Source organism: Porites lutea, chromosome 3 (genome assembly GCF_958299795.1).
Source record: "Porites lutea chromosome 3, jaPorLute2.1, whole genome shotgun sequence".
NCBI classification, from domain to species: domain Eukaryota; kingdom Metazoa; phylum Cnidaria; class Anthozoa; order Scleractinia; family Poritidae; genus Porites; species Porites lutea.
The window spans coordinates 27,798,011-27,910,510 of record NC_133203.1 but is presented as its reverse complement, the minus strand read 5'-3'; the positions used below and the strand labels follow the sequence as shown (position 1 = coordinate 27,910,510).

The 112,500-nt window shown below is 38.9% G+C and overlaps 6 protein-coding genes across 8 annotated transcripts; 2 read left to right on the top strand and 4 right to left on the bottom strand.

Annotated features, from left to right (window-relative positions):
* Window positions 1–5,781: 5,781 nt before the first annotated feature.
* LOC140932081 (uncharacterized) lies at window positions 5,782–9,229 on the bottom strand. Its single transcript, XM_073381739.1, has 2 exons — window positions 7,415–9,229; window positions 5,782–6,826 (listed from the first exon to the last, which is right to left on the bottom strand). Exons 1-2 carry the CDS (start codon window positions 9,168–9,170, stop codon window positions 5,808–5,810), a joined length of 2,775 nt encoding a protein of 924 aa, XP_073237840.1. The 5' UTR covers window positions 9,171–9,229; the 3' UTR covers window positions 5,782–5,807.
* A 509-nt stretch (window positions 9,230–9,738) lies between these two features.
* Window positions 9,739–10,682, bottom strand: LOC140932080 (uncharacterized). Its single transcript, XM_073381738.1, has one exon. It carries the CDS (start codon window positions 10,534–10,536, stop codon window positions 9,739–9,741), a length of 798 nt encoding a protein of 265 aa, XP_073237839.1. The 5' UTR covers window positions 10,537–10,682.
* A 19,166-nt stretch (window positions 10,683–29,848) lies between these two features.
* Window positions 29,849–40,109, top strand: LOC140929562 (uncharacterized). The gene is made up of 15 exons (XM_073379315.1): window positions 29,849–29,966; window positions 30,241–30,390; window positions 30,518–30,706; window positions 31,097–31,161; window positions 33,748–33,909; window positions 34,035–34,187; window positions 34,826–34,948; window positions 35,470–35,653; window positions 36,303–36,468; window positions 36,722–36,768; window positions 36,912–36,998; window positions 37,743–37,806; window positions 38,442–38,537; window positions 39,347–39,464; window positions 39,976–40,109. Exons 3-10 carry the CDS (start codon window positions 30,691–30,693, stop codon window positions 36,729–36,731), a joined length of 879 nt encoding a protein of 292 aa, XP_073235416.1. The 5' UTR covers window positions 29,849–29,966; window positions 30,241–30,390; window positions 30,518–30,690; the 3' UTR covers window positions 36,732–36,768; window positions 36,912–36,998; window positions 37,743–37,806; window positions 38,442–38,537; window positions 39,347–39,464; window positions 39,976–40,109.
* Window positions 40,110–41,143: 1,034 nt separating this feature from the next.
* On the bottom strand, window positions 41,144–46,865 carry LOC140932079 (HMG domain-containing protein 3-like). Its single transcript, XM_073381737.1, is given in 10 exon segments — window positions 41,144–41,862; window positions 42,245–42,463; window positions 42,541–42,584; window positions 42,943–43,051; window positions 43,308–43,438; window positions 43,924–44,144; window positions 44,654–44,850; window positions 45,070–45,206; window positions 45,636–46,151; window positions 46,263–46,865. Coding segments are annotated over 10 exon segments (2,562 nt in total). The 5' UTR covers window positions 46,807–46,865; the 3' UTR covers window positions 41,144–41,418.
* A 7,252-nt stretch (window positions 46,866–54,117) lies between these two features.
* Window positions 54,118–93,036, top strand: LOC140930853 (pyridoxine/pyridoxamine 5'-phosphate oxidase-like). Of its 3 annotated transcripts, none has more exons than XM_073380567.1 (6): window positions 54,122–54,426; window positions 88,564–88,663; window positions 90,266–90,319; window positions 91,740–91,868; window positions 92,299–92,375; window positions 92,672–93,036. In XM_073380567.1, exons 1-6 carry the CDS (start codon window positions 54,158–54,160, stop codon window positions 92,835–92,837), a joined length of 795 nt encoding a protein of 264 aa, XP_073236668.1. In that variant the 5' UTR covers window positions 54,122–54,157; the 3' UTR covers window positions 92,838–93,036. The 3 variants fall into 3 exon arrangements, with proteins under 3 accessions (XP_073236669.1, XP_073236668.1, XP_073236667.1); XM_073380566.1 differs by lacking the exon at window positions 54,122–54,426 and adding an exon at window positions 86,472–86,792; XM_073380568.1 differs by lacking the exons at window positions 88,564–88,663; window positions 90,266–90,319; window positions 91,740–91,868; window positions 92,299–92,375; window positions 92,672–93,036 and adding exons at window positions 64,774–64,873; window positions 67,294–67,422; window positions 70,325–70,401; window positions 70,701–71,419 and having other exon boundaries at window positions 54,118–54,426.
* A 2,949-nt stretch (window positions 93,037–95,985) lies between these two features.
* On the bottom strand, window positions 95,986–109,919 carry LOC140932078 (uncharacterized). Its single transcript, XM_073381736.1, has 13 exons — window positions 109,884–109,919; window positions 109,539–109,760; window positions 109,238–109,429; window positions 108,541–108,707; window positions 107,887–108,091; window positions 107,188–107,407; window positions 105,757–106,016; window positions 104,832–104,970; window positions 101,759–104,046; window positions 100,402–100,453; window positions 98,530–98,772; window positions 96,832–96,909; window positions 95,986–96,439 (listed from the first exon to the last, which is right to left on the bottom strand). Exons 1-13 carry the CDS (start codon window positions 109,917–109,919, stop codon window positions 96,252–96,254), a joined length of 4,290 nt encoding a protein of 1,429 aa, XP_073237837.1. The 3' UTR covers window positions 95,986–96,251.
* Between the last annotated feature and the right edge of the window lie 2,581 nt (window positions 109,920–112,500).

Below are 112,500 nucleotides of genomic sequence, written 5' to 3'. Positions count from 1 at the left end.
CTGTAGCATCACCTTAATTTAGTCTTTTCATTATCTTAAAATATGCTCTTCTAAAATTTACTAAACGTTTTTGACGTAAACTGCGCACTTGTCAGCGCCATTTTCAACATCTGCTTTGAATTTCGTTGCAGAGCTACCGTAAACTTAAACTCGGGCGTCATTTTTAGCCCGGCCCCCAGTTATAGACGCATCTACCTATAAGCAAAAGCGTACATCCGGTTATAAGCCCTCGAAATCGGATCAGTGAAAGTTTCTGAGAAACTGCCCATGTTAGGTGAACTAAGGAAAAATGAGAGAATGATTTCTTCATAGTTCCAACACCAACTGTAAGCACGTGTTTTTTGTTGTGGTAAAGAGTACTTTTTCAGCCCTCCGTACACCTTATAACTTGAGCCTAAGCTTTTTTCCCGCTGACGAAATAGACCTGGTAAAATCTTGCAGATCACAATTTTCTTTTTAAAGAAATAATTAATGACAATATAGAGTGGCAGGAACTATAGTGCGTTGAATTCTTTATGGCCTATTAAAAATTTTGTAATTGATAAGTTTTGTATAATCGACTGGTTTAAATGAAATAAAGGTTTAGTACTTTTACTCTTACAAGGCGAATTGGCGTTTCCTTTTTATCTGAAATTAGAAGGATTAGATTTGCATACTAACTTATTGTAGATACCTTTTAGGAGAGGACGATCAGTTATCAATCGTTCTAAAATTCAAGATAAGTTGAGGCAAGAGAGAATAAGCTCACTCTCTCTTGGTTGTGGGGAAACCTCAAAACTGACTTATCGAGCTATCTTTTGAAGAAGATCACCCTGGAGACATCTCATTCAACTGATTAATGTCACTCTATAGTTTCCCAGCAGTAATTTGTTCATGATTTTGTGGCTGTGCTTAAAACATCTTTGTCTTAGGAGTGATGGTAAAATACGACACTCTCTCTCATACATATCGTAAAATTCCCTAAATAAGTCCCTTCTTGTATGAGCCCCTCCAAAATCGCCCCTCCAAATATATGGCCACCGGGGGCTTCTACTTGGAAATTGCCCTCAAATACAAAGTAAAACAAAGCAAAAATGGTAAATTTCCTTCCTAGCCCAATCGATTTTGAAACGCAAATTTCAGCTCCATAGATAAGCCCCTCAATAAATAAGCCCCTCAAAAAGGGCCTTTGAAAAATATAAGCCCCAGGGCTTATTTTCGGAATTTTACGGTATATAGTTGCAACTACAGAATTGCCACTTGCAATGTCCTGTGGGCACTGTAGCTATTAATAGTAATATGCATTATTGTCGTATTTAAGACTCTTTCTCATTGTGAATTGTAAATAGTACAATTGTAAATCTGCATTTTTTCTTTTGTTTTTGCCTTGTTTTTATTTGCACACCATGTAACACGTAATATTATATATAATTTATGACAACAACGTGAAGTGATTGTAGCTACGTTACGTCATATCATAATACTTGTAATTTCTTATAATTGTTTTTACGTTTAGTCAGTGAAAATTTCATAGCGAAAGTCTTTTACTCAGCTTGGTCAGTTCCATAAGTTGTTCTTTTAACTATCATAATATAAAATATCGGGATCAATTTTAACCCGCGATCACGATCTATTTTTTTTATCTGCTGACTTTTAGCAAAGCCGATCGTTCACTTCGTTCACTATCCGTTTAAAATAGTAGCTAAAAATTGTCGTTGACTCAGGTAGCACAGTTTTTTTATCAGCGAGATGAAAAGCTCAATGCATTTTTTTTTTCCCAATACGGACAGAACAGTATTTACTTTTATAAGTATCCTCCAATTTTGCAGTGACCTCTCTGCTCCGCAGAGGCCCGCGCTGGGTATTACATGAAAAATCATGCGCTTTCATTTTTCCCTCTCCCCAGCCTCCCTACGACAAAAAGAGACGGCGACTGCGGGGGAGAAAAACTCGTTACTAAATTTATCTATTAAATGGGGAACCTTTCAACTGAGTCAGTAGACTGCGAGCAGTCGCTCTTTTTCTTATTTAGTGAGGGCAGTGTACGTCCGCGCGAGCGTCGAGCGGCGACAACGCGAGATGCGTCAGAACAGCTTTAAAGTGGAGCTCAGTAAAGGTCTCCTAAACATAAGAGGTCAGTTTGGTAAAGATGAACGGATGCAGATAATTTCCACTGTATGTCAGGTAAATCGCACCATCTACGATGCCATGCGAACGGTTGGTAAAGACGTACATGTCTTGGTGTGGCCGTATGTTGACATCGGAGAAGATAAAGTTGACCCTCTGCGCGATGAAAGAGTATTGCAAGTGTTGGAAAAATCAGAGAAAGTTGATATGGAGCACTACTGCATTACACCGGGGTGGTCGTTTGATGTGAGAGAAGGTCCTTATGGTATCCACTTGGCTACGAACACCCTGGGACAGTTTCTGTTTACCTCAAAAGAGCTAACGACCGTGCATGTTTATGATAACAATGGTATGTTTCAGTTTAGTTTTAATCCCCAAACCGATGATGCTAAAACAGAGATTAGATTGGCTGATGTCGTCGCTGAAGACGTTAGCGAGAAGATCTATTTACTGATCGAACTGTACAATGAAAAGCAGCCAAAAGGTTTTAAATAAAACCGCTGACCTACAGTACAAGTTTCCTGTGAGAAGCGGGTACAGAGTGATGGTTAGCGGCAGCAAACTAGTAATATCGGGATCAAGAGAGGCTCACGTGTACAATCAGAATGGTGAGTTTGATCGTAGTTTTGAGTTTTTTAAGAGTGAAAGCGACAAGACCTTCATGCATGATTGTACTGCTACTTACGAAGGTCGCATCTTGATAATGCACCGTAAAGGAGTCTTCAGCGATTACCACTGTGTTCATGTATTCACAATGGAGGGACAGGAAATTGCAAAATTCAAATTTTGCGTCGGATTAAATTTATGCAGTATGTTCTTCTCACCTCGCTCTGCAGGTGAACATGTTGTCGTCGCTGGTTGCAACTGTGGAGGTGAGATCATAACAGTGGAGTTATACACTGTGGATGGAAAACTTGTGCGAAGAATTCTACTGCGTCATAAATTTAGACTTGTTTTCGATGGAATTACGGTGACCATGGAAGGACACATTGCTGTGTGTTTTCTTCCTTTTGGTAGCAATAGAAAGGTAGTTGTATACAAAAACTAAAAGACGCGGCTTTTTGCCTTGACAAATATTGTGAGGAATCTGATACAAAATAACTGAGTTACAGCACTAACAAGCTTTTTCTGTTCAAAAAACTTACATCTGTATTTCATGAAATCTGTTTAGGCACAGGCCGTTAACACAGCACTGTTAATTATGACTTTCGTAATTGTTAAAAAAAACTTAATAATGTTGTTTAAAAAGACGTTTTAATCTCTGGATCCCTTTAAAATTTCAAACGATGTAATATTATTTTATTCATTAGTTGGAATTTTTTGCTTAGAAAAAAAAAACGGAGAATGGCCCGGCCACCAAAATCCGTTGAACAAATAAAGGATTTAAAGAGATTTTTTTCTCAGGCGACAAAATCCTTTTTTCCTTGAGAACTACCCTTCTTTGGATCACCTTATTTCGCGAACACGAACAATTATTATAGTTTCTTTAACTGAGGTAGGTGTCTCAGATGCAAACAAAGTCGTAAAAGCGAAAAATTGGTGTGTACAGGTACAAAATTTTTCAATTGTTTACAAACGCCAAAGTCTATTTTTCGTCATACTGCAAACAGCGCCCAATACTCCCTCTTAGATTGAAAACTTAAGCGCTTAGGTTGTTCATTTAACTGCGACGATCACATCCGCTTTCATATCGGCGGATGAAGCCGGATGTGAACTTATATCTGTTTAAAAAAATATACAGCATTACCTAAATGTCGGTCAGATTAATTTGTATAATGAATCACTTCAAATGAGCTTGACTTCGTTTCTTGGGAAAACAAGAAAAATCGTGAATGAGACCTCGTGACTACCTACACCCGAGATTTAGCATTCTCAAACAACCATTTTCACTCCTAGCCAAGTTGGTTTATAATGGGTCACACATTTTGAGGTATGATTTCCATGCTCTGCTATATTTAAGACCATGATCTTTAGACACTCAAGTTTTCTTGGGGAAAGATTCCTCATCATGAGTTACCTTCAGCAGACTCCTGCTTGACAGGACTGATTTTGAACTACAACCGCTTTTATTATTCATCCAAAATATGCGCCCTTTTCTGATTGGTTCAAAGGCCAACTGGTGCTTACCATATTTGGAAAATGCGAGCAATATACCATCGATTCGATGGTACATTTCAGTGGAAACGAGGTTGATTGATGGTATATTTGATTGGAAACCAGGCTGCATGGGAAATAGACCATCGATCAACCTCGTTTCCTCGCGCGGCTAGCGTTAGCTATTATTCACGATTGAACTAAAAAATGGCGTTCACGGCTATCCGAAGATGAAGTAGCTGAATTTCTAACTAAAACTGTACGGAATAAATGCAAAAATACACAAAATATATCGCTCGTGGATAACATCCTCCTCGATCTTCATAATTCTTTACATCCTACTCAGCCTTATTCAATAATTGCTAAATATGTAACAACCGAACACTCTAAAATAGCTCTGGTGTGTTGTCTCGCCTTAGGTCGCTGGCAATTGAATAACATAGTAATTTTCTGTTTCCCCCAATTTGATTTTCTCTCTAATTTTTCCTTTTTTTATGTGATGTGTAATCAGTACAATAAGTGTATTCCTTTCTTACAAAACTAACGTTAGATGTTTATAATACTAAACAAAGTTCATATACAAAGAACGGCTGCGCAGCTATACCTGTAAATGATAGAATATGCTTAGTATAAGCAAAAAATCAGATCGGTGGAGAATAACATGCATATTATCTTGATATTTCGTGAAGAGTTGATTTAATGCAGGACAAGAGCTCTTCGCTGGCATTTGAATTAGTGATGTAAAATTTACTTTACGAATCTTGATGATCCTTAGAAATGTTATATTTGTTAACAGTAGATAACAGCAAACCTTTAAGATTATAGGTACGTAAATTTAGTAATTTTTGTTAAAAAAGAAAATAATAATTATGTAATGACTGTATAGAGTAACAGGAATTTAATTAAATTCTTTCATAGCCTCAATTTTTTTTGTAATACCCATTTTTGTGTAATTTCTCCTGTATTCATGATTTAGTTATGGTGATTTTTTGTTGCAATCAAATAAAGAGTGCTGTACCTTACCTTTATTGTAAATAGACCAATACCTCTGTTTGAAGAGGCAATAAAGATTTAGTTCTCTGTTACAAGGATTGACGTTGCCTACATACCTGCATAACATACCTGAGAAGGTCGAGCAGGACGTGATTTGCACGGTATACTGGGGTCCACACACGTCCAAGTTCTGTATTTTTATTTATTTATTTATTTATTTATTTTTATAGCTGCGAGCTATGTTAAGAAACGATTGGGGCGCTGATGACCCGGCTGCCTTTTGCTATATGAGTCGACCTCAGCCAGTAGATGTACCTTTCTGCACTAACCTATATGAATATAAACACAAATGCAGCAAATCACTGAGAATATTGGATTATGGCCTGTGCGGTAACGCCATAACGCCACTTTATTAAAGAAAATGCAAACAACTAGTACAAAATAGAAATGAAAACGTCAAATAGAGTAAGCCGTGCCAGGGGGGCCAGAAAAAACCTAACCTAAAAAACCCCGTGGGGAAAAAAGGGATAGGAAATCTGGGGCGGGCCAGGCACGACTTAAGTCCCCCGCCAAGACTACTAACAAACTAAATAATTGCAATAAACAAACAAAAACTAAATAGCAATAGTTTGAGCAACTTTTAAGCGATCACTAACGGTGTGCTTAATGTATCTGTTCTTTGAAGTGGCACATTTCCAGCCAGCATGCATATCTAGCAGATCAGCGGAAACACTCCGACAAGCAGGATTTGAGGCGGCACCAGACTTTATACTGTGCGTGCCGTAAAGAGCAATGTCACCTACAAATGGTTTAACAAATTTCTTAAATTCATCTCTTAGCGTTGAATATGAAACTCCTCTAGAAGCATGAAAACACTCCCTAGACTTAGTTTTAACGATTCGCCTAACGAGGGGCGAAGATGACTCACAAGTTGAAGGGAAAAGCTTAAGTAACCTTTCGGTGATAGAAACTGGGCAAGTAGCCTTATGAGACCTAGCTAGAAAGGACGTATGCCCTTCTCTATACTGATCATTTTTACGTTTAGGAATAAAAAGTGACATGTACTCGTTGAAAATAGAGACATCTCTAACTGTCAAATTGCGAATTTCGTCCCTACGAAAAAACCCAGCAAAGCCAACCAAAAGGACGAAAAGAAAACGAATAACGGCAAGCGAACTACTAGAAATATAATATTCAGCGATCCTTAAAACTGTGTCAACGGATAAAGGCTCTTTGGGTTGAACAGGACGAGCAAGCTTCCTTCTTGCACCCTCCAAGGACGACTTAACAAGGGGGTGACCAGTAGGGCATTCTACAATACCGGCCAGACTATGACCCCACTTAATACCATAAACAACTGACTCTATAGGAGATATCCCCGTATTATTAGAAATAGAAACAGCAGTAAGTTCGCTGATAAAGAGAGCAATGTGCAGTGGCTTCGCTGGAATAACTGAAACGCCAATCTTAGAATCTGCCCATTCACGCCATCTGATCCAGCCAGATCTATACTTCTGCACGGTAGAGGGAGCCTTGGACTCAAACTGTAAATGGAGAAGGTCTGGAACAAGCTTGCGCAAGGATGGATCGGCCAAAGAATTCGCTTCACTCCAAATCCCGGATTGGAGAACATCTAAAAATAAAATAAAAGTAGGCAGGAAAAGGCAAAACATTTAAAAATTATAATACAGTAGAAAATATGATGCTGCATCATAATCATGCAGCACGGACAGTACTACAGCGTAAAAACGACATGTAATGAGAAACAACGACAAATGGAAGCCGAACTGGCTGGGCCCAGTAGTGCTGTAAAAAACAGTAAAAAATACAACAAAATAGCAAACATTCGATAAAACAAATGTAGACCAATAAAATAAAACATAAAATAAGGCCAACTGCGTGGTGAAGCGGACATCGAACTCCGAGCCAAGAAGACGCTGCCAAATCAGGCAAAAAATACACCGCCAAATCAGGCAAAAATACGCTGCCAAAACAGGCAAAACAAAGCTGCCAAATCAGGCAAAAATACACTGCCAAAGCAGACACGATAACGGTGCCAAATCAGGCAAATAAATAATACCAAAACGAAGCTAACGAAAGATAAACCTAAAACACCGACAATAATGAGCTGTAAGGGGAGACAAAAATGGGAAAGCTCACCTAAAATCTACCCGCAAAGCTAAAATTTTAAATTTCGGGCAGCCGCTGAACACCGACGAACGCGCTTTGTAAATCTGCTTCTGTCCTGGACCCTCCAGCAAGAGGTCTTCAATACAAGGAAGCTCAAACACTTCTTTAACAAAAGACTTGAACTGGGAGGCGCTGTCGTGCAAAAAAGGCCAAAAATAGGCCGAAGGCCACTCTGGAACGATCAAAGTGCCGTAACCGGAGCAGGACGAGAGAGCCCTAACTGAAGGCACAATGGCACCCACCGGAGGGGAAACCCAGTTATTCTCATGTCGCCAATCCTGAGCCAAGGCGTCCACACCGCTGCAACCTGGGGAAGCAAATTTAGAGTTGAACCTCGGAAGCTGGGCATTGTAATAGGACGAAAAGCGATCAATTGTGTGAGGGCCCCATTTAGCGTCGACAAGTCGAAATACCGAGGGATTGATGGACCAGTCGTCTTTATCAATAAATCTGCTAAGAAGATCTGCTCTTTCATTAAGAGACCTAGGGATCCACTGGGCTTCGAGAACGATGCTGTTGGCAAGACAAAGATTGAAAATATCCATAGCCAGGGCCTGGAGGTGAGATTTGGAGCTTCCGATAGCAACTATTCTGGCGGCGGCCTGATTATCAGTGAAGATTTTAACTCTCTTGTGTTTCAGTTGAGCCACGTAAGAAAGCAACACGTAAAAAATTGCTTTCAGCTCGCGAAATGTAGAGCTTTGGCCGATATCCTCTCTCTCCCAGGAGCCGTCTAAAGTATCCGAAAATCCTCCGAACGCTACGTTGCTAGCATCGGAAAATACAACGGTATGCGTAGCTAACGGTGGCCTAATAGAATAGCCGTTTAAGCAGTCGATGTTGCAATACCAAAATTTCAGTTCTTGTAAAAGGCTCGGAGGAAAATGAATTATGTCATCCCAAGCCGATCTGGTTTCAATGGCGAAGTACATTTGTCTGGTCAAAAGACGAGAAATTGGACCAACAGCTAACGCAGCTGAAATGATAGTGCCTGCTATTCTCGCTAACTCGCGAAATGAAGAGAATCCATCCTGAATCGCAGAATCTAGCAAGCCTTTAAGCTTGAGAACTTTCTTCTCGGGAATCCGGAAACACATTAAAATAGTATCAATAACGAAGCCTAGCCATTCGCCAATTTGAATTGGATCCCAGTGAGACTTTTCCTCGTTACAAAGAAGACCAGATGAAGAGAGCTCTTTACGTTGAATTAAGCTAGCTGCCACGGCAGAACATTTGTCTGGTCGACTCCCGAAACCATCGTCCAAATAAATGAAACTGTTGTGCCCCATAGAACGCCAACGCCTAACTAACGGGCGCATTAACTTGGTAAAACAAAAGCAAGCGCTACTTAACCCGAAAGGCAGTACTGTAAAGGAAAAATATCTGACGACGCCAGAAAAAGGCCACGCGAAACCAAGGTACTTTTGGTGGTCGAGACAAATATCGACATGGTGGTAACCGGACTTAAGGTCCCAAGAGAAAAACCAGTGTCCTTCATCGAGAACTTGAGAAAGCGATCGTAAGTCCTCGTACTTGAATGTAGGTTTTACTAAATAATTGTTTACGTGTCTCAGATCGATAACCAGGCGAAGCTTCTTCCCAACAGCGACTGTCAAAGGATTAACACAATACGGGGGTAATTCGTGCTCAACAATGCAGCCGTTACTTAAAAGCTCGCTAATAGCATCAGCGACAAATTCCGGATGCTGAAGAGCTGATCTATTGTTCTTCAAAAAGCACTGCGAGGGGTACTCGGCAAACGGCAATCTGTAACCGCGCCTAATCATATCAAGGACAAAATCTGGAGCATCTAAAGTCTCGACCCAAAAGTTAAACGAAGATTGCAAGCGACCTTTCACGCCACTGCTTCCGCCTTTCGCACTAAACTCGTCGCCACAACAAGACAATAAATGAATTAAATCACACTCAACTTCATCACAGGTCGACGAGGCGCCATCTAGTCAATCGCGTCGAGAGCTACTCTTCGAAGAATCCGCAGGCTTCAAGCAGGTGGAACTCAAATGACCAAAATCCCCGCACTGAAAAAAGGGGAACACATACAGAAAAACATGAAAATAAAATCCATAACATAAAAATAAAAGAACAGTGTTGTAGCGTGTGGCGTTGCAGACCCGAAGGAAGAACATACTGACTGACAACAACTTATATATGAAACGCAATTAACACGTATTACGTAACTACTGAACACTTCATTGAAAAACACAATGAAAATACCAAATTCAGAACGTGCAGAAAACAAATATCTGCTAAACTTCGTACCGCAGATATTTTGATATTCTGCACTAACCTATATGAATATAAACACAAATGCAGCAAATCACTGAGAATATTGGATTATGGCCTGTGCGGTAACGCCATAATCGACGAAGAAAGAAACAAAGATAGTAAAGCGAAAAAGTGCTGGGTACTTATCTTAAAGCAGGGGCCCAAACGACGAGCTGGTCTAGCCTCCGGGCGTGAGACCAAATCGCTGGATGCGTATCTTGACGAAGTCGCCCGAGATGTAGAGGCGGAGCCACTGCCTTTGTCGCCAGAACGGGCACGACGACGTTTTTCCTTAGCGACCTTTCTCTCAGCTCTCCTCTCGGCCCGGTAAATTCTCTTCTCATCATCTGAGTCAGAGGCGAGTTCGTCGGATAGATACTCATTGACCGTCGCCCATCCAAACTCGCTCTTGTCGGCTAGCTTTATTGCTTTAACACGCTTGGACACTAATTCCGTACCTGACTCCAAAGCAGCCTTAGCTTTTTCATAAGATTTGTGCTTCAGTGCGTCGGAAGCTTCGTCTAGCTTGTCCAGCGCCTGGAGGGAATGGTCTAACTGCTGCTGGTTACCCTTTCTCTTGCACGTGTAATGCTCGCGACGCGCCTTCTTAACAGCTTGCTCAACGGACGAACTGTTTTCCTCTGAAAAACGCTTGGCAAAATCGGTAAGCCGAGATTCAATGACCTGTGTAAGGTTGTCGGTTAAAGAACCTATAGAACGAGTAACGGCAGCCTGTATAGCAGCGCCAATAAAAGGATCTACGACTTCAGGGTTCGGACGAGAACGAACATTGCTGTCCTCCGCGTCACTCATGTTAAACAGAACAGTGTTGTAGCGTGTGGCGTTGCAGACCCGAAGGAAGAACATACTGACTGACAACAACTTATATATGAAACGCAATTAACACGTATTACGTAACTACTGAACACTTCATTGAAAAACACAATGAAAATACCAAATTCAGAACGTGCAGAAAACAAATATCTGCTAAACTTCGTACCGCAGATATTTTGATATTATTTTTTTTCTTTCGTTAATGCTTACGAAGTTAGCCTGAATGGTCTGAATGTTCGCCGTCTCCTCGAGGTTTTAGGAGGGCACACAAACGGAGGGGCTTATAATCGAATGTATTTTTTGTTTACTGGTTGATGGACCTATACATTTTTGGCGGGGGGGGGGGGAGGGGGGTTAAAAGTGGGGGCTTATAAGATGGATTTTAAGTTTATATTTTAAAGGTAGAACAACTATCGTGCGTTACACCGAGGAATTTACGTCTAATCATTCTTATGCGGGCACCTTTTTTTCACTCCCTAGTTTGTAAAACAGTCAAATTTACCGCTAAGTCTTAACTATCATTCTGAAGCAAATTTTGAACCTTTTGAAGCACTGTTCAGGGGCACCGAACGTCAATTTTCGAAAAATATCTGTTCGGAAGACGATTTAAGATGTAGAATTTTCGGAACATTTCCTGTAAAATTGCTTGCTTGCCTGCCTCTCCTAGGATTTTCGAACATCTAAAAAACGGTATAATTGCCCATTTTTAACGGATTTTTACCCTAAAAAGGTCACCTAGAATTTTCGGGAGCATTATTTCTGGTTGAAAAGGTAACTTTTGATTCCTATCCTATTGAAAACTTTTTAGGGGATAAAAACATCCCTATATCTACCGTTTAAATACTAAAGTAACGTAAAGTACGTTTAACCATGCTATGTTTAAGTGGTTGTGAACTATATTCTCGTTGGATGCCCCTGACTGTTAAAAATTAAGGCTTCATTTGAATTAGATCACTCATATAGGATTGAAAAGTCACACGTGCACAGTACATATAATTCGAAGCTTCTAGAAGTGAAATCGTTGAAATGGTAACTTATCGCAGTCTAGAATAAATGATTTCTTAGAACGATGTTACTTGTCGCATAATTTGCAGAAAACGCGCGGTAATGAATTTAATTGCTATAACTGCTGTTTGATCGCCAAACATTTCACGTTGCACGTAAAAGTAATCTGTGCGGGTCACGGATACAGCAGACAAAACTAACCTTCGCCGCACGCGCGCGAACTTTAATTTAAATAGATTTCAAATAATTATCATGGGGCACAGGGATTCGCTCTCTTAGCTTCTTCTTGATAAGGATCGGAGCGCAGGTGATGATACATAAATTTCCCCTATTTAAAGTTGTTGGCAGTTTTTATAAGGAGCGGTCAGTTTTTTAATGAAAGTTTTTGCTTTGAGGTAAATAACAGATGGATAACAGAGCCAAAGCGGCATCTGTTCGTGTTTTGTGTTCCTGGAGGGCGGTGAATAACCTGATCGTGCTGTTTTAGCAGTGGCGGATCTAAAGGAGGGGCCCCCTTAATTTAAAACCAAACTGAGGCCCGACGGGCCGAAAACATTTTTTTCGAGACCGCCCCCCGCTCCTTATCTGGTGGTCTTGATCCGCCACTGTTTAATGCGTAATTTTCTTTTTGGTAATTAATGGTTTGGATTGTAAATTGCTTGGAGGCCCTTGCAAACAGGATAACCGACACCTGCTTTGCAGGTGAGGGTTTCGTTTGTTCATTTGGTCGCATTAAAGCCTGGGACAAGTAAGACTGAAAAAAATCAGCTAAACGGATAAAGTAATTATAACGTGTACAAGGATAAACTATGATGACCAGCACTACAGCTATTGTAACATGCAGTCCCGGGGGGGGGGGGGGGGGTACTCCCGCGAATTTTGGATAGGGGTGTGTCGCGAAGGTTCGTGAACCCTAACCCTATTTAAAAACTAAGAAATCAAAAACTGATACCCTTTTTAAGGCCCAAAGCCGAAAAATGACACCCTATTCAAAGAAAAACAAAATTATTAATAGAAAGTCATATTATTAATTAATAATGTGGCTTGAAGAGACGTTACGTGTATTTACCCGCTTATAAGGGCTATCAAACCTCTGTTGCAAAATCATTTTGTTAATAATTAAACGGATGCATCAAGTTTAAAAAATGCCGTTTGTTTAGGCGGGCGTTTTCACACTCCAGTATTAGATAATACAATTAAGCTACCCTATCTAAGGACACCAGGGACACAGAAACAAAAGGGTAAAAAAAAATACCCTATTTAAGGACCGAGAACCTCAAAACCGCACCCTATTCCGCGGCACGTACATAGCCCATATATGGGTGTACCCTTCCCCCCCCCCCCCCCCCCGAGTGTGCAGTATGGCCGCATTTGAGTCACTCCTCATTCTAACTGCCAACACCTTCACTGTATACATTTTTCTGGTGTCATCGAAACAAGGTAAAACGCAGTTCGTATTTGCTAATTAACTTGGCTGTAGCGGATTTGCTCATCGGCTTCACAGAACCAGTATCAATCGGAACATATGGAATACCACTTTTTTACAGCGATTTTGCCAAGAATACTCAGTACGGGAATGTTTCAACCGCATTTCAAGCCATGTTCGCTCCCACTTCTGTCGTCTGCCTCATTCTCATTTTCTTGGAACGAGCGTTTGCATTGATTTGCCCATTTCGACATCGAGTGATACGCACTCGAGCTTACATCCACAGCATCATTTTTGCGTGGTTTTCAGGAATAACTTTGGGTACATTCTCTTTGCTCGCTGTAAATGGAATAGTGGATTTTATCCATTGGATAGTAGCCTGGCCTATTGCTGTATTTTAGCCACATGCATTGCTGACTATATGTGTTACTTATTTCATAGTCAGGAGAAAGGTTAATACTTGTCGACTGGATCCTACAATGGTGAAAAATCACAGCAAGAACAGACCTAATGATAAGGAACATATATAGCACTAAACTTTCCAGGACTATGTTTATTATGATAGCTGTATCTCTTGGCCAGTCAGTGGCTTCCAAGCACCGTAATTTTTTGTTCACAGCTTTTATGCCATGGATGTGTTCCAGTACCTCTTATCTACGCTTCTACAGTATTACTCCTGGCCAATTCTCTCGTCAATCCTGTCTTACAGGTTTAGAATGTCGATTTTTAGAGAAGCAGTCGGTAAATTAAAATTGAATAAACAGTCAAAGGAATACAAAATTAACTGCTAGTCTTGAAATATTATATTTTATAATTACCGTAAATTCTCTATTAAGCCCTACTCTCAAAGAACCCCCCCCCCCTTTTCAGAGGAGGAAAGTTATAAGCCCCTCTCTCTATTAAGCCCCCCCCCCTCCCCCTCCCCCTTCCCCAATCCTTATTCTTCACAAAAAAATTAACGATTAACGTGGACTGATCAGTTGTGGTTCATTCATAAAAATTACCGAAGAACATGAGGCCGAAAGCACATTTTTGAAGAATAAGAATTTTGTTTTTGTTACTTTTAGGTTCCCACGAGTGAATTAAATACTTTTGACAGTGACTTTAATTGTACAACGCGTAAGTCTAGTCTGTCTCATACCACGGTATTTTTGCTACAGGTGATGGGTTTCGCTAAATTAAATAGGCCCCCCCTCTCTTTTAAGCCCCCCTCTCTATCAAGCCCCCCCTCAAAAGTGCTTGAAAAAAATAAGCCCTCCTGGGGGCGTAATAGAGGATTTACGGTATTTTAGATTTTGAAAAATGAATAATAAGAAAATGCCGGTCATGATTGTTATCTTAAAGAACAAAAGAGTTTGCCTTTATTTCGTTCAATGGTTCATTTCCTTTTTACCTCCAGTACGCTTTACTGCCAATAAAACTGGAGTTTCTTTGAAATCTGAAGAGGATTTTTAAAAAAATCTTAATCATAAACTCATGTTCTTATATCATTTCAGAATCATTTAATTTTCTTTACATTGATTTACTTTCTTCCAACGTAGTGGGCTCATAAAAGTGAGACGCCAATGACGATCTTTATTTCGTTGGAGACTAGAGGGCATATAATAACATTGCATAGCAAAAATAAGAAATTGTGTTTTGGCAGCAGTTTATTAGGACGTTCGGCTTCGCTTTGGTGATTAATCAGTACTTGTCTTTTTTTATTTTCACATGGAAATTTCGCCATTCGCTCCCTAAAACTTTCCAGTAGTCCTTTCGAAAAGGGAAATTTCTTAATGTGTCCCATTTAAATTGCGAACTGGTACAAAACGTACGTCATATCCCAATATTGATCAGTTCCACTTTAATAGGGACGGGCGATTATTTTTTTGACGGGGGGAGGGGGGGAAGGGGTGGAAATTTTTGAAATAAATTGTTTGCAGAGGCTGTAAACAATGAAATAAATTGTATGGAGGTGGAAAAAAAAATGTTTGCTTGTGAAAATTTTCCAACACTCCCTGTCAAAAAAATAATGGTCTGTTCCTTATAATGTCATCTGTCTTGATAAGTTTGGGTCATCATCCTTTGATTTCAAGGGTTTTCATTTCCGTCAAAAAGTAAAAACAGGACAAAGGATATTTATCAGTTCGGGAGTATGCCAGTTTTGGAAGAAGCGATGACGTCATGATTCCATTGTTCTGCTAAAAATACGTAAAAATGGGAAAAAATAATCGCCAAAAACAAGGGAGCTTTTTTCAAAGCCTGTTCCAGGTCCACTAGTTCAATATCCGGCACTTCCGAGCTAGCAGTTTTGATGTAGAAGCCTTTTCCTTGCGTTTTGAATGTCAAGAGCAGTTTCGTGCCACATTACGGTAGTTAAAATCGACAGTTATCAAACAGCGTTCGAAGACGTCGCCGCCATATTGACGGGCATCGAATGTAAGTACATGTCTTTATGTTTAGTTTTCAGTATCTTGCCGAATTTTTACGAAATCAAGACTAATTTTCCTCAAAACTGCAACGTGTAAGGTGTGTTCAGGCAAAGTTTCATCGATGGTAACAACCTAGTAAAAATGGTAACCACACATTGAAAATTGCCAACGGACAGGAAGGGTTACTATATTGATGGTTATGCCTTAGTCTGTCCATGTATTTTTAGTTATAAGCGATCAAGTCTGTTTTTGGTTGTGTTCACCGGCAATGTATGCGACTCTGATCTAGAAATCACTTTATTGATCCAGATCATGTTTGTGGAATGAGTTTTAAATCAGTGTGAGTAGGTTCTTATATTGATTTCTTATATTTTGATCAGGATGTTCGTCCAAAATGTAGACAAACATCTGGACATATTACAAACATGTTGTCGCGTTTTTGCCAAAAAGCTGGGAAAAGGAACGAGGAAACAAATGTTAAATGTCTTCAGAACGACATATTTGTGCTCTGAGGGCAAAATCTTGCTTTAGATTCGCCTCATGTTACTCTGTAATAAAAAATTTAATGTCCAAATTCAACCCTACCTCAGTAAAATTAAACATGTGTTTTTGTTTCTTGTTAGTGTGGTCACAGGCTTACCTACCACCACAAAAGCCCCTCCTCCCTCTCAAAAATGGGTAAGAGGGAAACAAGTTGGAGGGGGGGCTTATATACCTTGTGAGTGGAAGCTCACACTCAATGACCATTCAACCATAGAAGAGACTGTTGCCCTTATTCAAGGGGCTTTAAAGGAGATAGATGAGGAAGGAGTCATGGAAGTGGAGGCTTGTGAAGATTTTCTCCACATAATGTTCAATCCCTTGCGTCAAATATTGTTTATACTTTACAAATGCCAAATACATAATATGTTCAGTCCCTGTGCTGTGCAAAGGTCAATCTGAAACAGGAAAATGCCACACTCTCCCCCATCAATACCTTTGCATGAGCAATAAGCCCACATTTTATGTCATAATATTGAATATGTTTGTAGTTGAATAAATCCTAAATTATTGAGATTCTCTCAACGAAAAAGCATCTATGTTAATGTATCGTCTTCAACAAATCATCCTCCCTAATAAATAATACATGAGAGACATCTCACAAGATAACTATTGAAAACCTATGTCAGCTGCTACTGTCTTCATTATATCAATTAAGCTTTGGTTTTTGGTTTTCATGTCCAAGAAGGTGTTAAAAAAACAAGATTTTGAGATATAAGAGTGTGTATAATATGCGAGCCAGCGAGCTATGGCAGCGAGTCATGCAGGTCAGATACGACTCATTGAAAACAATACATAAAAATCAAAAACAGTAATCTGGTAATACCAAAAGAATTAACTCAAAGCTAACCATGGTAAATAAGTGTTTAACCCTAAACAGCACTTAATCATAACCCTAACCCCAACCTAAACCCTAATCAGTAAAAAGAATGCTTAACCGTAATCTGTAAAATTTGCAGTTTTTACTTGTTTTTACTTTATTTTTGCGTGACTTGCATAGCTCCCTTGCTCGTAGTTTATGTCAGGACCAGAAATAAAATGTTTATTTACAAAAAACAAAATGTAACAATAAAATTAATAACTTTTATAATTGTATCTTTACTCTGATGTGTGAGATTTGTTTTCTTGAAAGTGCTGTTCAAGAGAACCAGGGAGAACTATGAAAAAGAACTTTGGAAAACTTATGTTGTGTCCATGCCAAGTGCAGCAATCATTATTATTTTGGGCCAAACCTTGTCTAATAGAATTGTTTGAGGGTCCCCACAGAGAAGACTTGGAGAAAAGTGCTCCTCAAAGTTACAATGCCTTTGGTTTGAAGGCAACCCCAGAGTTAAAAACAATAATTTAGTATTATTGATATATTCATCAAATCCCATATAAGAGGATATTTTATAACAACCCATAACCCTGTTGATATCTGACCTCTGGCCAAATCCGGTGGGCTAAAAGGCTATAGTATCCAATTTTAATCAATATATCCAAAAACAACAGGCATTCTTAGTTTTCCAATATGTATAATATATAGATTTAGCCACAGCTAAAAGCGAAGCTCCCATTAATAAATTTATAACTTAAATCAAACAATAATTTTGTATTCCTCAAATCAGTTAACTTAAAGGGACAGTGTCCCGATTATGCGCACGCGCGAGCGCCATCTGTTTTTTCTTCAAAGTACAATAGAACTGTCAAATTGACTCGACAAGATTTCCTACCGGACCGCACCGCCGACAGAGATTTGTTGTTTATATTCTCAAGTAATATTTTACACTTTCGAAGAAGTCTTTCGTCTTATATAAAAATTTGGCTCGCGGTTCGAAGACTTATCGCGATTTTATCGCTAGCTGGGCCGCCTCGCGACCCGAAAATCTCGTTCCGCTCGCTTTAAAAACATATTTTCTAATTTGAAACTCGTGTCAGAGGTCAATCGCTCCAAGTCCAGTAATATCTGCCTGATTTGCTCGCGTTCTAGCCTCAAACGTTTGAAAGACATACATGTGACCTTTGAGGGAAAAGCCAAGTTATTTTGGAGTGAAAAAAATCTTGTATCGAGTTAATATAGCCTTATTTGTACACCAAAAAAATAGTCTTCGGTCACATTTAAGAGCAATAATGGCTCTTGATCACAGTAGATAAGGCGTGGAAAACAAATTCTTGGAAAACAAATCAGGCCGAATTGTTTGCGTTCGACAAGCGTACAAATTCTTGCCAATAAATCTGGGTGCGTGCAAACCATTCTTTTATTTTTTTTTAAACACCACATCTGAGGAGAAAGAGTACTATGAGGCGCTGTTTTTATCATGCAGACCTCGTACAAAATGCAGTATTTCACAATTTTTCAAGAAAAATTGCATTCATTCAATGCTCAGGACCATCGAAGCACGCGTGGACTTTTAATTAGCGAAAACGTTCAAAAAATGTCCAAAATCACCTATACGGCCAGCCGGTTCTAACTTTTGACAAGCGCCAAATTTGCCAAGAAATTTTAAAAGAGTCACGCTTCAACGTGATAAAGAATTTATTGAGTCTATTTTTTATTAACGGTTTTATAACCATGTGTAATCTTAAAAAGCGTTTGATACGCTTGGCATTTTGAGTAATCCTACAAGGGATGTTTATGAACACCTGAAAACAAACGGCAAAGCGATGAAAATTACACTTTTGAGACTACCGACAATCAATAAAGAAATATAATTCGGTAGAACATTTACAGAGACAACAATTTTCATTCACGAAAACAAATGAGTATTTAGGTGTCTCTAAGAATCCTCAAGTCTTCACTAGTAAGCTTAAAGATTAAGGTTATGTTTTAAGCCGCCGGTTTCCCGGTGTTTCCTTTTTTCAAAGATGAACTCACGACAAGAAAATCGCTCAAAGCTTTCTTTCTACAGCCAAGTACAGCCAAAATTATAACTAAATATTCTTCGGAAATTTTTTCGTTCTATTTACGGTGAATTAATATCGACTAAAGGCTTTTTAAAGTTCTGTAAGCTTAAGCTTATATCAAACCTCATACTAGGTCAGATCAGTGTCTCAGTCAAATCTTAATACAAACGTGCATAAACTAGCTTCATAAACTGTGCCACTGGACTTCATGAAATTAGATATAAATACAATAATTACTCAGGCTTACCATATTTTGAGATGCAGCTCCTGAAAGCTAGCAAGAAAGGCAAGGATCGCTTGAGCCTTTATAATTCTCGTACGCATCCAGCAAGGTGAAAAACAAAAACGATGCCAACCGAAATCGGATTATCGGCTTTGACAAGCGACGCATTCTCAACCAAAAACCCAATAAGCAAACCAGCCATGAATAAGAGAACACTCTTGATAGCAGCTGTATTTCATTTTTTACATCCAGTGGAAAAAGACAGTTAAAAACATCACAAGTTGACTCAAAACTCTGTCAGCTTCAGCTGTCAAAGTAAACAACTTTCAAGATGCTGCATAAATTTTACGCATGAACTCACCTGTCAAATTTTAACCAATCAGAGCATAAAAATTGGACGTGGAGCGTGACCAACACATGACCATGGTTAGAAAAGGTCTTCCCCGCCTGTATTTTAAAAAAACTGGCTGAATTTTTGCGTCTGCGGTCAGTTTGAAATCAAAATCGTTATAGTGCTGGGCGATACTGACATAAACACAACATATTTGATGTGAATTAAAAATTAAAAAAAGTAAGCGTGAGCCTGCGATCATTTCAAAACGAGTAAATTTTCAGCGGATAACTTCAAAAAAATACTCGACCTTGATGGGTCGACACCTGAGCCCGCGATACGGTCAGGTGATACTGGTCAGCGGATACCCTGTTTTGACAGCTGTCAATTGATGACGACGTTGATGCCCATTGATGTGCAATCAGCTTTCTCCTGGGCTCCCAAAGTAGCTAGAAAGTGTGAGAGTAAACATTGGTATGCCTGTGGTGCGGACGGACGGTCGGGCGGGCGGTCGGTGTACGGTCACGTGATTACCAAATTTTCTCGGATGGGTAGTTTACCACATTTTGTTACCCATGGTGCTCCGCTGCGCGCTTCGCGCGCGAGAGCTCCGCTATTAAATTCTAAAGAGTCTCTTGCATTTGTTAAGCTTGAGCAAATAATCAGTGAACTTCAGACAGCGGAATAATTGAAAGCAGTAGGTTTTTTTGAAGCGGGACAAAGAAAAAATGATCAGGGATGATAAGCAAGATTTTCACTTTGTGGGTTTTCAAGAAGAAAACGCGGACAAAATACCCTCAGAAATCCCTTGTAAACCTGTTGTATACCCGGACGGAACCGCTTCAGGACATACACCAACAGAACATCATATTCGAAAAAAACAGATATTTTACTCACAAATGACTCGCTTGCACCAAAACAATAACCTGAATTATAGCCGTCTTCTCCGGCCAGTCGCTCACTCCCCGAGAGAGAAACAGAAGCAACGGGAAAAATTACAGTAAAACTTACTCTTTGCAGACATAAGGAAATAAATTATAGAACAAGTCACTTTTTTAGTTGTTTCCAAAGCATTCTTTTTTCTTATAATATGAAAAATTGATGAAAGAAATACGCACAAACTTGTTAGCGTGCTTACCTATTTTCGATGTACTGATTACATACGCAGTGAGTACGAAGTCCCTACAAAGCGCGCAATAAGCGACGAACTATAGCGCAAGAATGGTTACTGCTTGTCCTCAAGGTACTTCCCAATTCATAGTAAGGAAAGGACAAATAAAAGGCTCGATGAAACAAGAATAAACGAGAATTTCTGTCAATACTCTTTCCTCTCCCTTGTCCGCCATTTTCTATGTTTTGAAAATGACCATCGCCATGGTGATCATGTTATGGTTGGTGACGTAGACCATTGTTTTCGCTTCTTCCAAAACTGGCATACTCCCGAACTGTTAAAACAGCTAGCTAAGGACGTCTGCGCGGGAGGCTAAAAAATAGCCGGATAGAAAATTTTCTGTACAATATTTGTTTGGAGACGCAAATATTGTGCGAAAAAAAGTTTTTTATTATCATGTATGTGAATTTTTTAATCGTAATTTGTAGTTTTTATTAATGGTTTGTAATAATTTTTATCCTTTTTTATGGGATATTTTTCTATTACCTTAGTTTAGGACTAGTTTTAAGTACTTTTTAAACATATTTTTATAATTCTTTTTTGTCTAGGGCCGCTAAGGATATCAGTTTTTGCAACTGTAGCAGTTACCCTCGCTCAATAAAAGTATCTTCTTCTTCTTTTATTGCCAAGGATTTTCGTTTGCTTGAGGACGGCTAAAATTTGCCAGATGAACGATTAAATCAAGTCCAATTTTCGAAGCTTATGTAATAAATTCCCCCGATTTTCGGAAGTTGAATTTTTCATATTTTCATACTGCCCAGGTTACAATATTTTTCTTAGAAAAAAGGGGAACATAAAGTTTTCGAATGTGATGGAGAGCGGATTGAGAAAAACTCTTACTTTCGTACGACGTTAAATTGTACCTAAAAGTTTCGGGAAATCATACTCGAGCCCTTGAAATTTTCACAGCAACAAAGCATTTCACGACTTACGCCTATGCTTACGCTTACAAGACACAACCTCAGCATGTTGATGGAAGAAGATGGCTCATTATGGCTCGTAAAAAAGATTGGAGACTTTGGGGGAGGCTTCTTAGGCATTTATTCTAAACTTATTACCCTGCAACCATTATCGTGCATCAGATATACCATTTCAAGAAACGTATTACTGTTAAATAGCCGTCATAAGAATTTCGGGCATCTTAATAATATGTGTCATATTCAATGTTTAGACCTTTGTCACGAGAAGTTAAGAGATCTACCACACTCCGTGTATGTACTTTGTCCGGCGACAAAAAAAAAGACTCAGGTTATATCGAATACAGTGTATACATTCGAAGTTGTCTTTAAAGTGCTTAACTCATTGTGTTACACAATTTCAAAAAAAAAGGTACATATTGTCTTAAATCATTATAGATTAGAAGTTATGTTAGTTATCTTCCGCTCGAAAAAGATTTATTTTGGATACTTAAATGCCTACCACTAGCTAACGACAGTGAGGTGAATAGTTTTAGTGTATACTAAAGCGATGAGATAATAGAGCACTAAAATTATGATATTAACACATTCATTCCTTTCAAGGAGTGCAATTTCCGCGCTCATTTGCGCGGAGGCCAAAACTATTGCTTTCCCGTGGCATATGCGAGCTATCCACCGTTTCAGTATATAGATTATATATTATGACCCAAAGTTTGGTTACACTTAAGCCCGCGGCAATAGGTACAACTTATCAGTTTGGTTAAGGTTTTATTATAGAGTTCAAATAATGCCTGAGCCACGCCCAGAAAAGTATCCTTTAGGCCTTTTATTATAATTTTCCAACGACCTCCCAGTCAGTCCCTAAGCATAAAATCGAAAAACGTGCTCGCTTTAATTTGCTAGTTTTATGTATTCTTTCTTTTTTGGAATGTTGAGACTTAAACGGACACAGTTAGCTATGGGACAGCGCTTACCTGGACACTACCTTAATTGCCTGTTTGAAAAGCGTTTACCTCATCCCGAAATCAAATGTACGCGTCGGATACATCTAGAAATCCGCTGAATATCCTGCCTAGTGTTTCATTGGATCCTCTGTCTTTCACTGAAAACCTCTTTTTGAGTTTACTTTTACTCATCCTATTACATTATTGTATGATATTTTGCTAAAAACAGTAATATTCTTACAGCACTCAAGCCGGGAGTGCTGTCAAGAAAGTCGAAGCGCCTAAACTTCTTTTTGTTAGTAATTTTATTTTTTAAATCACGTCGCGTCAATCGCACAACATTCACACAATTTCCAGTGCTTCGGTTTTAGACCTTTTTGGTGGGATTCTTCGTACTCTGTCCACGTACCTTTTCTTGGACATTTCGACGTGCGCGTGAGGTGAATTTTGTGTTGACTTCGCATGAATTTTTAGAGAGTATTTTATTGTTTAAGTATATTATATTTAAAAGAAATATCGTAATGATTCTCTCCTGTAGTATTGAGGCTGAGATTAACCTCAATTTAAGAAAATGAGCTCAGAATCTACCCAGGTTGAGAGTCAGTCACGAACGTCTTACCCGATCAGGGTAATCTGCATGCAAAAGGGGGGAATCCCGTCTGGCTGATGTGCTATGCAAGGTGTACAGAGGAACATTTTTATAAGGCTTGAGTCGACTACAGATAGCATAAAGATCTTTTCTATTACATTTTGTACTCTAGTAAATGTTTTCTGTACTTGCAAAATAGCGAAAGACCAGGTCCAATTTTGTACGAAAAAGGGTAGCCCTTTCAAATACCTTGTATTGACAAATTGTACCCCTTTCACATACCTTGCAGTTTACAACTTTGCATCCCTTTTAACTACTGTAAATGCACTGTCATTTTAAAATAGGAATCATTCACAAAAATAGAACGTTTTCTCAACTTTATCATATAACGCCTGAAAATTCATCTGTTAGCCGCCCTTTGGGCTCTTTCACAGACACAGATTTGAAGGTTCTAATGAGGGCACCCAATTCTTAGTTAACTACTAAATTTTCGACCAAATATCAGTTAACTACTATTTATTGGGCAAATTCTCAGTTAACTACTAATTTCATTGACATGGGGCAATTCGACTTTTCGTGAGTGTAGCCTACTTCGAATTTATAGTTCTGTTAAGCGCTTCCTTTACTCTTTTTCCAAAGTCTTGGGCGTAGTTCAAAGCACTACATGTTTTGTTAGGAATGAAGTGAGAAAACGCGGGTAGGTTTTCCACCTACGTTCCTAGAAGTTTTTTGTACCTCGATACACACTTTTCCTACATCCTCAATGTTACCTTTTTCCCAGACGTACCCTTTTTTCGCCTATTTCAAAAGCTTAATAAAGATATCCAAAGCTTTTAAGAAATGAAACTGTTTCGGAAAGACCGGTTTAAACATGAGCTTAAAAGTCTGAATAGTTGGAACTGAAACATCAGTTACAAAAGTGATATCTCGTAAGTACAAATTCATTTACATTTACATTTACATGTATTAGGTCGGTAAAAACGTTAGGTTATCACACCTTTTTCCATGTACTTAAATGAAAGATGCTAATTTCTTTGAAACTTCTGAAATTCCTTTTGGCCAGATCCAGTGCTAAGAGTCACAGCTTTTTTCTTTGGTAGTAATGTTTAATTGGCGTCCTTTTGGATCCGTGGCAACAGTATTTCCTTATCCTAACGAATTATTCGTGTAGTTGTCTACAACCATGCTCTATGACGGACGCTATTTGTTTGCCGGGTACTGCCCCGGTGCCTTTTGCACATAATGTAATATGTTCAGTTGATGTGCCACCGGGTCATCAGAGGGAGAGAAAAAAGTCAGAAAATAGCATTTCTGTTTGCAAAACTGTGTTGCTTTCATTAACATCAACGATCGTATTCAGTATAATTAATAGAATGTCACTTAACTGTTAACTTTTCATTTCTCAGTTAACTACTGATTTTTGGGCTAATTATCAGTTAACTGTTCCTTTTTTTTTTTTTTTGAGCCAAATATCAGTTAACTACTAACCCTATTGGCACCCTCAGATTTCCCTCGGATTTTCCTACGCTTTCGTATACTTCAACGAGTGAAATCCCTTCCCGTATAGGTCATTATAGAGAGTCGCCCACGGGGGAAAGACAGTGTCTTTGCACTTTGAATTAATAAAATTAAATGCAGTTGAAAGACCAGTGTGAACCTGGTTTTAGCAAGTGGCATCATAAAAGTAGACTGCAAAACAGTCGGTTTTTTTCTCAAACTGCTCGCGCGTACTTGAATACGCAAAAAACGGACTGGTTTGCAGTCTATCAAAAAAGTGACCTTATTGTAGTACCGTCTCTTATGCGGACACCTTTCTAATACGGACACTATGCTCTGTCCCTTACTGTATCCCAATAAGTGAGGTTAGACTGTACAAACTGAATGTCCAACCTTTTGAGTATGTAAAATCGGGAGCAATATTTTTCAGTCACCGACGAATCACATGAGTGCCGATTGGGTGAGCCGCTCGGGGGTCTGGTTTTTTTTCTCCTATTTGGAAATCTCGATCTTCTGAAAGCCATTTTCCAGTGTTCTGAGAGGACACCTTTGTCTTAATGATCGCTAAATCGCACTAATCGATACCCATTTTTTTGCTTATTTTTATTTGCGAGTCTTCGCCAACGAGTGTTTGATTTATATTTCAATTGATATCTCGTGCGGTTTTAAAGTTTTCTGGACAATTTTAGTTCAGTATACTCTGTTAGGTGTTCTTGTATCAGTATCATAAGAATTAATCTGAAAATATCAGAACAGAATCAAAATGGAGATTTTTCCCATTTCGACCCTCGATTGATCGGGATTCGGGATTTCAAGCAGAAATCGAGAGAATCCCGACGAAATAGCGGTGGCTGGACAGTGTTATAAACAATCGGTCCACTGTGTGGACCCCCTGTGCTTGATGGATGTCAATCAAAATAGTCGATCTGTTTCCTGCCGTACCGTAAGCGACATCACCATTGATCTGTATACCAGATTGAAGTGACAGTCATTCAGGTGTATCTGCTCTCTTCTCGAATTTTTCCGGCAATCGTAGAGGTATGTATAGGTATTTATAATATTTAAGGTTTAGAATAGACAAGTTTTAGTATTCGCAAGCCTTTACGTAGTTGTGGGACCAGCCACATACCACCACGTGCAATAATCAACTGATCCACGCGAAACGTCGGCTTGTCTTTGCACTCATTGAATCTGTACTAATTTTGTGCTTTTCACTGTCGTTGTTTCAGAAAAAACATCGCATTCTATTTAGTAGAGTGGATATTCGTTATAATGCAGTCAGAAGGTGACCAGGTTAGTACATTTCCCTCCTCTTCGTCACTTAAATCTCAATAGTGCTTCTCAGGGAACCACGTGCACTGCTTTCTCTTAGATGAATCACTGGTCCTCGATCACCCGTTTTTCTTCGCTCGTGAAAAGTAAGGTTTGGTCATCTGAAGGTGAACGATGTCCTTCGGGTATCGACAGTGAGACAAACGTAAAAAAAGGGTAGTTGCAGCTCCAGCACCATGTAAACTGAAGACAAGAGTGCGAGAGCGTTTAACATGACAGCGTTTGTTTTAGTGTCTACGTTTATGGACATGTCAAAAATGGACACGAATTCTTTACATCAGACTTAAAATTGTAACGTGTAAAAAACCTTTCGGATCTCTGGAATTCGCCAAAATTACATCTCGCAGAAATTTCGTGTCACACGGTATTTCACGCAGAAAAAGTGTGCTTATGTGTTGTTTGTGAGGATGAAAAGTGGTAGTTACCGCGTGAACGTGAAATTGTCATGTTTTATGTGCATGATCTATGGGATTTATAGCTCCATGATTCGACGTCTTGCGTAGTGTTTTAAGATTACTGCATGTCAAGTCTAACCCTGTCAAAAACATGTTGCGTATTTGATTTATAGGCGCCCTTCAAGATGAGTGATGGGACTACATACATGTTGAGCCCGAAAGGGAATTACACAGAATTTGGAGATTTCATGCTCAAGCTAGTCGCAGAAGTTTCTGGCCATGGCGCATCAGAGGGATACTGGTTGTGCTCTTGCGAAACCTATGTTTATAAATACCTCGAAAGAAGGCGAGAGTTTTTTTTTGTGATTAAGCAATGCTTAACATGAAACATATTAAATTAGCTTGGTCAATGCCAGAATCATCTTAATTAATACATTTCTCTTTTATTTGATTTTAGGAAAGTGATACTACCCGCCAGTGCTTTTGACAGCAGAGCCAAATTTCTTCTCTGTTTACGAGAACAGTTTTCCTCTGGTATGTTCAGTCTCAATGGGAGTGTCAATAATAGGGATGTTGCCGACCTTTATTCTTTTTTAAAGAAAGACTATCAGCTTGGGAGGCCGCAAAGGTGTCAGTTGATTAACCACCTGGGGTATCAAGGGAACAACTACTGGTACATCTCTGAAAAGGTGAATAACAGTGTTAAGAAATGTTTATGTACTTTCTGACTTTTCCAATTACGACAATTACCCGTATGAACAATACTGTGCATAATGAATGACTTTCCAGTGATCGGAGACTTACTTTTTAATACCTATGCGCACCTGCCTCGTACCCAGACGTCTCTCTCGCGCGCAAAGGAAGGCGGGGATTAGACAACGGGCGTGATCGGAGAATTACTTATGCGCACAGGATTATGGGATCGCCAGGGGGGAAAACATTGCGAGTTGCCAGTCCATACAAGGGTTGTTGGAGTTGGGCTTTGGACTGACGTATTTGCCGTGATTTTTATGAGAAGCACGATGTTAACCACTTTAATTTATTTTTATTTGTTGCCAGCCTAGCTGGGGTCTTTTTCGGTGCGAGATATTAACTGATATACTAAACTTGCTTTGCTACTGATATGTTTTTAGATCCAGTTGTACAATGGCAACCTTGTTGCTGAAGACCAACGCAGGTACCTGTGCCTGAATGGTGACTTACAGACCATGTGCACAGAGATTGCTGATGTCATGTTAACTTCCACCACTGAATTTAATCTGGCATTGACCAGGTAACTGTACGTAATACGCAGTTTCTATTGGTGATGACTCGCAAAGTTTAGTTTTTCTTAAATTCTATTATTCTAAACTAAATAAAACTAGAACCACTACGTGGAACTTACCGGGGCCCAGTGGGAGACGGGATTGCATAGTTTACCTCTCGCACCCCTCCCCCCTCCTGTGTGGAGGCTAATACTTAGTCTGAATTAACTCATGCAGAAGAAAAGCAACAAAATGCATGAGAAAGGAGGATGTTGTTATAACGGTCTGTGTTATAGTACTGTTTTTACACTGTGATGTCAATAAGTGTGATCTGTATAAGGTTTTTATTTTTTTTTTAAGTTTGAGTGAAAGAGCAAAAATCACTGACAGTTTTGGGTTGAATGGTAATGACAAAGTTTGCAAAGAAGTTTGTTACAGAATTATCACAATTTTGCCTACACGGTCTGCATTACACTTCTCATAGAACAAACATGCATGTTCATGGAGAGTCTGAAGTGTTGAAGAATCCCAGAAAGTGCATGATTTGATGACAGAGAAACAAACTGCATATATGGACATAATAAAATGCTTATTTATTGATGACTGAGTATAATTTGTTAATTCACTGCACATTGAAATGGAGGCATTTGATTGTAAGGCAGTGGTTGATACATAGTGGCATTAATCAATATGACCTATAGTAATTGTAGAGGAAGTATTTCTTTCCTGAACTGGGTAAACAGTAGTAAGTGGTGCAAACTGGCCTTGATTAGATTCTACTATTTGTATAGAAACATTTAATGCATCTGCATTAACTGCTTGAATGATAAGTGCATCAGCCCATGTACCTTGAATACACATATTATTCAGATATCTTAGGCCATGAATTTTCGGTATTGCTTCCAATAAAGCTCTCTGGGTTGTCTCTCATAAATTGAACCCCTGCAGTACGTATATGCATATGATGGTTGCTATTGCCATATAATTGATGCGATACAGATCTAAAGAAACAATCACCTGCACTGTCAACATCTATTGATTGTAAACCAAGTTCACCTAATCTTGACTACATCAAATTCTCACAGGAAATAGGAGAGATCAAATGCATTGTTGAGCTCTGATTTTGCATAAAAGGTCTAATTATTACTTCATGATGATCAGTGTTGTATTGAGTAGGTCCTGGCATTCTTCTCAACATCTTTACTTAGTTTGAAATCAAATAATTGGTCATATGACTTACACAATTGCAAGAAAACAATGATAAATATCGACGTGCTTTACATTTTTTCATTATCCTCTGATAATGTCTGCTAAAGAAAGACAACAAATAAGCTTTCTTGGGTATAGCCATTTTATTTAAGTTAATTATCTTTGGATCGCATTTGTTATTACATTTATAGCGTGCATGGTAAAGTTTTCTCACCTTATTAACATAGCGATGGAGCTTTGAAGACTTCGGTGTGTCAATCGTTGAAATCTTATTGAAGACAAATTTCTTCAACATGCTAATCTTCTTGTTGAGACCTCTAAGAAATAGCAGTGGAATTCTGCTCGGTTCACGAGCACGTCTACATCGCCTTGTAGCACGATTTTTTAAGATGATATAAAGTTAGCTTTGATAAGTGTTCGCTTTGATTCTCGATAAATTTCACGATGGAAGGTTCACTCCAGGTAGATAGCTTTGATAGGTGATTAACTCTTAAGTGATCGCTCGTAAATTTGTCTCTCCAAATATTCACTCTTAAACCTTCGCTCATAAACTAATGCATCGTAAAGGCTGGGGAACGAAAAAGCTATAACCTTTCTCTTGACTGTCCTCCATGCCTCGTGCTTTTCAAAATGGCGGATAAGATTTCAGTGAGCCAGCGACATATCTCAGTCAGCGATATATCCCTAACAATGTAACGTTGAAAAAAAGACAGAAACAGACAGCATTTTAAGACCGGTGCCAGCCTTCGGCTGGGCCCCGGTAATGACGTATTCACTTACATGTTGCAGTGTCTGTTGCAGTTGTTTTTTGTATGGTGTTTGGGTACACCAAATGGAGGATAGCTGATCCACTTCTAGTCATTACTTTGCTTGCATGAATCTTATTTAAGCTTTTCTTAGATCTTATAACCAATCCTTTGATTTTTCTTAAATCATGAACACGGAAAGGCAGCTGAATTCATTACGTTTCAACCTGGATATAATATTCTTTCATAGCTCTAGTTTAGTACTGTTAAAAAATAATGATTTGACCAGTGTTATTACTACTTTTAAATTGAGCTTCATTTATCAGTTTCCTCACTCAATCCACACTGTACAATATTGCATATTGGACCATACTTTTAATACTATAGAGCTCAGTCCTAAACAGAGAATAAAATAATGTTTTCCAAACATTTTAGTTTCCAAATTAACTGACAACAAAGTCAATTACTTTCAATTACTTCTTGTTTCCAGATACCTTTCCCTGTGCAGTGCGGCCTTTGGAGCTAACGCAGATGCTTTCATGGCTGCAACCTCATTTGTTCTTTGGCGAATTTTAGCAAATGCTAGGGGGCATTCAAATGGTATGTAAATGTGTATTCACTTTTCTTTCAAAATTAATGGGTAACAATTTTGCTGACCTATCAGATTTCTTTTCCTGGCAGGCATTTCAGGGACATGTCATTTAAAGTATCTGTTAACAACTACTGACTTAATTATGTCCAGTCTACCGCTTGTTAATTTGTTTCACAATTTAAATTGCAATCTCCTGTTAATAAGTGACAATTCGAAGTCCTTTCATTTTTATACAATAAATTTGATTGTCAAATAAAAACAAATTTTATGTTTTTCTTTAAGGGGAAGCGACCATTGGCCTCATTTTCAGTGGTAGCAGAAGTGTGGGTAAAACCACATCCTGGAAATTCTTGCTTATGGCCAGGGATGCCCCAAAAAGGACCATTCACTCCTTGTGTCACTTGGGGATCAGTGCCTTTCTGGAACATCACTGTAAGTGAATTGCAATTATTAGCCAGCTATAATATATATAAAAATAACCGTTGAATGTTAATCATTAACAAACATTGACCCCTGATTTGAAAAAAAAAATTGTTTTGAAATCCTCATCTTGTTTTAGAAAAATGGTTATGGACAAAGTTTCCAAAACGGGACTGGTCACTTTCCTTGATGACGGACGAATGACTGCAACATTAGCTGAGTTCCTACTCCAGCTGCAAGGAGGGTTGATGCAAGGCTCGAGTACTCAGGGAGCCTTGGTGCCAAGAGGAAGTGTTCTGTTGTCTTCTAATTATGTTGAGCCAGAAAGGTACATTTAGCTCTTAACCTTTTTTCGGAAGTTTATTTAAATATAATAACTGTTGTAATTTTTTTAATTATCATTTTTTCGCATACCGTAGGTTTCAATCTATTTATTGAAAAGATAATTTCCGAAACAATATGTCAATTACCTAATATCTGACTTATCTATGTATGTGATGAGTGCTACTAATTATTAGATACATCATTTACAATATTAGGTACCTTGAAATGTTTTGTAGGTCCAATTTAGTCACAAGGTAATAATAATCATTATATAATATAGTCTTTCTTACATAGGGTTTGCATGCCTATACCTTTTATTTATGGTATGACACATTTTATCATTTGAATTGATGTTTATAGGTTAGAGTGATAAGATTCCCTTTTCAAAGTACAGGGGGTTACAGCAAAGATGTCGAACATGCCATATCCATGCTTATGTCACATGTTCAAAATAACAAGGTGGGTTCCATCATTTGGTTCTTAATTAATTGGCCAAAGTGAAAATATGAAACTTTCTCTATAAAAATTGGAAAACCTGACAAACTAACACCGGGTAACATTGCTGTTTGCAGTTTTGTTTTATCATGTCTGATTGGCTTTTCCCATAAGATACACCATAATGTACCATAAGTATTTCTGGTGTGAGTTTCACAGCAAGATCTTCAGTCTTGAATTTTTTTCCGGGTGATATAATATGTACGTTCAGCAATAGTTAGTACTACTTAATAATTGTTGAAACTACTTAGAATAAGGTTAAGTTTAGGACCATAATATTTTCTTTGATGAGACAGTGAGTCATGATCATGAGGGTATAGTATAAGACTAGGACCAGAGTTTCGAAGAAAGAAATACTCATAATTATTGTAATATTCAGGGTAATGGTTGTTCAAAATGTCAAAGTCACCACACCACTCACATTAACAGACTAAAATTGAGAGGCTTAACCCATTCGCTCTTAGAGATTTTGCCGAAAAACGCGTTTTGAAGCTAGTCGAGTGGTTTTCTGGTCACTGTCGTGCTATAAAGAGCTAAAACTTACCACAAACTGGTTTACAGGTCGAACACTTCGCGGTCTTCCGATCCAGATGCAAAATATCAGCTTGCGAAGTTCGGGCATGCGCAGAAAGCAAAATTTCGACATAGTTTTTGGGTTTAAAAGTGACACAGCAGTCTTGACTTTTACTTTTCGCTTTCTCTCCTCCCTTCTTTTTTTGCTTTTCTTGCCTCATTTTTTTTTTCTCTTGCTGGGCATTTAGTAGGCTTGATTTTGGTGGGAAGAGTTTTTAGGAAAGCTTTTAGGATCTTAGGATTAGGCGAAAGGAAAGGTAGGTGGGTAATGGGACAAGATTTTCATGGAGATTTTCAGGTCAATGTCACGTGGTTTTTTGCTTGTTTCTCCGGTGTCCTTGACTGAATTGTGCTCATTCTGGTATGGTTTGAAAGATCTCTTCACTCTGCACAAGTTAGTGAAGAAAGTTGTCCTTGACCGTTAAAACTGATGACGTCACAATGGGTAGAAAGGACCTGGATCCGCACGGGCGGTTACGGGTGGTTCAGGGGCGAATGGGTTAATCAAAAAACCTAAAAATGGCCTTTTACCAACTTTTTCACCTGATTTGACATGAAATAGACAGATTTGGTTGTTTTATGCTGAAAAGTGGATTTTTTTCAAAAAGCTTGGTCCTTTGCTTAACCCATTCGCTCTTAGAGATTTTGCCGAAAAACGCGTTTTGAAGCTAGTCGAGTGGTTTTCTGGTCACTGTCGTGCTATAAAGAGCTAAAACTTACCACAAACTGGTTTACAGGTCGAACACTTCGCGGTCTTCCGATCCAGATGCAAAATATCAGCTTGCGAAGTTCGGGCATGCGCAGAAAGCAAAATTTTGACATAGTTTTTGGGTTTAAAAGTGACACAGCAGTCTTGACTTTTACTTTTCGCTTTCTCTCCTCCCTTCTTTTTTTGCTTTTCTTGCCTCATTTTTTTTTTCTCTTGCTGGGCATTTAGTAGGCTTGATTTTGGTGGGAAGAGTTTTTAGGAAAGCTTTTAGGATCTTAGGATTAGGCGAAAGGAAAGGTAGGTGGGTAATGGGACAAGATTTTCATGGAGATTTTCAGGTCAATGTCACGTGGTTTTTTGCTTGTTTCTCCGGTGTCCTTGACTGAATTGTGCTCATTCTGGTATGGTTTGAAAGATCTCTTCACTCTGCACAAGTTAGTGAAGAAAGTTGTCCTTGACCGTTAAAACTGATGACGTCACAATGGGTAGAAAGGACCTGGATCCGCACGGGCGGTTACGGGTGGTTCAGGGGCGAATGGGTTAATCAAAAAACCTAAAAATGGCCTTTTACCAACTTTTTCACCTGATTTGACATGAAATAGACAGATTTGGTTGTTTTATGCTGAAAAGTGGATTTTTTTCAAAAAGCTTGGTCCTTTGCTTAACCCATTCGCTCTTAGAGATTTTGCCAAAAAACGCGTTTTGAAGCTAGTCGAGTGGTTTTCTGGTCACTGTCGTGCTATAAAGAGCTAAAACTTACCACAAACTGGTTTACAGGTCGAACACTTCGCGGTCTTCCGATCCAGATGCAAAATATCAGCTTGCGAAGTTCGGGCATGCGCAGAAAGCAAAATTTTGACATAGTTTTTGGGTTTAAAAGTGACACAGCAGTCTTGACTTTTACTTTTCGCTTTCTCTCCTCCCTTCTTTTTTTGCTTTTCTTGCCTCATTTTTTTTTTCTCTTGCTGGGCATTTAGTAGGCTTGATTTTGGTGGGAAGAGTTTTTAGGAAAGCTTTTAGGATCTTAGGATTAAGGACCTGGATCCGCACGGGCGGTTACGGGCGGTTCAGGGGCGAATGGGTTAAATATTATTGCTAAATAAATATACACAGCACTTTGCTATACACCACATTTTTTTTAGAGGGTGCAACGATCAGAAAATTTCCAATTGTGTCATGTGATCATAATTTTTTCTTCCTGACTCTGAGAATAACTAGAAGTGAGTTAATTGCTAATGGGAACATTTAATAACATAATGCCATTTCAGGGACTGTTAACGTTGTGGGCAGTGCGGAACGATAGTCTATTCGAAGCAGCAGTAGAGCACAACATAGTCTCTGGAGTGTCAGCTATACTGTCAGAGGCACTCCCTGACTACCAGCCAAGGTGGTTAAAAGGAGTTGCCGGTGTGATAGTCACACAAGTTATTGTAAGTTGTTTTTAGTTGACAGAAGATGGACATAACCAATGTGCAAAAGCTACAGTTTAGTATGTTTAGAATTTAATGGATTAAGTAAGGTAAAGATTCATATATCATTGTTTCTTTCTTCCTAGCTTTTCCTCACAACAAGACATCCAATCACGCTGTTGGAAATAATTCAGCAACATGTGTCATTTCAAGACACACTTAAGAGTTTTTTAACACCCCTACAGAAAGTCCAACTGGCCATCTATTCGGACATTAAGGCCAACCCATCAAAAAGCATGGTAGGCAACCAGCTGTATTTTAACCTTTTAAGCCCCAATATCCAAATACAAATTCTCCAAACTGATCTCCATACATCTCCTTTAAGAATTAGTTGAGAGAATTTGATAAAAGATCATGGAATTTTCTCTATGATGATAATTTTAATAATTCTCATATCTTTATCTCTTGACAGTGTATGGATATTGTTAGGAGAAAATTGTTGTTGGTCACTATTGGGAATTAAAGGGTTAAGACCTCTACTCATGCAGAGGTTATCTTACGTAGAAAAAAAATTTTATTGAAACCTATTCACATGCAATTTAATATTTCTTCAATGGGAATATAACAGGGAATAAGTGTTTGATGTCTGTCTATATGATTTAGAATACAGTTGAACCTCCCATAATATTTAAGCAACCACTTCAAGGATTTTTAAAAGTGATTGTCTCTTAGAGCTGGTCACTTACAAGAGTTGGCACTGATCAATTATCCTGCCTTTGTTAAAAGTGATCTTCCTTTTTAATTCATTGAAATTGGCACAATTCTTCTACATAAAACAAAGGATGGTTTACATTGTGTATTACAAATACATAAGTTGTTACATGTGACATGTTTGAATCATTTCAATTTCTTATCATATTCTTTCTTTCAAATTTAGGTCCTTTCCTGGCTTCATCCATCTGTGAATGTGAACACTCAAAGTGGCGGAGGAAAAAGTTTTGTGCCTGGAATTGGCATCAGGGCCAAAACTACGGATCGGTGGGCAGATGTCTCAAGACAAGTATGATACTAGACAGAAAAGGAAATCTACAATTTTAGAAACAAACAGTTTTGTTTTAGATGCGGGAATTGTTATTGTATTTCAGTGTTTATAGCAGTGTCAGTATACCAACAGTCAACCAACAGACTTCTAGGGGAGCTCTTCTTCACTTTCACAGGAAAAAATAACGGATTCCCATTTTTGGATATTTTAGGGTATTTAACTAATGCCCATAAAAATCCCAAATTTGGCAAAGTGAGACAAGTCCCAACCAGGGAATTCCCAACCAAGTTCCCTGATTGGGACTTGTCTCACTCTTCCAAATTTGAGATTTTTGTGGGTATTCTTTAAATACCCTAAAATATCCAAAAATGGGAATCCGTTATTTTTTCCTGTGTTTTACTCTATATATGTAATTTCTTAATAGGCTATGCGCAGTTAGCAGTGTGCAATCAATGTAATTATCCATATCTCCACAAAGATAATAAGTTAATGATAATGATCGAAACATGTACATACTTCAATCTTTGTGCCCTACATAGGAACTTTCAACTGAGGCAGAGAAGTATGGTGTATCTTGCGTGAATGTGGCAATTGCCTTTGGAAATGGGAGTGAATGCTCAACCAGTGACCTTACAAAAAGGTCACCAAAGAGTGAAATGAAGAAAGGGATCAAGCTTCCAAAGAGGGAACTCAATAATAGCTTAGTGGCTCTGATAGATGCAGGTTAGAGCAAATTTTTACTAATGATAATTGAATTCACTCCAAAATGTTTGTGCAATATACACAGTTGATGGGTAATGAAACTGTATAGCGTAAAGTTGAAAGAAGAGAGGGGTGATTATGGAATCTCCTTTTGGGTGTCTAATAACTTGAGCTTTTAAACAAAGGGAACGTCTCAATCGTAACCCAAGAAAGTGTATATGGCCTTATGTCTCATTATGGACATGCATACAGCTATTTCGATAACGCTTGTCAGAAAACATGTGCCTGCAACAATCCCGAAAGGTAACATGGGATATGGTCATTTATTATATGCTGGTCCTGACACTGTAGCTGTCGAATCTTTTATTGTTGATTTACTTTAGCACTCGCAAACATATGTCCATGATTTCTTTGATGAACAGCGAACTCAAAAACCATCCACAGTACCTGTCCGGATTGTCGCGTGCACTTTGCCGACAACCTTTCTCGAAATAGCTGTACATATACATGTACAGAGTGTACATGGGACTTTAAATGGGGTTAATTTGTTCAGAGACACTCACGAGTTAAACTGCATCTGCTTATACATTTATGAGCTTCTGCTGTATTCCATTTTGTTGACAATTATTGCTATTCCACAATATCCTATCAATTGAAATCTTATTTATAGTGACAGGAAATGGAGGCAATGAGGAAGATGTTCAAGACTTTCTTAATGGAACCTTAATTCAAGATGAAATTACTGGCTCCAATAGTACTGCCCAGGTACTCAGTGTCAAATTAAGGGACAGCATCAACCAGCTTTCTGGCAGCCAAGCTCGAGAAACTTGTGGAAGGTTAGCTAATAAATAGTAGATTTGCAAGTTATTAAACGTTTGTTCCCTGACCTAAATGTTATGCCAATTAAGTGTAAATCCGAGTGAGTAAATAAGTCCGGTGGTGATGTACTGGTAATATAATGGAAAAGGAGATGATCTGCACATAACAAATTAGATCATTGCCCAAATTAATGTCTTGTAAATCTTACCTGTGATCATACATTATGTGTGGTACCTAATGGTTTGATGTAAGATTGTTATTGTTTTGCAGAGGGGAGTGATGGAGAAGTCTTTACAACTCCTCAAGAGACCCCAGAGGCAAGTCTTAATTGTAATGTTGGCCAGGGGTATTAATCATACCTTCAATTTGATCGCAATGAAAAGATCTTTAAGTTGTATGATAATAGCTGCAGGCTTTGGATGTTAATACACAAGTTTCTATTAATTTAAAAAATATGTAGATCATGGAGACACTGGAGGCAATGACTCCGAATTCTAAACGAACGACAGAGCAGTACACTCCAAAGAGCAGAAAAGTTTTCATACAGGTACTTTAAAATAGACTTTACATTCTTCTTTGCTAATTTAAATTACTTGTCAAGCATAGCACTAAAATGCAGCTCAAAAAGAGTAAGAGAATTAGGACCTGCTTTGGATGTCCTTGAAGCTAAGCCCATGCATTGTCACCCTAAAATGCATTGTGAGAATTTTCTGTAGTTAAAAATTGCCATTTGAGAATTGAAAGCCAATCAGAACAATGCATTCAACAGATGAATTTTTCCCCAACAAAGGGACAATCAACCAAAACCACTTGGGTGAACATGGGCCTTTAACTTAATAATATTGAATTTAAGTGATTTCACTGTTTTGCTAGATGTCTTTCTGGTGATGTAAAACACCAGTTATACAAATTTGGAAATCCACTAAGTGTAGCTACTTTGAAACAATGATTTATTCAAATATGTAATTAACAATTTTTCCTCGAGCCCGACTGGGCTCTGAGGCAATAGCTATTGACTCATAGGCCATGAGGGCGAGGGAAATAAAATAATGTTTTAGTAAAATCCAACTAGTTGGCCAAAAATATTGAGACAAAACAACTTTAGCTAGTTAAAGCTAGACTTTGAAGCCATCGTTTTAGCTTTCAAACCCGTTGCTTTTTGCTACTAGTGGGCCATGACACATAGGCAGCCTAGTAGTAGCTCAACCAATCAGATTGCAGCATTGATAATAGGCCACTAGTCAGATTTTAGTAATAAAAAATAGACATGTTCCACACATTTCATTTGAAGGGATATAAGCTTGGAGTGTCAAAAAGGCTAGCTTTACACGTAGAGGAAGAAGATGGAAAAGAAGGTAAATGTGATCACCGTATGTCAATATTGTAAACTTCCTCTCATGTATAACTTCTGTCCTGTTATTAACAGCTTGCAACGTGATGTGGCAAAATCAATCATCATTATTAATTAATATATTTCTAACATATAACCAACTCTTCAGACTTCCCGGTGATATGGAATAATATTGAAGTACTGTCAGTAGCTGCATGAATATCACTTTAAATATTTTGTTATGAAACTCTCAATAATAATGAGGGGTTTCTTAACAAAAGACAAAATAATAGGACTTAAAGGAGCTTAATTGGGTTTCCCGACCTTAACAGCCCTTGTAATAGCCTGCAAAAGCATTGGATTCCGGGTTTTTCAGATGGAGATCTATAAGCGATGACCAGAAATAGTCTGCGGTTCCAGGCTACCCTAATTAGTACTGGAACAACTGGCAGCCAAACTCACACAATTTGAACCTCAGTATCAAAATTTATGTGATATTTGTGAGATCGAACATTGATTATTCTTTGCTTCCCTTTTTATCTACAAACTTGTGAAGCTGGCAGCATAATGTTCTAATTCCAGAAATTACTTAGGAACATGGTCAATGATTGTATTCTTGTTAATGCACTACAAACATTATGACTGTGTTTGGCTTTGCAGGTGATATTTCTTCTGTAAATTCTGGTGTTTCCAGTGACAAACCTGGCACCTCAAGTGTCAATGGGACCATTGGAATTTTTCCAAAGGAGCAGAAAGGTGAAATGCAATTTACATACCAGCGACATACAGCACAGGGGCACAGTCACCATATACATATGATATTTTATGTGCAAACCCTTTGAAAGCACAAAAAAAAAGTGGTTTAAAAGTATCTTAAGTGGAAAAAAGCATTTTCGATAATTACATTTATTTTGACAAGTATGACATAGAGTGAAAAGCCCTCAATCACACAATCCCTGACATTTACCCAGTGAGATAAGGCTGTTAATGTATCCTGGATCAACCTTTGCTGCAGTAAGTAGTTTTAGCCCCCAGACCCCCCAGGCTTGCATCGTTAGCACTCAATGAAATTTTTTAAGGTGCATACTCCATGATAAATACACACTACACCTCTACAGAGGTGTTTAAGTGGACAGAGTATTCCTGACACCACTGTCACCTCATCAAAATTTTTTGTTTTTGAGGTTCTAATAGGGTATTTTTGTTTAATGTCACCTGTCAGAATATGTTGACCATGTTTTAGTTTTATGGTGCTGACTTTTTCTGGAATTCTGGTATTTTTTTGAGTTTCCATTTGATTTTACGTGCATCTCTATCTTGTTGTAAAAGGCAATACCTAAGAAAATAGACTGAAATGTATAAAAGAAATATTTATTATTTATCGATACAAGCTTGGATATTCTCTGAGAACCCAATCAAAGTTTGGAATTCAGGATACCCAAGATTAATAATTTTTATTAATGCGAAGATCAGATTACTAGTTGCCCATGTAAAGGCAAGAGTTAATGTCCATGGTCACTGCTTAAGTGCACCACTATGATAATAATACTGTTATGTGTATGTAGCAGGTACAGATGATGATAAATGCTACATGTGCCAGGACACCTCGCCACCCACTGCACGTAAAGGAAAAGGCAAAATTGATTGGATACAATGCACAGAATGCCAGCACTGGTTCCACATGTAAGTATTTACACTGCAACATTTCAAAACAAAGGAAAAGAATTGAAAAACTGGAAAGCTTCTGTGACATTTTCTCACCCAAAAGTGAACGGTTTGAACATTTCCAAAAAAATTGGAAATCACATTTTTAAAGTTTTGACAGAGGCGTGAACAGTACCATTTTAAGACTGATTTATCCCAGAAATAAATATAAAAGTTTTATATTTTTCCTTTCTAGTTAACAGCAGCTCTCGGCAATATGTTACAGTACTTTGTTTTTTAATTTATGTACCCCACTACCCTCATGTGAGCATTGTTGGCATAGGAGCAATGTGAAATAAGGATTTACTGTATTTAGGTATACCTTGCAGTAACAATTTACTTTAGGCCATTGTTTTCTAAGTAACTGTCCTAATGACTTGAAATACGAGGACATCTACTTTTTATGGGTATAAAACAGTTAACATTATAAGAGCCACACACAGACAGTACTTATTGCCAGCTTAAAAGTGATTTTTTTTTTTTATTCCAGGGTATGTGTAGGTGTTAAAAGAGCACCACGTGCTGACTGGTTTTGCACCACATGTGCATCGACACGTCCAGTGCAATAATTCAATATTACTTTCGTGTCCAACAAGTAATTGAAAAATAAATACTTGCTTACTGAGTTGCATTAAGTTGTGGGTGTTTTAATTCAAAGTGCACTTATTTACTTTATTACTGAAAGGGGAAGTACAGTTGGACCTCAAATTGTGCCATGTCTAAAACATCTTTATTTTTGAGAAAATGGCCCTTAAGGAAAGCATGAAAGTTTGAATTGCGCATGTGCTATGATGCAATGCAATGCAACTAAAGAAATCATCTGTTGTCATTATAAAAAATCCTACTGTGAAATAGTAAACATTATTATTTTAAAGAAAACTATGTGGACCTAACATGTACTAGGACACTGAATACTTGCAATCCTACATGCAGCCTCTCATAACTGATCATGACTATTTTTGGAGCAAACGTTTGACTCTTGTAACCTCTAGTGAGGGAGACCCAAATGTGATGCTGATACAATTTTGCCATTTTTGGCCAGCACAGCAGATGCGAATGTGTACTTGCAAGTCAAAGGCCACTGATGTGTTCGCCGAAATACACAGTTTCCAAACGCACATTTCACACTACTCACAGTATTTCAAACAGATGTTGGTTTAAAAGGATATAATGCAACTTCAAAGCGACTTTGAAAATGGATTATGATGAAGAATGGGAAATTTGACCTAAAACCAAAACTGTCCAGCAGTCAAATTGTGCGGGAACGGAACAGATTTGTAATGTTATGTTGGACAAAGCTACCATTCTTTGTCATTACAGATTACTGGTGGACAAAGTCTCTAGTGTATTACTACCAAGAAGTACACTGTATACAGGGAAAATTGCTAAACACTTTTACCTTAATATCTAATTAAAGTGCTTTACGAGCACACTCGTGAATCAAATGCTGAACAAGCAACCACATTTTCCCCTCGACATGGCAACTCATTTATTGTTCATAGGTAAGGCATGATTTGAAAACTAAGTCTACAATGGAGTGCACCATTGACAGAGCTTATGAAACACTGTGATAGGGAACTATGTCAATATGTACTATATTCACTCAAACAAACCTTACAACTGAATTCCAACAAATAAACTAAGAAAGAAAGGCTGAATTAACAGGCAGGGAAATATATTTTCCTGGCAGTAAATTCAGCCTTGCTTTTTAAGTTTATTGGTTCAACAATTTGTTGCTGATCAGATCCTTCACTACATGATGTTGTGCTTCTATTTTGTCTCGGTGGTCCTTGCAAGCATATACCGTTTTTTATCAGAGAACTTGAAGAACCCATCAACTATTGAAAGGAGTATAAATTTATAGCATGAGAATAAGGGTACAATATGACATTAACGAATATCAGCTTAAAAAAACAATTAACTCCTTTGCGCTTTATGAAGGAACATTGTTCACTACAGTAAATCTATGGTATTTGTCTCTCACTAACTGCTGACCCTCTTTTAGTTGCTTGGACAAACGGCATTCTTGCTGCATCACAATTGCCTCATTCTGGTAGTAGTCCATCAGGAAATTAAAACAAAAATGAAGTCCAAAGCCTTGAAGAGTGGAGCTGCGCAGACGCTTCATATTCTTTCTAAAATTTTCTGACTCTTGGTAGCTTGTTTTAATGGTAGTGCTCTGTTTGCACAGATCAATATTGTGAAACAAGCAAAGAGGTGACTTATGTGGCTTGGTGGAATTGTGGAATCTGTCCCCCAAGATAAATCTTTGAGAGCAACGTGAAACTGGATGCTCCATTTCACCAAGATCATCAGAAACCTCTGGAACATAACTGGAACGGTACTCGGCTGGCACAATAAAAGGGCAATCAACTTCCTGGAAAATAATATGGTTTATTATCAAACATAGCACTCCAGTTTGCAATTGTTGCTATATGTCAAATGGGAGGGACTATTCAATTCAAGGGATGAAAACAACATGTTGCTTTTGTATAACTGCAGAATCCTTTATGCCAAGATAAACAAATAAACAACGATGAAATTCGAGAATAGAGGGATATTAACAGTCAAAGGTGTTTATTTCACGACAGATATTTAAGTGATTTCTGCACCTCTAACAGGGTGATTATCCGAAGTTTGGCACTTTCAGGCCTTCATTGTCTCCATTTGGCACAAGATACATGTTATGATAAATACAGGTCAACTCAAAAGAACCATAACATGAGTTAGTTACACAATACCTCTCCTCTAATACATACCTCTGCAGGTTTCTTGGCATACTCAGGTTTTTCAAAACATCCTGAATTTTCTCTCCAAAGTGCTTCACATAGATCTGGCGCTCTACATTCAAGATGACGCACCATTCCACATGGAGAATCACAAATGAAAACAATTGGTGGATACTTCAGGGACATATATAAATCTGCGGCATCACGTACGGACTCCGTAAGGGTTAAAAACTTGGAGGCAACTGTACACTGAAGAAGAAATGGAATAGAACTGTTCAACATCCTTTAAAAAGAGACCAAAAAGACAGCACATAATATACACTTACACCGTGACGGCAAACCAGATGGTAAAACCCTCCAGTATATAGTACTAAAGTGTGACGTCATAAAAATGAAATTTCCGAAATTATGGGATTTGTCAGGATATTCTGAAAGAACAATGTCCAAGAGGCCTACTTGCCAAAAATGAGCATTTGGGGGCAAATTGTTTCTGAGATCGTAGCCCAGTAATGCTTACAAAACTCCATACAAACCCTTCTAAATTTTTTTTGGGTCGACCCAAAAAAAAATTAGAAGGGTTTGTATGGAGATTTCTGAGTATAACTGGGCTACGATCTCGGAGACAATTTGCCCCCAAATGCTCATTTTTGGCAAGTAGGCCTCTTGGACATTGTTCTTTCAGAATATCTTGACAAATCCCATAATTTCAGAAATTTCATTTTTATGACGTCATCACTTTAGTACTCTATGTCCAGGTACTTTAGTGAAACCATGGCAGGGACACAATCCAACAAGCATGGAACTGTAAAGAGCTTGAAGATCCGTGCACAATTTTACCTAGGGAAAATGACAGAACATGTAACGTATACAGTGCAAAAAAAATAATGAAATTACCACAACAAATAAATGAAAGTACAAGTAAGATGCTATAAGTACAGATTTATTCAAAAAAGGACTAACATTTACAGCTGTTTGGATGGAAACCTACCATGATGAAAGAATCAGTCGTACTGATGTACTTTAAAATACATGTACAATACTATTTCTCAAGAACATTTTAGTGCTCAGCACAAATGAACTTCAAAGGTATTACCTTGGACTTGCCAGATACAGGAATGTTGCAATGGGAACACAACTCCTTTAATTCATCAACAGCACAATCCTGAATTCTGGCCATGTTCAAGTTCTTTTCTTTGATTTCCTTATGAAGGATTGCAGGGTCACCTAGAAGTAATGATAAAATTGACATGTTAATTAGGAAAGCATGCAAACACATCAATAATTTACTATACTGAACAGTCCAGAATATTCTTAATAGTACCATAGTATGCCATAACATTCTAAAAACCAACAAAATTTGTCAGAAGATAGAAAAGGAGAACCACAAAAAGGTTCCAAAACCAAAACTAAGTCGGCGAAAGAGTAAAAAAAAACAAAAAAAGGTACAAATTAAATATGATGATTTAAGCCGTATTGGCGTACCGTAATAGTTAACTTAATATAATATTATATGTAGTTGCAGCATTGAATTGTGCTTGTAAATGCCCTAACTAAATGCAAGATCTATAGCTTTTTTCATTCTTAATTCTCACCCTAATTTCAGCCGATCATTGTCTGCATTTCAAAAGCTACATTCTAAAGAGTACCCAAAATCTTTTTTCACTGAAATGTAAAAGTCCTGCGTGCGACCTACAGTACAGTGTAGTTACCTGATGCCACAGAGTTCTTCAAGAAAACACTTTTCTTGTCATTCTCCGAGTTGTACACCACTGAGCCACGGAGGACTGGGGCAATAACCGGTGGCAGTTCTTCACTGTTAATAATCAAATCATTGTTGGCCTTGGTGTAAATTACTTTCTCCATGAGATGCAACTTGAGTTTTTGGAGAAAATCTTCTAGGCCCATCATTTCCTTAAGTGGAACACCATCACTGGGATATACAATCTGGCAAACCATAGCAAAATTCAAATCAAATAAAAGAGCAAAATTAATGATAGATTATAAATTAAAGACATAACACTGCATACAAATATAAGACAATGTTAAAAAATCGTAAGTAGTTCATGAGCTCAACAACCTATCACGTCTGCTTAAATCCATCATTGGTAAAACACTGTCAAACAAAAAAGCCTGGGGGCTGCATTTGAGTTCAGTCTTGGGAGAGTGAGAAGCAAATTTTACCTTGCATCATTAAGATTCTCTATTTCAAAATTTCATCCTCATTAGTATTCTTTATATACAAAATACTAACAAGGACGACATTTTATGTCATTGCACGTGGCCTATGAAGATTAATTATCTGCACAGCAACTGACATCTGACATTATGACACGTGATTTTACGCATTTGTGTGAAAATCCAAAATGTTGATATACTTTATTAAAGCTTAAAACAAGTTCCTGGCCATACAAATAATATTACACGTAAATATATCTGAACACATGTGTACACTCTACCTTTCAATTACTACAGCAATTCTTTTCATTTCCGTCACCCAAATACACCTCTCCAATTACACCGCATATCCCACAAACAGCTTCAGACAAGTTCCTTTCAGTCATCATCTCAAAGCACCAGAACCCATTGTATAACAACTCATTGTAATACCTGATCTTCTCCATGGTTGGGCATTGATCCTATAAACCAAAATCAAATTAAATAATTAATAATTAATCATTCACTGGATGTTTCTGAAGTTTTATAGGTATTGATTGATCAATTCAAATAATACTTTTAGTGTAATATGAGCATTAAAGAGTTATTATCTTGAGATCTATCTATTAAAAGTTTGATAACCTTAAGTCAGATTCTAATATTAAGTCATTTCATATGCCACAATAGTTTATTACATCTACCTTGTTAAGTTTCATGACAAGAAGATCTGTTTTGGCTTCAATGAAGTTTAATACTGGACAACCTCTTCTAAATAGCTCTCTCCACTCCAGAAGTATGTCAAAGGAAATGAGAATCTTATCACTAACATTGAAGAGCCCTAGAAAAGCAAAAATATATTTATTATTGATTGAACACTGATCGAGCCCAAATTTTTGTAGGGATTGCTCAAGGTGACAGTTAAGCCAACAAAGAGAACTCATGAATTGAAATAATCATTATAGAGAAGTTATGAGTAAAAGGATCCTAAACATTGGCAAATTAAGCACTGAACTGTCATTTTTTCCCCTCACCAGTGGAGGAACTAAAAAGGTTATGACCTGATCCTAATTAAAAATTGAACACTTTTTGGCTTCAAATGTTTCCATGAATAACTATCATGTGTTTCAACAGGCCTCCAAGAGTTGGTTTGGAAAAATAATTGGACACCCACCGATAGTCTTGTGAGAAGGAAAAACACTCGTAAGTGAGCTTGGGAAGCCTGTGATAACATATGAAGCATATACCGGTACATATTTAAATAACTAACCTTCCTCAGTTGGAAAAACACGATGCATCGCCTTACACAAAGACGAGCTGCATTCTTTTACTCTGACAACCACCTTTTTAAAGGGGTTCAAATTGCTGTACAACACACTGCCTCCTCTCGAACCAGAGTGAACCTTGGATTGACCCAAAGGATTTCCACAGAGTCGACAGGATGCATCAGCTACCTCAAATATGGATGGCCAACCCTGCCCAGAACAAGAAAGATGAGTTGCAGCATCTTTGCGGCTGACCAGATTAAGGAATTGCGTTGAGTAACGGTATGGCAACTTCTCGTTTGCATACAGTTGCAACGTAGATGCCCTTGAAACGGGTTGTTGAGGGTCTTCACTTAGTGGAGAGATAGATTCGGAGGAGGAAGGAGCAGCTGGTGAAGTTGAAACGGCATGCTGAGGGTCTTCGCTTAATGAAGATGTAGATTCAGAGGAAGGAGCAGCTGCAGGAGCAGCTGCTGAATTTGATAGTACTGTTGTTGAAGAATTAACAGTATTGTGCAGCTCTGTGCAGCAAAAAAGGACATGAAGATGGTCACAAATGGCCCGAGATTTCTCCTGCTTTCCCTTCGCAAGAAAGCCTTTACAGCAACACTTGTGGTATTTTCAATTCTTGCCATCCTCAGCCTTCACGTGGCAAAAGCCAAGAGTGTTAGTGGCACTTGGTGGACAATAAACAACAAAAGTACGGTCAGAGACTTTATACACAGCCTGATGAACTGCGGGGACAACCACGTTCTTCAGCATTTCTTTTGTAGCAGAATCGCACGGGTAAGAAGATATTTTGTCTTCGGAGAGAGAAAAAATGCCACTGGCTTCCACGCTCTCTGCCACGTGCTTTAGGTGCTGGCAAGAAAATTCATCTGACCGGTTGCTTGATACATACATGGCACGGATGTCCTTGCATTTTGAGTGTAGGCATATCCAGTTGTCGCATTCTTTGTAAACGAAACATCTATCGTCCCTGGTGCTTGTTCGCACAGAGTACAGTCCACCATGAATGTGGACTGCCACCGGGCAAGACAATTTTGGCATCTTGGCCGCGGCTGAACCTCCCAAATGGTAGCCGCAATTGCTGCATTGTACTGGTTTCGAGCGGTTAAAATACACCGTCGCGCAATTCGGGCAAGAGCCCTGCCCCCGGTTGCTCCAACTGATCATTAAAGGAACAGCGAATCATCAAAATTGACTAAATTTTCGGTAAATTTTCGCCACAAATCTCCTACGCGACTCATTTAATGAACTTTTAAATATGCGCCAAAAAACTATTCTTTATTGACCAATGAAAAATTTGCAACTGCTGCAACGGAAGTGAAGTTATTGACCAATCAGAAGACCCGTTCCGACGGCTTCTTATCAACTGATATCGAAAGTGTTCTAATATCTGTTGTATACGAACTGCATGGTTAAAAACACCGCGCCAGTAACAAACCTAGAGTTTGAAGCATGTCTGCAATTATATCAGCTGTATTTAAAGCCACCATCGGCTTGATTGTGGATAAAGGAAGAGATGTAGCAGCGGAGAGGATGAAAGAAGGTGACGTGACTGATCAGAAATTTCGCAGCCTGATCGTGCGTGATTTGAAAGAGATCCACAACAAATTGGATGCATTATCACAAAAAGATCTTAAGGCAGCTGTAGACTTCTTTGAAACAGGACTCAGATGTCTTTATAAGGCAGTCGATACAATGGGCAGTGCTAATGTTAGTTTGGGAGCAGCGAAGATATCTGAAAGAAATGAAGAAGAGGACTTAAAACAAATAACTTTGCCCTCAGACACTGACCCTGAAAAGACAATAGTCCTCGCAGATGGAATAAGAAGCATGCAACTGACTGAGTTGGATGAAACAACGAAAAGCCTGCTTTCTGATGCACAAGAGAAATTCAGATTAGCTGTGGAAAACGCGACACACGCTTGCAACAATGAAGCCCTCAGCACCTTTGACCGAATCACAGCCATTCGATATCGTGTTATGGCGGCAATGTTAAAGTCAGCAGCTGAGACAGTGAGAACCACTGGCGACTTGACAAGTACTTTGCAGAAAGCATTACCAGAGTGCGAACAGTGCCTGAAGAAACTCAATTCGTTACCAACTGTTCAGAACAGCTTTAAATCCGAGCTTAGTAAAGGTCTCCTGAACATCAGAAGTCGATTTGGTAAAGATGAACGGATGCAGATAATTTCCATTGTATGTCAGGTAAATCGCACCATCTACGATGCCATGCGAACGGTTGGTAAAGACGTACATGTCTTTGTGTGGCCATATGTTGACATCGGAGAAGATCAAGTTGACCCTCTGCGCGATGTAAGAGTGTTACAAGTGTTGGAGAAATCAGGGAAAGTTGTTATGGAGCACTACTGCATTACACCGGGGTGGTCGTTTGATGTGAGAGGAGGTGTTGATGAGATTACCGACTTAGCTACGAACACCATGGGACAGTTTCTATGTACCTCAAAAGATGAAAGGACCGTGCATGTTTATGATAACAATGGTACGTTTCTGTTTAGTATTAATCCCCAAACTGATGATGCTAAAACAGAGATTCATTTGGTTCATCTCGTTACTGAAGACGTTAGCGAGAAGATCTTTTTACTGATCGCACTGCTCAGTGAAGAACAATGGGGGTATGAAGTGCAGGTTTTCAACAGAACCGCTGACCTACAGTACAAGTTTCCTGTGAGAGACGGGAGGAGACTGATAGTTAGCGGCAGCAAACTAGTAACATTGGGATCAAGGGAGGCTCATGTGTACAATCAGAATGGTGAGTTTGAGCGTAGTTTTGAGTTTTTCAAGAGTGGAGGCGACAAGGAGTTATTTGAATGCACTGCTACTTACGACGGTCGCATCTTGATAATGCACTATAAAGGAGACTTCAGCGATTACCACTGTGTTCATGTATTCACAATGGAGGGACAGGAGATTGCAAAATTCAAATCTGGCGTCGGACTAGGTTTTCGATTTATGTTATTTTCAGCTCGTTCTGCAGGTGAACATGTTGTCATCGCTGGTTACAATTTTAAGGATGAGATCATAACAGTGGAGTTATACACTGTGGAAGGAAAACTTGTGCGAAGAATTCTGCTTTATAAAAGTGGAGTCCATCGGTCCGGGATTCGAGGAATTACAGTGACCATGGAGGGACACATTGCTGTGAGTTATATCTCTGACAACGTTACATTTCGAAAGGTAGTTGTCTTCAACTGAAAAAAGCGGCTTTTTGGCTTGACAAATATTGTGAGGAATTTCATACAAAACAGCAACTGAGTTACAGCACTAACAAGCTTTTTCTTTTCAAAGAAAATATATCCGCTTTATATTTCAAGAAATCTGTTTAGGCACAGGTTAACACTGTTAATTATTACTTTCTGAATTGTTAAAACGGAGAAAGAAAATTTGCTTCTTTATTCGTTAACGATCAATTGAAACTAAGCAGAAACAAAGGTAAAAGAGTCTTAAAGTTCACCTAAAGTTAAAATACTAACATGTTCGACTCCACAACTTCTTACGAACATGTTAGTATTTTAACTTTAGGTGAACTTTAAGACTCTTTTACCTTTGTTTCCGCTTAGTTTCCATTGATCGTTAACGAATAAAGAGGCAAACTTTCTTTCTTCGTTTTACAGAAAGAATATTTTTATTCAAACTAGACGATTGTGGCGTGTTCGTAATCAGCCAATAGAACCGTTTGTTATTGTGTCGCGCGTTTCGAGAATTTTGTAGTTACTGTGTCAAAAAGCAAGCATTTTTGTCTGCTATGTTATAAAAGAATTTGCTCATGCTTTTAGCTGTACGTATATCGAGTTATGGATGCACTTGGGAAGTTTGGAGAGCACTCAAGAAGCTAGAATTGCACTCTTACGCATCTTTCGCGCTCTCCAAACTTCCCGCGTGCATCCATAACTCGATATACGCACACTAAGCATGAACAAATTAAATTCTTAATTTATTAATATTTAACTCTTTGAAACAAGAGAAATTAATTTTTAACTTTTTTGTTAACCGTAACTGAAAAAAATTAACTGATAGCCGTCAAAGATCCCAAATTTTAGCCGGTAACCGTAGAAGCCACCACCGCACTGAGACCCTCAATCAAGCATTTACAAGATTTTTTTCTCAGGCGACAAAATCCTTTTTTCTTTGACAGCTATCCTTCTTTTGCTCATCTTGTTTCGCGAACACGAACAATTATTGCGTTCGAGGTACGAGAACGCAACCCCTAATTTGTGTTGGATGTTCTGTGCATTATTGGGTGTCCTGTGCAATCAATAAGGGAGGTTTTTCTGAGATAGCATTTTCGTCGTCGTCGACACACATTTGCCTCGCTTTGAGGCGCTTGCTTACGTTTTGCCTCACTTTGACGCGCTAACTCATGTGGTGATTCTTGTGTCCTCGGCGTTCATCTTTCAAAGTTTTGCTGAGGTCTGATATTCTGTCTTCGTAAAGCGTTCATCTTTTAAAAAGTTTGCTGAATCTTCGTAAAGCGTACATCAATCTGTGTTTGCTGAATCGTCCAAAGCGTTGATCTTCCAGAAGTTTGCTGTTAAATTTTACTTTGGATTAAGCCTTCATATTTTTCAGCATGGTTCATCACTGTCTTTGGAAAATGTCTGCGACTCCTGGTGCATGCATCAAACCGGGTTTAATTGGGCGGCCTCTGTGCCACAAAGTAAATTTACCAAGTTGTGTAGCTCGGCGGCCGTTGTGCCACAAAGTATATCTACCGAGACAGTGAAGCTCGGCGGCGCCATTTGATCATGACTTGTGATATTTCGGCCCGGACAAACGATCACTTTTTAATCAACTCTGTTATTTATTAGGAAAAACTTATAAACCACTCTCGAGTCACTGAAATCAACACGCTCGACCAAATTACGGGAGACGTTATTGACGTGAGCCGAACACACATTCCATTGACGGCTTTCACAGGGTTAGTGCGAAGTTTGAATTCAGATGTGAAAGCTTTTAAAACAGTAAATTCAATGTAATTCATTTTGTCAACAAGTTGATGATTGGATGCTATTAAAAATAACAGAGGAAATTATCCGAATAAATGTTTTTGAAGAAAGAAAAAGAATCTCGGGTTAAGCACTAATCGGCCTTAGTAACTGCGCCCTGTAACTCACGCCAGTAAAACAAAATGTTCTATTTACACGCCATACGCACTCTGGCCAATGTCTCCTCCGATTACAAGAACTTGACACCGTACCATACGATATCTTTTCAAATCCTCCTTATAACGTGATACACAGTTTAAATAGAGGTTTTGTTGTACGCAACCCTTACGTTCAAAATATACCATAATCATATTTATCTATATCGCAACCACCCTTCCCCCTCAACTGCTACCTGTACGCCTAACAAACATATCGAACGCACTCTCCTAAGCTCCGATTACTCCTAGTTATAGTTCCTTTAACTAAGGTTAACTTACTGGTTATGCGAAATTTTTCGCGTGTCTCAGATGCAAACAAAGACGCAAAATCGAAAAATTGGTTATTACCGGTGCAAAATTTTCCAATTGTTTGCAAACGCCAAACTCTGTTGTTAGTCATAGTGCAAACAGGGCCATATACTCGCTCTTAGATGAAACATTTAAGCGCTTAAGTTGGTTATTGAACTGCGACGATCACATCCGCTTTCATATCCGGATGAAGCCGGATGTGAACTTATATCTGTTTAAAAAATTATGCAGCTGTACCTAAATATCAGTTAGACTGATTAATTTGTATAATAAATCACTTCCAGTGAACTTGACTTTGTTTCTTGGGAAAACAGGAAAAATCGTGGATGAGACCTCGAGGTTTAGCATTCTCAAACAACCATTTTCACGCCTAGCTAAGTTGGTTTATAATGGGTCAAACATTTTGGGCTCGGAGATATGATAGGTATGATCCCATGATCATTAGATACTCAAGTTTTCTCGGGGAAAGATACCTCATAAAGTTATCTTCTGCAGACCCCTGCTTGACAGGACTCTCGGATTTTGAACTATAACCGCTTCTATCATTCATCTAAAATATGCGCCCTTTTCTGATTGGTTCAAAGGCCAAGTGGTGCTTACTATATTTGGAAGTTGCGAGCAATATACCATCGATTCGATGGTACATTTCATTGGAAACGAGGTTGATCGATGGTATATTTGACTGGAAACGAGGCTGCATGGGAAATAGACCATCGATCAACCTCGTTTCCACGCGCGGCCGACTAGCTATTATTCCCGAGTGAACTAAAAAATGGCGTTCACGGCTATCCGAAGATGAAGTAGCTGAATTTCTAACTAAAACTCTACGGAATAAATGCAAAAATACCCACAATATATCGCTCGTGGATAGCATCCTCCTCGATCTGCATAGTTCAGTCTAGTTCTTTACCCCCTACTCAGCCTCATTCAATAATTGCTAGATATGTAACAACCGAACACTCTAAAATAGCTCTGGTGTGTTGTCTCGCCTTAGCTCACTGGCAATTAAATAACATAGTAATTTTCTGTTTCCCTCAGTTTGATTTTCTAATATTGCATTTTCTATGTGATGTGTAACCAGTAAGTGTATTCCTAACTTACACTTAGAGGTTTATAATACTAAACAAAGTTCATATATAAAGAACGGCGGCGCAGCTATACGTGTAGGAGATAGAATGTGCTTAGTATAACGCAAAGAAAAAATCAGATCGGAGGTGAATAACATGCATATTATCTTGATATTTCGTGAAGAGTTGATTTAATGTAAGACAAGAGCTCTTCGCTCGCATTTGAATTAGTTGTGATGTAAAATTTACTTTACGAATCGTAATGATCCTTAGCAATGTTTTTGTTAACAGTAGATAACAGCAAACCTGTAAAATTAAAGGTAAATTTAGTGATTTTTGTAAAAAAGAAGTTAACAATAATGACAATATCGAGTAACAGGACCTTTATTAACACGTTCATTCTTGTATAGCCCAATTTTTTCTAATTACCCATTTTTGTATAATTTCTCCTGTATTCATTATTTAGTTATGGTGATTTTTTTGTTACAATCAAGCAAGTAGTGTACCTTACCTTTATTGTAAACAGACCAATACCTCCGTTTGAAGAGGCAATAAAGATCTAGTTTGTCGACCTCAGCCAGTAGGTATTCCTTAGTTTTTTTTTTTCCTTAACCCTTACGAAGTTAGCGTGAATGGTCTGAATGTTCGCCGTCTCCTCTAGTCGCTCTGACGTAAGGCGGGATGTCACTAAAACGAGGAACGGGGAACGAGCACGGGAAACAAGAAAAATGAGACAACCCGGCCGTGGACGTTAACTAAGTGGTCCTGACTGCGCACTGTCAGCGCCAGTTTTAACATCTGCTTGGAACTTCGTTGTAGAGCTACCCCTTAACCAGGGGCATAAAACCACTTAAACATAGCATTGTTAAACGTATTTTAGTATAGACCTTGTCACGGTTTTCGACGCCATCTTGACGAGTAGGCAAACGTGTGAGAAATTACAGTGTTTGTATGAGAATTTGATGTCGAATAATTTCCGCAAAACGGCTGTTCTGAAAAAAATATCAGTTGTAAACTAAAGCTACAAAGCAAAGGACTGTCATAAAAAATTTTGGAGGCGTACCTGAGCTTAAATTTCTCAAGAGGCTTGCTTTAGATTTTCCATATATTTGTCTGTAATTTTCCCGGGACTTTCTTGCAGACAAATGTATAGTAAATTTTATAAAGTGGTTCTAGGTCTTCTAGCGCACATAACGCCCTCAAATTTTTTCAGTAGAATCCTTAGGAGTGAAGCTTTAGTTTATAATTGATATTTTTTTCAGAACAGCCGATCTACGGAAATTATTCGAAAGTTAACGTCCACGGCCGGGTTGTTAAACGGTAGCCAGTATAGGCATATTTTTATCCCTTAAAAATTTTTCATCTGTTCGGATTTCCTGGCTGAAAGTCTAGTAATCCGAAAATTATAGGGATCAAAACTTACATTTTCGAAAATTTCACCCAGAAAAAGGGCTCCCGAAAATTCTAAGTGATCTTCTTTGGCTAAAAGTCCGTTAAAAAGTTGCAATTATACTAGATGATTAGATGTTCGAAAATCCTAGGAGAAGCAGGCTAGCCAGAAATTTTACAACAAATGCTCCGAAAATTCTAGATCTCAAATCGTCTTCCGAACAGAAATTTTCCGAAAATTTACGTTGGGTGCCCCTGCTTAACCGGCATCATTTTTAGCCCGTCCCCCGGTTCTAAGCCTCAAAGTCGGTCATTCTGCGTTTCTGGGAAACTGCCCATGTCACGGGCTGAACTAAGGGAAAATGAAAGAAAGATTTCCTCATAGTTCCAAAACAAACTGTAAGCATGTGTTGTGGTAAAGAGTACTTTTTCAGCCCTCCGTACACCACGTAATTAGAGACTAAGCTTTCATCCTGCTGACCAAAAAGCCCGAAGACCTGGCAAAATCTTGCAGGTCACGGACCGTTGTCGCGCAAGCTTCGAAGTGCCTGGTTTATTTTGGTTTTCCGGCCAAGACTCTTACTTGTAGCTGATGACTGCGTTGTCAATCATTCCTTGGCCAAGAGCAAGTAAACAGCTTTTGAAGGTAACTGTGATCAGGCGTTTTGGTTTGGGAATTTCGAAGATGATGCGAAAAGACGAAGTCGCGGCCATGCGAATTGATTACAAAACGCCTGTGTTTGACGAGAGCGGCCTCGTGGCGAAAGAACCGTTTATGCAATTCGACTCTTGGTTTAAAGAAGCTACAACAGCAGAAGGTATTGGGGAAGCAAATGCAATGGTTCTTTCTACATGTGGAAGGTAAGTTACATCCTTTTGGATGAAGAGGGAAAACGTCTGACAGAAGCAACATGAGCAATGCCGGTGTTAAAACAAAGATAAGCTTAATGATACAAGCTTACATGTTAAAAGTTCGAAAAGTTGTTATTTCTGAGTTAACCAACACTCCTAGTCAAACTGGTGCTAAAACCATCAAAATGTTTCATTCGTAGGTAATCATGTGGGTGTAGAGTTGTATTGTCGCGTTAAATTTGTCACTGATACGGTTTGTTGATTGATTATGTAATCATCCAAAAAATGGCCCACACTTGAAGAGTTTTTTTATGTATTTGTTATTTGCTGCGGTTCTAAGAATAGCAGCAAATTATTGTTTTCACAGTTCCAGCTTATTGACAGCTGTCACGGAGATTCATGTATAAGTCTTCCATTTAGAGGTCATGAAGCAGGTTTGTTACATGCATACTGAGTAATCATTTCCTGTGGTTTATGCTTCTGTGGGTGTTCCCGATAGGATTTGATTTCAGGTGCAGTTGTAAAGGGTTTAAATTTTCTTGACCTCTGTTTGTTACGGCTAAATAAAGATTTTAGTTTCTTTGGCTGGCTTTCTCCGAAATGCCTGCCTGGTGCGAAGTTCACGCCGCTTTTGTAGTTTTCTCAGACACTGTTTACAAATATGACGTGATGTGTCGTGCACAGTAAATTGTAAAGAAATAATTTCCTCGTACACGTTAAATTTTCCGCGTCCCCGCACGAGATTTCGATCGCTCTGCTTTTCGATCGACGAAAAACACAGCACACAATCGCACATGTTTTGATTTGTTTTGGTTAGAAAACCCCGCTTACATAAATCATTTAAATCACCGCATACATTATCAGACCACATTCGATAACAAACAATCAGCGTTAAGTCAAACAATGCGCACTGTGTGTCAGCCTATCACAGCGTGTTCCCAAGATCTTGGGAACCCAGCAGGACGCTGGAACACGATTAGCGACGGCGTTACGCAGACGTCCCTTTTCCGCGTGCAACAAAGGAAATAGGAGACGTCTGCACGCAGGCAATGCTTTTTTCGCTTTTCTCGATTTTTATCGCCGTAATCTTTTTGGATTCGAAGCTCAGCAGTCACATTTCTCTTCGGTGCTTTACACCGAACATGGATCCTACAATCCAAGCCGAACTGGAACGGCAACAATCAACAATGCTGGAAAAACTCTCGTCCATCATGGACAACAAGTTGGAATCTATGAAGAGACAGCTTGAGGAGTCTTCAAACACGCAAATGAGCGAACTAAAGAAAATACGCCTCACTGAACCTCGCATTTTTAAGAAGAAAGAACACGAACAACAGTATAAGCATAACGAACAAGTGAAGTCTGCGGTGAACGAGGCCAAGGACGCCGTTGTGGCGGGAAAGAAAGAGGCATGCATTGCCAAGCTTAAGGTGGCTCGACTGGATTTTTTGGGGGGGATACCTCCCAAGTTTGAGCATTAACTACGTCGCCACGAGTAAAGATATGGAAAAAAGATTACCACAACTGTATTATGTAAAGATGAAAATTTCTTTTGATCTGGGTTTTATTGCAATCGGAGTCGCCATGGCAACGTAACAACGCCATTACGTTTTTTATTTATCTTTGTGTTTCTCTGTACCAAGAGTTTTTTTAAGAAATCGCTTAAGGGAGTTTGTACCTTCCATGATTGCCTCAATTATGGCAAAGTTTGAACAAATTCTATGAGAGCGTTTTCGAGATATTTTGAAACGAAGTTTTAAGCATCATAAAAACAGTGAAATAGCATGCTATCCACTCAGTTAGCTAAATTTTTAAGAAAATGATAAGCTTTGGAAACGCGGCTTCATCTTATAGTGGTTTGATTTCAATGAAAACTGCGTACAGAAAAAAGAGCAAAATTGCTCCGGGCGATCGCGAGTAAGAAGAATTTTAGTAACTTGCATTCAGCTGCTTTTGTTACAGTTTTTGCACGTTATTTGGTCCATGCCTACAATTTTCGCATTTTTCAAAAAACCGCTCGATAAATTTTTTTATAAATTTTGCAATCCCGAGATCAATCGTCTATAAATATACCCTGCAAGTTTTAAGAACATTGAAAACAGAGAAGGCTTTTAAATAGGGCCTCGAATATAACCAATTTTCGCCCCAGATTTTGTGTTTACAAGTGAGCGTCCTCATTATTCACTGGCATTGTTTCCAAGTTTCATATGCACGTGCCCATTTAGCAAAAAGATAAAAATTTGCATCAAAAAGGACCCTCGGTTAAATCGCCCGAATATGCTAATAACCGGGTAAAGAAATTGGTGATATATTATAACATCACAGCAACTCTTTGTAAGAGTTTCTGTGACTTTATAACCCGAGCCCGAGTAACATAACTATTAAAGTATTGGATCCTTACCGATGAGCCGTGACGTTCACCGTCTCGGCTCTCACTGCTATCTGTGACATAAGCCAATTATTAGCATATTCCGGATATTTCTTCCGAAAGTAATCGAGAGTTCTTTTTGATGCAAATTTATTGCTTTTTGCTAAATGTGCACGTGCATATGAAACTTGGAAACAATGCCAGTGAATAATGAGGACGCTCACTTGTAAACACAAAACCTGGGGGGAAAATTTGTTATATTTGAGGCCCTATTTGAAAGCCTTCTCTGTTTTCAATGTTCTTGAAACTTGCAGGGTATATTTATTGCCAATTGATCTCGAGATTGTTAAATTTACAAAAAAATTTATCGAGCGGTTTTCTGAAAAATGCGAAAATTGTAGGCATGGACCAAATTACGTGCAAAAACTGTAACAAAAGCAGCCGAATGCAAGTTAATAGAATTCGTCTTACTCGCGATCGCCCGGAGCAATTCTCCTCTTTTTTCTGTACGCAGTTTTCAATGGAATCAAACCACTATGAGATGAAGCTGCGTTTCCAAAGCTTATCATTTCCTTAAAAAATTAGCCAATTGTGTGGATAGCATGCTATTTCACTGTTTTTATGATGCTTAAAACTTCGTTTCAAAATATCCCGAAAACGCTCTCATAGAATTTGTTCAAACTTCGCCATAATTGAGGCAATTATGGCAGGTACAAACTCCCTTAAGCGATTTCTTAAAAAAACTCTTGGTACAGAGAAACACAAAGATAAATAAAAAACGTAATGGCGTTGTTACGTTGCCATGGCGACTCCGATTGCAATAAAACCCAGATCAAAAGAACTTTTCATCTTTACATGATACAGTTGTGGTAATCTTTTTTCCATATCTTTACTCGTGGCGACGTAGTTAATGCTCAAACTTGGGAGGTATCCCCTCAAAAAAATCCAGTCGAGCCACCTTAACGAAGGTATTGAACTTATCGATCAGCGCCAAAAGCTAATTCTCATAGCAGATAAATCTGACTACGGCTGGAAAACTGTTGGGGAATACCTTGATAACGAGCTCGCCGACGATGATCAGGACGCCAAGAAAATGAAGAAAGCAGAAAAAGAAGCTCAACGGAAAATAGCCGAATCTCGCGCCGCCAAAGCCGCGAAGCCTCGCTCCTGGTTCAGGAATCCTAGATCACCGGGAAACACAATTGCAAACTCATCGCCGTCACCCAGCCCTTTCTCTCTATCCGCAGGAAACTATTCTCCCCGTTTTTCTTCTTCCACGAGAGGTCCAAGAGGCATAGGCTCATTTCCATTTTCAAGTGGAACGGCTCCAAAACGCGGCACATGCTTTAGTTGCGGTAAACCAGGTCATTGGCGGAATGAATGTCCTCTGTTGGCGGTTGCCGGAGTACAAGAAGGAAAGAAGTTAAGTGCTAATTTTTATGATCTATATGATGTAGAATCCGTGTCAGGGAATTCCGAATTTTCAGAGTTTTTCGATGATCCCATAGATTCATGTATTTTTACAACACCCGCGAAGGGAGATTTTTCCGAGCTGGAATGTTGTAAAGAAAGTGTTCGCGGGAGGTTAAAATCTCATTTTTCAGCATAGGAGGAAATAGGGTCCCCTAGCTCGGTACTGAGTGCTATTACAGAGGGTTACAAATTACCACTGCTTACTATTCCTGAGTCATGCAATTTGGCGAATAACAAATCCGCCATAGATAATGCTTGTTTTATCACCAAGGCTCTAGAGGATCTTATAGCTGCCAATTGTATTTCAATTGTCCACAGTCCACAATGGGTAGTGAACCCTTTAACTGTGTCCGTACGGGCCGAGGGGAAGAAACGCCTTGTGCTCGACTTAAGACACGTCAACCCTCATCTTTTCAAGTACAAATTCAAATGCGAAGACATCAGTACTGCTCAACAACTGTTAGGGGAAGGATATTACTTGTATACATTCGACATCCAAAGTGCTTATCATCATGTTGAAATTTTTGACAGCCATAGGACCTACCTTGGGTTCCAATGGCCATATCAGGGCAAACCAACTTATTTTGTTTTTAACGTACTACCATTCGGTATGTCTACCGCACCTTACATATTCACCAAGGTGTTGAAACCCGTAATTAATTATTTTAGAAGGGCAGGCAGGAGAATTTGCATGTTTCTGGATGACGGCCTAGGTGGCAATTCTTGTAAGGAGTCTGCCTCCACGGATGCCATAGCAGTAAGAGCAGATCTCGCCAAATTAGGCTTCCTTCTTATTGTAGACAAGTGTGTTTGGGATCCATCCCTTTTTCAGACTTGGTTAGGTTATATTCTTAATATGTCTGAAAATTGCTTGTATGTAACCGACACCAGGGTGTCCAATCTCAGGGAATCCATTTCATCTGTTCTCGCAAACCCCCACAAGGTTACGGCCAGACGCTTAGCCGAAGTTACGGGTGGCATAATATCTATGCACAAAGCAATTGGTTCGGCTGTGTATTTGTACACTAGGCAAATGTACCTTGCCATAGAAACTAGGGACTCTTGGGATTCTTTCATTTCCTGCTCCCCAAGGGTGATAAATGAGCTACAGTTTTGGCACAATAACGTGAGTCAGCTGAATGGTAGAGACCTTTTTGACAAAACCCAAGTCTTTGATTCTGTTGTTTTTTCAGACGTTTCCCAACTTGGGTATGGAGGTTATGTCATTTCCGACAAGCAAAATTTAGTATGCCAGGGACTGTGGTCACTTGATGAAAAAAGAAAGAGTTCCACCTGGCGAGACTCCGTTGGACACATCCTCACAGGACACAAAGTACAGTGGTACACTGACAATCAAAATGTGACGCGCATAATCGATAGAGGCAGTACTAAACCCGACCTCCAAACATTGGCTGAAGAAATTGTAAATTTGTGCAACAATCACAGGGTTTCAGTCATCCCAGTCTGGGTCCTACGGGATAACAACCAACTTGCTGATTATCTCAGCAAACTCACCGATGTCGATGATTGGGGCATACATTCAGATATCTTTCAGTGGCTTAACACCTTGTGGGGTCCTTTCACAGTTGATAGGTTTGCCACATGGTACAACACTAAATGCATTAGGTTCAATTCCCGATTCTGGAACCCAGGGTCTGTGGGTGTTGATGCCTTTATTCAAAATTGGCAGGGAGAAAACAATTGGGTGGTACCCCCTCCGAGCCAAATAATCAGGGCATGGCGTCACTTTGAGTTGTGCAAAGCTAAGGGAGTACTCATAGTACCCCTTTGGAAAGGGGCTTCGTTCTGGCCCTGCATTTGCCCAGATGGCACCCATCCTTCTAAGTGCGTGATTGACTTGGTTGGTGTACCTGAATTCCATTTCGCTGCTACGACTAAGGGCAGGTCTTACAATTCTTTGTTTCACGGTGAAAAGCTGGAGTTTAAACTTATAGCATTGTATGTTAATTGGCAGTCTGTGCGCAAAGGCCACAGTGGTAGGGGGTTTTGTTTGTCAGCGAAAGGTTTGTGTGAACACTGTACCAAAGGTTAAGCTAATATATATAATATTGATATATATACATAGTATTTCCTCGGGTACTCATACAGCAATAAGCCCACAGGTGGCTCTTCCTTGTTCATAGGTGGCTTTCTCTTGCCCACAGGTGGCATTTTCCTGCCCACAGGTGGCAATTAAAGAACATACAATGTTAAGTTACCCCTCTTCATAGGAAAGGTACCACTTGTTTACAGGTGACATTGAAGTTATGAGTCCATGGATGACATCACACCAAGTTGAGAGATGATACATTATATATTAATATGCTTTAAGCTATCGGTAGCGCTATCTTAACATCATTGTAATACTGGTTAATCGCCTATAGTTTTACACAAATATGTAATGCTATATCACATCACACGCAGTCTATTTTCTTTCTTACAGGTCTAAATATTTTCAGCCAAGGTCCATGGAAAGAAATTCAAGACCGTTTGAAATCCAGTCATGGAGAAGTTACTTCTGTTGAACTATTTAAAGGGTTGCAGCAAACAGCCCTTTCATCCAAAGCCTGTGGAATAGTAGTTAATTATACAAGTTCTTTAAATCGTTGGGTTAAGTTTGCTAATACTAACAAGTTAGTTGTGTTCCCTGTCTCCGTGGTTGATGCGGCTCTGTATTTTAGCCACTTGGCCACCTCTCAGATATCAGCCTCTGTGATTGAATCTAGTTATTGTGCTTTAAAATGGGCTCATGATTTTGCGGGGGTTCCCAATCCTATGAGTAGCACCTTTGTCAAAAATATGGTGGAAGGGGCCAAGCGTCAAAATGCCAAACCCACTGCGAAGAAATCTCCCATTTCAAAGGAGGCCCTCACAGCGTGTTGTATTAAACATGAGCATTCCGATGAATTGCCTATACGTAGGGACATTTCTATGTCCTTACTATTATTTGCGGGTTCTTCCGTTTCAGTGAACTAGCAAACCTTACTATCGGTGACATTAGCATAATCGACACTCATTTAACCATCAAAGTGTCCCAGAGTAAGACTGATCAATATCGTAAGGGGAATGAAGTGGTGATCAGTAGATCCGGCAAGGTTACCTGTCCTGTGTCAAATCTAGAAAGGTACATGAAATTAACAGGCATCAGTACATCTAAGGTTTCAGATTTTTTGTTCAAACCTATAGTCAAAGTTAGATCCAGATATAAAGTTATAGACAAAGTAAAACCTCTCAGTTATACCCGCGCAAGGGAATCCCTAGTTAAGCTGTTGCGCGAATTTGTGCCCAACACGGCCAACATAAGCCTGCACACATTCAGATCAGGCGGAGCTACTACAGCAGCCAACGCACAAGTCTAGACAGATGCTGGAAACGCCACGGTAGATGGCGTTCAGAGACCACCAAGGACGGTTATGTAGAAGATTCTCTTGATAATCGCTTACTAGTTACCAAATCTCTGGGAATTTGATTGTAGTTACATTTTCACTCTCGTTCTTTGTATTTCTATCCAGTACAGCAGTCAGTTTTCCTATTTAACACAGAATGATTTCATTGTCTTCACTGTTCACCGTTTCAACAATAGGGAATAGGGAAAACTTGTTATTTGCTGCGGTTCTAAAAATAGCAGCAAATTATTGTTTTCACGGTTCCAGCTTATTGACAGCTTTCACGGAGATTCATGTATAAAGGGGCGGGATTTTACTGAGGTGATCATTCTAAGCTGACATCGCTGCCTGTTTCGTTTGTCAATGCTTTTTTCTTTTTGCGTTATTTAAATTTATTGTCGTTGGTGGTTGATGTACTCATAATTCTGTATTCCAGTTCAACCTCTCTCCCTCGAGGTTCATGTTAAGTGTCTGGCTCTGCTTTCGGGAGGGTTCAGGTTTCCTCCTTAGTGAAGGGGGTTTTTACTGACGGGTAGCAGACACGATATCATCTTTATTATTGATCAAAGAACTTTACTTGGAACCTGTTACATTTCTTCTACTTCACTGCCTTTGCAGTACCTAAGTGTTTGTGTTTGTATGAATAAACGGGGACTGATGTTCGCATTACGCTGGGCTTCTATCCAGTGCAGCAGTCAGTTTTCCTATTTAACACGGAATGATTTCATTGTTTTCACTGTTCACCGTTTTAACAATAGGGAATAGGGAAAACTGCGTGGCCATGGCACTTAACTTCATCAGATTTCCTAGCCTGCGAGCAAGCTCTCCGGAAAGCTTGCTCGCAGACTACAGATTTTCATATTTTTCTATATAGGGACTTTGTTGAGTTTTATGTAATCAAGTTTTTAGAAAGCTGTTTGCAGGTGGCTGTAATAATCCTTGTATTGTCTATCATAGGGCTTCTGATATTTCGCGGGAAAAAAAGCATAATTTCGCGGGATTTTCAGGGAAGAATTGGCGGATAAATCGGCTGATTTCGCGGGATTTTCGCGGGAAAAAAGTCAAAATTTGCGGAAAAATCGGCCGATTTCGCGGGATTTTCGCGGAAGAAAAGTCAAAATTCGCAGAAAAATTGGGCGATTTCGCGGGATTTTTGCGGAAGAAAAGTCAAAATTCGCCGAAAAATCGGCCGATTTCGCGGGAATTTAGCGGAAAAAAGTCAAATTTCGAAGGATTTTCAGGGATAAATTCTTAGAAAAATCGGCCAATTTCACGGGAAATTTCAGGGGGAAACTTCGCCAAGGAACGATCGGTAAAAAAGCAGCCGATTTCGCTGGACTTTTTTTGGCAAATTTCGCTGAAGTCGATCAATTTTGCGTCGATATGACCAGCGTTGTTCAACGTTTTTTTAACAGGGATAATCATTTGCTCTTTCAACAACAGTTTGCTCGACAAATGAGCGAATGCTAAAGCAGTTAACATTATGGTTAGTGCCCAGATTTTCGCAACGTTCATCTAAGAACGCCTGGTAATTTTGGGATGTTGTTTACTCGTTGCAGTGACGAAGTTTCAAGATAAATTTGGACGTTTGGGGTGAATAGAACAGGTCTAACAGCCAAGATAAGTATTAAATATGTTTTGCCGACATGTATTTGGAAATATTCTGGCGGATTTCGCGGTATTTTGCTTTTTGGGGGGAATTTCGCGGGATTTCGCGGGTCCGCGACCGCGCAAAATATCAGAAGCCCTGTCTACGATATACAAGGCATTGTCACGAAAGACTGAAAAAATCAGCATCATTATGCAAAATTCCGACGTTTTGGATCACTCTGAGCAGCCCAGTTTCATGTACCGTCCTCCTACATGTACTTGTGATGTCATCCTGTCAATTTGTGGGGGAAAGACCACAGGTAGCCCAAGCTCGAATATGAGCATCGGCGAACATCAGCATTGTTGCGTAACATTCGAAATTTGTATGAATCTAGAGAGAACTATCATGTGTTACCTAGGCGGAATTTGGAGGTGATTGGAGCAGTTGGAGGGAATTTACGGCCGTTTTCCTTCTGTGGATCAGTCGGGCCGCTTTGCTGGAGTGCCCAACCTTGGTAAAACTTCATATAGAGAGAAAACCGTTTACATAAAAACCCATAAAACTTAAATTCAGGGTCGCCAACCAGTCCATGTTGCTCATCTTTCCTTTGTCCCTGGTACAGACTCTATGTCATGCTTATCCCCATTGTCCCATCTCTGCAGGGAACTCTTGACAGCTGTAGGTCGAGGGGCAGATCCTCAAAATCCAGAAATGGGTGGCAAGGACACTTGCCCACTTGCAAGCTATAGAGATACTTTTTATTTTTGCGAGAATTCTATAAAAATGATACAGAATTTTAAGGAAAAATGGGTGGCTGCGGCCCCCTGGGCCAAGTCCCCTAAATCATAGGAAGGTCATAGGAAGCCTGGGGAGAGGGAAAAAAGAAAGTGCATGGGGGACAATATGAAGAGGAAAATTAAGATGGAATCCATCAGCAAACTAAGTAATTTTAATCTTCAGTCGACAAAAACCTTGTACCAGAATAATTTAAGCAATATTGCATTCTTTTTTACATTTTTCAAGAGCTATTGATGTAATTAGGTATCTGTATAATAACACCAAAGAAAATTTCTTATGAGAGCCTATTGGGCTCTCATAAGTAAATGTCAAATTTCACAAAATGACACCTTACACATGAAATTTTCAGAATTTTGTCTGTGTTTTCACAATTCTTGTGAAATTTGACATTTATTTTCTTGGGCTCCCATGAAAATTAATAGTCTTTGGTGTTATTACAGATAACTAATGTTATATTAATAGCCCTTGAAAAATGTAAAAAAGAATGTAATATTTTTTAAATTATTCTGGTACAAGGTCTTAATAGACAAAGAGAGGCCTTTACCCTCTTCCCAATGTCCACCACACAATTGAAATTTTTTGATTATTGGTATTTTTATTGTAATACCCAGTGGGCACCTCTGTGGAAGAGAGAGTATCCCCATCTTCTCCCTACATCTGACACATGTTGCTGGTTAACATGTGATTCGCAAAGACTGCATAATTATAAATAACTGCATCATTTTTTTACATTCTTTCAGAGACTGCCGGTCAAGGACAAGAGTTGTTTTGTCAAAAGGTTACGATAAGACAGGATTCACTTTTTTTACCAATTATGAAAGCAAGAAGGGCGAGCAATTGGTGAGTATTGAAACCATTATAAGTTGAAGTGCTTGTTTTATACAGTATCAGCTACCTACTATTAAATCTTGAGTCAAAGACACCAAATTTTTATCCTGAGGTTACAGGTTAATGTAGTATAGCTGTAGGATGTCAGAAGATTTGAATTTTCTTCTTTCTCGATGGTTTTAGTTAAACTTTATTTTTTACCTTAAAAGAAATTTAGGCTCAAATTTTCCTGCAAGGTTATTTGTATAGGTATAATAGCATGATTTGTAGTGATATTTGGCATCAATACCAGGAGTGATATTTCAAAATTGTTATGCGTAATTTCACGAGCGGTTAGGTGAGTGAAATTTGAGACAAATTATCTGTCACAAAGTTAGTAGATCGGTTGGAATAATTGCTAAAATGAGGCATTACATTCCACGGCGTCTTCTTTGGAATTTATATCATGCACTTATTTCTCCTTATTTAAATTATGGTATCTGTGCATGGGGCAACTGTCCACAGACCTACCTCAATAAGATACTTGTTCTGCAAAAACGTGCTCTGCGTTTCTAAACCCAGAGACCATGCAATCCCTTTTTTTATTGAATCAAGCTGCCTTCCTTTGCAGTCTTTGTTCTTTCAACAGTTAACCTATTTAATGTATGACGTTCGTGCTAAGACAGCTCCTAAAAGTCTTCTCGATAAGGTTGCGAAAATCAATACAAAACATCATTATAATAAGCGATTATCTGTAACAGAATGCTTCTCTGTCAAATTCTCTAGAACTGGAAAAATGAAAAAATCTTTTACTAGAATTGGTGTGTCTATTTGGAATTCTATTCCACTTTCTGTTAAGACTCTCAACATTTCTAATTTTCGTAAAAAAATTAAATCACTGCTCCTTAATGTTCTAGGTAATGAAGATAATTATTTGAATGTTAATTATTTAATAGAATATTTTGTGAAGTTAACCTGATATGTTGTATATACCTCCAGTTGTAATTTTAGTCTTTTTCAAATAACAAAATCCCTTGTACTTGAATTTATATGTAAGGTGTTTCTTTCTGTTTGTTTTTGTATTTCTTCTTTTCATTTTTTCTTATGTAATTTAATAAAGCCTTTAGTTAAAGTCTTGTCCTGCCTAGATTAGCATTATAGCTATTTGCAGGACATGAAGTATTGTAAACTTTATATTTCTTTAAATAAATACATTGTTGTTGTTGACAATTTTGAAATATCACGAGTGGTATTTATGCCAAATATCACGTACAAATCACGCTATTATTTGTTTATACTACTACCCGCAATAGTTTTGTAATTTTCACATGTAGGTATTTCAAATTAAGCTGAAATACCACTGCTCTAAGCCAATCAAACTGCAGAAACTTCTTATGTAGTAGTATAAAAGGGATAATACACATGTATTGCAGAGCAATAAAGTCATTATTGGTCTGCAATATTATTTTGCTATTAAAGTTCAAGACATCAGTGTGTAATAAAATTTATTATTTATTATTGCAATTATTGCAAATGGTGTAAAATACCAAAAGATACATGTAACTTGTGCTCTATTTTATAAGAGACCTTTATTCTGTGGCTACCATTTTGCATTAAAAAATGCATCAGTTCTACATTTGTAGTCTCATAATAAATTATGCTACTTGAGAAAGAGTTTAGACATGTAAAACAAAGCTCAACCATTACTCTCTGGGGAGGTACATTGTAACAAATTCACTAGCCCGATAGCAAAATCCACTAGCCCCGGGCTATCAGACACTACTTTCTTTGCATGCTGTTTAGTTGGTTTACTACATGTAGCTGCAATGATTAGAGTGCTGCACTAGCATTGCACAGGTCATGGTTCAAATCCCAGCATCTTCTTTGCAATATTATTTTCTTCATTCTGCAGCTTCAGTAAGTGAAATTCATATAAAAACTAGTCATTATTTCATTAACACTATCCATTACTGAATCATTTCAGAGGGAAAACCTTTTTCTTACTGGAAACTACAGTGTATAAAAAACAGAAAGCACCGGGTGATGGCAGTGAAATGAAGGGGCCGTGGGTGTGTGAAAACATTCACACTGCTCACCCCCACCAGGGGTGTAGCTACCTCAAAGCCATGCATACATCCAATATTGGGCTTAACAAAAAATTGGGTTGAAATGAACTTATGTAATCACATATTAATGCAGCTACTGTAATCGTTTATACATCTGTACATGTAGCTCAGCATTAACTTGGCTTGTTTTATGTCCCTTATAAGAGTAAGAATAAACTACAGGATTTCAGCCAATCAGAAACAGGGAAATATTTTGGTTGAATAACAATACATGTCATTACATTCTATGTACACCGTATGTACTAATATACTTTTTATGTTGGTTTTCATTTTTATTCCTATCCGTATTGGCCAGTTTAATTGTATGTCTCATTCCTTCCTTTTTAGGTGAGAGTGGAAGGGGGAGTTGAAAAACTGTCTAATGAAGAAAGTGAACAGTATTTTCACTCTCGCCCTCTGCCCAGTCAAATAGGAGCAATAGTCAGTAAACAGAGCTCAGTTATCGAGAGTAGACAGGTATGAATTCGATGAAGTTTCAAGTGTTCCATTAGCTAAAGTACTCCTGTTTAGTTTGCAGTTATTTTGAATTTGTCAGAGAATAAAATGAATTTGCATATGTAAGGAGAATCCATGTGTTACCGTAAAATTCCAAAAATAAGTCCCTCCATGTATAAGCCCCTCCAAATCAACGCCCCTGAAGTCATAAACAAAATACAGCTGTACCCTCCGTTAAATCGCCCCTCCAAATATAAGCCCACCGGGGGCTTGTAATTGGAAATTGCCCTCAAATACAAAGTAAAACAAAGCAAAAACAGTAAAGTTCCTTCCAAATATAAGGCTAGCCCAATAGATTTTGAAACGCAAATTTCCCTCCGAAGATAAGCCCCTCCAAAAATAAGCCCCTCAAAAAGGGCCTTTGAAAAATATAAGCCCTGGGGCCTATTTTCGGAATTATACGGTATGTCCCCTCATCGGAGACCCAGCGGAAGGCAGCCAGGCTGGGAGAAAACTTGTATTGCGCCATTTCTTCTGACCGGGAACATGCTGCTGCAATTGCCCATGGGTTGCTGGGGATGGTGTTTGCCTCAAACAACACCTAAAAAGTTATCACCCTTAATAAAAAACATTATTAGCGGAGCTCTGGCGCGCCTGCGGAGCACCATGGGTAAGTGAATCTACCCATCCCAGAAAATTTGGTAATCACGTGACCGTACACCGCCCGCCCGTCCGTCCGCACCACAGGGCAACCAATGTCACTCTAGCTAGTTTGGAAGCACAGGAAGACTGATATTGCACACACATTGTACATCAATGTTGTGATCAATTGACAGCTGTCAAAACAGGGTATCCGCTGACCAGTATCACCTGACCATATCGCGGGTTCAGGTGTCGACCCATCGAGGTCGAGTATCTTTTTCAAGTTATCCGCTGACAAGTTACTAGTTTTCAAATGATCGCAGGCTCAAGTTAAATTTTTTTAAATTGATATTAAATATGTTGTGTTTTATATGTGCCGCACAATTAAAATTTTGATTTCAAACTGACCTCGGAAGCTAAAATTCAGCCAGTTTTTACAGGCAGGGAAGACATGCCAGTTGCTTTTGACTTTTCTCACCAAGGTCACGCGTTGGTCACGCTCTACGTCCAATTTTTATGCTCTGATTGGTCAAAATTTGACAGGTGAGTTCATGCGGAAAATTTATGCAGCATCTTGAAACTTGTTTACTTTGAGATTTGAAGCTGACAGAGTTTTGTGTCAGCTTGTGATGTTTTTAACTGTCTTTTTCCACTGGATGTACAAAATGAAATTCTGCTGCTATCAAGAAGCTTCAAGAGTCTTCTGTTATTCACAGCTAGTTTGTTTATTGGGGTTTTGGTTGAGAAATACGTCGCTTGTCAAAGTCGGAAATCTGATTTCGGATGGCATCGTTTTCGTTTTTCACCTTGCTCGATGCGTAAGAGGGTTGAAAAGTCTGAAGCGATTCTGGCCTTACTTGATAGTTTTCAGTGCATCTCGAATGGTAAGCCTGAGTAATTATTGTATTTGGTGTTTGTTTTTTATATCTAATTTAATGAAGTCGGGCGTAGTTTATGCACGTTTGTAAGATTTGAGACAATTATCTGACCGAGTATCAGGTTTGATTATAAGCTAATAGAACTTTAAAAAGCCTTTAGAAATTTTCTCACCGCAAACAGAAAGAAAACGTTTCAAAGAATATTTAGCTATAATTCTGGCTGTAAAAGAAAGCTTTGAGCAATTTTCTTGCCTCGAGTTCATCTTTGAAAAAAGCAAACACCGGGAAGCCGGCTTAAAACATAAACAAGGATTTTCAGAGACACTTTAATACTTGTCTTCGTGAATGAAAATTGTTGTCTCTCTATATTTTTCACCGAATTATTTTCTTTTTATTGATTATTAGTGGTCTCTTTTGCAATTTCAATCCCTGTGCTGTTTGTTTTCAGTCGCTCATGAACATCGCTTGCAGGAGTACTCAAAATGCCGCGCGTATCAAACGAAGAAGATTACACATCGTTATAAAACCATTAAACAAAAAATAAACATAATAAATTCTTTTTCATGTTGAAGCGTATAACTCTATTAATCTTGATTTAATCAGTCGACTTTGGCGCTTGTCAAAAGTGAGAACCGGCTAGCCGTATATGTAGGTGATTTTGGAAATTTTTTTAACGGTTCCGGTAAAAGCACACGCATGCTTCGACCGTCCTGAATGTTGAGTGAGTGCAGTTTGTATTGCAAAATTGTGAAATACTGCATTCTTTCCGAGGTCTGTATGATAGAAACAGCGCCTCATGGTACTGTTTCACCTCAGATGTGATGTATAAAAAGTATAAAAGGTTGGTTTACACGTCCCCAGACTTGCTGGCAAGATTTTGTAAAGTAAATTATAAACTTGTCGAACGCAAAAAATTCGGCCTGATTTGTTTTCCAAGAATTTGTTTTCCAGGCCAAATCTACTGTGATCAAGAGCCATTATGGCTCTTAAATGTGATCGAAGATGATTGCAATTTTTTGGGTGTACGTATACAGAGGCTATCAGCTCGATCTAAGGTCATGTTCACTCTTAGTTTGGACTGTTTGCAAATTATTTTTCTCTATATAAAAATAACTTAGCTTTTCCCTCAAAAGTCACATGAATGTGCTCTAAAGTTAACTGATTTGTGGAATACAATTGCAAGTTTATTGTTGGATTTAAATTATAAATTCGAGTTAATAAGAGCTTCGCTTTTAGCCCTGGCTAAATCTATATATTGAACAGAGACAGGAATAATTATTTGCACCTTCCTACAATAGTAATATTTCACAGTACATGATGTACACCTGTATGTGCTACTGTATGTATAAGTAGATTGTTCCATGTTGATGTTTTTAATAAAAGGTATTTATTAATTTTCGTAGGCTTTGGAAGAAATGGAGAATCAACTTAAGCAAGAATATGCTGATGAAGGAAAACCAATTCCTAAGCCTGAAAATTGGTGAGTGATACATATTTTATAGAATTTCTATTCAAATGTTCTTAAATCATAGCCCAAAAGAAATTCTGAATGGCATTTTTTGTTGGGGGTTAATTTTTTGCCCCATTCAATCATCCCTGTCACTTGAAATCTGGAGTCCCCCGCCCCCCTGCCGGATACAGTAACTAATCAGGATTCGGTTCGTCTTGCTTGCTCACAAAACTATGCCATAGGATTTTCCTCTATTGTTTCAACTGAGAGTTCTTCGTGATAACAATCCTGTGAAATATTACATGTGTCTGTGTTTTATTTTATTTCAGGGGTGGGTTCAAAGTTATCCCGGATCAAGTGGAATTCTGGCAAGGGCATTCCAGCAGACTTCATGACAGATTTGTGTTCCGTAAACCTGGAGTGGATGAAGTTCTTGATGAGAATTTAACAAAGAAAGGAATGGATGGTTGGGTCTATGAGAGACTTGCACCATAGTTATTAGTTACTGAAAAATAAATACAATCTATTATTAATACTAAAAACAACAACTACTGTTCAATGTCCAATGACTTCAACTTCTGTAGGGGGCAGAGGCTCATATTGCAATATGCAAATTCCTTATTTATCATTGTCTCTAAATGTTGATGTCAAACAAATATACGTAATATGAACATAAATATTATGAAAAGACTAGCTGTCCATGGGACTGGTTTTAAGCTTCTTCTACATTTCTAAATGTTTACAGGTTCCGGTTTCAGACCATCACCAGAGCTGATTATAGTAGTAACATAATTAGTAAACTACTTTTTATAGACCTACAATGCCGGTCTACACTTTAGGCTCCGTTTTTAGCACTATACTGTTCTATTAATTTTTTTTCACCATGTATAATTGTTACGGACCAAATCTGTAACACTGCAGTCTGTGAATTTGTAAAGATTGCCACTTTTTGGAAAAGGGAGCAGGTGCAGATTCAGGATTTTTTTAGGACGGGGTGCACTCGTCTCTTGCTCTACTTCAACACCGATAAACCACATAGTTTTTTTTGTTTTTGTTTGCAGAATGCCAGTTGTATTAGAAAACCGCAGGTCATCTCAGGGGGGTGTGCACCCCCTGCACCCTCCCCCTAGATCTACCCCGGGAAGGGTATGAAAATTATTTTACTTCATGTAGTAATAATAAGGACCAGAGTGGCTTCTCTAACAAAGGAAAGTATTTTTAAGTTTTTTGGTTTGTGGGTGATGGTTATAGGCAGGGGAACATTCATCTCTTACATGTAGGTTGTCCGGTCCACAATCGTTCAGTTTTTTTTACGTATAAAGAGTGAATCGATTTCTGCTGATCTTCTCTCTTCTGATGAAAGCCAACTGAGTTGGTTCACGCTTGTAATTAGAATGCACAGTATGATGAGATACAGGACAATGCAATAAACGTTATTAAGTCTCCCAAAAGGGATCCAAAGCAGCAACCATAGTAGAAAATTGCCATAAATTTAAGGAGTCGTACAATAATGTCATGAAAACAGCCCCTAAAATTTTTTTGCAGTAGCCGCCAAAATATCCAGGACTGGTAAATTTTATTCCGGAATCGTATTTTCTATTTGCACAAATCAGGTCCCTTTATCGAAAAACGGCCGCGAAAGCTTGAAACTGGTATCAAAGATGCGATTTCACCAACGGAACACGCATTTCCGTTTGGAAAATTCCGTCCGGAAAAACAGGACTACCTTTCCAGATGTTCCCGGTTGGGCCCGGAAATTTTCCGCTAACACGACCCAAAAATTTGTGTTCTATGTACTTTTTTCTGTTTCTCCATGAGGAAGATCGCATCTGTCGAACCACGTTGTCAGGCGCGGATCGTACCAAAAAATTAAACTTGACACTTCCGATTCAAATTCCCTACCCCAGCTAGAAATGGTCAGAAATGGTCCCCAAATCCTTGGATGCAAATGATGTGATGGTTAATGCCCGGGGTTTGCCTGGCGGGGATGTTGAAGATTCGAATAGGCCATTTCCGTGTTCCCCCCGGGCCTCTGTTTCAAAACGAGAGTAGGTGCTCAGCCTTTGATATGGTAGACTGCACAACACCTTTTGTTTGACTGCACGCGCGTACTTGAATACGCAAAAATACGGACTGTTTTGCAGTCTATTGATATGGAAATCATTTTTCATTCTCGTGCAAATAAAACTCATTTTCACAAAGATTGTGCACCTAGCCTCATTTTGAAAGTGAGGGTTTTTGGAACTCGGAAGTAGCCTATTGATCGGCGCATTACAAGCGCGAAGGTAAAGTGAGCGAGGGACTGGGCCGGAGCTTCGGGTTGGGGCCCACTACCGGAACCGGAAATGAGTAGCGAAGGACTTCGAGAAAGTCTACACAGTAGTTTGTGGCACACCGAATTATCTTTTTGGGGCGGAGGAACCTCATCAACTCGCAGACGAATACATTAATGCCGATGACGTCATAGCCTTTTGTTTTTATTTAATGAATAAACTGCAGAGAAATCTCATTAAGATAAGGTCATATGCTATTTTTAAGTAGTTAACTGGTTTGACGGGTTAAAGATAGATGACATCATAGCCTTTTCTCTTTACTCATGAATGAAATGAAGAGGAATCTCCTCATTAAGATAAATTATCAGTGCCTGATAGTGCTGGTTAGTTTCAGATGTGATGCCCAAACTAAAGGGCGAATTTATCTGCATGATTTCGCAAAGTAAACATGTCGAACAAACACAAACAGTCAGCCTGATTTTTCATTTCGCCCTCCCTTTATTAGAACCAAGGGAAACAAACAACAAAATCGTAACTTACAACTTGTAAATGTGCTGCCACCTGGGACTGTCGTATGTTAACACCGATATCTACAACATAAAATTACATGTCTAGGCAATAGTTTCGAAATAGTTTGTTTCCCTGATGGAGAATGATTTCCATTTTTGGGTGTATATGTTGTGGTTCAATTTTATCCCTTTGGCCATGGGGTTTAATTTTATTTTCCTTTGTTTTAAACGCATTATCATACATTAGGGATTGTACGTTATTTATGGCTAAAGGAGGGGGGGGGAGGGGGGAGGGAGACTTCAAAATCAGTGGAAATGTGGGGCTCATTTTTCAAATGCAGTAGAATTTTCGGGAGGTACCCCATTTCTAAAATAAAACAGTTTTAAAGTTTATCTGCGATAACAGGTATTCCACATTCACATAAGATGTTGTAAAGTTCTCCCACATTCATAGGACGTTCAGCTGGAAGCTGATTTGTTATGAAAACTAAGAGGGCTTCAACTGGATTTTTGTGTCGCAGGTCAAGGAAACGTATTTCGTCTTGGTTCAAACCCAGTTTCTCAGCAACAAGCTTCCACTTAAACGTCCGCTTATAAGCCCGTCCCCCAGACTGGCGCATCTACTTGTTACTCTCTCCTCCGCAGAGGCCTCTTTGTAGCGCGCGGGGCACGATGGGAAGGGGAAAGAGAGAAGAGAGGCTCCCGCCTTTTCCCTTCTCCCATCGTGCCCCGCGCTATTTTTATTGGGACACCCAGCGAGAGCCTCTGCAAGGAGAGAGTACCTGTAAACAGTAACGTACTTTCTTTTATAAGCCCTGAGTGGACTCATTCGTCCAGAAGATATAGTATGTAATTGAGGAGAATAAGAGAAAATCGACCAATCAGTTCTGTGGAAGCTTTGTTAGTTTACGACCTTAATGGTTTACTTCTGGATAGCGTGAGACGCTTCAAGGTTTACGGAATTGCAAATTCTGCTAGCCCCGGTTGTTCAGACGTTGAATAATACTATCCACCGGATAAATTACTTTAGTATATACACACTCAGTGATCTTGGTGATTTAAGCAATCTGATTGGTTCGCTATCTCGGACTATTCAACAATATTCACCTCCTAGCGAGTGGATAATGTGTGAGCTCAGTGTTTTTCCCATTTTTTAGAGAACGATTTTTTAAAAGTCGACAGAATCCTAGGGCTGACTTTTTTTAAGGCAAGAAAAGACTTGGAAGGATTCAATACGGCGTTTTTCAATTTACTGTAGCACTCAGTAGTAGCAGGAGTTTTGTGTTCGATGGATTGTTTACAACTCCCGTGTATATTCGCGTAGAAGAAGCCGTTTCCGTTTTCTAAGAAGAAAATTTTGGCTCAAAAATCGAAGTTTATTTATGACAAACAAATTTAAAAGGAAATGTTTGCAGAAATTCTACATTTCAAGTAAACAGGAAATAGAATGATACAGAAAGACGACGTCTTACCTCGAGCAAATGAGCCGCCATTTTTGTCAGCACTTCATGCGAAGAACGACACAACAAACCCTTTTGGCTATAAACTTGGCGAGTCAACAGAAAGCAACACAGCTCTACTTTTCTTCTCAGGTAAGGAAACAGTTCAAACTTTTAGCGGTTCCATTTAAGCCATTACGCTGTTGTTTGCGAAATGATAAACTTGTGAATTGCCATGTTTGAAATTTCTGCAAAGATCTATTTTTAAACTTACGCGTGATTTGATCTGTCAATCAAATCGTACTTTTGAATGGGTTCCTCTCTGATTTTGTTGAGATCACTTCGTGTGTATATACTAAAACAATTATTCTTTTCAATCTCGGTGAATAGTGGCTTTGGGAATATTTACCTCGCCGCTTTCGCGTCTCGGTAAATATTTTGCCACTATTCACCTCGATTTCAAAGAATAATTGTTAAATATATCCAGCGGATAATTGGGGAAACTAATTGCACTATCCACTGGATAGAGATTTATCCAGTGGATAGCGCTTTCTAGCCTTTGAACAACAGAGGCCTGAACTGTAAGTTGAACTAAGAGAAAAATGAGAGGATGATTTCAAACAAACTGCAAGCATGTGTTGTGGTAAAGAGTACCGTGAAGCCCCCGAAATGATCCCCATTTCTTTTCACTTCGTCCATGAATTGATCCCCAATTAATTTTAGGAATGAAATGATATCCTCATAGAACTCTGGATCGAGCAAAATTCCCGACATTAATTTGAGTTTCACTATAATAATCTTCACTTGTTCGCATTCTTTAATGACATTAATTTGGGATTACACGTTGTATTGGATTAAAAGAAAATATTATTTACAGATGTAATACACAGAGTCTATTATATCTAAGTAACACCATGAACTGCGAATGATAACATCAAGAATTTTAAAATATTCCAATGCATAATATTTTTAGCATAATTACGGTACCTACATTAGGTGATTACAGTCCGGGTTATAGAGAAAACTGCATGGATGTTAAATTCTAAACATGATATTAAAACTGCACGCCTTCGATAATGAATTTTAAAACTGGTGTTTTAACACTTTTTAAAATTTTAAAATGAAAAAAATAGACGTAAAGGCGTTTAGATGACAAAAAATTACATAAACCCCTGGGCCCAGTTGTTCAAAGCCGGGTTAAGGTAACCCAGGGTTAGTGCGAGATTTGATTTCAGATTTGAAAGCTTAAAAAGCATTTCAGTTTTAATTCTTTTTGTCTACAAGTTGATGATTGAAAGCTCTAAATATAACAAAGAAAATTATCCGAGAAAATACTTTTGAACACAAGACAGAGAAACCAGGTTTAAATTTAACCCCAGGTTAAGCGTTAATCGGCCTTCGAACAACTGGGCCCTGTTGTGTAATGTTAAGTGCGATTCAAGTGTTAAACGCCGTAGCCCGCCTGTGTACAGATCCCTCTCCCCTCAGGAAAAATCGGCGTGTATGGGAATAATTATGCATAAATTTACAAAAAAGTAGTTTCCGCCGACCAAAATTTTCGAGGCTTACGCTTTGATTGGTCAGTTATCTTTTCTTCTCGTTCCAAATATCTTACTTTCGAAAATGAATAATCACGAGCATCAGACAAAACAAACATATGAAAGTTACACGTTTCAACCCCTTATGAGTTTCAGTGTAGCTTACTACAAGCGTTACTTATTTTAGCTGTTCAAAGAAAGGTTGTAAGTATACTAGAGCAGAATAAAGTACTAAACTTTCGGGACTCTGTTTATTACGATAGCTGTGTCTTTTGGTGTTTGGCTTCCAAGCACCGTATTTTTTTCTGTTTACACCTTGTGTGATCAAATCACCTGTATCTACGCTTCTTAAGGTTGATTTCCACTGACGCGTTAACGGACGTAAATTTTACGCACGTACGCACGTAAAAATTACGCGCCCCAGGGTAAATTTTTCCACTGACTCGTAACTTTGGCGTGCGTACGTGCGTAAAATTCTCGGGGGGTGGGGGGTTACTCCCTACAATGGCCTATACGAGGAGGCTACGCCCGAAAGGGGTACCTTTTTCTGGCTTCCGGTATATGAAAGGGTAGGGATTTCACTCGTTGAAGTATATGAAAAGGTTGGGAAATCTGTCATTTTTAATTGGGTCTACGAAAGGGCCTACTGAGGACCAACAGATGAATTTTATGGCTTTATAAAGGCGAGAAAACGTTCCGTTTTTGCGATTCATTCCTATTTAAACTAGAGACCGAGCATTTAAAAGGATGCAAAGTTCTAAACAAGGTATGTGAAAGGGACACCATTTGTCAATAGAAGGTATACGAAAGGGGTACCTTTTTCGTGAAAAATGGTATATAAAAGGATAAGGGGTTGGACCTCGGGGCGGAGCTTCCCCGTATAAAAATTTGTTGAGTAGCCCCCCCTCCCCACCCCCCGGGTAGTATGCTACGCCAAAAGTGACAAAATATCAAAGATGCAACTTTATAATTTAAAACCACCAAATTACTATCAAGATCGATAAAATTAACATCAATTTGCTTTTTGAATGTGTCAAGATTGTAGAATTTAATTTCAATTCCCACGTGTCTCATGTCATGTATCAAGAGACACGTTTTCTAAATCAAGATGCATGTTTTTTAAATCAAGAAGGGAGACGACAATTTTTGATCAGTATTGTTTCCGAGAGGGACTGAAACCGAGCACATAGGTTGGAATTCAAGGTTTAAATAATTAAAAGTGTTGACGGGCCTGCACGATGCTTCAGTTCGCAAATAGATTGGTCTTAAAACCTTTTTAGTTTAGCTCTTACTTCAGTGTCTTTTAGGGATTTTCCTAATTGCGATATGAAATGAGGGGCGGTTCCTTAAAGACGTTTCTGAGATATGGTTGGTTCTGTATAAAGTGCCATTTCCCCATGAGTATGTTCTTGAGGTTTGGCAACGCAGGGTGGTATTGCGTTACAAAGGGTAGTATTTTCTTACTTGCTTTTTTGTTTCTCTGTTCTAATGCTTTCTTTCTGTCTGCGAAATTGACCTCTGAGAGATGTTTTCTACAGTTGTAGCTGGGTAATCTCTATTCTTGAGGCGTGTTGAAAAACTCCTTGCTTCTCCTTTGATAAAGCCTTTTGTGACGCCTGGTGGGTGACATGCCGGGGTGACACGAATACAAATTCGTGCATTGGAATGTTTCTGTAGACTTGAAGTGTGTTCGCACGTCAAGGATAGAATCGTTGTTGAATCTGACACCTTTGTACCTTTTGTGTCCAAGAATGTAGTTTCTGTTTCTGATATTTCAGCCGAGATAGAATTTGATTGTAGAATGGAAGTTGTTTGCCTGTAGAAGGAATTCTTCTATTTCGTTTCTGCTTGTGTCCCATTCTGGTATGCGCGTCATCGATATAAATCTTTTCCAAAAGATGGGCTTAATGCTGCTCTGAGTCTGAGTATTTCTTTTTCTATTTTGGCTATGAAGATGTTAGCAAAGGCTAGGGCCATTTTCGTGCCCATGGCTGTTCCATGGGTTTCAAGATAATCTTTCAAGTTAAATTGAAACGAGTTTTCTAGTAGTATCAGACTAAGCATTTCGCTTAAAAACCTGGTAGGGACTGGAGGCCCGGTTGCCTCGGTGAAATTCTTCGTATGCAAGGCATACAGTGGTAATACCCTCTCGTTGTGTTTTTTGTTTTGTTTTGTGACGTCCATTGAAACATGTATGGCACTTTTAGGCAGTTTAATCCTCTCGATGAAGTTAATAAAGTCTGTCGTATCTTTAAGATAAGAAGCTTGTAGTTGTGCTATTGGCTGAATAAGGTGGTCAACTTATGCTGAGATCCGTTCTGTAGGTCCGGAACACCCTGATATAATAGGTCCTCCGACAAGTGTTGGTTGGTGGATTTTAGTAAGTGTGTAAAACACGGGGATTCGCGGAGGATCGGGCGTAAGGGAGAGCCATTTAGCCGTCGTTTTATCAATGTGGCCTTCTGAGAGCAGTGTTTTAATAAGTTGTTGAGCTTTTTTGGTTGTAGTTTCACCATTGGTGGTTTGTCTAGAGGTCGGTAGTTATTTAAATTATCAAGAACCTGATCTTCGTTTAGTTTGTCCTGTCTGCTTATCAATACGGTGGTGTTTACCTTTATCAGATTTCTTATGAATAATGCTTTTGTTGCGCGATAACTCTTTGAGAGCTTGGCGCTCTCCCGTAGATATATCATCTTTTGGCTTGTCAAATTCAATACTTGCGAGCTCTAATTTAACCTCCTCTAGGAAGGTCTCCAGAGTCACAGATAGCTGGACTGGTGGTTCCCAGTCCGACTTCACGTGGAAAGGATGAGGTTCGTTTTCCCAGTTCCCCGTGAAAAATATATTGTAGTCGCATTCGTCTCGCAAATTGATTGAAATCCGCGAAAAGCTGGCGCCTGATAAGATTTTCTTTTGTCACGGGTGTAGGGATAAACTTTAGACCACGCGATAGTAGAGTATTTTGCTTATCTGTCAGTTGTTCATTTGACAGGTTTTTGATATACTGTTTGCGTGACTCAATGGCGTTAAAAAAGCGCTTTTTGTCTTGGATTTTTCCCCGCTCTTTTCTTTTGCAGTTTTTGGCCGCTTTGTTATCTCTGCGGTTTGCTTTCCCTTTCCCCTTACTTGTAAGGAGTCTGATAAGAGACAAGAGTCAGATTCACCTTGTTTATTTGCACACACTTGTGATCTCATTTGTTCTAACAATACATCGACTTCGCTAATCTTGGTCTTTAGTTTACATTGTCATCTTTGTTGACAGTTTTCTTTCTAGCCGGTGATTGCGTTTTCTGGTGAGACGTCTGCTTAGTATTCCTATATTATTCCTTACAGTATTCCTGCGAGATTTTTACTGTTCGAGTTTACGAAGCTTGTTTTTTAATCGTTCTGCGCGCCTGTGGTGACATTTCACCAGCGCTTCTACGAGAGCCTGTTCTGCTTTCTTTCTAATCGAGCCTATCTCGTTCTTAAATCGCTGCCTCAGTTCTTCGTCACGTGTTGACACTTTCGAGATGTGTTCGAGATGTGTTAACTCCTTGTGCTGCTCGAATGATTCTTCTCACAAGTTCTTCGATTCCTTCCTCCGCCGTGTCTAACGCGGGAGGGCGGGAATGTGCAAGAATGAGTGGGATTCCTCATGGAGCAATCCGGGGGGGGGGGGGCACTTGGGTATTTTTTGGGTGGGTATGTGCCGCCCGGGACTTCATATTGGCACCCCGTTCTAAAAAAAAATTCCCCTAAAATTGATACCCCATTCTAGAAATGGGCCAATTTTTTATACCCCATTCTAGAATTCGCCCTAAAACTGATACCCCTTTCTAGAAATGGGCCAATTTTTTATACTCCGTTCTAGGGTGCAACAAGAGTATAACAGTTTGCTTCAGTAACGCATTGAGCCGTATTTTTAAAAGCAATTTGTCCTTGAATAATTTCAAATGGCTGCTTACAAAACTGGAGCTTTCATGCGTTCGAAATATTATACCCCGTTCTAGAAAACGCCTCTGAAATGGATACCCCTTTCTAAACCAGGAGCTTTAAAATCACGACCCCGTTGGGCGGCACATACCCGTATAGGTAATGTATGGGAGTACCCCCCCCCCCTCCACCGGGGGAGCAATCCATGAAGCATGGCAGATTTTTCGGTTTAAGTCCCCCTCGGAAACAAAACTGATCAAAACTTGTCGTCTCCCTTCTTGATTTAAAAAACATGCATCTTGATTTAGAAAACGTGTCTCTTGATACATGACATGAAACACGTGGGAATTGAAATTAAATTCTACAATCTTGACACATTCAAAAAGCAAATTGATGTTAATTTTATCTATCTTGATAGTGAATTGGTGGATTTGAATTATAAAGTTGCATCTTTGATATTTTGTCACTTTTGGCGTAGCATACCCCGGGTAAAATTTATGAAAGATTGTGCGTGAAAGTAAAAGTTGAACCTCGCTCAACTTCGCGCGTGAAGAGAAACAGTTCATAGCTTGTCGCTACTTCTACTTCTACTTAAAATGTACTTGCATATACACGCACGTTAAAATTAGCACGCGATTGTGTAAATTTAGCAATTTTTCTCGCGAGCGATTTTGAAAATATCTTTATCGTTGTGGCAACCTGAATATTTGTTAGAATATAAATTCTTCTAGAACTATGGGCCTAAAATTTCTTTTTTCTTAACCTGACGACTAAAGTTTCGGCTCTTTAGTTTCAGCGAAAGATTGAGATATAACATACATAACATGCAAGTGTAAAATGACTAACAAAGGGAATTGTGTGCTATAGCTATAGCACTAAAGCTATCGTAATATGCAGTATTGCCGCATCTGAGTCACTCCTCATTCTAACTGCCAACACCTTCACTGTCAGTACATTTTCTGGCCTCATCGAAACAAGCTAAAACGAACTTCGTATTAGAGGATTTGTTCATCGGCTTCATCCAGAAAGCGATCAAAACAGTTGATCTACAACTATCGGAATGAATTTTTATTTTCGATCTACACCTGACGACTAAATTTTTGGCTGTTGACCCCATTACTACCCTCAAAAGAGATTTATTGTTTCATACTCAATTCATGTTTTACCCGCGGGCGTTCTGACAATTCTCTTCATTCCGCACATTCTTATTATCATGCATGGCCGCTTTCGATTCAGTTAGAGGACACAAACAAAGACGATTAATATACATGTTTATTCATTTTCTTAATATATCGAAAGTGTTCTAATATCTGTTGTATACGAACTGCATGATTAAAAACACCGCGCCAGTATCGTGATCTCTGTTTGATCTCTGTTTGGCACAGATTATGACAGGTAAAAACACGAGAAGTAACAGAAAGTTTGATTTAGAATATTCATTTTTGATTTGGAAAAAGCATGTCTGCAATTATATCAGCAGTATTAAAAGGCACAATTGGCTTGATCTTGAAAAAAGGAAGAGATGTAGCGGCGGAGAAGTTGAAAGACGGCGACGTAACTGATCAGAAACTTCGTGGCCTGATTGTAAGTGAATTGAACGATATCAAGGGCAAGTTGGATGCATTATCAAAAAAAGATCTCAAAGCAGCTGTAGACTTTTTTGGAACAGGACTCAAGAATTTAAATGGTGCAGTCGTTGCAATGCGCGGTGCTAATGTTAGTGTGGAAGCTGGTGAAGTATCTGAAACAAATGAAGAAGAGGACTTTGACGAACTAGCTTTGCCCTCAGACACTGATCCTGGGAAGACAATTGCCGTCGCCGCTGGAATAAGAAACATGCAACTAACTGAGTTGGATGAAACAACGAAAAGTCTGCTTTCAAAGGCAAAGGAGAAATTCAGACTGGCTGTTGAATACACAACACACGCTTGCAACAATGAAGCCCTCAGCACGTTTGATCGGATCACAGCCATTCGATATCGTGTTATGGCGGCAATGTTAGAGTCAGCAGCCGAGACAGCAAGAACCACTGGCGACTTGAAAAGCGCTTTAATGAGTGCATTACCAGAGTGTGAACATTGCCTGGAGATACTCAATTCGTTACCTGCTGTTCAGAACAGCTTTAAAGTGGAGCTCAGTAAAGGTCTCCTAAACATAAGAGGTCAATTTGGTAAAGATGAACGGATGCAGATAATTTCCATCGTGTGTCAGGTAAATCGCACCATCTACGATGCCATGCGAACGGTTGGTAAAGACGTACATGTCTTGGTGTGGCCATATGTTGACATCGGAGAAGACCAAGTTGACCCTCTGCGCGATGTAAGAGTGTTACAAATGTTGGAGAAATCAGAGAAAGTTGACATGGAGCACAACTGCATTAAAACGGGGTGGTCGTTTGATGTGAAATTAGGTCGTGATGGGAAAATCCTACGAACGAACACCCGGGGACAGTTTCTGATTGCAAATATGAGGGGGACAACCGTGCATGTGTATGATAAAAATGGTATGTTTCAGTTTAGTTTTAATCCCCAAACTGATGATACTAAAATAAAGATTAGAATTTATGATCTCGTCACTGAAGACGTTAGCGAGAAGATCTATTTACTGATCGGACTGTACAATGGAAAACAATGGGAGAGAGAAGTGCAGGTTTTAAACAAAACCGCTGACCTACAGTACAAGTTTCCTGTGAGAGGCGGGTGGAGACTGATAGTTAGCGGCAGCAAACTAGTAATATTAGGAGCATGGGAGGCTCATGTGTACAATCAGAATGGTGAGTTTGATCGTAGTTTTGAGTTTTTCAAGATTGGAGGCGACAAAGAGTTGGCTGATTGCACTGCTACTTACGATGGCCGCATCTTGATAAGGCACGATAAAGGAAACTTCAGCGATTACTTCTGTGTTCATGTATTCACAATGGAGGGACAGGAGATTGCAAAATTCAGATCTGGCGTCGGATTAAACTTAAACTATATGTACTTTTCACCTCGCTCTGCAGGTGAACATGTTGTCATCGCTGGTTACAATAAAGAGGATGGGATCATAACAGTGGAGTTATACGCTGTGGATGGAAAGCTTGTGTGAAGAATTCTGTTGCGTGAGGAACCTAAACTTTATTTTGAAGCAATTACGGTGACCTTGGAGGGACACATTGCTGTGCGTTTTCATCTTGATGGTAGCAATGAAAAGGTAGTTGTCTTCAAAAACTAAAAGACGCGGCTTTTTGACTTGACAAATATTGTAAGGAATTTCATACAAAACAACTGAGTTACAACACTAACAAGCTTTTTCTTTTCAAAAAAATTATATCTCTCTAAAAAAACACTGTTAATTATTACTTTCGTAATTGTTAAAAAAACTTAATACTGTTGTTTAAGTTTCGTCCCGGCAAAAACGTACAAAACCAAAGACGTTTTAATCTCTAGAAGCCTTTAAAATTTCAAACGATATAATATTATTTTATTCATCCGCTGGAATTTTTGCTTAGAAAAGAATTGGAGAATGGCCCGTCTACTAAAATCCGTTGAACAAATCAAGCATTTAAAGAGATTTTTTTCCTTTTTTCCTTGACAACTACCCTTCGTTGGCTCATTCGATTTCGCGAACAGGAACAATTATTATTCCCGTAAGTGAGGTTAACTTTCTGGTTATACGAAACATTTCGCGTGTCTCAGATGTAAACAAAGTCGCAAAATCGAAAAATTAGTGATTACCGGTAAAAAATTTTCCAATTGTTTGCAAACGCCAAAGTCTATTTTTCGTCATAGTGCAAACAGGGGCCCAATACTCGCTCTTTGATGAAAAACTTAAGCGCTTAGGTTGTTCATTTAACTGCGACGATCACATCCACTTTCATATCCGGATGAAGCCGGACGTGAACTTAAATGTGTTTTTAAAAAATATACAGCTGTACCTAAATGTTGGTCAGATTAATTTGTATAATGAATCACTTCCAGTAAGCTTGACTTTGTTTCTTGGGAAAACAAGAAAAATCGTGGATGAGACCGTCGTGACTACCTACGCCCTAAGGCTTAGCGTTCTTAAACAACCATTTTCACGCCTAGCCGAGGTTGTTTACAATAGGTCAAACATTTTGAGCTCGGAGGTATGATTTCCATGCTCTGCTATATTAACACCATGATCTTTAGATATACTCAAGTTTTCTTGGGGAAAGATACCTCATAAAGTTACCGTCAGCAGACTCCTGCTTGAAAGGACTGATTTTGAGCTACAACCGCTTTTATCATTCATCCAAAATATGCGCCCTTTATACCATCGAGTCGATGGTACATTTCTTTGGAAACGAGGTTGATCGATGGTACATTTGATTGGAAACGAGGCTGCATGGGAAATAGACCATCGATCAAACTCGCTTCCACGCGCGGCCGACTGGCTATTATTCACGAGTGAACTAAAAAATGGCGTTCACGGCTATCCGAAGATGAAGTAGCTGAATTTCTAACTAAAACTGCACGGGATAAATGCAAAAATACGCAAAATATATCGCTTGTGGATAACATCCTCCTCGATCGGCAGAATTCTTTACATCCTACTCAGCCTCATTCAATAATTGCTAAATATGTAACAACAGAACACTCTAAAATACCTCTGGTGTGTTGTCTTGCCTTAGCTCGCTGGTAATTGAATAACGAAGTAATTTTCTGTTTCCCCCAGTTTAATTTTCTCTCTAATATTGCATTTTCTATGTGATGTGTAATCAGTACAATAAGTGTATTCTTTCTTACAAAACTAACGTTAGAGTTTTATAATACTAAACAAAGTTCATATACAAAGAACGGCTGCGCAGCTATACGTGCCGTAGTTGATTTAGAATGTACTTAGTATAAGCAAAAAATCAGATCGGAGGTGAATAACGTGCATATAATATCTTGATATTTCGTGAAGAGTTGATTTAATGTTAAGACAAGAGCTCTTCGCTAGCATTTGAATTAGTGATGTAAAATTTACTTTAGAATCTTAATGATCCTTAGCAATGTTTTTTGTTAACAGCAGATAACAGCAAACCTGTAAAATTATAGGTAAATTTAGTGATTTTTGTAAAAACGAAATTAATAATAATGACAATATAGAGTAACAGGAACTTTAACACGTTCATTCTTATATAGCCCCGATTTTTTTGTAATTACCCATTTTTGTATAATTTCTCCTGTATTCATTATTTAGTTATGGTGATTTTTATGGTTACAATCAAATAAGTACTGTACCTTACCTTTATTGTAAACAGACCAATACCTCCGTTTGAAGAGGCAATAAAGATTTAGTTTCTCTGTTAAAAGCGTTACCTACAAAAATGCATAACATACCAGAGAAGATCGAGAAGGACGTGATTTGCGCAGTACACTCGGGTCCCCAGGGGGGGGGTACTCGGGATTTCAAGTGACGGGGATGATCAAAGGATTTTTTTGGGTTTGAAATTTTCGATTCCGGATTTTTTTTGGGTACGAAAATTTTTGGGTAGCTTGATTTGAGTAGGGATTTTTTGGGGGTATTAAAAAGAATCGGTAGTGCCCTGGCTGCGTAGTTCGCGAATAAAGTACGAACAAACATGTTTTGCTGTTGTTTAATAGTTAACTATATGGTGTCGCACGTATTATACAATAGTCTGCATTGTCCCGTGGTGCCTGGATTTTTTGGGGGTTAATTTTTGGTCCAGGGATTTTTTTGGGTTTTGCTGGAAGCCCTAGGGATTTTTTGGGTCTTGACTTTTGGCTCCATTCGATCATCCCCGTCACTTGAAATCCCGAGTACCCCCCCCTGGGCTCGGGTCCACACCCGTCCAAGTTCTGTATTCTTTTTTTCAGCTGTGAGCTACGGTAAGAAACAATTGAGGTGCTGATGGCCCGGCTGCCTTTTTCTATACGAGTCGACTTCAGCCAGTTGATATACCTTAGGTTTTTTCTTTCTTTCGATAACTCTTACCAAGTTAGCGTGAATGGTCTGTATGTTCGCCGTCTCCTCGAGTAGCACTACCGTAAGGCGGGATGTTACTAAAACGCGGAACGGGGAACGAGCACGGGGAACAGTAAAATGAAAAATGAGACAACCGGCGCTGGACGTTAACTCAGTGTCCTGACTGCGCGCTTGTCTGCGCCAGTTTTAACATCTGCTTGGAACTTCGTTGCAGAGCTACCCCTTAACCGGCATCATTTTTAGCCCGTCCCCCAGTTATAAGCCTCAAAGTCGGATCATTATACGCTTCTGGGAAACTGCCCCTGTTGGCTGAACTAAGGGAAAATGAAAGAAAGATTTCCTCATATTTCAAAACAAAGTAAACTGCAAGCATGTTTCAGTGGTAAAGAGTACTTTTTCAGCCCTCCGTATACCACGTAAGTAGAGCCTAAGCTTTCATCCTGCTGACCAAAAAGCCCGAAGACCTGGCAAAATCTTGCAGGTCACGGACCGTTGTCGCGCAAGCTTCAAATTTTGGTTTTCCGACTAAGACTCTTATTTGTAGCTGATGACTGCGTTGTCAATCATTCCTTGGCGAAGATCAAGTAAACAGCTTTTGAAGGTAACTGTGATCAGGCGTTTTGGTTTGGGAATTTCGAAGATGATGCGAAAAGACGAAGTCGCGGCCATGCGAATTGATTACAAAACGCCTGTGTTTGACGAGAGTGGTCTCGTGGCGAAAGAACCGTTTATGCAATTCGACTCTTGGTTTAAAGAAGCTACAACAGCAGAAGGTGTTGGGGAAGCAAATGCAATGGTTCTTTCTACATGTGGAAGGTAAGTTACATCCTTTTGGATGAAGAGGGAAAACGTCTGACAGAAGCAACACGAGAAATGCCAGTGTTAAAAACAAAGATAAGCTTAATGATAAAAGCTTACATGTTAAAAGTTCGAAAAGGTGTTATTTCGGAGTTAACCAACAATCCTAGTCAAACTGATGCTAAAACCATCAAAGTGTTTCATTCGTGGGTAATCATGTTTGTGTAGAGTTGTATTGTGGCATTATTGTCGCTGATACGGTTTGATGATTGATTATTTAATCACCCAAGAAATGGCCCAGTCGCTTGAAGAGTTTTACATACTGCCAGAATTATTAAAGGACCATTGAACCAAGTTCGACATGTATTGCATGGCCATGGCACTTAACTTCATCAGATTTTCCAGCCTGCGAGCAAGTTCTCCGGAAAGATCGCTCGCGGGCTGGAGATTTCCATTTTTTCTATAATTATTGGGACTTTGTTGAGTCTTTGAATTTGTAGTAAAATATGTAACCAAGCTTTCAGGAAGATGTTTGCAGGTGGCTGTAATAATCCTTGTATTGTCTACGATATACAAGGCATTGTCTACGAAAGACTGAAAAAATCAGCAGCATTATGCAAAGTTCTGACATTTTAGATCACTCTGAGCAGCCCAGCTACATGTACCCTCCTACATGTACTTGTGATGCCATCCTGTCAATTTGTGGGGGAAAGACAGGAGTATATGGTGGCCAGCTGATGATGAATAATTGATGGCATTGTAACACATAAACTTTCTCTCCAGCTAGTGCATGATGCTGGTCACTTGTCAGGGAGGGACTTAAATTCAGGGTCCCCAACCAACCATGTTGCTCATCTTTCCCTTGTCCCTGGTACAGACTGTATGTCATCAGCTTATCCCCCTTCTCCCCTCTCTGAAGGGGCCTCTTGACAGCTGTAGGTCCAAGGACAGATCCAGAAAATTCAGAAAGGGGTGGCTAGCACACTTGCCCACTTGCCTGCTATATAGATACTTTTTATTTTTCCGAGAATTCTGTAAAAAATATCAAAGAAAAAGGGGTGGCTGTGGCCCCCTCGGCCAAGTCCCCTAAATCCACCCTGGAGGTCATAGGAAGCCTGGGGAGAGGGAAGAAAGAAAGTGCATGGGGAACAATAGGAAGAGAAAAATTAAGATGGAATCCATCAGCAGATTCAGTTATTTTAATTTTCAGTAGACAAAAACCTTGTACCAGAATAATTTAAGCAATATTGCATTCTTTTTTACATTTTTCAAGAGCTATAGATGTAGTTAGGTATCTGTATAATAACACCAAAGAAAATTTCTTATGAGAGCCTGAGGAAATAAATGTCAAATTTCACAAAATGACACCTTACACTTGAAATTTTCAGAATTTTGTCTGTGTTTTCACAATTCTTGTGAAATTTGGCATTTATTTTCTCGGGCTCCCATGAGAATTAATAGTCTTTGGTGTTATTACAGATAACTTAATTATATTAATAGCCCTTGAAAAAAGAATAAAAAGAGTAAAAAAGAATGCAATATTTTTTAAATTATCCTGGTACAAGGTCTTAATGGACAAAGAGAGGCCTTTTCCCTCTTTGCATTGTCCACCACACAATTGCTATTTTTTGATTATTGCTATTTTTATTGGAATACCCAGTGGGTGCCTCTGTGGAAGAGAGAGTATCCCCATCTTCTCCCTATATCTCATACATGTAGCTTGTTAACATGTGACTCGTAAAAACTGCATAATTATAAATAACTGCATCATTTTTTTGCACTCTTTCAGAGACTGCCGGCCAAGGGCAAGAGTTGTTTTGCTTAAAGGATACGATAAGACAGGATTCACATTTTTTACCAATTATGAAAGCAAGAAGGGCGAGCAGTTGGTGAGTATTGAAACCATGATAAGTTGAAGTGCTTGTTTTATACAGTAAGTTACCTACTATTCTTGAGTCAAAAACACCAAATTTTTATTGTGAGGAATACAGGCTGTAGTATAGCTGACCATAATATTATGTGACCTGGAAAGTGTAAACAGACACTTAGGGTTTTCCCTTCAACAGGCAGGAAAGAAATGGATCGATGTAAACAAAATTTTTCATTAAACAGTAAAGTGTCAGTGTCCATTTTTGCTGTCCAGGTCACTTACATGTGTATTGGAGGATGTCAGAAGATTTGAATTTTCGTCTTTCTCAAAATATTTGGTTTGAGTTTATTATTTAACTAAATAAATTTGTTTTAAAAAATGCCCCATGCTTAAGGCTCAAATTTTCCTGGAAGGTGTATGTATGTATATTAAAAAGGGTAAAGAAGTGAAAAAAGGTAAAAAAAAAAAACAGTAAATGTAATTATATTAAAAAGGGTCAGAAAATATACATATAAAAAAAATGGGAAAGCCATCTAAGCCAGCATAACCTTCCTTTATAAAATTACAATAGTTCTGTTTGAATGCAGTTGTGGAAAGTTGAACCTGAAAAAATTCATGCAGGCATTCATGCTAGGATTCTACCCTGACCTCATCAATGTTCCACAGTGCATCGCTTTAACCAGTTGAACTAGCAAGCCAACTGGGAGCTGGTCATTAAATTGGTTTGTAATAATTATACCAGGGAAAGAAGGGAAAGATGAAGATTAAATAATGAATATATGAATTTCATCACTGGAACTGTAGAATGCAAAGAAGGTCCAACTTGTAGTGAAAGATGCAACTTATGCAGTTGCAAAAACAAAACTTTCCCCGACCGGTATAATAGACCTTTTTACCGATACAGCGGCCATATTGAATTAATTCGATTTAAGGAGTATTATAGGATGCCCAGGGGGCATGAGCACATTTCGTTTGTATTTTCGAGCCCTTTTCGGAACATTTTTTCTTAAAGTTTTCTTAGAATAAGATTGTAATGGGAAAAAAGATCCTTTTGCCGTGTTTTGATGTATTAATGATCGCCTTTTTCCCGAGAAATATACAGTGAAAGACCATATTTTTATTACTAAACTAGAAAAAGGCGATCATTATTACATCCAAACACGGCACAGAGATCTTTTTTCCCATTACAATCTTATTCTATGAAAACTTTAAGAAAAAATGTTCCGAAAAGCGCTTGAAAATACAAACGAAATGTGCTCATGCCCCGGGCCTGGGCATCCTACAATACTCCAGGTTAAATCGAATTAATTCAATATGGCCACCATATCGGTAAAAAGGTCTATTATTACGAACCAATTTAATGAACAGGTTTAGTTGGTTTATTTATTATATATATAGCTCCATTGGTTACTGAGCACTGCACTAGCATTGCAGAAGTCAGGATTTGAATCCCAGCTAGTTTGAATATTTATTTTCAGCCTTTTTTTTTCAACTGCTTAATTTGCATCTTCTTTTCATTATTTTCTTCATTCTGCTGTGAGTCCCAATAAGTGAAATTCATATTAATAAAAACTATTCATTATTTATTGTTAATATCCTATCCATTACTGAATTGTTTCAGAAGGAAAACCCCTATGCCTGCTTATTGTTTTACTGGCATCCATTGCATCGGCAGGTATTCTATTATTCTGTTTAATTATTATTTTAACAAGAATGTGTGGTGCATGCAAAATTCACTACACTGTTCATAGGCTTTCTATTGATTTTCTTAATGGAAACTATTAAAAACAGAAAGTACAAGAGCGATTGCAGTGAAATAAAGGGGCCATGGGAAAGTGAAACAAATTCTCACTCCTCAACCCCACCGAGGGCATAGTCGCCTTAAAGCTATAAAGCCTGGGCTTAACAAAAAATTGGGTTAAAATAAGCTTATGTAATTACTTGGCGACTGTAATTAACAATTATTCTATGAGTGCGCGTTGGATTTAAGATGGTAGATAGCCAACGGGGTGCACAGCGCCGAGTTGGCTATAATCATCCCATATCCAACAAGCGCAAGTGGAATAATTGTTTTATTAAAACATACCTGCCAAGTGTCATGCCAATGGTGTGACTGTCACGGCTGCAGATCGAAAACTTCAATCCCATGCGTACTCACACCTGTCCTCCAATTTCTCATGCCTGGTAGAAATGTTTGAGCCATTACAGCATTAACTGACATATATATTTCAAAAAATGTAATATTAATTATTAACTGGAACCTCATGCATGAGAGAAAAGGTAAGTCCATGTGAATGATGGACTTTCTCTGAATTCTCTCATTTTAGTAAGGAAAGTCACTGGAGATAAGGTCATTTTCCTGCCTGTTCCCATGTTCATGTTAGATGGAACTCTACGGAAATCCTTTGAAACGTCTTCGGACCCCTATGAAAAATCCTGGCAGTCTCTCAGGATAAAAATGTCACACGTATAAATTTAAAAAAAGTTGGCAGGTTTTTAAAAAACAACCACAAAATATCGAGAATTCTTCCCGACTTTATTTGTAAAAACAACTGGGCCAAGTTGTTTAAAGTTGGGTTAAGATAACCCAGGGTAAGTGCGAGGTTTGCATTCAGATTTGAAAGCTTAATTAAAAAGCATTTCAGTTTTAATTCTTTTTGTCTACAAGTTGATGATTGTATAGCTCTAAAATTAACAGGAAAAATTACCGGAGAAAATGCTTTTGAACGCACAATGTAGCGCTAATCGGCCTTCAAACAACTAAGCCCTGGTTTTCAGCTCGTTTTTACTTTGAGCAGATGCATACAGTTACCACACATGTATCAATTGAGAGTATGGTATATTGGCTCATATACCATGATGGCTAAGCCAATCAGAGCCTTACAATTGAACTTGGCTTGCTACTATGTTTTATGTCCCTTATTTGAGTAACAATAAGCTGAGGGACTTCAGCCAATCAGAAAGAGGGAAATATTTTGGTTGCATAACAATACATGTCGTTACATTCTATGTATGTATACTAAAATACTTTTTTTATGTTAGTTTTCATTTTTATTCCTATCACCAGTTTGTATCTCTCATTCCTTCCTTTTTAGGTGAGAGTGGAAGGGCGAGTTGAAAAACTGTCTAATGAAGAAAGTGAACAGTATTTTCATTCTCGTCCTCGGCCCAGTCAAATAGGAGCAATAGTCAGTAAACAGAGCTCAGTTATCGAGAATAGACAGGTATGGCCTCAATGAAGTTTCAAGTGTTCCTTTCATTAGCTAAAGCACTCCTGTTTAGTTTGCAATTACTTTGCATTTGTCAGAGAATAAAAATGAATTTGCATACGTAAGGAGAATCCATGTGTTATATATCCCCTTATCGGAGACACAGCGGATGTCAGCCAGGCTGGGAGAAAACGTTAGTTGCACCGTTGCAATGCTGCTGCAATTGCCCATGGGTTGCTTGGGATGGTGTTTACCTCAAACAGCACCTCAAAAATTATCACCCTTATTAAAAAACATTATGAACAGAGACAGGAATAATTATTTGCACCTTCCTACAGTAGTAATATTTCACAGTATATGATGTACACCTGTATGTGCTACTGTATGTACAAGTAGACTATTTGTTCCATGTTGATGTTTTTAATAAAATGGATTTATTTTGTAGGCTTTGGAAGAAAAGGAGAATCAACTTAAGCAAGAATATGCTGATGAAGGAAAACCAATTCCTAAACCTGAAAATTGGTGGGTGATACATATTTTATAGAATTTCTATTTATTAATGTTCTTAAATCACAACCCAAAAGAAATTCTGAATGGGATGTTTTGGGGGTTAATTTTTGGCCCCATTCAATCATCCCTGTCACTTGAAATCTGGAGTACCCCCACTTCCCCGGATACAGTAACTAATCAGGATTCGGTTCATCTTGTTTCCTCACAAAACTATGCCATAGGCTTTTCCTCTATTGTTTCAACTGAGTGTTCCACGTGATAACAATCCTGTTAAATATTACATGTCTCTGTGTTTTATTTTATTTCAGGGGTGGGTTCAAAGTTATCCCAGATCAAGTGGAATTCTGGCAAGGGCATTCCAACAGACTTCATGACAGATTTGTGTTCCGTAAACCTGGAGTGGATGAAGTTCTTGATGAGAATTTAACAAAGAAAGGAATGGATGGTTGGGTCTATGAGAGACTTGCACCATAGTTATTAGTTACTGAAAAATAAATACAATCTATTATTAATACTAAAAACAACAACTACAATGTCCAATGACTTCAACTTCTGTAGGGAGCAGAGCCTCATATTGCAATATGCAAATTCCTTATTTATCATTGTCTCTAAATGTGGATGTCAGACAAATATACGTAATATGAATATAAATATTATGAAAAGTTTAACTGTTCATGGGACTGGTTTTAAGCTTCTTCTACATGTCTCAGTTCTTACAGGTTCCAGTTTCAGACCATCACCAGAGCTCATTGTAGTAGTAACATAATTAGTAAACTACTATACTATTATAATTGTTACGGACCGAATGTGTAACACTGCAGTCTGTGGATTTGTAAAGATTGCCACTTTTTGGAAAAGGGAGCAGGGGCGGATTCAGGATTTTTTTTAGGACGGGGTGCACTTGTCTCTTGCTCTACTTCAACACCAATAAACCACATAGTTTTTTTTTTGCAGAATACCAGTTGTATTAGAAAACCGGGGAGGGGGGGGCGCACCCCCTGCACCCTCCCCCTAGATCTGCCCCGGGGGGGGTATGAAAATTACTTTATTTCATGTAGTAATAATAAGGACCAGAATGGCTTCTCTAACAAAAGGAAAGTATTTTTTAAGTTTTTGGGTTTGTGGGTGATGGTTATAGGCAGGGGAACATTTCTCTTACATCTAGGTTGTCCGGTCGATAATCGTTCAGTTTTTTTTATGTATAAAGATTGAATCGATTTCTGCTGATCTTCTCTGGCCTTCTCTCTTCTGATGAAAGCCAACCTAGCTGGTTCACGCTTGTAATTAGAATGCACAGTATGATGAGATACAAGACAATTCAATAAACTTTATTAAGTCTCCCAACAGGGATTCAAAGCAACAACTATACTAGAAAATTACCATAAATTTAAAGAATCGTATTTGTCATATAAAAAGGTAATGTGTAGAATTCTTCCAGCTATATTTGAAACTTGGGGATTTATTCTCCCTTTTCATAAGTAGGGAGCAATAGCAATAGAGTTTTTCAAGGACGCACGTTAACCGGAAGTGAGGCATTTTTCTTTTTGTTATGCCTTGGCGTTACCAAATTTGCACTGTTAAGAGACTTCACTCTAAGGCTGCTTGCAAACGAACGCAACATTGGTTTGCAATTCCCAACGTTGTTGGATGTTAAATGTTGCGTCTGTTTGCACACCCTGTTGCATGTTGTTGGATGTTGTTGCGAGTTGTTGCGCAAAGTTTGAAACCGGTCAAACTTTTCAGCCAACAACTCCCAACATTTCTTTGTTCCGTGATCGCTGAAGCGTAGCGCTAGAGTTTTGGATCCGTTTGCACAGCTCTTCCAACATTGTTGGGGCCACGCACGCTCATTACGCATGGTTTACAAAGACTCAAAGGTTGTATCCTTCCCACGATGCACTGCAGGTCCCAACATTGTTGGAAGTTGTTGTATCCTTTTGCAGACCACTGCCAACACGTACGCAACATCTCCCAACATTGTTGTGCCAACAATGTTGGGAGTTGTTGCGTCCGTTTGCACGCAGCCTTGTAAAGACTGTTTGCCCGAAATTATGGCAAAACCACCGCTCAAAAACGCAAAAGTCGGTTGACGCGCGTCGCTCAAAAACGTCTTTGCTTAATCTCCCTAAAAATGTAGTAGCCGCCAAAATATCCAGGACTGGTTGATTCCGGAATCGTATTTACCATTTGCACAAATCAGGTCTCTTTACCGAAAAACGGCCGCGAAAGCCTGTAACTGGTATCAAGGATGCGATTTCACCAATGGAACACGCATTTCCGATTGGAACATTCCGTCCGGAAAAACAGGATTACCTTGCCAGATGCTTCCGGTTGGTCCCGGAAATTTTCCGCAGGCAGGACCCAAAAATAATGTTCCATGTACTTTTCTATGTCACCACGAGAAAGATCGCATCTTTCGAACCACGTTGTTAGACCCGGCTCGAACTGGCTTGACACTTCCGATTCAAATTCCCCCCCCCCCCCCGTCTCCCAGCTAGAAATGGTTAGAAATGGTCCCCAATCCTTAGACGCAAATGATGTGATGGTTAATGCCTGGGGTTTGCCTGGCGGGGTGTTGAAGATTCCAATTGATCGGCGCATTACAAGCAACGAAGGCAGTTGCGTTAAAGTTGTCTCTTGCTTTTTTTTGCGCTAAGCATGGTCAAGCTCTGCTCCTACAGTTATCTTAGATTGGTAAAAAATGTAAGAGGTGAGTTCATGCGGCAACATTTGATGCATCATCTAGGAATTAAAATCGAATTTGTTTACTGACAACTGAAGCGAGCCATCTCAAGTTTTTTAGCGTTAATATCTTCCACTAGATTTACACACGAAAGGATGCCGGTGTTTGAGAAATGCTTCGCTAAAGTCGACTCGTTATTGTTAAAAGAAGCTTACGGTTAGTGCTTCATCTTGCCAAAATGTGTACTAGAACAAAGTAGGTAGATACCCCCACAAATCGAGCTCAATTTTTTTCTCGAGCGCAAAGCACGAGGAAGAAATTTTTTATGTTTTCGGTGGCAAAGTGAGCGAGGGACCGGGAGCTTCCGGTTGGGGCCCACTACCGGAACTGTAAATCAGAAGCGAAGGACTTTGAGAAAGTCCAATTATCGAATTATTACGAATTACGAATTATCCTTTTTTGGCGGAGAAATCTCATCAACTTGCAGAGAAATACATTAGCGCCGATGACGTCATCGCCTTTTGTTTTTATTTAACGAATAAAATGCGGAGAAATGTCATTAAGATAAGGTCATATGCTATTTTTAAGTGGTTAACTGGTTTGACTCGACAGGTTAAATATAGATGACATCACAGCCTTTTCTCTTTACTCATGAATGAAATGAAGAGGAATCGCCACTGGTTAGTTGCAGATGTGATGTACAAAGTAAAGGCCGAATTTATCTGCATGATTTCGCAAAGCAAACATGTCGAACAAACACAATCGAAACACAAACAGTCGTCCTGAATTTTCAGTTCGGCCGTCTCTTTATTAGACGGAGAGACAAGACCAACAAAATCGTATCGTACAACTTGTAAATGTGCCGCCACCCAGAACTATCGTGTGTTAACAGCTATATTCTACAACATAAAATTATATGTTTAGGCAATAGTTTCCGAAATAGTTTATTTCCCTGATGGAGGATGATTTCTATTGTTGGGTGCATATGTTGTGGTTCAATTTTATCCCTTTGGGGTTAAAATTCTATTTTCCTTTGTTTTAAACACATTATCATACATTAGGGAAGGGACTGTACGTTATTTATGGCTACGTGGTGAGAGGAGGGGGGGGGGGGGGTAAAGTTTTCAAAATCAGTGGAAATGGGGGGCTCATTTTTCAAATGCAGTAGAATTTTGGGGAGGTATCCCTTCCTAAAATAAAACAGTTTACAGTTTATCTGCAATAACGGGTATTCCGCATTCACATAAGATGTTGTAAAGTTCTCCCACATTCATAGAACGAAAAAATAAGAGGGCTTCAACTGGATTATTGAGTCGCAGGTCGAGGAAACGTATTTCGTCTTGGTTCAAACCCAGTTTCTCAGCAACAAGCTTCCACTTATCGTCGGTTGCAACTGCAACATGAACAAACGCAACATGAATTGGTATTAATTTATTTACTAGTTTCTTGATTGTTTTTTAGTACCAAGGTAGCATACATATTCTTTGAAAGAAAATGCTAGGCTTTTAGATAATCCGAGATTATGAGCTGGGCTGTGCCGTGGGTACATTGCTTTAAACCATTACCCTTCACTAGACCACAAGCAGCTAAAGGTTTAATTTAACTGTAGTCTACACTGCATGGGCAACCCGGCGACCGTCAAGTATGGACCCTCCATTTTTGCCGCTATTATCTCCCCGGTCTAAACCGGATGTCGCCAAAGGAGACGTTATTATGCCACGGATTCAATGACATGAGAACTGTGAAGAGCTTTTAAAGTAATTTTTAAAAATGTCTAAATCATACCGGTCAAGGACACGCTAAGTTGTCTTTTTTGGGTAAAAGGAATGCTTCTTACGTCAAGGGTTTCAGGTAACAGCGGACCTAAAATCAAACAGGTATATACAATTTATTTTTTCTTAAGTGAGGACATATTATCGAATCTAATTAAAGTTTACCCGTAAAATGAATAATTTGAATAATGCCGAGAAATTAAAGGGGCTGTGTCACGGCAGTCCAGATCATTATGTTTAATTTTGCCAATTACTCGCCCTCAACCGCTATGGAACTTAAAGTAAGCAGAGAGATTACATGTAAATGACGAAGTCAGAGATTCGAGACAAACAAATATGTCTCCTGAGCATTATTTTTGAAGTTGCAAACAGCAGAGATAAACTTTGAAAAACTGTTAGGCTGAACAGGTTTCAAAAACCCTAATTTCAATCCGTTTCGATCGTCTTCAGTTTTGCTCATCCGTGGCATCTGTTGTATCTGTTGTGTCATTTTAACTTTCCTTTAATGGTTTAAGCGGTTATTTTTATGTTTCTCTTGGATTTAACGGCATTTTGTAATACCTAATTTGGCTGAATTTCGTGACACAGCTCCTTTAATCAAACAAAAATGTTATTTTGGTGCGAGAATGTCCTCGGCTTGAGTAACCGCAATATAAGTCGAGGATCCCACTCCAAGGGTTGTAATTTCTCCTCACTCCAATCTTCCTCAGTGATATTTTCTCGTCCCAAAAAACAAGCCTGCATTGAAGGCTAGTTTTAACGGTGGAGGCTGCATGGCCAAGCGGTTACAACCCTGGACTTGTAATCCGGAGTCCTGGGTTCAAGTCCCGCCCTAACCGCCAGCTAGATTTGGTCTCCAGTTGGGAATAGTCTTAAATATGTTCCATTTGAATTTTCTTTCATTAGAGCGATTTTCGTCGGTGAAAAATGTTTTCGGGAAGTGTACGTTATATATTTTATGACTTTATCAGCTAATGAATAAAAAGATCAAAACATGGACTCTTCGTTTTCCTGCCAAAGAAAACCCTAATATGGAGAAGGCATTGTTCGATTGGCCATTCGTGTTGCAGTATGACGTCAAAGGGAAGTATCGTTTGATTTCTAGAAAGTTCTCGGGCATAACGTTTTCCAGCCGAGCGTTCGCTTAACAAACCAAAAGCAGCACAAGTTTGTATCCGTTCGATAAACCAATCAAATCACTCTTTTTCCGTTCGTTTGTTTCTGTTTTGTTCGCGCGTTTTCATTTCAAGGTGATACAAAAATCACTCTTTCCCTGAAAAGTCCCATAATGGAAGAGGTTAATTGAGCATCATTGAGTATTTATTATTATCATTATTATCAACATCATCACCATTAATAGCGATAAAAGTCAACAACGTTTTAAGTAGTTTTTTTTTTTTCACTTAACATAATTAACATTATTATCATGAAGCCAAATGTCCATCCATAAATTGTAACTTCAAAACCTTTGCTGAGCAACAATACCTTCTCACTAGCAACATCTTTCTTTTACTCGCAACACAGGAATGCCGCAGAGAGAAAGTGCGCGAAATTGTTGACCGTCGCAGCTTAAATAAAAGGGATACAGCAGATGTTGGGTCTTAATAGAGTAATAGTAAGAATAGATAACATGAAAATGTTAAGTACTCTTTATAGAAGAAAAAAAAAAAGAATAGAAAAAGAAAAACTGACGAGCAAAATACGTACTCACCAGTAGTGCCAGCAGGTGTAATTTCTCTTAAGTATTTTACCACATCGAGTCTTTCTGAACGCCTAGCTTCTCTTGTCAAGGAGCGGATCCATTTCTTCGCCTCACGGTTTGGTTGTTCGAGCGAGGCTTGATTCCATTCAAGGGTCTCCTCCAGTTGGTGAACAATTTGTTTGGCATCGCACTCCTTGGACGTAAGGTGGTCAAATACGTTGCTACGAACTGCAAGCGCTCTTTCTTTGTTTGCTATAATTCAATTGTTTGAGAAATTGTTAGAAATATTGTGGTAACGGGTTGAGATATACATTTTTTTTCTAGAAAGTGCTGAAGGAATTAGGTTTCTCTGTTGCTGATTGGCTCAAAAACCCAAGGAAAATTCTTCATAACCAGCTCGCGTTGGCCAAATTTGGAATACTTTTGGGACATTTGGAAAAATATGTTAATAGTACAAAATAATCGCGAGAAAAAGGGACGTCAACCGATAAGCCCTGAGGATGAGGTTGCGTTGGTTCGGTATAGCCGAACTACTACCTGAAAACCTAGCAAGAACAGCAAGAATACAACTCGACGGTTGACACCTGCTATTTGAAGAACAACCCCTTGTTATATTGAGGGGGACCGGCAAGAAGTGCAGGACAACCGATTTGACAGTCATCTGACAGGCGCGTCAGAAAATGAGAGTTTTTGTTGGCTAACGATAACAATATCACAAAGGTTATGAAGAAATACAAAATGCAAATACCCCATTGTTGAAAACGTTTATTTGGTCAAAATTAAGAGCACTGTAAGTTTTAGCTCGGTAAATATATTATGACGCTTCTTTTGAAAACTAGACACCATGTCTGCGGCTTGAAATCACTTCTTCTGTCTTTAGTTGGTCTTTGAAAAACAAAACAAACAATACAACACTCAACAATATTCACTTCCCAGCGAGTGAATAATGCTAATGCAAAATTGACAAAGCTGCCATTACTCCAAGTTTTCGCGGGCTTTTTTCCGCTAGATGGTCAAAGCATACCAGTTACATCTTACACAGAACGTATTCGTATGTTATGGCTCAAAACGCAATTATAGTAATATTCATAACGTATTTGCGCGGTAAGCAAAATAAAGTATATTTACACTACGTACGTGTAATTCAAAACGTATATTTACGTTATGACAATGGTTCGTAACGTATAGGTATGCATGCATCATGTCTATAACGTACGTATATTGATGCGAAAATATAACTTAAGTAAGTTTTATAATACCCATATCTTTATCTTGATACCAATAATAATATTATGGTCACCGTCTACGATTATTTGAGTTCTTCTTCATATTTGCATATAATATTTTTGTCATTTTTGGTGTTAATTATCCCGTAGAGGGGAAGGAGGGAGAGGGGGAGAGAGGGGGGGGGGATTGACATTCCTGGGAATTCTTGATGGGGGTGTGCACCCGGTTCTCCAAATCCTGAGCCTATTTTAGAACAAAAATTGTCATCTTTCCGACCCATTTTCAGACCTGGCCTCTATACCCGTTTTCAGACCAAGCCTCTAAGAAAATACTTAGATAAGAACAGCAACAAAAAAGATTTCTTAAAAGTCCTTTTGAATTCGCACACTTCTCTTTCTTTCTTACTCATTTGGAACTGAAACGGCAAATACGTTCATACAGTCCTGTAGTTCCCTCGAAAACCATACCCGATTTCAGCCCAAAATGGGCAAAGTCTTTGCCCGTTTTCAGACCAAAACAGCCCAAAAACCCTACTCTTTGGGGCGGCACATAACTATATGGCTTATATAAGGGAGTAGCTCCCGGGCGTTTCAAAGATTAGATGTGTTATAAACTTACGAATCATTCACATAACTGTTGGCACATTCATCTTACCTTCATCAGACGTAAATGGGTCTTCGTCACATTCACTAATTGCGAGCAGTGGCTAATAAACACAAAATTAAAGTAAGCTGCGTAATTCTTATTGGTTTACAAGTCCAATTTGTATGTGTAATCGAATGATGACGAGTAAAATTTAAAAATAATTTCACGAGTAAACCATTTCATGGAAGACAAATTACGCTCACAATGTATAAATTAACACTATCATGAAATTTCGCGCCAAAAATTAAGAAGTAATTTGTCACCCATGATATTAATATTATAAACAAACTTCACTGAAAAGTTGTCTGTTGTTAAATTAAAATTTGGTTTTTCCGCTCTTCTCCACTTGTATAATAATCTTCTTGTAAACTTAGAGCCTGTTTACATAGAGGTGGGGGACCCCAGAGAAGTGAGGTAACCCGCTTATGTGGGGTAACCCGTTTGTCCATGTAATCTCTCACTTTGATTTGATCTCGTTTACATGATAGGTGGGGTGACCCGCCATATTTTACCTCACCTACCTGGGGTCCCCCACCTCCATGTAAACAGGCCCTTATATTCTAACGTCTGCATTTTCACTATTACAGTTTGCAAAATTATACAATGGAACCTCGATATAACGAAGGGCCAAGGGATGAGCAAAATGAGTTCGCTATGACGAGGCTTCGTTAGACCGAGGTTCTTTTTCATACTTCTTTACTGAGGTAAAGAAAATCGTTCGTTGTACCGATGACTTTTCTGTATAGAGGTTAGTTATATCTAGGTTTCACTGTATCACGGCAATATAATTGTGGTTCCGTATCACTCAAAAATAACTGAACATTAGCTAAACATTGGCGCATATGTTTTTTTTTTCTACTAAACACTGCCCTAATTTGATTATTAGATTTTGTGGCAAATTTGACATGACCTTCATAAGCATCACTTAATTAGCGGCATGACGCGCTACGCGCCACGTGCCACGCCCCGTATTTATTGTAACGTTCTGTTTTCCAGCATATCTTTGATTGTAATCATTACTTTTGGCAGTTGCCTGATGATTGCTTCGCAAGAGGTATGAGACTCTAAGTAGCAATAAATGTTCAATATTTAATACAGTTCCACCAGTCTAGTTATATATAATGTAAATATTTATAATATATAAGTGTGAATAAAACTGAACCGTTGGGAAGAACCATTTGGAAGAACATCGTTAATTCTACCTCCTGGACGTCATCACCTTCGTAAATTAAGGTGCATTCAAACTAACAAGTTTTAAGGAGGTGGCATTATATTACAAGCGTCAATTCATAAATAATGAAGTGGATGGGGCGTTTCCAGAAAATCAGATTTGAAAAGCTCGGAATTATTGCTCTAAGGTTAGTACCTGTTGTATTGAAGAAGGAAACCAAGGTGAAAACTGCATGACCTGCACTTTGGTGCTTCGAGCAACAGCAGACCTGGTGCAAGAGATGTTTTCCGTGTCACTGCATAACTGAGAAACTCTCCAGAAGTGGAGGCACTGTTCTTCATTGCATTTTTTTGCACGATGCGTTTGGCAGAGGGCAACTACCTTTCCCCTGGAACAGACGGGACAGATGACACACATCTCATATTTCATATTTCTCAGCCAGGGAAAGTCATTTCGCATACACTCCATCAGCAAACTTAGTTTCCTACACACCTGACGAGCAAAGACTACCTCATAACCGTCGGGTTGTAAGTCTGCTAAAGTGCTAGGTTTCGGACATGAGTCATCCTTAGAGTTGGAATTCCCTCCTTGAATAACAACCTCAACGGACGAGGAATGACATACAAGTATTACGGAGTAGACACCTCCAGAGGTGTAAAATCTGACAAAATCATGAAACAGCTGGGGCTTCTCTTGCGCCCAGAATCCATCTTTTCCCCATTGAAGGAACTGTGCGACCAGCCGGGGAAAGAAACCTGCAGGGACATGGCCGTTTGAAAATTTAACAAACAGTGAAGGAATCTCAGCAGACTCAATAAGATCATGAACCTCCTGTGGTGGATGAGACATCAACATTGATGGGACAAGATATTCCTTGTTGCTCGAAGCATTGGAAAACCAAGGACACAGTAGGCTAAATCTCTCCATGATAGCAATAAGACTATCTGAGGTTTCTTTGTCCTTAAACAAAGGATCCCAAACGTGCGCCAAAAGTTGTTCATCAAGTATCCCCTCGTTCTCAAGCTTAGACCATAGCTCTAAAAATTTTTTCTCTTTAGGATCATACGGCCTGACGGTTATCACCTTCTTAAATACGTCAACTAACCACTGAGGGTCCAAGATGACGACTTTACATAAATGCACGTTGTCATCAAAATGAATAATACTTCTTAAGTCGTGCAAGTAGTTCATTAAGGTCTCAAACTCGTTGTGGTCAATAATATTGCAAACTTTTAACGCAATATTATTTGCTGATTCCAGAGAAATGCATTTTTCCTCGGTAAGATTTTCTTTTACCGCCTGAAGTGCCTTTTCAAATTGAAGCCACTTAATTGGAACAGCTTCGTTTATGTAGGGTAGCTCTCTGGCAAGGGAAAGCACCTCTTCTCGCAGTCGCATAACCTCTGGACAATCGGAGTTTTTGACGCTGAGACTTGTGTTATCTACGAAAAATACATTAGATAAATGACCACCATACGGCTTTTGTTTCAATCGACCAAAGATCTTACAAGCTAGGTTTCTGGGATTGCCACCACCGTAAGGTATATCAGCATGGGTGCACACCAGGAAAACTGGAGGGAGTTTTTTTAGCAAAACATCTGAGGCAAGAGCTGCCTCTGGTCTGTCGCCGAAAGAAGCCACGGATGTCATCCAAAAATCAAGATAATCAAAATTAGTTTTCAGATGAAAGCGTTCTTGATTTTCTTCATATAGGCCTTGTTTCACCACAGGCTTTGCCTCGTCGTCAGGATTCAGGCTAAGATCATAAACCAAGCAATAGATAGCTCTCTTCGTTAGAAATAATGGGTGTGTAGTGTAATAAACGGACTGTCCAGCAAAATCCCACAGAGTAGAATAGATTTCCTCTTCACTGTCCTCAAAATCGCACTGGAGTAACGTTTCGGTGACTGCTGCTACTTCGTCAGGAACATCTGGATATGGAACGTTAACTTCCTCCTCATTTAGCACTTTTTGAACAGATGAAACTTGGGGTTCATGACTGCCAATAGAAGAAGATGAAAGTCTAGGCGTCTTATCCTCTGAATTTTGTAATGGCTCAACAGGCCTTGAGTCCTCTACTTCTTTGAAATCCTCTGAATTAAAGGCATCTGCCCCTTCCCAGTTACCACCCTCTAACTGAATGCTTTGTCCCTTCTCCTTCAAACTGCACGCAATACTTTTTGCTGTTTGGTAATCAAAGCTAATAGCTGTTTCAGTATCATTGTATTGATTAGCTGTCACTCCTGTCTTCCATGTCTCCGTAGATACTTTGAAATGAGAAGGATCTACCTCTATACCAACAGTGCTATCTTCTTGTGGGTCGAAACAGATTCCTTTCAATGACTTTTTTAAGCTGGTCTTACCCGCACGGTCTTGTCCTATCAGCATTAACGGAACCCTCTTGACTAAAGTTTTTCCATCACTGAGGGCCCTGTTATAGGCTTTTACGGCTGCAATGCCCCGCGCAAGGATCTCAGGAGGAACTGAAAATTTGGACAAGAAAAAATAACATTTATCACCTGATTATTTTTTCGAAGAATGAACTGATATATTTGCTTGTAGTCCTAAAGCGTGTTAAGGTTTGTCAAATGGAAAGGTGCTTTGTGAGATATAAGGGTTTGTCCCCACGTAGTGCCTAAACTTCCCTTACTCACTTTACACATGGGTGATGTTGCCGAAATAGCCGAAAAATGAACATGAATGTAATGGGTCAATTACTAAAATGCGATTGAAGGGGAAAAAAAGAAAGATTCCGAAAGAAAACATTCAGGTTAGTTTCAGTCTTCTGCAGTAACTCTTGACTAGGTTCGTCTCAAGAAACCTTTGATATTTCAGAACGTAAAGCCCTGCAAATGACCATGTATCTCAAAAGAAATTATTGTTATTATTATTTATTCTTTACAAATTAAACAATTACGATTTATTACAGACATTCACAATTCATTACAATTGAGTCTAATTATCGGTTACTAAAACTCATCTTACGGTAAAACAGATCACTATTTTAAATAGAGGAAAAAAAAAAGATAAATAAAGAAAAAAAAAAATAGAAAAGTCCACATAACGACTACAATAACAAACACAAGAAGGTTGCCTGTCTTTTGGTCCTCCGTCTCCCATCTGCCCATTCTCACTTGCACCTTATTTAGCCGTTTTGATTAAATGATTATTCTGAGGGGCATTGTACAGTTTGAAAGTAGCTTATTTCTTCCTAAAGGAGGCTAAGTTATTATTATCGAAAACAATTATTACGTGGCTTTCTGCTAACCTGTTCTAGCTAAAACCAGACTTTGAACTTTCTTGACAAAGCGAAAAAAGTCGGGAAGCTTTTCAATTATTTTCTCTGGAATCCATTCTTTTCTATTCAGCAACTCGTCCCATTCTCTGCAGTGGAGGAAAAAGTCCTTCTGCCGAAAAAAAAAAAAACGCGATAATCCGTTTCGTAATGAAATCATCAAAACAAGTGCATTCAGTAATTCCAATACCTTATACGAGGTCTTGAATGAATAAAACGCACAGACATTTTACGAGCTACGTAGTATCCGGAGCCCCACCCAGGCCATGATTGACAATGGGTATAATGGCTGCGCATGTTATCTACTTACTGACATTAAATCAGAGATTAATAACTTTACTTCATAAAATCACGTCAAACTTTGGTTCGTCCAGTCCAGCCCGTTATTTGTTTCGTAATTCTTTGACAAATTAATAACCTGTCAAAGAGGCAGAACTTCCTTTTATGGTAAATGACTTATTAATAAGAGTTGCGTAATAATACAATGAAACTGGACTTACTGCTTGTGTCTTTTCTTACGTCTTATTTGTAAACTCACGTTAACTGTGTGATTTAGAGATCTTGCTTTTGCTTTTGCGATCACAATTGTCTGTCTAAGGACTACAAAACCAAAATAATTCTCACATTTTCTACTAGGGAGCTAAAGTCTAGAAAAAAAAATCGCTTTCGTGGTAAGGAAGCATTGAAACTAGCTCCTATAGAGAAAGGTAGGCAGAAAAGCATGCTATTGTTTTCATTTTTTCATGCGACTGAAATGTGTCAAATCCTTCGATTTTTTTTTAAACTAATACTTACTTTTGACCGCATTACGATAGTAATCAGCTATTTAACCCGAGGAACGGAATAAGTATAATATCACCCATTGAACTTGTAGAAAATATAGTAACATGATAACTACCGATTCTCTGGTCTCCTCAGTTATTGCATCTCTTCGCCACGAACGTTCTTTCGAAAGAATTATGGTAAATCCTGGACTTATTTCATATTGGGTACGTTTACAACATCGGTTGTAAACAAAATGGAATTCTTCAGGCATATTCTCTCTGGAAAGAGAAATTTCATTCTCATCGACATCTGTCAAACTCAGTTCGGACAGAAATTTTGACAAAGCTTGGGTTTCTTCATCATTAGGCACGTAGTCTGTGTGAAGACCAGAATCTAAAAAAGGCAAATAACACAATGTAAGGTCTGGAACTACAACTTAATATAGTTAGAGTCGATCAAGTGATGGTAAAGCTGCGATCTCAATGCATGTCTCATGTGTTTTTGCAGGGCGCATTAGCTTAACTTTTCTGAGAGTGTTAACTGTCTTTTCTGATAATAAAAAACTGAACAACAATCCATTTGACCGCTTTTCGTTATACAAGTGACGACCTATGCGCCAAAAGGTACCTTGTTAAAAAGATAGATAGGTATTCCTTCTTTGCACTAGAAACATGTAGGTACCAACGATCTCCCTTCCATTCATTCCTAGGTTAAACTATATAGGAGAGTTATAGTTATAGAAAGTATAGCTACTCGATGTCCTCATACTTCACAATCAGCTAACAGTTTTGGGATGAGACCAAAAAGCTACCTAAAAAAGCTTGTGACAACCAAAGTTCCGCCGAGAGACGCAAACAGAAAAATAGTTTTTATCGAGATTTTTAAGGCAGCCCCTGACCAAATAAACCCAACATGCTTTTAGAGCATATAGAAACCCATTTGAGACGTATATGGAAACAGTCGGTTGTTGGGTGCTCCTGATTAGATAATACGTTTGACCTAGCTTATTGCAGGAGGGAAAGATCTGAAAGCTGGCTATACAATCCTTTGGCTTACCCGACCAGAATGAGTCGCCTATGGCCTTTCCACATTAATTAACGAGTTCTATTGTCCTTGTTGTATTTCCTCTGTCCATACCACGGAGCTCAGTGCGCTAACCGCGCGCAATTTAATTTGGGCAAAGGTAGTCACTGTTAGTAGTAATGGTGAAGATATTGAAACGGATAAAATGGAATCTCCAATTGCCTTGTCAGTCTCCCGTCCCTTTTAATTGGAAACCTTAGTTTCTGTTAAACTGATCACAGTCCCCTATTTTTTCGTGAGATCGTCGAGATATAGCGCCTTAGCGTTAATGGCGGCCATCTTGATTTTCAAATGTACCGAGGGGGCGGGCGTCGAGGATTATACCGCCAGGAGCTAAGTGTAGTTTTGACACTCATGCAAGATGGTAGCACGTGACGCAAACCGCTCGATCTCGACGAACTTACAGAAAAATAGAGTACTGTGAGAAGTCTAAGCTTCTGTTCACTCTATCGTCTATTCAGCCACATCATCGATATCGTACCTGATTGACCGCGGACAGTCAGTCGACAATCAAATTCGCAACCAGGAAAGAGTATGTCTGCCTGCAGGTAGCTGCGAGATGGTACGACCAGCCATCCACGGCAACGTGACTGCATAGCTTCGTCCTTAAAGTGTATCTCTTTCAAGATGTTTTTTACGTCACTTAACGGTAGGGGAATATCTTCCAGCCGTTTCCCGACGTTTTTCTTTGCAACCCATACCTACGTCATAACACAACTGTATTTTGTCATCTAAAACCTTTAACATTGAGGCATGCAGGAAACCGATTCTGAAAACTGCAGCACAAAAGCAGTGAGTCAGAAATAAGGTCATGAACTGCTAAATATTAATTGAAATGTTATTACTTTTGATTGATATTAATTAACATAGACATTTTAAATTCCATCTATTAACAGGTAACTGATTCGTAGCTGTTCACGCCACAATGAGATTGTGTCAAGGGAACTCCACTTTATTTATTCCTTCCAATCCAGTAACCATTAGAAAGGATGCAGTCAAGTTTTATCCCACTTATCGGCCTTAACCTCCTAAGACTAAGTTTAAAAAAAGGATTATTTCCAAGGCAACTAATCATAACTTTCATCTTTTCTCGGGTATATTGGCTATCACTGGAGGTTGAAATCCCGGCGAGCCTGAAAAATTTATTTTTGCCACTGCATGGAATATACCCGACGTTTACCTTACACCTAATTTGATGTCCGGATGGTGTCAAAAATGTCAAATCATGCCTCGCTGCATAATCCACATATTCCTCAGGGGTCTTGTCGCAAACGTTTTCTTCGAATATTTTTTCCTCGAGATTTACCACTTCTTTAAATACAACCTTCCAGCTATCTCCACCTGATTGTCGCAACTTTTCTGTTACCTCGTCAATACTCCATTGTCTGTCATTAGCTTCCTCTATACAAAGAATTAACAACATTGTCGAAGGTGTTACCTTTATTAAATGGAGGTGAAAATCTGAAGAGCCTATTAAGTAACATAACTATCTCCTTGTGCGTACTTCGTGGTAATGGTTGGTTACACTTACGACCTTCTTCCAATACTAGATCAATAAAGTTTCCCAGACGTCAAGTAGGGTAGGCTTACACCAAAATCATGAGCGGGCCAACTCAAAGAAAACAAAACCCCGGAACAATAATGTCCTAAACAAAATCTCCTCAACCTACAACCTCCAAAATTTGCCATTTTTACGAAGATTAAAGATCAAGTCTTGCAACGAAAAGTTATTGGTTCATTAAGGATGTTTCTTTAGGGATTTAATCTAGCTCATAAAAAAGAAAAAACAAATTGTTTTACATCATAATCCAAAGATGGAAGAAAACGCTATAACCTACCTTGGTTGGCTCCTCGGATCATGCCTGTCCCAAAATGACACCACATCTCGGCTCTGAGATACTCTTTTGAATCAATTTCTTTTTTGACCATGCGTAGTGCATTTAAAGTATCAATCTTGAGTTGTGACAAATAGGCTGGGTCATCATTTGGACTGCAACAGTCCTAATAGGAAATGAAATGAAATTTTTAAAAATCACTTGAGTTTATAATTCTAAAAGATTTAGGTACGGTGGTCTACTCAATTAACACGTTCTAAAGCCAAATGTGATGAATTCTAAAATGGCCTAATTCTGGTTAAAAAAATAATAAAATAAATAAATAGCCATTAGAGCAGTGCGTTTTTCCCCATTTGATATAGTCGGCTTCAGTTATGGCTTCAGTACTTCAGTTCTTCTGCAAATCAACGTCCTACTGAAAAAGATGTTGACCAAATCTTTCTTTGGTTACGGGATATGACGTTGGGATATGAGGTTAATCCATTAAAATGTACATTTGTAACAATATCTCTTAGTCTTTATGTTTTAAAAAAACATTTTAAATCTTTTTACCATTTAAATGAATCTGACTTCCCAGGTGTGTTGTGGTAGTGACGGTAAATTAGACTCAACAAAGATTTGAGATAGCACAATGTTAGGAGCTGACACGTAATGATTCCTTATTTCTCGCAAATCTGACAGGAAGAAATTTCCCACCTGTGGTTCATGATCCTGGACCGGCGTCAGTCGGTAGTAGGTACGTGAATCTGAAAGCAATGTGTCATCGGTATGAACTCCATGTGCTATTTTCTCCAGCTTGAGATTGCAGTCGGCTGGAAGATAGCTACTATCGATGTAGCAATATGAGTTTTTGAACTCATTTTCCAAACCCCTCAATCTAGCTCCTACCTACAGGAATACATTCAAAAGAGTGGATTTAAATCAAAAGGCTAAAATTAACCTATTAAATGAAGGTACCATCCCTCAGAGCAAGGTTATGTGAATTATAATTACTTACGATGGCTATTTTAATATGAACTTTTGCCTTTTGTCTTTGTTCTTCTGTACCACTGACAATGTACACCTCTCTGTCTTTTCGAATCACCTTTGCCCCTGTTTGACTGCTGATTCTTTTTAGGTTACTGCCCTTCTTACCAATGACTAAACCTTTGTATTCTTCTGGAATTTCCACTAGTTCATCAGCTGAAGATTGTTCAGGGATCCTTTTCTTTAATTTCTCCTGTCGAAGGAAAAAAGGCCGTCACGCAAAAAGTGCGTTTCCACTTAGACACAAGTAGAGACACACATACACGCAGAAAACATCATTGGAGATGAAGATCGCCTTATCAAGCAACACTTTTACCTGGGAGGCTTCGACGAGAACCTGTCGAAAACTCATTCATAAACTTGGGTTATATTTTTATTTTTCAAAGAAATGTATGTCTGGGCACAGGTAACCCAGGCTCTGTGATAGTACCACAGTACGGTTCCGGTAAAATTACAGTGTTTGTATGGGCTAAAAATACCATCCTAAAATTTCTAGGAAATACTAAATAAAGATCAATGAAACTTACTCTGCAGTTAATTGTTGTTTTCCTTATTGCTCCAACGAAGTTTCGTGATAATTTGCAGTAATTTGTTCAAATTCACTCTATATACAATAATAATATACAAGGTAGGAAACACGAGATACCATTTTCGCCGACATGCTCTAATTCAACACAACTTTTTCCACGAAATTCAAACTCCAACGGAAAATAAACATGCCACGATCATAGAACTAGGATAGCAGCAGATATACAAACCAATGAAGCTTTCCCAAGTAGAGAAACGAATCCCACAGACTTTGACAAACTCGAAGGATATAATCCAAACAGACCGAGAATATGCTCGCCGAAGCAGCGGGGCCAGATCAACGCGCGGCCAAGAAAATGAGGCCTGGGCAGTGTAAAAAAAAAAAAAATCCCGGGAGTCCTGAGGTGACCTTTCTGGGGACCGATAGATCATTTGCCCAAAGCCACCCTACCCTGCTGAAGAAGCTAGAAGGCAATTGTTCTTCCTAGCCGTACCACCCCGGCCTGTTATAAAGATATTATGTCCCTCTCGAACTATATTCAGCGCCTGGCGCTGGTCCTCAGAAAGTCTAGCAAACATCAGTAGGGCAAGGTTATAAGGGCAAAGGAAATAACGAAGGAGGACTTTACAAAACTTAAAACGAGCAAAAGATATAAGTGAATTTTGGCTCTTACCGCGGCATTTGTACAACAGGACCAAATTCAAAGAGAGGTGTCACGATGGTTCACATATTTAACTGATAGAACGTCCGGTTATATTGACAAGAAGTCGGCGTGTTACGGCCGCATTATTTACTGGTGCACATGCCTTTCACATTCGTCTCAGTCATCGCAATTCATATTCTGTTGGAATTTTCTGTATAATTTTTGACATTATTTTGTAAACTTCACCGTTTATTTACGATCGTTTCGCTCGAGAGTTCACCCCAGGGGGGGTACTCGGGATTTCAAGTGACGGGGATGATCGAATGGAGCCAAAAGTCAAGACCCAAAAAAATCCCTAGGGCTTCCAGCAAAACCCCAAAAAATCCCCGGACCAAAAATTAACCCCCAAAAAATCCCATGCCGATTTCTGCAGACTATTGTATAACACGTCGGCTAGTCACACTAGCCGGGAAATAAAAATCGCAACCATAAGTGAGTTTAGTACCTTACTTAAAAGTTGCAAATCTAGGGGACACTTTCTTTTACGGTTAACTCTTTTTTACGCTATTTACGGCTAACGGTTAAAATTTTTTAATTTTTACGGCTATCGGCTAAATTTTTGGCCGTTTTACGCCTATCGGTAAACCCCATAGAGACCCTCTATATAGAGTGAATTTGAACAAATTACTACAAATTATCACGAAACTTCGTTGGAGCAATAAGGACAACAACAATTAACTGCAGAGTAAGTTTCATTGATCTTTATTTAGTATTTCCTAGAAATTTTAGGATGGTATTTTTAGCCCATACAAACACTGTAATTTTACTGGAACCGTACTGTGGTACTATCACAGAGCCTGGGTTACCTGTGGTCTGGGATGCTAAGCTTGCCTCAGGAAAAGCTATTTTAGTTAATTTGTTTCAATTTAATTGGGCCAGTGTGTTACGGCTCTTTCTAAATTTAAAATAAGAACGTGACGCTGATTATTTAAAACGTGGGATAAAACTTGTGAGTATATTCAGTTACACTATCATACTAAGACCCAAGTTTGAGAGCGTTGTATCTTCTGCATGAAATTTGCATGCCGTTTACTTTAATTTATTTTGACGACAATGCATCATTCCCATAACAAAACCTATTTTGCCAACCTGAAAAATTATAATAAAAGTTCCCACGAGTACAAATTAAATTGAAAGAAAAGCACCCTTCGACGACATTTCCTCATAACTTACCACTTTTTTTATGATAAGCCTCTTGGCGCATGTTCTTTGCTCCTCATCGCCGGTGATCGCAAACCCTGCCTCTTCCTTGTTCAGTGAATCAACTCTAGCCCCAGAATTCTGTCTTATTTCATTGATTGTACGGCCACCTTTTCCAATCACGTAACCTTTCAAATGAACCGGCACTTCTAAAAATTCGCTCTCCATTTCATCTGTATTTCGCTCCTCTGTATTGAGTGTAAGAAAATCTGGTAAGAGAGCAAATAATAGGCACTGTCATAAAGTCATGCTTTCAAGAACTATATAGCATATAACCGTAACGTATGAAATGAAAAAGTCTGTTCAATGACACCATGAATTATGCAATGAGACTACATGGGACCGCTGAGTTCCGCGATGCCATTCATAATAAATCCTACATTACTATAGTCAGTAAAAATTGAAAAAATAAAACATTACATACATACGTGGAGCACAGCTTCACTCGTTGACGTGTATGATTAGAAGTGTGAAAACAATCTACGACAGCAGAGTTGGTCT

Bases quoted from the DNA above. Each gene is read 5' to 3' on its own strand.
- LOC140932081 (XM_073381739.1), bottom strand. From the start codon at position 9,170: ATGATTAGGCGCGGTTACAGATTGCCGTTTGCCGAGTACCCCTCGCAG. The intron at 6,827-7,414 runs GTTCGTCGGTGT...TTTTATTTTTAG, and splicing joins GAAGCAGATTTACAAAGCGC to ATGTTCTCCAATCCGGGATT.
- LOC140932080 (XM_073381738.1), bottom strand. From the start codon at position 10,536: ATGTTCTTCCTTCGGGTCTGCAACGCCACACGCTACAACACTGTTCTG.
- LOC140932078 (XM_073381736.1), bottom strand. From the start codon at position 109,919: ATGAGTTTTCGACAGGTTCTCGTCGAAGCCTCCCAG. The intron at 104,047-104,831 runs GTTAGCAGAAAG...CCAAATTTTCAG, and splicing joins TCTGGTTTTAGCTAGAACAG to TTCCTCCTGAGATCCTTGCG. The intron at 100,454-101,758 runs GTACTAACCTTA...TGTGTTTATTAG, and splicing joins TTCCTTCTTCAATACAACAG to CCACTGCTCGCAATTAGTGA.
- LOC140929562 (XM_073379315.1), top strand. The intron at 34,188-34,825 runs GTAGGCAACCAG...TTTCAAATTTAG, and splicing joins CCAACCCATCAAAAAGCATG to GTCCTTTCCTGGCTTCATCC. The intron at 35,654-36,302 runs GTTAGAGCAAAT...TCTTATTTATAG, and splicing joins AGTGGCTCTGATAGATGCAG to TGACAGGAAATGGAGGCAAT.
- LOC140930853 (XM_073380567.1), top strand. From the start codon at position 54,158: ATGACTGCGTTGTCAATCATTCCTTGGCCAAGAGCAAGTAAACAGCTT. The intron at 90,320-91,739 runs GTATTCTATTAT...CTTCCTTTTTAG, and splicing joins GGCATCCATTGCATCGGCAG to GTGAGAGTGGAAGGGCGAGT. The intron at 91,869-92,298 runs GTATGGCCTCAA...TTTATTTTGTAG, and splicing joins CAGTTATCGAGAATAGACAG to GCTTTGGAAGAAAAGGAGAA.